Here is a 118,562-nt window from a genome sequence, read left to right as displayed (position 1 = left end):
ACCTCAGAGCACCCACCCCTCTCCTCAACATGTTTACTACCCACGAAAGGGAAAAAACACTTACTGGATGAGAGAAAGTATCGACGTACCTGCATCCGCTTCCCGCGGCGGCTGACGAGGGCCGCTTGACCTTTGGCCTCTTTTCAGCATGCCGATTGCTGCTCACCAGGTTCTCGTAAATGCTGCTGAAGCTTGGCGTCGGATTGCTGCTGCCCATCGACGAGGAGGACTGAAACGCAGCACACACAGCTCTCCCCCACTCGGCACAACAAAACAAATGTCGGAAGTGGCACTGGTGTACGGTTTCAGTGGGGCCAAGCTAACGAGAAGCGCAAGAAAAATTTCAGCCCAGCCCCACTCTCTCTTCCTCCATTTTTCAAATTCTTGATAAGACAGACGTTGATGCTGCTAAGCACTGAGCCATACCGTTGCAAAATTGGTTAGTCCGAATAACAAAAGATAGTGTTAAAAGCAAAATGTGGACTCCAAAAGCACCCTCCGGAACGAAACTCGGTGTGGATAAGAAAGACGATGAGTAGACCGAGCCTGCGCAACGCCCCGTAGTGTTCCTTGGATACAATTGAAAACGGACTGGCATTTTCGTGACATTCCCAACCAGTTTTAGTTGTGGTGCCAAACCCCAAAAAAGTGAACGACCAAATAATCAAACGTGGCCATGGCTTGAGGGTTGCGATACTGGGGTACAGGGTGGGCGGCGGCGGAAATTCCACCACTCCTCTGCTTCACTGCCATCTGCCTTCAGTAGGCCGCCCACCCCTCCCACTGACCCACCTGTCTGAAACATGGGCCTGAGGATCTAGGAAAGGGCCACTGTGCGAAAGCAGCGCCAGTGGCAGAGGGCCCCACCCCCTTCCACCCGGTTACATGAAAAGGAGTCTGAGCAAGTGGCTTTAAAGTTTCAGATTGCCAGCTGCCTGCAAATCTTTGGTCGATGCCGCGTTCTTATTTTTTCGCCGTGCTGCGGCACCACAATATTCAATATTTGACCAGAGGTGTTCAATTTTTGTGATGAAAATGTGAAATTCTTAAATCCCCCCCCCCCCCCCTATTACCACCACGTTCTCAATATGTCCACCTCTCGATACTATCAGAGGAGAACCCTGCTGGGGCAGTATCGCTTTACCAATTGTGATGCTCACCGTGAAGATGGTTCACAAGTAAAAGCCAGCTGGTGTTGAGAAACCACCGAAGCCGACTTGTGAATTTACTGAACATAGGTGCCAAACTGTGCATCCGTTGTGTAACAGCCATAACCCTCACCGAGTACACTCATGCCCCTGGATTCGAGCAGAATGAAATGTCTCGAACTAAAGCAAGATGCGTGACCTCATTTTAATCTGAGCCCTTTTAGAGAGTAACTCATGCTGCCAAGCGCGGTAATCTGGTGAACTTCGCTGTTCTAAGACACACGCTGTTCTAAGGCACTACACAGTGCAGACTGTGAAGAGATTTTTTCCCCCCTGCTGCCCTTTCTCTCAGCCGCCTCCCCCCCCACCCCCCCACAGGAAATTCCCCATCCTGCTCCGCATTGCCTTAGCAAGCTGGAACATTCATCTGCCACTAAGCCAAAAGTCAGGAACGCCGCTACCTGTGGTGACAAGGGCTCAGCCTTGGCTTGCAGCAGGGGAACCGGTTGCTGCTGCTGCTGTGCCTGCTGCTGTGGCTGCTGGGAGGAGGAGGAGGACTGGGCAGCAGCAGCAGCTGCGGCTGCGGCTGCGGCTTGCTGAGCGGCCTGCTGGGCCCTTGGCCTCCTTGGTGCTGCCCAGCGGGCGACCCCGCTTGCGCTGCCGCTCCCCAAACACGGGACTGCCCGTCTGCACCACCGTGGCCTCCGTGAAGTTGGCCGTCGTGAACTTGCCCGGAAGCTGCCACAGGGGAGGAGGGGGGCGCACACTCGGTCAGGGGCTGATGCAGAGCAGGAACTTCCTCACAGGCCGCACCCAACCAACTAGCACTATCCCACTGAGCCTCTTCAGTGACAAGCAGGACTGGGATGCTCCAGCGCTCCCGGGCTGACTATCACAATGATGCACACAAGCAGTGGGAATAAAGCGTTTGACATCAATGCATAAGCCATACCAATAACCTTTCGGTCAAAAGTGGGCTTTAACTTCCTGCACTAAAGGCCTTGCTGCAAGGCACTAGTGCTGTATTTCTTTTGAAATACCTGTGCTTAAGAACACAGAGCATTAGCACTTTCCTCACATTTCTGAGCCCAGCACTGCAATCCATTCGTGCACCCAGTTCACATCTTTCTTAATGTAGATGTAGCCCATACCTAGGGAACAACAGGGGCTCATGCTGAATTTCAGACTGGCTCACTAACTACCATGGAACAGAGGGCAGAAAATGTACCAGCTGGTCCCTAAGCTGGTGGAGGGCCCACCAACACGACAAACAATCACAAGCTGAATACTGAAGGTATTTACAACGCAGGACGGTACTGTCCCATGAGCACTGAGCAGCAAGGACACGGGAAGGACACAGACAAGTGCAGTGGGTCCCTCAGCCCATTGACTACAAAAAAAGCGAAGGCGTAGTGCTCACTTTCTTTTCTGGCTGTCATGCAATCAACTTTCCTAGACCAAACAACATTTTGACTTGCATCCGACACTGTGGGATTGAGCAAACGATGCAACGGTACGGGGGAGTTGTGAGGCCCCATTTGGGACCCCTGACAGAGACTCACGGGCAGAGGAGTGCTGGGGGTCCCTGCGCTTGGCGAGGGCGACGACCCCTCGGAGGTGGCGCCGTTGCGTGGCTCAGTGGCGTCGCTGCTGGCGCCGCCGTCCGAGGACAGCTGGCCGTTGCTGGGTGGGGGCGGCCGGCTGGGACCGCGCCGTTCCGCGCACATGTTGGTGCCCCCCTTCATGCGCGCCCGTGCGGGCTGCTTGCGCTCGGGGCTGTCCTCGCGCGAGTCGCACGTGCTGGCCGGGATCGGCTTGAAGGCCGGGATGATCTTGATGTTGCTGTCTCGCTTCTGCTGGAGCACACGCAATGCGCACACAAAACACCCCCCAAATCAGGGACTGCCTCCCCTCAGGAGACAATTTCAACTGCAACAACATCACTACCCTATCGGCTGCTTATTCCTTGGTCAAACGTGGTCACTCCGCAACCAGAAACCGTATTTGGGGACTGGGTTGCATTGCATACTAACCAGATTAAAAGAGCAGGTTGCTTACAAGAACAAATGCATCTTTACAATATTCCAGTAATTAATAGTGCAGAAAAGCAAGACAAGTCCCTACATTAGGGGAGAAGAAGGATTAGTAAAAGCAAGCAAGACCACATGATCAAGTCGTGCCTATCTAATCTCTTGTCTTTCCCCCTCCCAGGAAAACTGTGCTGCTACTCAACAGGGCTGCACTTACCAACTTCTGGTAGTGGTAAGGACAGTATCCACAGTACTTCACATTGTCCATGTAGTTGCCGGCCTCTTCACAGAGCAGACCCGCTGCCTGTGCACTGTGCAGAGAAGGAAAGTTCAGCTGCTGACTTTTCCCACAAAACAAGGCTACCAAGTGCACAAGAGTTGACAATGGACCACCTTACAACCGCTAGCTTATGACTAAAACAAGCATTCCTGGCATTGCTGCACAACACAGCAACGCGAGTGCTGGTTACAACCTACAAGGTGCATCATTTGGCACTATGAGCTCTTCTAAATCTACCTCTCCCTTTCTGTAGGTACTAAATTGGCAATGCCCTTTATGGCATGTCTAGAACTCTAACCCTGACAAACGTCATCACAAACACCCAAGACCTTCCAAGGCGAGCTCAGGAAAAAGCCTTTCATAATAGCTCAAAAGCTGCACAGGCTGCCACAGTTGGGGAGTACCTGCGCCACACAATGCTCTTTCCAGGATGCAAGAGCGAGGTGTTTGCATTACATACCACGTCACGTGGAAGTACTGCTTGCACCCAGACTTGTTGCACTGCATGCAGGCCCCAATGGATGCCTTGCTATCGTGGTGCTGCTGTTCGCAGATGAAGCAACTCTGCAAAGAGGACCCTCTGCGTGACCAACAGGTTTGCTGTGGGCCAGGCGGCATGCCACAGGACAGCCGCCTGGCAGCCTTCCCTCTACTCCCATCATGCACAACAAAATGAAGACACGACAGGGGGCTTGAGCCACACCCTGTTAGCCGGACACCTTACTTATACAAATCCCAGCAAAAGGTTTTACCCTCTGCATCTATAGTGGCAGTGTTCAAGGGCGAGCTGGGAAAGGTGCCCAATTGTGCCACGCAGCTTTACACAGGTGGCCGGGGACGCATGGGGGGGGGGGGGCGGCCCCAAGTTAGCGCAGCCAGCTGCGGTCCAAATCTACGCACCTTGCTGTAGCGGTCTTGTGGTACCAACTGCAGCACAATAGGCTCCATGGTGGTCACATTGCCAAAACGCACCTCCGGGATGTACAGTGCACACACGACATGTGCCCAGCCTGAAACAGGCACAAGCAAGCAATGCTTCGCGACTGTTTTTCTCTATCTTTCGGAATTTGCACATCACTAATTTTTTTTTCTTTTCGAAGAACTACAGAGCACACAATATTTGTTATACGGGGTGCTTAAACATCATCCGAGTCACTTCAAAGCCTTCTTTTTGGCAAACTGCACGCTCATTGGTGCCCAAGTTTTGCCCAAATGTTGCATTTTATCATTTTAACACCCATATTTTTTTTTAGCAACCACACTTACCTGGTCACCTATTCCTATAGGTCAAAAAGTTACCTAGTAACTTTTCACCTATAGGAGCTCAATGTGCACTGGTCGACAAATACAGGCGATGGAATATCAGCGCTACCTATCCTCACGACAACAAAATGTTCCTTGTCCCAATAAGTGGTATCAAGCAGTTTGTTTTGGCGAAAGTAGAAGACACCACTGTTCCACGACACATGTTCACCGGTAACTGCGGACTCCACCTATTGTTTAATCAGGTTAACGCCAGTTCAATGCTCATTCAGCAACACGCAATAGTGCGAGGCACAGCACATCCACACGCATAAATGTAGCACGCCCTGAGAGACACAAAACGGGTGTTGTTTCTGCCCATTCTCCAACCCCAGAGAACACTCCCGCACCAGGCTAGAGGCCAATCCCCCTACCCACACTTGCCCACCTGCATCTTCTTCCTGTTACCATCTGCTCGTGCAGGCAGCACAACAGGTAGCCTCTGCTTGTATTGACAGCAGCATGGAAGAAAGCCTAGGAAGCACGAAGTTGGCCCTCAGATGTTTAAAATGTGTGTTTTGTGACCCACAGGTCACTGGTTCGATGCAGCCAATGACACCACTTCTCGTTACTAGTGAATAAACGGCCGACCTTGGCTATGCACAACTAACACCCCCTTTCTTTGGAAAAAGTGTCTCTCATGTTATCCTCGCTAAAAACCTGCACTGCTGCAACATGTTACCTGTCACAACTCACCTGTAGAAGATCAGGAACAAAGTAATTGGGGTAAATGAAATGCTGCTCATCAAGCACAAAAGAAAATAAATGCAAAGCAAAACATACCCCTTCCATGCAATGATGCAGCACGTGGTACCATAAACTTTGTATAGCGAAATTGCTGTGTAACACCGACACTATACACTAGCTGTGAGAGGGGCTCAGAGCAACGTCACCTGCAAAGGCTTTTACTTTTGAAAGCAAGTGATGGTGTGAGCGTGGAGAGCAGCCCTCACCTCCGTTGTCGGTTCTCTTGAGTGCTCCATCCCGGGAGGGGCACAGCTCGCACCGCTGGACACGCGCACCAAGGGGAGGGGGGGACACACAGTGAGCACAAGGTCCTCGACAAGCACAGACAGAGAGCGAAAACGCACCCATAAAAGAAAGCTGCACAGCCACACTCCACTGTTCTACTGTAACTGTCCCTGACACAGAGAAGGCAGCTTGCTGACGGGAAGCACAAGCTCTGGTTTTTATTCCTTTAAAAGTACACTCAAGTGACCTTGTCGCACAACTTAGAACAAAACTCTTTACTCGCTACTTTTAGCAGCCGCATACAGCTTCCGTTTATACAAAAGGGCTACAAAGAAAGAGCAAGAGAACATCATGGGACAATCATAGCGACCTTGCAATCTACCAGAACCATCGTCAGTAACCGAGGTAGTTTGGGTGGCATTTGCGCACGGTGCATGGTCTTTCACAGCCAATCACAGATAAATTATAAGGCTCTAGACTTCCGCTGTGTAGTTCAATAATTATATAAGAGGATTCAGCTGCACAGTGGAGCCACAAAGAGCACCTCAACAAAATTATTAGAGTGGGACATGGAGCGGGACTTGGTACAGAAGTATAAGAGGGACATGGCAAATAAAACAATGCGTCAGATTTAAACACGAAATCTAACCAAACCTGGTGTACCTGTACATTTGTCTACGACAAAGTAAAAACAGAAACTAGTTTGCCTTTATATTGTAGAGTTTTCAAGCTATGAATGTACTCTACTAACAGGTTCATCCTGTAATTACACAACTAATTAGCTAAAAATTTCTTCAAATTTCTGCTCCACTGCTCACAAAGACTGTGCCTGTACAAAATTAAACCCAAGAAATTTTTTTAAAAAGAAACGAACAAATTTTCAGCAAACACCCATTTTTTTGATGAGTCGGAGAGTATGTTAACATTGTGCTTCTTTTTTATGTCGACTAAGGTAATAAAGAACAACAAACAGGGTTATTGCACATTATACAGGTTTATGAATAGAGAGTCACAAAGGTATGGTGAAATTTATAGCTAATTAGTTGTAGAATTATGAAATAGACTCGTTTGTGGAATGCATTTATAACTTGGAAACTATACGATAACTGCAAACCAATTTCTGTTTTGAGGTTATCATAGTCATATGTGCTTAGCAATAAAAGTATTTGTAATTGCCACCCTTTTTGTACGATAAATGAGCCCAGCTCATGTTCCCACACACAACAAACTAGATAAGCTTGCCCACCTAATTTGCTGCCCTAAACAACAGAACATGCTTGCTCCAGGCTTTGAACTAGGGATGCAACATTAGGAAAAAATGGCGGTTGTCTGAGCATGATAGAAACTATAAGCTTAAACCAAGGAACTGAAAGGTAACATGGGACACATTTCAAGTTCATGTTAGCTGGCAGTCTGTGGCCTTGTTAATAGCTGCATACAATGAACAGCACTGAAAAAAGAACATCTAAACATTTGTCGCCAAATTCCTGTATGATCTGTATCCAGACAGATAATGAACGCTCCTGTGGCACACATTACTAACACTAACTTCCCAACCTCCGTCGCAAGGTCTCACAACTGTTTTGTACATTTCAAACCACGCTGTTTCAACAAAATCAAAACTGAAACAAATCCTGGCGCTTGCAGTGTGGCACCCTATTCTATACTGTTGGGTAGCTAAGGTTTGGGTCTTTTAAAAAGCTCGTGCAGAGCAAAAGTTCCCACACACATTTATTTTAAACCTGTACGTCTCTGCCTCCCTGTTTGTTCTAGAAAAACACTTAGGCCAGGTTCACCAATCCTGTTTCATCATTCACGATTAATAATGTTATAAATCACAGTGCAGAAAAGTATATGGGGTAGTGATATCTGTTTACACTCTCCCGACATTTTCTCTGTTAAGAAACCACTGCTGCTGTGAGGTGTATATTTGAATTCACAGCCCTCTATTCTACCTAAAAGACCACCGTGCCTGTATACTTGAGTGCCCCAATAGCCTATTAAGCTACAATGAAACTACCAGTCATTACTGACTCTCTTGCCTCACATACCCATCGGCCCACCCATCACCGACTTAACGGAAGAACGACTACAGAGCCTCATACGGAATCCCTTCCCAATTAGGGCCCTCCTCCATTACATATATCCCTTAGTATATCCATATCCCTCTTGCTCGTTATGCAGAAACAAGGCCACGGTGCAACATCACATGCGGGCCTATCCATATGATACCCTCTCTCAAATCAATTTCTCGGAGCTCTGGGAGGCAGCATTGAGCTGCTCTGAGCCAGAGAGGCAGGAGACCGTCATAGCCAGGGCTACAAAGGTCGCCAAACTCTCTCTCTCTGTCCTTTTAAAGAGTACCTAACAATCTGTGCACATAAGTTCTTATGTTACACATTCATCTCAAGTAGAGCCATCACAGCATCACTTCAAAACCACCACATCTTGCGTAGCAGCAAAATGTCTCGGCCACTACTGCACCACCATGAAGGGTTAAATTGTACTCGCAGTTGACATTTGCCACTGCCGTTGACATGAACCAACTGTAGCGCATTTTTACGGTTGTTCAGAATACAACGGTGCCATTCGAAGGTTCAGTAGACTTGCTAATCCATTTTATCGCCCATGTAGTCAGCACCAACCCGACCCAAAAAGCCGTGATCACACAAGAGTCACTCTGGAGCACTCAAAGGCAAACACACAAAAACAGCTTACAAACGTGCGCAAAATTCAGAACGTGTCCACAAGCTGCTCAGTAATGACATCTATGCAGGCCTGAATCGGGATGAAGAAGTCAAGAAGCCAGAACAATACTCACCACACGCACGCATCTTTCCTGAGACTCGCACTTCCGGCAGAACCAGGGTCCAGTGGGCACTTGCACAATCCCATAGCAGGCTGCAAGAAAGCAGGCACGACTTTGAGCTATCCCAAGCAGCCATTATATTATGCTGCTCAGACTTGGAGTTGAAAAAAAATAATAATAATAATTCTCTGCAACTCAACAATGATAACCGAAGTATCACACAGACCAATGATAACCCAAGTATCACACAGACCAAAATTGCAGCATCACGGAATTTGTTTTTTAACTCCACAAGAAGGTATAGCAAGTAGTCTTTTTTTTTCACGAGTCTGAGCTTTTTTCAGGCAGCCTGGTCGTTTGACTAATCTGCTGCGCGGGCTTACCGCACCACCTTGAGCTCATCACAGTAGCATAAACACATTATTGGACTTTAATAAAAAAAACAAATAAATAAATGCAACGATACGCGCCGCATGCAGAAGTAAAGCGCTTGAGAAAGCTGGTAGCAGGAACTGACCCACGGGTCCCTACTCCATGCCTACGGCGACTGCCGTTTGCTTTGCCCAACGGGACGGAATACAATATAGAGTACCGTAACTAGTCATGTGCATGAAACAGTTGCGGTACACACAAGCAGATAAGGTTCTTAAGCACACGTTACGGCAAAAATAGCAAAGAAAAAATGCCGCGCGCATTTTGAGAGCCGTGCGCACAGCAGCGCCGTGCAACCCGAGATTTTCCCACTGGCGAAACGGTGAACGCAGGTCAGGAGCTGGGCAGGCGGCAGCACGCATTGGTTTGTGTAACAGCGGCAGAATAATGGGATGAGGTGAAATCAATTGGGACACAGATGGTTTGCACGCCGAGGCCTCCGCGCGAAGACGCGAGAGCGCCGAGTGCGTGCGCTACGGAACCGCGCACGGCCCTCGAGTGGTGCTCGGCTCATCTCGCACGCGCACAGTTGCACGCACAGGGTGGAAGTGGCGCGATGGTCCGGACTCGTTGCGCTGGCAGCAGCAGAACTTCGCGGGTGCCGTGTTTATGGCGGCAACTGGACGTACCCGACAATGGTTCGAGGCCCGCAACACCGCTGCCGCCATACTTAGGCGAGCGCGCGCTCGCTCGAAGTCCGCTCGCAGGGCGCAGCACAAGCACGGCCGGCTGCCGGGCGAAACTCTACCTTGGTGGACGGCCACGGTGCAGCCCTGGCCATCGCAGTACACGAGCGGATTCTCAGCCCAGCCGCGCTCGTCGGAGCAGACGCAGCAGCCGCCCACCATTTCCTTCATGGTGCCGCCGCGCCGGTCGGGGCCCCTGCGATCGCTTAGGGAGGCCGATCAGCGGTCCTCTTCATCGCCGCTGATCCATTCATCGGGATGCTTTACGCGGCGGGTCCTTCGGGCCCAACCGTTGGACCAAGGCATGTAGCCCCCGCCGCCACCTCGCAACCGATGATGCGCTTCTGCTTGTTTTGTTTTGCACACACGCTTTCATTACGACTGCGCAGGTGGCCAGGCGACTCTCGCGTTCGCGCTAACGATATCGCGTCTTGGTACGTGCACTCACCGCTCCCAGTCCATTCCTCAATAAACATTTTGTGGTATAATATAATATATATATATATATATATATATATATACACACACACACACACAGAGGTTGTGGCTTTGAACCCCACCTGCAGCGCAATTTTTCTTAATATTTTTTCCTACCATTCTGAATTTCATATATTTTCAAATTAAAAGAGAGAGCAACTACTGCCACTACTGCTTCTGCGCCCTCCGTGATGTGCACGCACGCACACACGCAAATACAGAGAACCCACGGAGGTCTACGGAACATACCATGTCCGAAGAACAGCCGAACATGCAATGCCAAGTCCATTGTACTTACATTGTGCATCCATGTTTAGGTACATATAGATATAGTTTAGATATATATTTGCGCATGTATTTGCGGACGCAGTTGACGGTGGACATCAAACAGCAAATGAACAAAGCACAATAAATAAGGTTCCTAAAAAGGTGCTACTGCTCTTCATCTCCTAAGGGTGTACGTAATATTGCCCCAATCACTCAATGAACCTCAAAAAAAGCCACATTAGAACTCGCTTTTCTATTATAAAAAGATTTTGAATGACATATGCTGATTTGTACGTTGTATAGATTCATCTATGTATTGCTAAAATTAGCTGGCGTTATTTACTTTTTGCAAGCAGCTCAAAATTCTAACGATCTTTTTTGGGGGTTGTGTTTTCTGGATGTGCACTGTGTAACGTGCAAGGCAATACACACCAGTCATGTTTCTATTATTCGGCTGACATATCAATTTCTTCATTGTACATAGTGTCAAGTCCACAGTATAAAGCATGCATATGTATGACGTGTGGTAAGATACTGAATGGTCAAAATACATGGAAGTATCACATTTGGGACGTATGAAAGTGTTCCAGACAATCCGTGGATTTAGTATGTGCTCAACGCTTGGCTGCGACAGTTATGTGACCTGCTCCGTACTGCATGCCATCTGCTGATGGCACCAAGTAGACCAGTATACCATGTGAGCATGCATATTACAATTGATGCAAGTGTCGTCACTTTCCTCGATTCGCCCTTCACCTTCTTGTTACAGTGCTGCTCACGGGGAAAGCCGAGTGCTGAGCCCAAGGCGAAAGAGAGTGAAAAAACAAACATAAATTGCATTAATTGCAGCCGTGCATTCTCACATGCTATAGCCTCAAACCAGGCGCTATCAGCAGATGCCACACCGTGGCTAAAGCAAAATGTATCATAGAAAACAAAGCGTTATCTTTTAGTAATGAGAGATGGCGCAGCCATTTGAAGCCACTCATAATGCCAACAAGGCAGTGGGGTTCCCAAAAATTAAAATATTTTCATTTGATTACAAAATGCCCCCAAAAGTACATGTCATCGCCGATCGTTGCGTAAAACCAAAGTTTGAGTGCGAACGAAGAAGCAACTTTTACAAAAAGAAAGTTGAAGTATAAGTTTAAGCCTTAAGGGTTAAAAGCTTAGGTTTCAGCCTTAAGATCGTCACAAAATTCTACTGCGGCAATAAGAGCAAGAGCCCCCGAAAAATTTAAAAGCATAAAAGTAGCAGACTGTAATTTCAGAGTCTGGGCTGTCAGAGTATACGGAAGCGCCATAAATTTCTTTTTGTGTTGCATAGCTTTTTGCCCATTTGCATTCAGTCCATGCATGTTAGTCATGTTTTATGGCCAACTTTGTCCATACAGACCGGTGACCAAACATTTCAGAACCGAAAGAGCTAATTTTTGCCTGGCAAGAGCTCCGGCCACATTGATTCTGATTAGTTAATGCATGTCGTCCCAAAATGCAAGAATTTCTGTTTCAGCGATGCGATGTAGCTGCAAGAATTTCTGTTTGCAATGCAGCTGGTGCCACCTTTTCACAATATGTATTCAGTGAGTAGCAGTCATTGCAAAATGCCATATGCGAAAATGTTTTTATTAGCTTTTGAATTGACCATGTAAAAGTGGTCATCAATGATAAAATGCGATGTTAATACAGAATTCAATCTGAGTGCAAACAAACGAGTGGTCTAACTTAAAAAAGAAAAGTAGTTGAAACGGGTAAGATAATCTTGCAACACTCTGCGCTTTAACCCTACAAAAAGTAAATTAGAGAGAGAGAGAAAGCTCTTTATTAGAGAAAAAAACCGAGGTTTGCCAGAATCTCAACACCAACGCGCTACTCGGCGGGGGAATGGGTAGGAGAGGATAGAAAAGGCCCTATAGATAACAAGCACAAGAAAGAGGAGAAAAGAAGTAAAAAAAAAGATATGCAGTTTGTGTGAACAGTTCGATGAACATCACAATCACAGTAGTATTTTGAATCATTTCAGTGATGACGATCTCGTCCCGGTGTTCAAATAATGCCACTAGTGCCTTACATTGAGCTGAAGGGGAGGGCCATGGACCGAAGAGTACTTTTAAGCTGATTGGCCCTGGGCGTAGGAGCCCGATCTCCTGCACCAAATGGCATCTCCTGCGAGCATATAAGCGGGGCACTGTAACAGTGCCGTGTTCCACGGTTTTCGGCGATCCACAGTTATCACAGTAAGGATTCGAGGTTGTACCAAGTCGAAGCAGGTATGTTTTTGTAAGCGCTGCATTGAGGCATAATCGGGGGTATAAAGTTTCTAGTTGGTGTGGAAGTCGCTCTGGCAGCCTAAGTCTGAGCTCGGTGGACTATGTAGAGCATGAAGGCATACTGGTGCTCTTGAAGAGACCAGAGACGGTTCTGCTCCACTAAAACAAGTGCCTTCGTCAAAGCTGAGGCATCATATGCTTGGTGAAGAAGACCTTCCCCATATTATGCATTTGAAGGCCCCTGCGAGCTGCTTCATACATGCCTTCTCATTCCCTGAAACACCACAGTTACTTGGTGCCCAGTGTCGTTGGCTAGGTACTGCAAGTATGTTATTTCACGAGAGGAGTGTTCGTGAATGCTGAAGCAGTCGCTGCGATGTAGGCTTTGGAGTGCTGCCTTGGAATCTGTGAAGATATGGTCCATTGCCCCGGCGGTTGGCGGAGACTGTACCGGATGGCTTTCTTGATGGCGTGAGGCTTGGCTGACATAGACGACGTTGCCCGCTCGAGGCGATAAGAGAACATCTGGCCAGTGGATGAAATAAAGATCCCAGAGAAACTGCGATCAAGTATGCATGAGCCATCTGTAAAAATTTTGTTTGTGCCCGAGTACAGCCGGCTAATGTGGCCATGTGTTGACTGTAACAAGCCGCTTTGAGGCATATTCTTTTTATAATCAATTCCAGGGACGTTGCATCTAATACGCAATGGCAAAAGGGTTCAAGGCGGGAAATGAGACGGAATTGAATTTGGTGCCTGGGAGGGAATGGAAAAACGCAATGTCTTCAATGCTCGACCAAAACTTGAGTTGCCATTTTCTCTCATGTGCGTTATTATATGGGTTTTGGTGTGCATCCGATGTCGCAGATGTATTTGCACCCACAAGTAGAAAACAGCTAGATGCGGCAAAAAACGATTGCCTTCATATCTACCTCGGACTTCCCAGAGGGTTGTCGTGGTTACTGTCGCTGAAGCTGGCTGTCTGCCCTTGGACGTGATTAGGCTCCAAGTAATTTAGGTTTATTCCTGATCCTACTAGCTAGCCCACACTAGAAATTTACGGGAGGATGTCATGTCACAAGCTCAATCGATCACTGGCGCGAGATGTGCTGCCTGCAGATATAAAGGATAACAGGCACATTAATAATCATCACCAATATATAGGTGTAGCACAAACACACATATTGATCCTACCTTAAATGTTGCGGGGATCGCAAATTTCAGTGAATCTCTTTTGGCTAGCTTTCCCACGTGGACGATGTAACACAACACACCCCTTCGTGATTGAATTTCCCTCATGGGAGCAAGTCCCGCACATAGCCAGCAGGTTTTCTCTGTCTCTGTGAGTCGAAACATCTCGATTCCTGCAGTGTTGTGTAATTAATGCCTTGCTCCAATGCGGCTGTTTGATCTACAATTATTCTGTGTGCAATACCCTTCATTGCATGTGCAACGCATCTATATCTTTGAAAGGTCTCCTTGGAGCTTGGCCCTCTCCATCGTCCCGGAGAAAAGTGTTGGTTGCTTTATTTGACTATTTACATGGAATCGGCGTCGCAGAGACAATTTAGAACTTTACCTGTGAGATTGTGCGGACTTTTAAGTCACCATGCAAAGCTTCGTGTTCACTTTTTTTTTTTATCTCTTCTTTTTTCCCCTTTCTTCTGCCCTACTTCTTTTAGGGCCTTTACTCCCTTCTCCCCATCCCCGCAGAGTAGCATGTCGGCAGGAACATGCCGGCAAACCTCTCTGCTTTCATCTAATAAAGAGCTCTCTCTCTCAATGAATGCTGCCCATGATGCTTAATTTTGTCGCCTCCTGCCTCCTTTGCCCGTCTTCACAAACATCAAACCCACCGCAGACACTGCTCGCATGGCATATTTGCCAAGAGCAGATGGCTTCCGGGTGGCAATACGTAGTATGAACGCTCCACAACAAGCACGTATCGGGAAAGAATGTTCACCACATTTTGTCCTCCTCAGAGGCATGTAAGGGATCTCGCTTAAAGATTGGGGCTGTGATAATGCACATGCTCTATAAACATGTTTCGGGTTCACCTGCCCCGCCTCTGCTGTACCTGTACTTTCCTTGAATGCTTTCAAACAGTTACCCCAGCTTTCCCCTCTTGACTATGTCACCCGCCTATACCACTCCATCCATGCCAGTGATATTATATTCTAGTTTTGACACATTAGCCTGAGTAAACTTGAAAAAGACTACCTAACCAGCATGCCTTATTACCCCCGATTGTGTGTGCATCATAGACCGTTCACTTTCTTCCTCCAAAATAGCCCTCACCATGATAACAAAAAAGGTGCAGTACCTAAAGTGACTTCATCAATATTTTAATTGATAATACCCCCCTTCCAAAAACATTCGTTGTGGCTCTAGTCCCTACATTGGTGGTATTATCCTAAACATTTCAAACACTTCAAATCGCGTACTCACTAATCCTGAAAATGTCATCTGCTTGCACCACCAGTTGCCACTCTGGCTAACACGTATATAGTATACTTCCATATACACATACTGTAATGTGGCGGCAGATGACAGGACATTCCCCTACAACGCCATTGACGTGCACTATCGCGGATCATCACTGCCATGCTTTTGGCATCCCGTCATCTAACAACATTAGAAGGGGCTTCTGAAGAAGAGGTTTAGCTGGCTTGGCATCCCCTCTCATTGCTTCCTCGGCTCCCCTGAGCACCAACCCCTTTACAATTTGGCAATGCTGTGGGGTAGTGCCCACTGCTACGTCTCGTGACAATATGTACGCTTTCATATCTTCACTCCATGCACACTCAAATTAACCAGCTATGAGAGGCAGCTCACTGTTCGCCTTATTGCATAGTTCTTAGCTTGCCCTACTATGCCTTCTAGAGAGCGGCATATAGAAAGATGCTACCAAAAAATTACGCCCACCTCCCCTCGCGGGAACCCTGGTGTGATGCAATGCATCTCATGGGGGGTTCCATTGGCGTTTTCCATCGTATTGATTACGCTTATAGCAGGGATTCTCATGCGAAGGGGAGGTGGGCGTAACTTTCCATTTTCACCATGCAATGCACATGCAGTACACGTATGCTCAGGTACGGTCTTTATTGCAGACGAGAATGAGTCCGTAAAGTGCACAGTGAGGGACTCGACGATTGCATAAAGCAATCGTCGAGTACTGCGAGAGAGTGCAAGCGTAACGCGGATGACCGTCGACTGAGACCGTCGGAGCGCGGCATGCTGCTTTATATTCACAGCGCCCGAAGGAGAGGAGAGCGCGGAGAGAGAGAGTACTGCACATGCACAGCGCCGCCCACCGGCGCCTAGCAACGGAGTGAGAGTGTGCTGCGCCAACCCGCAGCTGTTTGGGAGAGTGTGTTCGCTATCAGAGAGAGGAGAGGAGGAGAGGCGCAGCTGTGCGGACAACGCCGGACAGACGCAGGAAGGACAGAGGTGCGAGCACAAGATGCGTTGCATCTAAAACTGAAATACGACAGCAGGCCCGCCTTCACTGCCATCAGACGCCTTCGGTGGGGCCGCACTCTCTTTGGACAATCACCCTTCCCCCCGTTCTCACAATTCCACAACCTTACGTTCCTCCACCTTGAATTGATACAAATCCTCCTACAACTTCCACCCGTCGTTTTCTCCCCCATGAACCACTCGCCCAATGCATGTCTTGCTCATGAATGGCTGTCACTTGTTCACACAGCCGTAATACATAGCTAACGTTTCATTCTAATCTTAGTAGACTAGAACACTTTTTTACTATAGGCCTGTTGAGTTCCTACTGCGAGAAGAGGAGAGCACAGTTGGCCACAGCTCTTCATTTGCAGAGCAAGAGTGCACCGAAGAGGCAACAAGGGATGCAAAGCTCCCTGTTTACAGTTTTACTATGGTTGAATTTTGACATTCCAAATTGAAGTGCGTGAAAATGTATTGGGAGATGTATATCCATTTGCATGCTATTGGCACTGTAATAATGAGAGACTTCTGCAAGTGGTATTCACGACTAATCGACTGATGTGGGCCAACTTGCCAACTGTGTCGTCCAGATATTGAATGCCTTCATAATTGTCATATGCTCTCTGTCAGAAATGCCTTTACAATTTTTAACAGGTTATTTCATTTATTTTTGTACCGTGGAGCAGACTTAAAAGGCCATGAAGACAAAATACAGCCTCGTTCAATCTGAATGATCGAGCCTTCGGCAACTCACTCAGCTTTATTCTAGCCACAAGTTTCAACCGGCAAGAAGCACAAGCATTGAAAAACTGCAAATTTTGCACTAGACAGCAGCAGTGCCCAAAAAGCACAAAAAAGTGTGCTAAATTCACTTTTGCATTCAAGCGATATGATGAATTGTAATTAGAGGCCTACTACAATCGCCCAGTCATATTTCTTTATAGTTTTGGTAAGCACCCACGAGTTGTGCTGGTAACAATTCTCTGACAAAGACCTCGCCAGAAAGCAGCTAGGAAGTTGCCAGTGCTTCAGTTTTCCTTAACATCCACATTATAAGTTTGAAATTTCCACAAAAACCATTGGTCTTGGGCAATGCACCAATGCTCCAAACTTATTGTCTTCATGGCTCCTTAAAAACAAAAATTTAGCACACAAAAAAAAATACATTTATGGCTGTAACCAGTACACCTCTGATCCCAACAGCACAACAGTGGGCCGAGGGCAGCATCACAAACAAAACACGTGTTGCGAATACGTTTATTCATTTAGCAATATACAGGTATCATACAAGAGCAAAAAAGAAAATTAGTTGTGAGCAAAACAATGCGTACAGGAAGGAACAGTTACAGCAATCACTATCTGATGGAAGAATGCACACTGCACCTTGACACTTCGCTGTTTTTTTTTTTTTAACTCCTCGGTAACAGAACGCACGAGTAACAAGAAATGCGTGTAAAACATCTGGAGAGCTTATGTATATTATATATACGACGCATTTTGTAGATATATATATATCTCAATAAGTGTATATATATATGTATATATATATTATAGACAGGTAATACTACTATATATTTAAGAAAATAAAATTTTTCTGTTAATAAACCCATAGATATGTAAAAACTTCGGCGCACTGATAAAACAATGTGGACTGGTCACATGCATGTCAAAAATACCTCATGCTCATCTGTTCCCTTACACGTCATGCCTGCACATTCACATTTGCACATTCATAACAATGCAACGCTGCGTCCCTCAAAGATGCAAAAAATAAAAACTGTTGCAGTTAGGCTCTGAAAGAAAAAAAAAAGCTCAAGAGCAGGCGAGTAAATGCTTGTTCTCTGGAGAGTACCCTAAAGTCCTGCTTTTCTGCTCCCAGAGCTGTAGCCAATTGCTAAGCCCAAAATTGCACCAGGGATAACAGTGCGACGATTCGCTGCCCTTATCAAGCGCACTTTAAGCACACACCCATACACACACCTGGCTCCGTACTCTAAAACCATTGCGGAACCTCCACTCAGCACCTTTGTTTTGATTACCAGCATGTGTCATGTCTCCACCCGCTCGCGTTACTATGCGAAATGACCTGCTGCACAGCCAGGCTTGCTCTGGAAACTAGGAGAAACCCCAGCAGCAACCCTCCGGGCACGATTTTGCAGCGAATGCTGCTACAAAGCCATTTCCACAACACAGCAGGAGACGGATTTTTAAAACAGAACAGCGGGTTTGGTTGCAGCGTCTTTACACAACAGGCACGCACAAAGCTTGCAGTGTTCCGAAAAAAAGAGTGCCACCTGTGCTTCTGCAAGACCGAAGCCGAAAAAATAACTGCCTGCAATACAGAGCAGGACGTAAACGTATGTAGGCCCCCACAGCTAACAGCTCTCCTCAAAAAATCCCTACAGGCCTAGCCATTCCCCCCCACCCCTTTTTTTGTGATAAAACACTACCTTCTATGTGCAAAACAACGATAAGCAATATTGTAAAAGAACCCAACCACCTTTCTTCAAAGCCAGAGGAAGTTTCATCAATAATGCCAAAAATCAAACAATCCCCGCAGTGTGTGACAACTAAATGAACATGGTGTTCTACGGGACCAGCTGCTGGTGTAATCCCCACAGTGTTGCGAGAAAAGCTGAAACACTGAAAGCTTGTGCTGTAAAATGCAAGTTTCTGAGTAGAAGATGTCCCTCAAAGGGAGAATAAATGCAAATAAACGCACGTAAGTACACCCAAAAAAAGTTTTATACATTTGTAAAATAAGGCTTACAGACACTCGCGCACAGTTTCAAGACAAGCACAGGCGCATGATTTCAAGTCGTGAACCCAATGTGGCACCGGGACTGCCGCGACACTAGGCGATCCTTGGCGGGTAAAATAATGCAGCAGGTTGTATAACGAACCTCTCCACACTGGGTCGATACGACTAACTGCTCCCAAATGGTGGCTCACAGGCGGCCTCAATCCCTAGCAGAGAACTTCCTCGACGATTTGTTCCAGGAACTGTGACCCTGCAACAGGCCGACTGGGAGGAATGCAGCAAACCCAGAGGAAGAAAAAAATACAGCATGCAGTGGCGTACACTTGTGGCTGGGCCAGCGTTGTGTAAGGTGCTGGCCAGTCAACTGAAGGAGAAATGAGTGGGTGCCATGATCCACGAGGCTCGAGTATTGCAAAGGAAGCGGAGGAGGAGGAGGAGAACAAAATGAGGAAACAGTCCTTGAGAGAGATCCACCACTGGCTGAGCATATCTGGTCCATTGCAGGGAATGGAAAGACTGACCACGGAACAGTGTGTGACCAGGGAAGGAGAAAAAAGCAGCGCGGATTGCCAATGTCCTGCATCGGTCTAGAAGAATCTTCCCCCTTCCCTACTTCGTAAAAGTGGCAGAAGAAACATAGCGGATACAAAAATGTAAAAGAAGGAGGAGGGGGAAAGGTGGGCTTGTCAGCACAACTGTCAATTTTTAACAGCTGCTCCCCCCCATCGAGTCAAGAAGCTTGGCTGAACACCATTGTCCAACGGCCTCCTGAAATGTCAACTTCTGTAAAAGCACACACACACACACACACATACACAACGGAGATCACAACAAGTTCTGCCACACTCACAAGTTGTACACGCACATTGCCACATGACATGCACATACGCACACATGCAGTTAAGATCCCCGGTGCAAGACATTACACATACAAACACGCACGCGTTTAAAAAGAAAACGGGAGAGAAGCCCACACACAGTACCAAGCAGCTGACAGAGGTCATGACATTGAGGGGGCCACAAGGAAAGGGCAGACAACATTGCACTGTGCCCCACCCCCTTTTCACAGACACGGTGCCCAGGACAGAAAAAGCCGCGCTAGACCAGAAGCGGGCTTCAGAGATTGCCTCACAACAAGTGTGCAGGGAAACAAGTGCATCATCATCAGCATCATCTGCGGCCCTGACCCCTGCACCCCTCCCTCGAAAAAAGGCGTGCGAGACGCCATCACCCGGCGCTCCGGTTTGAAGAACTACGAGAGGTCTGTGCACAGAGTCCAGTCACGGTCGACGCAAAGCTCCATGCACAGTTTGGCCCACGTTTACAGATTGCTTCCGCAGCCGGTTTCAAAGGCAAGCACCCCGTCAGCACACCTCCGGAACGGGTCGGTGCAGAGGGCTGCGCCTCGAACCTGCACCATGCGCGCGCACAGAGAGGGTGGTATGCACTTGGACTGCCCCCCGACTGCCACTATTTCGGAAACAACATTTCACTGTACAGACAGTCAGCCCTGGTGTGAGGGCTTTAGGCGTGCAAGAATTCAGAGCCCAGGCTCTATGCTAGTCGCAGCATTAGCGTGTAACCTGCACAAAGGTGGGTTATGAGGCTTGCCATAAGAAGGGCCAAGGGTTAGTTAGATCGCTTGGGATTTTTATTAGTAGACACCAAAACCTTGTACACACATTCACAATAAATGTTAGCACAGAGCAGACAAAACACAGGAGAGACAAACATGACCTAGCGCTACTGCAACAGATTTTACTTTATAGCGATATTTTCGAACACATAACAAGAGATGAGCATGCACAAATATACCGAAACATTTACAATTCCACACTTGAAAAAAAAAAATACCATCTAACAATTTTATGCCTGGGATTCGCACTCAAAGTTGTGCCGCCACAAAACGACGCAAGCTTTTCAAATACAGGTAAAGAGGCTGCGTTCAGTTTGTTTTCCATGCTTGGCAGTTTTAGAGGTAGCAGAGAACCTGCTCCAGAAGATCAAGGCCAGCAGGAGGAAGGAAAGGGGAAATTTGTCACAAAAGACGATCCTTATGTATATAAAGTTTCCCATCACATGAAGTTAAAAAAAAAAAAGTCAACACATCCCTGTTGTATTTTTGGTTACAAGGAAGCTCATTTCCCTATGCCCACGCAATTTTTCTGCACAGAAGCGGGCTTGTGAAAAGAAACACCAGGCCCTCTGTAAAATTTCGCACTGGAGTGGCGCAAGAGATCCTGCTGTCTTAAGAGCATACATTGGTCAGACGGGACGCTGTATAAACAACTGAGCAGAGGAACATGAACTGGCATTACGAAATAGAGGAAGTGCACATTTGACTAACTGCAACTAGCGATTAAATCTAGCACAGTTTAATGAGATGAGGATTTTGGGTAGAAGCCCTGGCTCAAATGCACGCAAATTACTGGCGGCATATTACACAATGAAACATGGCAAAGGGGGGTATCAGTGACACGTCGGTGGCACTCTTCAAGGTAGAGTTTTTTTAATTTTTGTTCAAGGGCCATGAAGACAAAGTACAAAACTTAAGTTTGGTTCATTAGAAAGACTGCCTTGTCCTGATAACAAGGACGCCAGTTTTATCGCAAATTTCGAACAAATATAATGAAGATAATAAACAAAACCTGCGATGCACTTGCGACTCCCTAGTCACCATATAGCAACTTTTCTAAGATACACGAGAGGATTATCGTAGTGGGGTCTCTAGTTCCATTTGATCACATCACTTCAATGCTCACGTGCAGTTAAACACACTGATAGCTTGTTAATGCTTGACGTAATTCCTGCCCATAACACGTCACTGTAGCGCAAAGTTTAGAAGTTTTAATACTTCCTGCGTTTTTTCAGTTACAAAATGTCTTCCGTGGCTGGGGTAGAGCTTAGTGAGGTACTGAAAGCCTAGTTCTTTCAAAATAAATTAAGTTGTATTTTGTCTTCATGGTCCCTTCAGGAGGACTTGGTTTTTTTGTGTGTGAATTGTACATGTTACGGAACATGATGTGCATTCTTGACTTGTTATATATCCGAACATATGGGGCCAAAATAAAGACCTTTGCAGTAGCACCAATCCCATCCGTCTTCTCCTGCATTTTGTCTGTTCTGCGCTAAATTTTTTTTTGCGAACACTATGGACCAACTAGCCAAGCCGCAAGTTTCATTGTACACACAGCCTATGGTTGTCTTCTATTAGAAGCACAGCCTCCAGAGGCAGAAATCAGACCTGCGACCTCATGAGCAGCAGCACAATATTTCAGCCACCCCACCAAGTCACTGTGGTGAGTGCCATGATGCTTGCAAGTATTGTGGGAAATGCCAATTAGCCATTAGTCATTACTTTGGCACTGAAATAGGGCACAGTGCGCTAGAAGGTGGGTTGTACTGGTTCATTACGGCTAAAAGCCCCCTCAAAGACATGAATTTTACAAGGGAGGTAAATTGTATTTAGCTTAAGAAACGCAGCTAAGCACCCACTAAGTTGTCTGAACGATCAAGAGTCCCAATTTACCAGGGTAGGCTGCTTCAAAGTTAGGTCCCCCACACAGCACAAAACACATGGGAACAAGTCCCCAAGCAATGACAATGGTACAAACAGGGAAATGGCTAAAAACAGTGGCCCCCCACGTTCCCATGCTTATCAGTCATTTTGCTACCGCTCTGGCTGTTGTGCTCACACAGGCACCAATTTCGACAGGCATCAGTACCACTAGCACAGCGGGAAGAGCTAATATACAAGGACCTCAAGAGACTGGAAATCTAGCAATACACAACAGATGAAAGCTTAGAAGCACCATAGAGCATGGGCCTGGTCTGTGCCTCATTTGGCAGGGCAGGTGCCACCAACATAAGTGGGGAGAGTTTCAACTGGTGGTGACTGATGGAGGAGACCCTAGTGTACGAGGCCAACGCAGAAGAAATGCCAGGTTCGTGGGAGCCACAGAACTTTGTGCCTTCATCGAGGCCAGTGCAGGGTGCACCTGTGGTGGTCATTGCGCTGTCCAGGAGACGAGTTCCTGCAGCAGCACGGCCACAAGCACAGCGGCCAGGGTGAAGCCGCCCACGAGGAGGCCCGCCCAGTGCTGGTCGCCCAGGGTCCAGCCGGCGGCCGTGCTCCGGGCCACGGCGGGGGCCTGCTCGCTGGCCTGATCGGAGGGGGCCGAGGGGGCGCTCAGCTGGAACGAGGTGGCCGGACCATAGGGCCCGCACAGCTGCTGCTGCGGCTGGTCGGCGGGGCCCTGGGGGGCGCAGTGCCGCACGGCGGCCACCCGGGCCCAGTGGAAGGAACCCCGCGGCACCAAGTGGCTCAGCGTGCAGCTGGTGTCCCGACCGCGGTACACCTACAGGAGAGGGGAAAGGGGGCTCTCTCATGGATGCCAAGCCACCCACAGTCACAGCACTCAAACGACATGAAGGGTGCACACCCACCACCTCGAGTCTTGTCACGCTGAGACCGTAAAGTGGGCACAGGACAGCTGCATAGATGCCGGCTACTTTGCTCTCTGGCAGAGCATTTCCATCTAAGCTGTGCAGTATCAGCACTGGCTAATTTGAAAATGGCAGCAAATGAGTATGCACTACACTTTCGGGGGAGAGGAGGAAGAGAAAGATGAGAAATTTGGGAAAGCTTGGAGCCCAAGCAATTAGGGTGGAAACCCGAGATTACCTCCTTTGGCCTCACACCGCAGGCCAAACGGACAGCTTTGATTAATGGAACCTCACGGGACAGGATAATATTTGCGGTATGTCATAAGGGAAGACCAGTGCTGTGCTACACCATTCAGAAAACGAATGCAACAACAGTGTCGCATTTTTCCCATAATAGTTGTCTTAACTGAGAAGCGCCTGAACAACTGAATCAACTTTCAATAACAGTTATGATTATTGCACCAGCTGTGAAAGTCGCTCATGAACAAGTGCATGTTCTCCCCGAATATAAATAGCCAAAAATACCCCACAATTTTCATCCATCACACATGCCAAGCAAAGCAAAGATATTCTACTGTCAATAGGAGCCATCGTCTCCGTTGCAGACGCATTCATAGCATACAATGTGGGACAAGTAGGACTTTCTCTGGATGCGAGAGGCATGCGCTCATTAATCAATTCGACGTTTCGAGCCATTGTCGGCACGTTCCAAAATGCCAGCCTTGTGTTCCCAAAGCAGCAGGAGGACGGGGAGAAGAGGTGCACTTGCCACAGAGAACTCGGAGCTTCCCGCGTGCTGCAGCTGGACCACGTAGCTGACGGGGTCGTCACCCACGGGCTTCACGGGCTGCCACTCCAGCAGGCAGCTGCTCTCACCCAGCGGACTGGCACGAGGCGCTGCAACAGACACACAAGAGGCACCACCACCACTCAGTCACACAAGGCCTACAGGGTCTGTGAGAAAGGGCTCCGAGAAATGCTACGTTGTCTACAGAAAGACGCCCAGAAGCAACCTCCCACCACAGCATCAGCATTGGCTACGAGGTGGCCCAGTTGCTCTCAGAGCAACGGATCAAATGACCATTGCCGCTGTTTACACAACACACCTTGAAAGAGCGACGTAAAATAAGTTGCAAATTGCTCCACCCCTTTGCAGCATAGCTGTGTGGGCATTCTGCTTATGTTAAAAGGAAGCTGTCAAAATTACATGAAAACAAAGATGCGTTGCCACCCCATCCACGGTCTTTTTTCTTGCCCAAACCTTAGCAGCAGGGGTGGCTGTGCTAGCCGTCAAATTCTATTTCCCCATTTGGACCTGCCCTGTCCGCTGCTTGCCCCCAAGCACTGCAACTGTCAATACCTTTGACTGGCGGAGGCAGCGCGCGGCTGGTGGTGAAGGTGTATGGTTCCGAGTAGGGTCCATCTCCCGCATCACTTGAGGCGCGCACACGGAAGCGGTAGGGTTGGTTCTCCTGAAGCCGCAGGGCCTTGTATGAGCGGCTCGAGCCCTGGTACAGCGTGGCAAAGCTGTACAGACAAAGGAGAAAAAAACCCCTCAGTGTCAAGCGCATGCCGAGTTTCTTTGCTGGACTACTATCACCGCTCGTGGATTAGGATTGCAGTTGTACAACTGGGGAAGAGATTTTCACCAACATCTACAAGGTGGCACCTGGCATCGCAAGGAATTGGACAAGAGGCCAGAAATGGTTCACTTGTAACAAGTGAAGGATTTTTCTCCGCTGACCTGGAATGCCAGCCAAGCCCGCTATCTTAGACTAGGGGTGCTCTGGATGACCCCAAAGTGGACAAAATAAATTTCCTCTGTAAGCAGGAAAGCAAGACGCCAGATTTTATAGCCACAGCAGATGCAAGTATGCCAGTGCATTGCCAGAACGGGCAGTTCACATGTCAGTGACAAAGATAGCCTTATGTGAAGAAGGCTACTCTATAGTGCAGAGCCATCCAATCAAATTTTCTTTATGAGCACTTCAAAAGAGTTCAGCGTACACGAGCACCACCACACAGCACAGGGCTGGGGGGACGTGAGGGAGGAGCAGGAGGCACTCACACATTGGGCTTGACCTCCATGTCGAGCGTGTATTGGAGCACATCGCGCGCTGCCTGGTGGTCCGTCCAGCGCAGCCGCAGGCTGTTGTGTGCGGCCGAGAGGCACTCCAGGGCCGGGGCCGGAGGGGGAGGCGCCTGGGTGCTCGTGCGCAGGGCCGGGCTGCTCAGGGGACCCGCCCCCACCGCATTCACCGCCTGCACTCGCACCCTGCAAGCACCACCAGGGACACTCAGGGGAACGGACCCAACCATCTGCTACGCCAGGGCAAGGGCTACCATGCCGTACTGCCACGTAGCGGCACCCGGCCGGTGGATGGACTGAGATGCCCTAGTTGCAAACAGTGGCTTTATGTCTGTAGAGGTACAAGGCACAGCACAACTGCTGCTTCGACATGAGGCAGAGCACTCGGTTGCTAAATCATGCAAGTGATACCTCATCGCGGCGTGGGGTACCGTCAGTGACCAGCACTAGCTGAACCTCCGAGCAGAGGTCCCGCAAAAACCGCACATGCATCCGAACCACAGTGAGAGATACTTTTAGGTGTGGACACAGCGCCTCAAAAGGCTGTCAAATAAAGTTGGTGGGGCCACGCACAGACATTCGATTGAAAAGTCATCTGATAGCGGAACTCCCAACATCGCAGCATCCTAGACTTCCCGTGGCTCCACCAGATGTCTGCACCAATGACTGACCGGATGAAGGTTGTTTGCAGGCACCAGCGGCACGAGTGTAAAGCAATGTTGTGTGAATGGGCTCAAACAATGCGAGTTCAACGTATCACCTAACCCGCATTTTTGAACCAGCTGCGAGTGTACGAACGTCTCAAGTTAATCTAAGCCAGTTTCGAAGCTCCTTGAACACTGGGCACTGCTGGAGACTTGAACAACGTCGTTTTGCCTCTGCAGCCTTGTGTACGAGCTTACCCAAGTTGCACAACATCCCTACGAAAAAAATTAGCGTACTTGCAGCTAGTTTCATCTGCTCCAGTTTCAGCTACCTTCCTTGCTGTATTTCATGGTGACTGGTGCTAAGACAGTGCTGGAGTGTGGTTGTCAAAGGGAAAAATCAACAGCACTGCACCGTCTTGAATGCACATCTCAGACATTGAGCAGAACTTCCCCACCAAGCTCCGAAAAGAACAGTTTTTACACAACACCACTTTCATACAAATGAAAATTGCAAGTAGCATCATTGCCTGCCAAGGGATGGTCTTTGGGAGGAATGCTGCAGCACCTGCATTCATTCGTCTAGGGTCGCAGACGACGTTAATGTCCCTTTTTTTTTTTGGCCAGCTATGCGTACCAGCATTGCAATCCTTTATGAAGCATTTGCACCCCTGTGTCGTTGCACAAGCATGAAATGTTGCTTGCACGAGTGGTGAACAGCCACTGAGGCAGAGATTCGCCATGGTTTAGAATGTTATAACTTGTTTCAATTGTTGCCGTCCAAAAACTCCTGTCAAGAACACTGAAACAGCAACTACATAGTTGCTGTTTCACACAGTGTTCTTGACAGGAGTGCTTGTACAAGCGCTGCGGAGAGTGCAAATGTTTCGTATGGTTTTCTCCAAATTATCGTCTGCTCCAGTGGCGGACTCGGCCAAGCTGAGGCGATCAGCCGAGTAGTTATGAAAGGCACCGAGAAACCCCTACCATGAGCCAAAAACATCCGAGCACCTCGGATAGCTGGCACTTCGGTAGCTTCTTTTCTCCCACACTAAAGAGCACTGTCGCAAATGGTCTGAGCGGCATCTGTTTTAAGACTATTTGAGCAATAGAAAATATTTTGAAAGGTGCATCCTCAGCTAAAACATTACACTGTGGTCCAAACTCAGCTCTGTGGCAATGGGGGTTCCTCAGTGAGAAAGGGTGCCAATGGGAGACCAATGAGGGTCTGTCCTTCGGCGTCCTCAGTCATAAGTGGCATGGTATTGCAGGCACATCATACAGCACGCACCGCCAGTCAGCAAGCAAGCTAGCAAGCGCTGACCCTGCCAAGGTCATGCGCATCCCCGCCGCCCATGCAACCGAAGAACAGAGTTTAGCCTAGCACCACAAACTGTGCTAGGCCAAACCACACGTACAAAAAGGCACAGGGGTAAGAAAGTCCCCACACGTACTATGGTTCCATTTGTGTGCTTGCATATTTTCAATGCATTCAAGCAGCCCAGCAATCTACATGCTGAAATCTACAACTACAGTTAGCCCGCAGAGAAATTTACACAGTTCCCATGGTTTTTGAACAAGCCAGGCGAAGGCTATTTGCATGTTCCTATTCCAGCAGCGCCAACCAAGTAGCCAGAAATGCTGACCTGTAGTTAGTCTCTGGCTGCAGATCCGTCAGCAGGATCTGGGTCGAGTCCGTGGTGTGTGTCGAGGGAGCCGTGGGCGCTGGAGCCTGCTGCTGGGCGTGCACGGGCGTGCCCTCGCACACCTCTACGAGGTAGTGGGTGATGTCGGCCCCGTGGGACGCTGGCGCCGCCCACGACAGCTCCAGGGTGGTGGGGCCCCGGACACAGGTCAGCGAACCAACAGGCCCAGGGGTGCCTGCAGGTGTGCAGCACTCCACCGGTTCCGAGAAGGCGCTCGAACCCACACTGCTGCAGGCCTGCAAGTGGGAGGGGTGAAGGAGTGCACACGTCATGACCTGGGCCTGCATTTCGTTCAAAACTCAAATTGTAATCTGGCTCTGTGCAGACATGCCACATTACATGCATGTGCAATACAGTAGGTATAGAACGACTGAAGTGTTTTCTCAACAAAATTAAACCGTGTCATTGGCCCAATCTTTTCCTGGCACCTCATGATTTTGTTCTGTAGCTCCTTGCTTTTCAGCACTGTCTTGTGCTCGGATGTGACATAGGATGGGAGCTTGGGCTTGCCAACATCCACCATGCAATACATCACAGTAACTCATGTCTTGTTGCCACTAAACCAAACACAAACTTGCTTGGAACCCTTTTTGTGCACACTGAGAGATGAAGGCATGTCCAAACACACTGGCATTCAATCTGCATCTTTGAATGATTCAAGCAGTTTTCAAGAAACAGATTGGCGAGCATAATGAAATCCTGCAGGGCTTTTGAAGCAAGAGACCCAGCACTTGCTCTCACGAAGTTCCTGCACAAAATCCTTTTTTATCTTGCAAGCTACATGGCTTTTGTCTGCAAAAGGTCTATGCTCAAAGCTTAGCATATGGCTAGCTGTAGCCCAATTTTCGGCTAAATTTTTTGTTTGGATCCAAATACAGTACAAGGCAGAAACTTGAGAAGCCAATTTTTGAAAAAATTCTCGTAAATTTAACAGTTAACTTACATGGGTGAACACTGTCTCATGCTGTGATGCTGTGATTAGAGCAATGTCTTTGACCCTGGGTTGCCCTTCGGCAGTTCTGGGGAGTGTCCCCCCCTTCTTCAGCTGTGGACGCCATGCCAGTGCTCACCATGACACGGAAGCAGTAGGTCGAGGCCGGTTCTAGGCAGCGGGCCTCGTAGTGGGTGTTGCGGCCAGCGTAGAGCTGCCCGTAGGCGGCCTCGTCTCCCTTGGCCCCGTGGCGGCACTCCAGCTGGTACTCGGACACGGGGACTCCGTGGCAGACTGCGTCGTCCCACGAGACGCCCGCACAGGTGGGGCCCCGCACCTGCACTGCCAGGTTGGCCGGCACGTCGGGGGCACCCGCCCCACTCTGGGCCTGCAGCGGCTCTGACCAGGGGCCCGCCTGAGGAAAGGAAAATGAGGAAGAGCAAAGCGGGGCATTTATAAGGACAGCCTTCTGGAGAGGGCTAGATACTGTCGAACCCAGGTACCGTGTTTACTCGCATAGTCCTTGCACTTTTTTTCCACAGAAACCTTTGAAGTTATGGGGTGCGAAAATTATGCAGGGAAAAAAGAATTGAGAGGTAAAAACAGGCTTAAATAAGAATTGAACAGGTATTACAGTAAAACCTTGTTACAAGACACTCAAGGGACCCAAGAAACGTGTCTCTTGTAACCAAGGTCTCTTGCATGCAATGTTGCTAACATGGCGAACATAGGAAAACCAACCAAACCGCTTTCATTCAAGTGTCTCTTGTAACAGTGTCTTGTAACGAGTTTTTACTGTATACATAACCAAGGTATTTCCAAGCAGGGCTTACCTCCATAGTAAAAGTACGATGTCAACATAGGTAAAAAGCACAAATCATGATTCGTACAATGTCAACATAGGCCCAAAGCACAAAGCATTATTTGTCCCGGCGCCGCCCAACTTCACCATCCCGCATTTGGTAGTGGGGGACCAAAGTGGGAACAGTCCTAGTCTGAGTCATTGCTGCTAACACCAATGGTAGTTGCCTCATCGTCACCTCCGGATTCCACGTCTTCCCTTGCATCCAGGGCATTCGATATGCCCATCTTTTTAAAGCTCTCAACAACGATGGCTGCGGCGATCATTTCGACACTTCCGATATCCAGCTGCACAGCAGCTCCGCCGACGGTCTCGTTATCTTCCAGCCGGCGTCACAGCATGCTGGCCTTCTTTGGCCATCCACTCCGCGTACTGCCGTGGAACGTTATCATTGAATGGCTTGTCCAACATCCAAAGGCTGCAGCATGGACGTTAGGACACCTGGAATGTCAGCCAGCTCAGTGCACAGCTTCCTTAAAGGAGTACCGACACGAAATTTCTCGCTTTCAGTTTTTATGCTGCAAAGAATACCTATTGGCCTAGTAATTACGAAAATCGAACCGAAAGCCGTCAGCCGCCAACACAGAATTAATTATAGCACGTTTATTGCAACCAATTTCAAATTTGGTCGCCGCGCGGGAAAATGGCCGTTCGAAGGCCAGCCTGCAAGCGGGAAGCCTTACGTCACGGTCTCACCCGTGACGTCAGGGACGTTTTTCTTTCCTCCATGCGTTCGCCGCATCGTCTGCTACGGTTGCACATGGTCCGCAACTCGCCCGCGCAGTCGACATGTCGTCTGAATCTCCAGACTCGGATGAGTCACTGCCACCCGACAGGCAGAACAACTTTATTTGGCCAGGCGATTAGGCCGGCGATGTCTTTGCCGTCGTCCGTTTTTTAATATCACTGCGGCTCGAACCGGCGCAGACCGTGATAGCAACAGCTTGTCGCCACTCTTCTAATCAATCTGATCACAAAAAAAGAAGCTCTACATGCGAGAAACTAGATGTTAGTGTGTTGAAAATTGTGCTAGGAGTTGTTATCAGCGCTGAATTTCGAAGTGGCGTTCAGATATTTGCCGCAATGGCAAGCCTAAGCTGACCGGCAGCGGGGGTTCGGCGCTCCGACCCAGCACTGTCGGCACCACGGTACGGCGAATGGCCAAAAGATGGCGCCACCTGCGCGCTAGAATCAAAACAGGCCGCGGCAGATGTCTTGGTCACCGATCACAGAAACGGAAATTATTGCCAAAATAAAGCTTCGTATGCGAAAAAGGGGATGATAGTGTGGTGAAAAGTTGTGTAAGGGATGATCATTCGCAGTTGTACAGATACCAGCGATCAAATAGTCGCCACGATACTAAGTTCCCAACACCCAAGGTGACCCGTGCAACCCCGAGCCCGCTGGCTTGGGCGACAGTTCTTGCGGCCGCCGGCGTGCACGAACTCCACGTTTAGCGCTGCATGTCGTCGCGTGGAAAATAATGCATCTTGGCGACGTCGTCGATTTGCTCAGGCAGGCTTCCACGAGCAGTACTTCTCACACCGCGAGCTTGCCATAGCACAACTTGGGCGAGCTCGGCGACGCGCACCGCCGCGTCGCTGCGGTGCCCGTCGACATCGCGCACCACGCCGTTTTCGGCACCAGTGCCGAACACCATGCGCCGGCAACGAACTGAAGAGCAAAGACGCCGAACACGCAACGTTTACAAGCATTGCTCACACAGCTACGCCCACGTCTCCTGCCCAAACGAATACCACCGACAACAGCAGCGCGGGATATCGTTTCTGAAAACGACTATATGACGTCACCCTGAACCGGCCAGACACGTAGGCCAATGTTTCGTCACGCCGAAAGCGATTGCGCTAGTGCTGCCGATTTGTGGAAGCTCGCGGCCTGGACAATCGAAATCGATTTTGGATGTGATTCCGGCCTCGGATCGCTGCAAAAATTTCTGTGAGGCATCTGTACAAACTACTGTAGCCAATTATATCATTTTTTAGGTATCAAAATTTGGTGTCAGTACTCCTTTAACTTTACGTGTCTTGTTGGTTGCCTTCAGTTCCTTCATTCACTTCAAAGGAAAAGGGGAAAGAGAAACTGAACAGAGGTGCGAGTCTTGTGACCTGGCGACGGCTTCGCTGGTGCAGGGAGATCAGTGTGGCCTATCGGCACACTGTGGCACCATATCTTAAAGGGGTCCTGAAATGCCTTCCGCCGATGCATGGATGTACATGTAACCAAATAAAGCAATGTATTAGCAATCTCCTCCTGCAAGAATTTTGTTAAAGCGATGAGTATTAGCTGAGAAATCGTAAATCAAAAACCGCGAATTATCGTCGCGCCGTATTTCCTCCTCCTTTCAACTGTTTCTTCGCTGTTGGCCTCCCCTCCCATGATGCTCCGCTCCTCAGCGGTGACGTACTTCCGCTATTGCGCTCCCACAGACTGCCGTCTGCTACGGGCCAGCTCTTTCGGCTTTTTCATCTCTGTAGACACCATGGACACAGGCTGGAAAAGCGAACGAATGACCTGGCCGCATGTGTGCGGCCTGGCCTTGCCCTTTCGCGGTGTACATAGGTGCAGTTGGTATCGGCGGCGAACTCGCAGCCGCGTGGGGAGAATCGTGCGCTCGTTCCCTTTGGTGCACCGCGCACTGTTTATCCAAAAAGCGCGGTCTCAGATGTGGCCCCGCTGGTGCCGGGTGTTATTTTGCGGTGGTTGTAATTCCTACTACCGGCGGCATGTGAAAAAAGACATTTTCAACCGACACAGAACCCGGGCACAAAACGCGCCGGATCGGATCGCTTTATCAGCGGCGATGAACGTGAAGGCGAAGAGCAAACCAACGCTGCACTCGATCAGCGAGAACCCGTGTTCTGACAAGCTGCACCCGTGTGTTGCATTCAACACTCACGGGAAAGCGTTTGTTTGCACTTGTTTGGATAGTCATAAAATGTCCAAACACTCCGGCACTCCGCTAGCAGATCAGCCGGCGAGACATTTCGGAAAACATTTGACAGATGGCGCCGTATGCATTAGTGTGTCGCTACGCAAAACTGATGAGACGCTCTACTAAAACTCCCATCGCGGTGTCACGTAGCGGGACGAAAAAATTTAGCGTTTAGCGTATGCAAAGGCCACAAACGCTGTACTAAAACTCTATTAGCAGCAAAATAGCGTGCGTATGTGAAACCGCTTGCGTTTACAAAGCTGCACGCCGAGCGCGTACGTTTCAAACCTAGTGACATCGTTTAAATACACTGGCAAGCACAGTGTAACGTAGTTAGATATCAACCGTATGCTCAGGCGACAAGCAAGAGCTTGTTTTATGTGGGGCGGAGATTGCGCATAAAGGCCCCTTCGCACTTGCGACGAAAGCGAGTGAGAGCGGCAGGAATTCCGTCGCTTTGTCGCGCGACGATCGTTTTTGTCGAATGGTCGGGACAAATTTTGGTTGCGCGACAGAATTCCCGTCGCTTTCGCTCGCTTTCGTCGCAAGCGGGAATGGAAAGTTCTGCCGCTGCCGTCTGCTACACAGCTCGGAGGTAACCGCGCGATCTGCTCGGGCCGGATGAACGCGCACACTCCCGCACGGCAGCGCCCCAAGCGGCAGACGGCCGCGTACATCGCTCCCGGCGCCCGCCTGGAGCCCGCCCTCGGCACACTAGCCAGTATATTTCAGGCACTATAATGGAGGAAAGATTTTTTGCTTCCGATGAACCTAGTTCTTTGCCCCTGTGTTTTTAAATACGTGAAGTGGTTAGCACGTCGTCCTCACGCAGCTCTGTATCGTCGTAGCATCGCTGATTGTCCGAACGAAGCTTGCAGCTAAGCCAATGCAGCGACCGAAGCTGTGTGTGTGTGTGTGCATCGCCTCCTGTGTGTTGTGGACGCGTTCGTTTCGCGATGAAATGCGACATTGTACTTCTGCGGGTGGATAGTGCTTCCCATGGTCTGGATTATCTTTCTCGAACGACGTACCACTCAATCTCGCATGGGGTATGTGCAGTGTGCCTGGCTAAAAGCCTTCTCGCTTGCGCGCCAGAGTTGTGACTTGCTGCTCGTCCCAGCAAACCGGGTGTGAGGTGAGTGCCGAATTTACGACGGGCAGGAGGAGGCAACTCATCGTCTGTCAATCGCGGTTCAGACTTGCAACGCATGTTGTGACGTTGCGTTCGTTCGAAACGCATCTCTGGATTGTTTTGAAGTTGAATAAAATGTACGCGTCAAACCCGGGCATTCGGCTCAGGGCGTTCTCTGCGATTGCACCAAAGAAGTGCCACGGGACTTTCTTTATGGTACGTACTCACGTAAGATAAAATCCACGTCGTGTTATGGCCGTGTTGCATTCAATACAAACGGTTAAGCATTTGTTTACACTTGTTTCGTTTGTCGTAAAATGTCAAAGCACTCCGGCACTCCGCTGGCAGATCAGCCGGCGAGCCGACGCTGAGCAGACGACTCATCTCTTTGCCGGAAGTGCGTGAAAAAGCCGCCCAATAGCAGGATGTCTAGCTCATGACGAACATCTGGGAATCGATGATGTAGACATGTGAAGATGGCGGCGTCCAAAAACACGAAGTGAAGGGTCAGAAAAAAACGACAAACTTTGCAACAAAAGTGTGAGCTTTCCGCTGCGCGTAAAAGAGTAATACTTGGCACAGATGACCTTGACGACCCAATCTAACGATTGCGCTACTTCATTTAGTGTGCTCAAAATGCCTTTCAGGGCCCCTTGAAGAAGTGTCGAGAAAACGAAGGAAAGGGTGAGAAAAAAGTGACAAACTTTGCAACAAAAGTGTGAGCTTTCCGCTGCGCGTAAAAGAGTAATACAGTAGAATCTCGATGATACGATTGTGGGTGATACGAATTTTGGGATGATACGAATTTCTGAAAAGTCCCGGCAAAATTGCATTGTTTGCAATGGGAAAAAATTCGGCTGTTACGAACGGACCTGCGCGGCCCGGCGGATGATACGAACGAGCCGGCGAGGCGCCCGACTGCCGAACAAGCAAGTGACGGCTCTCTCCCCCCATTTGTCACTCTTCTTTCTCCAGAAACGGCCGTGCTGTTGTTTTCTGCTCGCGAAAACGCGCCCCGCACGCCCCATGCGCGCCGCGAAACCTCTCGCACGCTGCGCGCGCCGCGGCCGGCGGCGGCAACATGGCGGTGGCTTCGGCCGCGAAGTGGCACGGCCGCTTGAGCGACTGCTTCTAGCCGCTCTTTAAAATGCCGCTCAAGGCAGACACGAAGTTTCTTGTGCAGTAAAGGAGCTGATAACGTTTGCGAAAACGGTACTATAAAACACCATCCGCGCCGCTAGTGAAAGCGCCCATAAAATATCTGCCGGAGTGCTAAGCCTAAACATCTCGGGCGGAGCCAGCGGGCTGTCTCGAGCGTTTCGCAAGTTATCTCTTTCAGATTTTCTGGCCGAGGTAGGAGATGCCGCGGGCGCGAAATCGTCAATGCGACCTTGAAAATACAGCGCGCGCAAAGCCGAGGCGTGCGAATCGCGTGCAAAAATGCACCATGCGGTTCCCGCTTGACTTTGCGGCGTGTAGCGAGCTTGGACACCGGGAGTGAGGAGACGAGCGCGAAGTTACGCGCTCCAGAAAGCACTGCTTTGTGACGTGGGGGTTTAAAAAAAGCAGAAAAAATCATGGATTTGTTCACGCGAAAGTAAGAAAAGAAATAAACGAAAACTTTTTTCAGCGCTCAATTTTTTGGTGTGTGTTGGTTCATACGAATTTCGGATGATACGAATATTTTTCGAGGTCCCGCGAGATTCGTATCATCGAGATTCTACTGTACTTGGCACAGGTGACGTTGGCGACCCAATCTAGCGATTGCGCTAGTTCATTTAGTGTGCTCAAAATGCCTTTCAGGGCCCCTTTAAGAGCCATAGTCGTGAAGAATCCAGAAGAATTTGGACTGAAAAGAGGCCACTTGCAGAGGCATTCGAAATTCCTCGCAGCACATTTGAGCCCGATACTGTGCAGCCAAGCTGATGAATGTGTGTGTGTTCCTATCGCTGGTTCTGCAAAGCGGCTTCGTTGTGGCTCCACATGAGAGGTGTCCGGACACAAAAAACGACAGGGTTGGGTGCCTCGGGAGTGAATTTAGAGAGCTGTCAGCATTCCCATGCGCCATCCTGGATTGTGCAACAGCATGCGAGCGCGGAAATGCCGATTATGATGTGCACGCTATGGCAGATTGTAGCGATGCCGGGATCCTGGTGGAGATCGCTGATGCCGAAGAAACGGACCGTACTAGCACTTGATGTTCCCAACTGCCTACTGCAGCTGAGCTTGCATCAGCATTCAGCATAATTCGTCACTGTGGCAGCGCAGTGGAAAGCACCAGATTTTCTCATTTGGATGGTGTTAGTAAGCTAGTAAGTAAGTAAGCAGTGGTCGTCGCACTGTGTTCCGTACTTTCGCTACTTTGAGGAACAAATTGGTACGCTACCACCCGGAAAGCTCTCAGTGATGTGCGGGGTTATCAGGTAAGCCTCTAATAGGCATATTCTATGTTTCAAATTATCGATATATCGAACTACTTCGCAATTCCCCTTAAGTTTGATATATCTGGGTTCGACTGTATATGCACACTAAAAAACTTGCTGAGCTCATCGCAGCCCCATCAAGTTTGTTGCGAGGGCTCAAAATATGAATGGGGACACTGTAGAAACAGGCTGCACCGAAACAGGTAGCTCACCCCAACCGAGTTGAGTGCCCGCACGCGGAACAGGTAGGTGCGGCCAGGCAGGAGGCCAGCCACGGTGCAGTCCAGGTCTGGGCCTCGGTAGGCAGTCCGGGCGTGGCTGTCGTCCTCATCGGACACCTGGAGCTCGTACGCAGTCACGGCTGCCCCACCCGTGGAAGACGCCGTCCCTACACGCCCGGGAATGCTCTTAGTCCCAGAAACAGGCTGCAACTCGTGCCCCTTTCCACTGCCAACGCAGAGCCTTTTACAATACCCCCTTGAATTACATGAAAGAAAACATAAAGACCTAGTCGATAAACCCGCTTAACGATTGACAAATAGTCAAGTTGATTCCCCAAGCTTGCAATCTTCACTTTATTGCGACCAGTCCAGCCAGGCTACTTGTTTGTGCAGACCACTTCTGTATCCCAGTCAGAGATTGGCTAACGAGGTTCTTTATTCAGAGCTCCAAACTAGCAATATGATGAGCCATTAGCACATGGCACTGTATTAAACATAGCTTCCTACCACGATTTGACATACTTTGGAGGTATGCTTGCATCTACAATTTGATTAGCCACTGAAGCTACCAAAAAACCCCATGCATGTGAATAAACACATATGCACAAATCTGTACAGATGTATGTATGTTTGGTAACACCACGCAGTTGGGCCTATGACGTTGCTCAAAGATGCACGGCACCATAAAGATGAGCCAGAGGCCAAGCACCTAGGGCAGAGACACTTACCCCATCGGACATGGGCAGAGATGGCCTTGGGTTTGCCGTGGAGTCGTGGGGGTTCACACATGCCAGGGCAGAGGGCAGCAGTCGTCACAGTGGACACCTCTGAAAACTGGAACAGCAAGAGAGAGTTAGTGGGCAAGGCAACTCGCAGCCAAATCGAATGTTATGCTATTCCTTTTGTATTCGGCAGTTTAGGATATTTGCACACTTATAATTTTCTTATGGTATTCACAACGCACAACACGCTAAAAGTTTGTTCAGCCTAATTACAATTTCCTAGATTTTCCCAAACTTTCCACCGCCAACAAGGAGAATTTTCGGCCTGGTATTTTATAAACTACTGCCACCTCAAAAATTTTCGTTTCCCAAATTCGGTCTATGCACACATGCAAAGTCTAGAATATCAGCAAATAGAGAGCTCTTGTACAGACAGGTGCACATCTGTGTACATAACTGGGTTTAAGACAGTCAATCGGGCTAGTTGGTGCACACTACCGGACTTCAAAACAGCGCAAATGAACAGGACAAGGAACGACAACACGCAGTATTCCTTGACTTGCTTGGTTTTGAAGTGTGGTTGTGTACATGAGGTGATCAAAAAGGGCCATCCCACTTTACACAGCATCCTTTTGCCAGCAGTGCTCAAGAATGTCATCCCTTGGCACTCTCCCCCACTCACGTCACTGGTGCCTCCACAGTTGGAGCAGTTCACTCGCAGCCTGTACGAAGTGCCCGGCTCCAGCCCTGAGCAGGTGGCCTCCCGATCCAAACCAGTGTACACTGGGTTGAACCCTGCACAGGGAAAGCAGGTCACCAGGCCCCATGTAGCCCCACTACCAAAGCACTTTTCCTCCTGAAATTTGGCGTCCAGAATAATACAAGCACAGACAGGTACCTGCTCTGCCATCAACACAAGAATAGGTTTAGGAAACTAAACACAAGGGACAGTGTTCGGACGTACGTGCTGGTGGTTTCTTGCAAAGCTTTTTTATTTATATAAACCTGTTTCCCTTCATAAAGAACAGTAAGTGTTGTTTGCATTACACTACAGCGAACTTTTCTAGAGTTAAAACATGTTTCTGCTTTGCTGCACTAGAAAAATGTAATTCTTGCATTGACTGTCCCTGCTGTCTACAGAGTAGCAGACTTGATTTTTTTAATACAGTCTAACCTTGTGGTAACGTGATGGGATATAAAAAATGGCTATAACGAGCAAATCGTAATTACCCTTGAAAGTCCTCATAGAAACCAATGTATTTAAAACCTCGTTTTAACAAGGTAAAACTTGCCCGTTGCAAAATATAATCAACAAATTTCGTTTGAAAAATAAAATTTTGAGACTATCATGGCAGTACACAACGTGGATTTAAGACAGTGCACAAGGTGACGGCTGTAATTCGAAACTCCCGCCAAGCACACTCCCACAACGCGTTTTGTGCCACGCGTCCGCTGCGCTTGCGAAGCCATTCCCACCTTCCTCTCGCTGCATGTGGCACACAGCCAATGCACGCAGCATGCCTGGCTGTGGCACGCTCGCCTGCAACTGTTGTCACTAGTGTGTTTCTTTTTTTGTTTTGTTTGCTGTTTCAGCCTTATCTTTGTCATGCTGCGCACGATTTGAGCAGCATGAGCGCGCCGGGCGGGAAGCGAAAGTGAAAGACACTAGACGTGAAAGCGGCTATGATAAAATCCGTCACATCAGGCACAAAGCTGAGTGAGCCGTCATTCGTATCAAAAAGATGCATCAACGTCCAATTACGAACTTCTTTGCAGCTAAGCCTGTTTGACATACGAGTTGTGTTTTCAACTGCAACAAAATAGGTGCGCGAATGTTCCTTTTTCTCTCTGGAATGCAGTTAATGCGTTGTGTGCCGCCATGCAGTGCGATGCAACTTCATCCACTATTTGTTTTGGACAAGCACCGTGCCAAATATTTGCATAAATGCCCACTACGCCTGTAACAAAATATTAGTTATAACGAGCAAATCGTGGCACCCCTTCTGTTTCGTTGCAACGAGGTTTAACTGTATTTATGTCATTATACTTGCAAAAAAAAGTATTCGTTCTGTAATTTCCAATTTTATTTTATTAAAAGAGCATGCTGACACCATGCTTTAGCCAAGGGCCCACCTTTGCCGGAGTCCATTTGCAGGCAGTACTGAGTCACAGGGGCACCACCATCATCCTTGGGTCCATCTGTAATGTACCGCAATTGACAAACCAATAACATACCAGAGAAACACTCGATATGAGAAACTGTATTGCAGAGGGCTATAGAAAAATTTACCAAAGCGTTAGCCAGCCAAACCTCGTTACGTTAGCCAAAAACCTCGCATGTTTCATATTGGTCAGAAACACAGTCTCCATGACGAGCCAAAGACCAAAACTTGGTGCAATGTCTTAGCCTCAAGTTTGATATAGAAATACAAAAACCTGTTTGTGCTTACGACTATAGCTGTACTAGAACTACACCAGAACTTCAAATTCCCCAGATCCCCCATAAGGCATGCCAGGAACAAGCACAAAGCAGATTTTATTCCTATCTCAGTTTCAATTAGTATGGGGGCTGCCAAATGCGGCAACATACTTTTGACCAACCCGACTTTAACCTGTAATGAACAGAACAAAATTCATCTGGTGAATTTTAGGAATTCTTAACATACCAATATGTATCTGTTAAAGTTGCAATAGTGTCACGGAGATACAACTGTACATAGCTTCCCTTGCAAGAACCTGGAGCTCAATCTGAACAAACATGAAGACGAAAACAACAATTGTGGGAAGCACCAAGGAATGGCCTGAAAAATTGCAGCTAATTATGAAGGACGGGCAGATAGGCTGTACATTACTGCAAAACCAGGGACTTAAACCAGTACATCCTCGGGACTTTACAGTACATAAACTTTACTCAGTTGCAAAAAAATTATCTTCGAATGAATTCCTCCTGCCGTGTGTATTTACAACGTGAACCACGATGGCGCTGCAGCAAGGGATGTGGCAATTTTCCGTGCCCAGAGGGCAATAGAAAGGGCTGCAGCGTGCTCTCCTCACCCCAGGCAGCCACGAAATGGTTGCTGTGGACGCGCCCCTTGATATTGGGGCGGGACGGGCGGCCAGGCCGGTCAGCCAGGGTCTGCAGGGAGCCCACGCGGCTGGGCCCACTCGAGCCCTCCTCGTTGTGCGCCACCAACTGCACGCACACCCCAGAAGGGGCGGTGGTGACACACGATATCGGGAACAAGGTGGCTGCGCGTGCCCTAGTGGGCAGCCACCTCTCCCGATCTACGAAAATGTATCAGAGCTGATCAGCAATGCAAGGTGTGCAGGCATGCTCACTGCACACTTCACAGTGCCATCTAAGGCAAGCACTGAGACAGCGAAGGATGAAGGTCCTCAAGCAGCAAGGATGGTGCCAGGGGGAATTCCAGGCCAGGTTCATGCTGAACCCTAAAGCAAGGCAGCATATACGTGCATGGTTTTCGATGGCTTGTGTAAAGGGCTTGACATCGTGTCTGATTACGTCTGATTCGCATGTTCAGAATCCGTTTTCAGTGACACATTGGCAGGCAAGACTTTTCTCTGCTAACACCAAGAAAGGTGTCACCATTTGTGCAGTGTGAGCTGGCTATTTTTGAATCAGCCAACAAAGCATTGCAATCTTTTTCAGTAAATTTTTTTTGCAGTAAACTACAAAAATTTGATAGCTCAGTTGTTGATGTAAAAAAAAAAAAAAAAAAAGCATGCACAAGTGCAAAACTAAGAGTCAAAGCAAAAAAATCCCCCTACCTCCCCGAAGGGGATCGTGCGGAAATGCGAATGCATTGGGTGCACCGATGAGTGCGGTGCGAGTAATTATTATTAATGGCGTACTTAATGAAGAGAGACGAGAGTGCGAGTCCTCCAACCGATGATGACGTTGAAGCAACTACAGTGACGTCACCGCCAGCGGGAGGTGTAATGCTCAGGTTGCATTGTGTTACACTTCGTGCTTGCGGTATCGTTGCCGTGAGGGATTCGACTTCACTGACTTCCATCGCTATCAAGGCGCCAGGCGCGCGCTCCACTGCATTTTATAGATTCCGAGCGCAGCGAGCGGAGAGAGGGTACGCAGAGAGGAGAGAGAGCCCGCCGAGCTCTGCGATGCGAGCGCCCTCACACGCCCGAGCGCGCTCCTCCTCTCCACTCACTCTCCGCTACTCCGCCTGAGCTCCGCGATGCGAGCGCCGCGGGTCCGCCGCGCCGAGACGACGACGACGACGAAGGCAGAACTACGAGGCGCGCGCTCACGTGCGCTCGCACTGGAGGAATGCAGGCGCACGCCGACGGAGCACGACAACCCCCGACTAAGAAATGCATTCGCATTAAAAAAAAACTACATAGTCATGCTTAAAGGCATATTAAGCGTAACTAAGCTCCCAACATGTAGTAGTGCAGAAACTTACCCGGAACCTGTACTCCATCTTGTGAAGGAGACGCGAACAGGTGAACTTGGTTTCAGGCCCATTGTAGACAGGCAAGAAGCCGTGTTGCTGAAATGCACAGGAGCCTTCATCAGATAGCAGAAGAGCCTGTTCTCACCCAGTTTCACAACACACTACAACAGTGGTGACAAGGGATTGCAGCTAGATTGCAAACATCTAAGCTAAGAGCAGGCATCACCAATATAAGTATTCACTGGTCAAGCTACCTCACTGAAAAATCTTCAACCCAACGCTGCTATGTCTTTCACATCCGCACTCTGGCACCAATTTATGCCTCTGGATTATTTATTGTGCTCTAGCCAGCTGCTGGTTTCCACTCTTGCCAAGGCCTGACAATCAATGTTGCAATGATGGTGCCTATTCAAGAAGGATACCACACCTTGAACTATTTTTACTAGGGGTGTGCGAATAGTGAAATTTGATCTCGAATCGAATTCGAATTGAATAGTGTGGAACAGTGGACAAAAATATCGAATAGCGAATACCAAAGCTTTTATTTGGAAGAACAAGTACGTTGTACACTAACAAACACATGCTCATGTCCTTGAACTCTAAACAGTAAATAGGTACACTAAAAGGACTAAAAAAATTACAAACTGTCATGTTAAAGGTATTACAAATTGTCTTGAAGAAACACAATCTGCTCCACATGAGCTGGCTTCAGGCTCTTTCGTCGTGATGTCACAGTGTTCCCTGCAGTAGAAAACACGTTCACTAGGCACCTCTGTAGCAGGGATAGGAAGGTACCGCAAGGCAATTTTGGCAATACCAGGGTAGAGTGCAGCACAATGCTCTCCCTAGTATAGCAAAGGTCGTTCTTCCAGGGGATCAGGGGCTCATTCAGGTACTTCTGGACCTCCTGACTGTGGGGTCTCTGGTTATTTCTCGGGCTTTTTTGCGACGCCAGCAGTTCAACAGTTTCCCAGACTGTGCAGGCTTTTTTTAGGACTGGTTGGTGCATTGGACAGTTCCTGCCTTTCAAACTGCTCTGAAGGAGAGTCCACGCGAGCACATCGGACACTAACTTCTGCTGCAAGCAGCTCGACAGCCCGTGTCCCGTCAACAGACTTGGCGCAGAAAATAGACTTAAACCTTGGGTCCCACAGCGTTGCGAGCATCAGTTCCTTTTGCTCCATAAAAAGAGAGAACTGGGACTGGGTTTTTTTGCTAAACAGACCTGCTTCATTTTCAATGTCACAGCGCCCCTTTAGAATTTGCTCTGTTCCATAGAGAAAGGAACAACGATTGAAATTGTACCATACTTCTGGCCACTCAAATCTGCAGTCGCATCTACAATGGGCTGCAGGACCTGCCCCAGGCTTGCTGCAACATTCCACTCGCTTGGCGAAAGGCAGCTCACACTGGTTTCTGATGTTGCCATTTCAAGGGACACTGCATCTTTCAGATCTACCACACGGCTCAACATGGCACGTTCGCTGTTCCAGCGTGTGTCTACATCTTGAACGAGACTTGCATCTGGCAGCTCCATGCGCTTCTGGCAATCTTTCAGCCTCCGAGTTGCCTGGGCACTATGCTCGTAGTGTCCCACTATAACTCGTGCCTTCTTGCACAGCAGAGACACGGCAGGCGTCTCTTCTTTGGCATCCCTCACTGCCAGCTGAAAAGTATGTCCCAAGCACTGCAGAGGGGTCCAATCCATTTGGCGTACCGCTGCGCGAATATTGCGGTCATTGTCTGTAACAACATACACAGGCACGTTGCTGAGGTCGAGAGACCAGTTCTCGGCGATTTTGGTCAAGCAGGTTTTTATGTTGGCTGCAGTGTGGCTTTCTGGCAAGTGAGTGCACGCAAGAGTAAATGCCTTGACGGTGAAATTCTGCGACATGTTGTGGCATGTCAAAGCGATGCAACTCTGAATGGCCCTGGTGGTTCACATGTCAGTGGTGAATGCGATCGACTCCACTGAGTTCGCCATGTCTGAAGCGATTTCAACCTTGAGTGAGTCAACTGTGCTTTGGTACAGCTCTGGGATTACTGTTCTTGAAAACGTAGTCCTGCGCGGGACCTTGTACTGGGGCTGCAGGTGATGCATCAAGTCTTGAAATCCTTTGTTCTCGACGAACTCTTACGGCTGCAGGTCCTTCGCGATCATGGTAATCTGTTTTTTAGCACTCTCTGACAAGTGGTCTTTTCCCTTAGTCATGCCTAGCAAGGTTTGTTGGTCTGCGCCTTTAGGCCGCTGGTTTGCCTTGGCTGAATCTTGAATCTCCAAGTAGTGAGCGTGGTGTTTGCTCTTCACACGATTCAAGAGCGGGCTTGTTGCGCTTGCCGGCATCTTGAGCGTGGAGCCACATTTCTTGCAGATGGCAGGGAACAGACTTGCCTTCTCGAAAAACTTCCAAATTACGCTCCTTTTTGCACCGTGGCTATTCATGCTGAATAGCACGGCACGCGGACGTTACACAGGAGAAGAATCACGTGCATGCGACGGCCATGGCGACGACCGTCAGATTGGCTATGGATAGGCATCGAGAAAGGGTCTAGGATGGGTGATAGCGTGTTACAGCAAGGCCACAATCACAGAAATTTAACAAGACCATAATTCTACGCTATTTTGCGGCTGCACAGTCGTGTGATAAAATTAATTTCAATTGTAACAAGAAAAACGATATTTTACAGCCGACCATCAGGGGGGAAGATTCAGTGTCATCGCCATCACAAAATGGTGTTGTAGTACCAGCGATTTGCACCTGCAAATTTGTTTTTGTCCCGAGTAGGACGCATCATATTTGTTTCGAATGATGTGAAAACAGCAATGCACCTCATTATTACAAAAACTTGTATGTGAGGAACGTTTTCTGCCCGCTAAAGACTGTTGTGTCACTCCTTTCCGTTTGAGTGATGTGACGCAAAAAAAAAAAAGCGAGGAACTATTCAATTACATGTCGGCAATGAAATCTCTGTGGGCGAAAAGGAGGAATATGTCCAAACCTCAAAGACAACTTTCCTGGCTGAAAATGGGTGGCTGGCAATTGTTTGACCAAAAGGGTCAGTAAGGGCCACACTAATCTAGCCGCAATTTTGGCAGCGTTCAGAATATTCGTCGCATTGAATTATTCGAAAGTACGAATGCTGGGTATTCGAAAGTCGAATCGAATTGTTCGGGCAAGAAATATTCTATTTGAATTCGAAAATCGAATATTCGCACACCCCTAATTTTTACCCGAACCTGCATAAACGAGACAGGAAGGTGTTTGCCGATTACAGCTATAAAATGCGACAAAGACAGTTGACAATGACTGCCCTTTGCCTTAGTGCAGGCTTTCAACCTTTTTTCGTAGTGTCGCCAGTCTGACCAGCCCAATGGCCGAGCTAGTACCCACCGAGCCGTCCTGCTCCATGGAGAGGGTAAAGGAGTCGTCACAGGGCCGGGAATTCCACTCCAGGGTTGCAGAGGAGCAGGTCACGTGCGTCACATGCGGGGGCTCTGGCGCCGGTGGGGCCGCACCACTCGTCGTGAAGTGGCTCACTGCGCTCCAGGGGCTGCGCAGAGGCACCCCCGCCCCCTTGTTATCCTCCGGGCCCCCACCAAGATGATGAACATGCACCCCACTAGTCCGATAACTGCGTCAGGTAACTACAGAACAACGCTAGCTTGTACTGCACTTTTTGCCTTACCAGAGCGCGCTGGAAACTCAACTTACCAGTCAACCTATTGCCTTTTTTTCCACACTGTCACATCAGGATGAACAGGGTTCATCTGCTCAAATTATTACGATTTATTACGACGTCTCTCACAATGATATTAAGCAGAAGAAAAGCACTTTCCCTCAGTGCAATCAATGAATAGAGGTGCCCATGCTCTGAACTACCATGCGCTCACCTGGTGCCCACACCGTTGGTTGCTGCCAGCCGGAAGCTGTAGACAGTCGAGGCAGCCAGCTTGGTGACCTTGAACTGTTTCTGGAGCCCAGTGAACACAGGCTCAAACTGGCCTTCGCTGCCCTGCAAGCACACCAGAGTGACCGGGCTCAAACTTGGCACTGCAGCTCCGCACCAAGGCGACAACATCCTTTCCGCATCTTTTAGAGCATGAACCAACTTGTCAAATGCCATGCTAGTGTATTTGTTCATTTATATCGCATCTTACATGAGGGCAGCCCTGGCATACCAAATAGTGGACAATTTATGGAGCAACAGGTGAGCAATTTCAGTTTACAATATTGAAGTGAAGGTGTGCAGCGAGTTTACATTTAAATGCAGAGTAGAAGATAAAGAACACTGTTAGTCATTGTTAGTCTGTGATGCAATTCAACAAAACATGCGATACAAAACTTGGTGCGCAAAAAATTGCCACTCCGGCAGGCAGCTGCTACCTACCTACGGTCACAAGTACTAGTTGCTTATGCAAATAAAAGATGCTACTCTGCAGCAACAATTAGCTCTGCATAAACAATTAGCTCAATCTAAAGATAATACAATACAAACTATTTTCTACAAATTATTACAACCGAGGGCACCCGAAATATATCAGCAACAACAAGAATATTGTTTCATTGCTAAAGCAAGGACAAAAAAGGGCTCCTTTTCCAACCACTCCCTCCCATACCACCCCCTTCTAAGTGATGCAGAGTGATCCTGTAGCCCTGAACAGGCCAGTCAGTAGGCAGGAATGATCCCGAAACAGTTCTGAACCAGTGGTAGCGTACCTGGTCACATTCCAGGATGTAGCAGGTGATCTTGGAACCATTGTCACATGGGGCCTGTGAGAATACACTTTATATCAGGTGCGGAGGCACAAAATTGTTTTTTAATAAACCAGTTGAACAGCAAAAGGGCTTCCACATTTACAGCAAAGAACAGGCACGAAATGTGCACTAAACAATAGCCAGACTGGCTTTACACGAGCCTCAGTAAAAAGGGCGAGGTATATTCAGGGCCACGAACTGGCTATAAATAGGGAAAAATAATAAACTTTTGCAACTTCTGCTTTCTACACATCAGCAGTCACTGCAAATGTTTTAAATTCAGGATTTTTTTTTTTATTGCATACCCAGGAAGCAACATGCAGCGAAGAAAAGTAGTGCTACTTACTGTTCACCCAAAGTGCTAAGCTTTCGAATAAGAGAAAAGGTGATGCTCACATTCCACTTCAACACCAGTGCATTCTTGGTCCGAGACACCAACTTTGGTGGCTGGGGCGTATCTGGCTCACAGCTGCTTGTCCTGAACTCAACACCTAGGTGAAGAACAAGACGCAGTATCGGCATCGTATGCACTGCTCAACAGTCCAGCCAGAGCAGCAGCAATGCATGCACCTTTTATGCGTTGCTTAAGACCAGGTGAAAGTCATCCCCAGCTCCACGCCACAACCAGTTAAAATTACAATAGTTTTCTCACAATTGGGTCTGAACAGTATATTTCCATTATTAAGGTATTGATCGTTTTATTGTTCAATTGCAGTTGCACATTGGCAATGGTACACCCGAGATGTAAGGTGCCCCAGAAGGATTAAAAGACGGACCTGCTTGACTGGGCATTTTTGCTTTCATATCCGAGGTCAATATGCTTAGTTGCAGTAATGACAAATTACAATAGAAATAGCTATGAACATTCAATGATTTTTCTGTTCTGCACTCACTTGCTCAGGTTTTGTACACAAAAAGCTCGCAGCTGCTACTGTGATCCAGAATTACAATGCATCAATCTGAATCCTGACCTCAGACCTGTCCTCCAAAAAGGCTGTAACGTGCCACCAGTGCTGATGCTACATATGCACAGTCACCCAATTTTTGAAATTGAAACTAAAAATAGAAATAAAACAGGCCAAAATGTGGAAGCATGGAAATTAAGCAGGTGGCAGAACGTCCCAAAGAGTACACTACACCTTCAGGGTACAATGCCAGTCTCGAAATGCACTACTGCAGTAGCGTACAGCCACCATTTAACACACGGGCATCAGCAGCATACTGCAAACTTGAACACTTTGTGCCAACAAATATGAACTGTTAGAGCCCTGTAACACCTGTTACCAGCACTTTTGATGCTGAGCATCTCAAACAGCACTTCTTGGTATTGACTTCCAGTTTTCTTTTTCCCAGAGTTACTTTCCAGCCATAGCCCATTCTTTCTTGCGTCTGCATCTTGAAGCATTGCTTGCATCTGCCGAAACCAGGACATGGCCTGGCAAGGAGATCAGCTTCCAAGCATGAGCACAGCGGCAGCCGACTCGACATTAATGAAGGTTAGTCCCTTGCTAAGTCCAATGGCTGCTGCACATTAGGCTTTAATCTGCTGCCATCCAGCCACAGGAACCTTAACTTGATTACGCTCAGCTGCAAGTTCCTTGTGCCTGTGGGCGCAGAAAACTTCAGCCGTCTCACTTGCAAACAATGTCATGTTTTCTACCTGACAGCCCATTTCTCCAAGCGCGTATCGAAAGGAAGAAATCGAGGGAGGAATGTGGTGGTACTTACTCTGAGAGGGGCTTCCTCTAATGTCGTCCAAATGCGCCTGGATACTGAGATGAAAGAAAAAGCAGGGCCCTTTTATTTTCAGAAAATTTGCTTATCACTCAAACGTTCAAACACTTAAGGAAGGTCATCTGAACGAAGCTGAGAGGAAACCTCAAATCAAATCTCGTCAAGACTAATTGTGTTTTCATCTCCAATCAATCCAACACACAGCACAGCGTTAAACAGTGGAATCCAAAACCACGTCTTCTAACCAGCTGTACTTGTGCCAAATTTGCCAAGTGCATGATGCAGCTGTGCTTGCCACACCAGTGAGATGAGTCAATTTTTGATATACTATAACCATGCCCAATGACTGCGGAAGACAGCAATAACTGGAGCGCTATTGCATTAGAACTGGGTGAGCTAATGGAAAATAAGCAGGCTAACCAGCCAGCAGTAAGGCAGAGGGATACTCACCAAAGCAAGTACTCTGTTGCAGGCTTCAGATCTTCCAGCTTTTGCTCCAGCGCTTTCCCACTGCACAGGACAACACGGAGGGTCGAGTCGGCTTTCATCACCACCAAACAAGCAACCTCACCCAACACTGACAAGCAAATACGCTTGCAAACCACGGCAGGAAACAATCCTTCCTCTTAACCCGAAACGGTGCACTGAGTATAGGTTTCCGAACTCGCCCTCGCAAGACGAGAGACGCACACGAATCCAGCAATGCCTTCCCAGCTGCTCCCCCCCACCCCCCCCCCCCCCAACAGCAGCCCCAAACAGGGAGGAGGACGAGACTGACCACTTGAAGAGCTTGGCCGGCCTGTCCGAGCCCTTCTCGGAGAGCAGGAGCTCGTAGGACACCCCTTCCAGGCTGGCACCCCCGGACACCACCTCGGGACCGCTCCAGGTGGCCACCGCCTGCCGGGCAGACACCTGGGACACCACGGGCACCCCCACCGAGGACAGCTGCACCAGAGCCTCTGCACAGGGCCCCAGCGGAACGGCAGAGCCCTCTTTCAATGCGAGGGAAGAGGGGGAAAAGGCACGGTTAAGCAACTGGCGAATGATTAAAAACACAACATCTGGCAATGAAAAACAAAACATTTGCACATTCACAGTGACAGTACTCGTTACAAGTAGTCAAGCTATCCACGATTGCACAAGTGCAATAGAAATTTGCTTAAAGGGATCGCCAATTGATTTTTGTCCAGTATTACATTACTCCAGGCAGCACTGAAAACACCTTCAATGGAAGGGTCTTGGCTGATAACGTTTTTAAAGCGGTATGTTTACATCTTCTAGCCTCCCCAAAAAGAATGCTGGCAACCACAACACCAAACCGCAATGCAACTGGCGTTTATTTGCATACAAGAATAACAAACGCTGTTTAAAACATGATTAAAACAAAAACAGTGACAAGTAACCTACACGTAACATTTTTGTAGGCAGAGTTTTAATCGTGCGCCCACCCGTGTAATGTGTTTCTATTTTACTTCGTCAGAGCGCTTTACTGTTTGTGCAGAAAACCAGACGTAATACTGCAAGCACAGCGACACTGAAATGTTTTTGATGCAGACACATTGCAAGTGACGAAGTTAACCATAACAATCTGCATTAATATTTGTTTTTATATGATTTCGGTACACTGCATGTGATACACATACGGTGTAATCACAAGTTAAGGCACCGATGACCACCCCCTTTATGTTTTATTACTTCTGGCACCACAATAATCATCCCCTCTAGCTTCACTGAAATGTGTTTAAGTGTTCTTGACTACTTAAAATACCGGCCTTCGCATGTACAAGCAAATGTACACCCTGGTTGGTCTACAGAGCTGGTTGGTGGTCCCCAGACCACATAACAAGGTGCCCGAGGAAAGTGGCCACTGCCCCCATTGCCACACATTTTAGCAAATATGGTTTTGCTTGTCAACAAACTGCCAAATGAAACCAGTGAGCTGCTCAGCCATGGTGATCAGCCTGGGCTGAAGATCGACTAACCTTGTTGTTCTACTCCATGGCTGGGTCTAGCACAGCCGGACGGACCAGGTGAGCTGTGGCCTGGATTTAAAAAAGCAGACAAAAGCACGCTAGGAATTGCCACGGGGCTTTTGAGAAGAACACTGCACCCTCATTGATCACTTGGCATTAGCACCTGGCATCAATTATCCCCTTTATAAAACCGAGTCAGCCCTGTTTCAGAGCCCACACCCAGTAGGAGTTCATGCTTGGATGTGCTACATTGGCTGGTTTGAATTTCTTTTGCAGTGGTTCACTGCTGAGAGAGTGCACATGCTCCTTCCAAGTGCACGAGGCTTTCATGCAACAAAGCAGGCTCAACTGCCAATGTTTACTCCTTGGTCACTGGTTGGCAACAAAATCTAAAACTCCATGCAGGTTCCACCCCTCTCGCACTGCCCCCACAGAGATCCTTCAAATGTGCACATTCACTTCACAGCCAAGTCACAAGATTTTTAAACACTCTGCAGGAAGTTAAGGCAAAAGCAAACCGCTGGATGTACCCTCTGGCAATATGACAGCAGCTCTTGAACTTATTTACAGACGGCCTGGCTGGACAGTAGTTGAGATGGCATATACTAGTTTTCCCGACCAGGGGATGCGGCTAAAGAAATGTTGCCACTTTGCGATGGCCACAGCTAAGCAGTGGGGCAGGGGATGCGCATGCCACTCGGCCACCAAGCAGACCTGCGAACATAGGGCGGGGTCCTGCTCCAAGCTCTCACTTGATTTGGGCGAATCTGAGCGTGTGTTGGAAGCAGAGAGGGGGCGAGATTCTAGCTTCTTCCGGAGCTTGAAAAACTGCTTCTGGGACCGTTCATCCTTGTGGGGCTGGCTTGCACCGGGACTAGCATGACCTGCAGGGGGAGCGGGGAGGCTCAACACAGTGCGGCCTCCTCGCAGGGGGGGTTCCACTGCGACTGTGCTGCAGTCGCCCGCACCCACGTGGCTCAAGTGGCAAAGAATCAGCATTCAGACGAGTTGGCAGTATGTTGTTGCACATTGCACATGACTGGCACGGAAAGACACCAACACAAGAAGAGAATTTCGACCCCAAATTCAAGCCTCGTCTAACCTTCCTTCTAGTGTTAACATCTGCACAAAGTGGTCATCCACACGGTTAGCAATCTCAAGGGAATACGGAGACAACATACAGCTTACAATAGTTGCTTTATTGGAACTACATGTGCGCCCATTTTAACAAGGCTAATAAAATAAGCTGGGAAATGAAGAAAACGAGAGAAAAGGTAGAGGCTCAGCAGCTGAAGCGACAGCGTTTCAAACAAGAGAGGATGCTATTTTGAGGCGATAAGGCAACCAACCGACAGCTACAGCACAATAACAAAGAAATTTGCATGAATCAGAGGTGACCGCTGGGCCATCTTGAGTGGCCGTTGCAACAACAAGTCAGCTTTTGAAGCTTTTGAAATTATGGACAAACTGTGTCCCCTATAAGGCACTCAAGGTCCAGGTGAGCTCAAAACATCCAGTTCCAGTCACTTTGATCATCTGAAGCAGAAACGGTCTATGGCGATACCGTTATGCCGCACAGCATTATTACCCACTGAAAGGCCTGGGTTTTTTCAGGTGCGACCAGTGAATCCAAACTTCTGTTTTCTTTACGATAGCGTCAAGTCCATGAACAGACTACTTACTCCCTGACGGCTTCTCTTAAGTACATCGCAGGGCCCTTGTCACGTGACCTTGTGGCACAGCAAGCTGGTAATCTGAAACCTATGCTTCAGTGTTTTTATGCTTCTCATCAAACGAGATTGTAATGAGGTACGAGCTGCTCCATACTTCCCATAAAACAAAGATTTACTTTGTCTCCACAGTCCTCTTAACCCCCTCAAAACTGTTTAACACACTTAAATCCTTAAAATAAAGGAACAAATAAGGAAAAACGAAAAACAGGGAGGAAGAATAAGAACCGCAGGTGCCACTTACTTCCACCTCCTCCCCCTCCCTCCTGCCCGCCCCACACCCACCCAAAGGAGCAGACGGCCAGAAGTAGTGGACTCACCCTGGGGAGAGTGAGGACCGAGTGGGGACTGCATGGCCGGAGGGTGGAACTGGCTCACAAACGGGGGCGTGGCTGATGCAGAGGCCTGCGGTGCCGGGCCTGCAGGGGCAGCCGGGTAGGGGAAGAAGGCGGGCTGGGCCGCTGCGGGCGCTGCCCCAGTCTGCAACAGCAGCAGCCCAAGGAAGGCACGCACGTCACTGGTTGGGCCTAGGGCCAATGCTCCGCGATCTGGCTGTTGTTGGCCCCCCACTTAAAATTGACGCCTCTATGGACAGTTAACACATGGACACCTGAACTGCACAGAGTGCACAACACAAAACTACCACTTACATCTGGTAGCATCAGTGAATAAAAGTTTACGAGTGAAGGGAAACTAGGAGACAGGGGTTCTCTGGGAATGCCCCAAAAGCTAAGATGCCTTTGACTGCCCATGTTGCTTTACACTGAAGCACGTTACGTGTCTGGCGGTTACTTTTCAATGCATGGTTTAAGTATGCAAGGCATGATCTGATGTTCACCAGTTAGCTGGCAATATTAGCAATACACACACCTCTCTACAATGTTGCAACAGGCAGCTGCACACCAATTAATGCAAAAAGATTTTTTGCTTAGAACTGAAGCCACATGCAAGAATAACCTGCACTATTCCGGGATGAAAGGCTTGAAGTTAAGCTTAAAAGCGGGAGGAGGGGTTCAGGGGGCAGGTTTGATTGCACACATTACACCGTGGACCACCACATCCTAAAATTCCATGAACAAGTTAATATGGCGGCTACCAAAAAGGCGTGACAAGACAAACAGGACCGAGCACACCAATGCTCCAGGTACCACCTAACCCACAACAAGTTCCTTTGCCATGAGGTACATAGGCACTTACAGCACAGAAAATTAATATTACATAAAACAACAGCTTTACTCCACATAATGGCAGCACATCAAAAAGCTTGACGCATGAACGCTAAAAGCGGTTTTAAAGGGTTACAATAGCGGAGTCTTGCTAAACAGAATCAACAAAATTTTGACAGAAGCAAGAGCATCACACCTAAGTAGGAAAAAAGGCCCACTCTGCAAATAAAAATCTTTGTAGACAAAGCTGATGCTAGTTCTGTTTAGCAAGATTCCCCAGTCAGAGCATGAACTAAAAATTTCAGACATTTGTTATATACAAGAAGAAAGAAAAGATTCACAGATGAAGAGGAGCCAGAAAAGTTTCAGATGAATATAGTGGAAGGTGCAAAAGAAACTTCGTTGCCTGGACCAGTAAGAAAAAATTCACCATATGCCAATCATAAAAACTCGATTGCAGCATGCAGTACAAAAAGATTATGCAGGCAATAAATTTCCGCGTTCCTTTCACAGTTTTCACGAAAAAATAAATAAAAACTGGCAGAAAAAGAAAGGAGGGGGGAATGCGAAAGGGGGGGGGGGGGGGGGCAGCTAATTAGTTCACGAATTCCGGTGCGCAAAAGTATAAACATAATATTGCACAAGGAGTTAGTTACTCCCTCGGCGACGATGCACGGAGGGGATGCGCTATACAAACGGTGGCCGATCAGCAGTCGTTACCTCGGAGCGTCACAACACAGACCGAGAGACGAACACCACAGAGTTATCGCGGAAGAAGCGAGAGGAAAAATGCGTAACCGTCTGAGCGATGGTGTAGGACGGGATGAAGGTGCAGTTCCCGGCTTCGCTTTCAGTAGGCGTCGTCAGTAGAAGCTGCAAACAAACAAAACGCTGCAGCCGATCGCCGCCGCAGAAAGTTTTCGAAAGTGGCGCCGGAAAAACGCGCACGCGCACCGCCCGAGCGCGGCAGGACGCGGCCACAACACACGCGAGCAAGCACCCTGCGGAAACTACGATCGAGCGGGATTAATCCACGCCATCGAAGCAAGCCGCCGGAGGCTCACCGACGTGCGAGAAGTGCCCCCGGTGCTACGTGGATTCACGAGGGCGCTAGCTGTCGCCGCGCGTCAAACACCGTCGGCGGCACGGGGGCTCGGCCGCCTCTCCACGTCAGCGACACGTTGCGATCGCACGCGCGGAGGACAGCTGTGCGCTCGATCATCATTTCCCCGGTGCTCAAATGCGGGAACTGGCGGCAGTTTTTTTTTTTTTGTTCGCGTACAATGCGTTGACGTTATCTCGATTGTCCTCAAGCACGGTGATTTCCAGGCGCAAGCCGCGGAAACAGAACAACCGCGAGATCGAGTCTCCCAACGCGCGTTTGACGGCGCAAAGCTAGCCGAGGTTCGCTTGACGAAAGGTCCGGGGAGGTAGCCCCTGCGCTTATTTTCAACTACATTCGCGAAAACGCCGGTTACATTCGTTCGTTACTTCGACGAACTGCCTGCCGCAAGCAGTCTGAGCTAAGCGACGCTATCAAATACGTATTTAGTATACGCCTCCATAAATAACGATGCACGCGCACTGCGGTTATCAGGAAGCCCGCTATCTACTTTAAAACTAAAGAAAAAAAATGTGCAGACACGCGACGGAGATATCCATATCTTCCCATCAGAGCTTTGGATAGCGTGTCTGGGTAAACTGCCACATTGTCACCTCTTCGAATATTGCCCTAGCTGACGGAAACTGTGATAGCGTATCTTGGGATTATGCTACCGGCACAGTCATTGTAAATATTCCTAGCACACTTTCCCTTCACTTCAGCCATTTCTAACTAGTCAAATGCTGTGACATGATTTACAGAGCCTGGGTAGGGACGATGTCTGTTCTGTCTAAAGGTTTACGGTATACAGGAAACTATAGGTTTGCTTCTTTAGCTCTGATGTTGCTCTGTCTAACTGGAGCTTATGCTTGCCAGACATTCAGCGTTAATAGTGCGAGCTACCCTGGTAGAATATTCCTTCTTTTTCTTTTACCAGATGCACAGCGTGCTTTCGCCTCCCAAGTATGTTTTATCTCGCCCAGTGAAGTTTTTTCCTGTTTCAGACTACTGGAATGTTGCTTACGTTTCTCTTGTAGACTAGTTTTAGACTGCCATCACCGGAGGAATGACATTAAAATCTGCATTTCGTAATAAGGCCTTCTGTGTTTTGGTACAGTTCTCCATCCTGCGCACTTCAGGTACTAAAAAGGTTGCAGTCAAATTGTGACCACCTCTGTGCTCCTTGTCAGCCAAAGGGCCCACAAAAAAAAAAATTCTGCTTGTAGGAATCGCCCTAAACTCCTGTGCCCTTCTTTTCAGATATTGGTGTTTGGCTTTTTTTTTCTTGGCTATAATGTTTTTCCCCTGGCAATTAGGACTAAATCCATTCTGAACTGTTCCCTCAATGGAACAGGCACTCAAAATAGGCAGTATTGAATTCGACCGACACATCTCTAGTGTTCCCACTGCCAACTATCGTATAAAGTTTCTCATCACCGATTCATGCATTTCTGCTTTAGAATTAAAGTCGCCCATTTCTGACATGTTCCAGCAAAACATTTATACAGCTGCCACCTCATTCATACATGCTAATACATGGGGCAGGTGCGCTCTTCAGCTTTCACTTTACAGCCCAAGTGTTGACACATGGATCGCAGTTGCAGCTCACAGATCTGGCAGCCACTAAAGCCACAAACCCTTTCAGCCAGGTCACGCGCAAAACGACAAGGGGCAGTGCGTGTCGCTTTGCACCCTCGCTACAGTGCTCCTCTGCAGGGCCATTCTCGTTCCCAACACCTCAACGCAGTGCACCAGCCCAAGAACACTCATTCACATGGTGCTACAGCAACGTTTCAGAAAGACAACCTCTTGTTTTAGCGAATCGATCCCACAGGAAGCCTTGCATTGGCTCCCTAATGCAGACAGATTTCATTGTTTCAGGAGTTGTTTCGATAGTTTGTATGCTCATCAATACGATTCTAATTTTACAAAAATGTTGCTCGAAAATTTATCCCAAATTGAATCACGGCCCACAAAGTGAACAGTTATATTACAAATGGCCATTAGGGATGACCTCAGACAGGGCCTCCACACTAAGTAAAACTAACAATGCTTGAACCTACATTTTTCATTTTTATATTCCGTCTTTTTCTCCAACAGTTTTTTTTTTTACCACTTCACGCTTCAGTGGCATGTGCAGGGTTCTTGGCTGCTTCCTGCAAACATTACACTCCATAGACCCGACTGTTCGGCCTTGCTTACGAGATGCTGCTCTTGCCATTTGCAAGCCTAATTTGGTTTACTAGGAAGATCCACCTGCATCCCAACATGTTCCTCTTGCAGATCATGTTAGCAGGGGGAAGAAACAGACTTGTACACCAAAAAATACTGGAAATCAGGCACCCTGGTGGATGTGGTTCTAACACAAAATGAGCACGAGCATCGCAGCAGCTGCCAGCGAGCCAACTGCACAGAGAATTCCTGCAAACCTTTAAGACTTATTAGCACTGCACTGTGGCCCTACGATCCTTGATTTACTTCGCCTAACCATGGAGCATGCAACGGTAGCCGTGAGAAGCCAGTTGCCCCCTTGGAGAGGGGGGGGGGGACACTCACGTAAGGGGCGGGCTGCGGCATGGCCACGTGTGGGGGCTGCGGCGAGAGGATGATGTGGCGCAGGGTGCCGTTCTCGTCCACTATCTGCTGCATCACGTGCCCGGGAGGCACCTGGACAGGCACCGCCATCGGGGGCGTGCTGCTGTTGGACACCAGCTGCACCGTCGCAGGCCCTGCACAGACACGCTCTCCCCTCTCCTCACTCCATCCGCAATGCCACACACAAAGACAGCTTCCTCCGATGTGCACTAGTACCGAGACACGCTCGTATTTACCCTTTAAAGAATTGGCAAGCATTATCAAAGTGACACCAAAGCACTGTGCTCAGAGTGTGCATCACGTAGCATCTGCACTGGACCATGCCAAGTCTACAAAATACTCGTAGAATCCATTGCACTTGACAGGCCCCTGGAATGAGTGCCCAAAGGCTCAGCTCACCGCAAAAGCCTATGTTCAATGCACTATACAGGCTACAACACAGCAGAAAGCACAGAGTTAACCCTCAGCTTTCTCGAGTGTCAGGCACACTTGTGCGTCTGCAAGAAATGACTGCCCACACCGAGAACCAAGCTCTTAATGGCCACCGGGGAAAGCCCTCCGCCACTGCAGCAGCCACGCACCTTGGACGAACTGCATCTGGTCGCCCATCTGGAAGAAGATGGTCTCCCCCGGGTTGATGTGCAGCAGCACCACGTGGGGGGGAGTGACGTACGACGGGGCTGCGCCCACCGCGCCCATGGGTGCCGCCGCCGTGTAGCCCTTCTGCACGGGGCCCTTGCAGCGCATGCCGCCCTTGTCGCCATTCACCACCTGGGGAGCATCGCCCATGCCGGCAGGCACCTGGGTCAGGCGCCGCCGCTCGCGTCTCAGCTCATCAGGCAGAAACAACAACAACACAATAGTCGCAGAAACAGCCATCACCCTCTAATAACTGGGAAGCTGTTTCACAGGTGATCAAAGCAAACAGAGGCACACAGGTGTAGCTAACCCTAAACTGGGAAGAAATTTTTTCCCTTGTTTCTGCTGTACTGTGTAGACAAAAAGCACAAATGAGGTCGTTGAAAGTGGCTTCACCCACATTTGGTGACAAAGGGCTCACTTCTATAGCTTGCTCTGTATTTAGCGGTAAAAGGTCAGAAAGCATCATCGTTTCAAATTTTCGAGGTTGTATGGGCCAATGCTCCACTTCAGCTACGAGGCACACCGTTCAGACCACCTGGGGAGCTTTGACATGCAGTGGAATCTCGACACAGTGGTGCTTACATTTTTCGCTTCCATCATAAAAGAGACCACTGTGGCTGGGATCAAAACCACACACCCGGATTTCATTCCCTCTGATATAATGCAATAGGTTTCAATTCCTTGGGCCAAATAGGTTTCGGCACTGACTACATTTTAACACCCTTTCTGAAAGAATCCATAACATGGGTAGACAGGGGTCATTTTAGCAATTCTAAATCTTCACTAGGAAATTCCCCAGTAACAAAATAAGATTATCACTAGTCATCAGCAAACACTGAAATTAGTACCACATTAAAGAACGCGAGTCCTTTATGGGGCAAACGCAAAAGTTAACGTTATGTTCCTCCATCAGTCCAATAAAACTCATAGTGGCCTCTGAAATGGCAATGATAATATTGGTGAAGGCCAGTGGCACGATTGACAAATACAGCAAAATACCAGAACTTGCGTAGGAACATAACACTTTCTAAAGCATAAAAAATTGTTTCAATATTAGCTCACAAAATTGAATAATCAGTTTGTTTTCTGGGCTTGAGTGATGTTTGACACTGGCACCCGTAACCCCAGAGGGTGGGCTGAGCAGACACTTCTGAGCGCCAAATCCTTTGAGCACTTCACCCGCAGACACCGCCCCTATTCCAACTGCGTCCCAGCGAGTGCTCGAAGAAGAGGCAGGCATGCAGTACCTCCCAGTGGGCGGGCGGGGGGCGGGGGGGCTCCCCGAGGCCGTCCCCGGAGTTGAGTGGCTGTGCCTGTAGCGTGGGCGGCTGCCTTGGGGGTCGGAAGGGCGCCTGCTGCCCATTCAGGAGGGCCTCAGAGTTGCCGGGCGGAGCAGCCATCAGGGGCTCGGATGTGCCTCCACCACGGGACCCTGCACGGCACAGGCCCACTTCACCACACTGGCCAGCTCGGCACTGCAGCCGCCTAGGAGGCACTACCGTCCTCAGCACTATCATCCAAAGGTGCAACGCATGCTAACTGCATCAGTGCAGCTACCCCTGCTGTCTACTGCGAGCTATGGTTTCAAAAACCGGGTACTAATACGTGTATGAACTACTCCAAGGGGGGGGACACGAGTGTCAACTGGTTCTGTTTTTTCTTCCTTTTTTACTGGGCCCAATGTTTACACATCATGTTGCATCAACTAACAAGTTGCAAGTCAGTGCTCGTACTGCTCGCTTCCTTTGTCCCTTTCCTTTTTTGCTCAGTCATCACACGAACGCTGCCAGCTTACCCCCCTCTTGTTACAGATAACCACTCGACGTTCAAACCTGGAGTTTTACCTGTACTGTTTCATCGGGTACTGCAGGTGCTATAAAGCCTAGTTTGTACTTTGGCACTACACATACGTAGGCCCATTTTTGTGAGTGCATGATCAGGGCACTACCATTTTCTTGCATGGCGCACAGGATAATTGGACGTGTGCCAGTCTCGTTTCTTTCTTACTCAAAAATGAAAGCAGATTTCATAGCATACTGTGCCAATTTGATATTAGTAAGTCATGAGCATGGTGGTCAGTGCACTATTATTACAGGTCTTTAAGGACCTGAGGTGAAGCAGGACGACAGTATTTTTTTTTTTTTAAGGTTAAATTTTTACATCTGATATCGAACCACCTGGCAACGAAAAGGGCTCAATGAATGCTCTTCTATTTAAAAGTTGCTTAGATGCCCTACTTAGCTGTGTACTGCAAGTGAGCTGCACAGATTTCAAAACGTACCAACTGCCTGCCCTTGGATGTCGGAATGGCTGCCTCAGCAGGAATGCCATACGAGATTGCCTCTGCTGGGGTGTTTAGTGGCGTTGGTAAAGGAGACGTTGGCACATGATGAAGCGCATTTGCTATCACGATGCAACTTTAGGCGTTGCTGACGTGCCGAACAAAGTTCCCAGTTCTAATCTTGCAACGTTGGAAGGCGCAATGGACTCAGCCGGCAGTGTAAAGGAACACGATTTTTGTGCAACCGTGATCGTTTTCAAGTTAAGCAGGCAATGAGACAAATGAACCAAGGAGCAAGGCATAAGTCTTGTTTCCAGAAAAACTTACCTGGAGCACGGACACAGCCTAATTATTGACATAGAACAATGTTCTTAGCCAACGTGAAAATACTAAAAGAGCAAACAAGTTTATGAGATCCGTCTTTAATTACTTCTTTGGATGCATGTAACCTTTGGTCTCAAATTCTCACTGAAGTTTGGAGTTGCTAATTGGCGACGTATTACTTGGCCCCATGTGCAACTTTTCTAGCTTCCCTTCTAACTTTTGTGAAATTTTGCAAGAAACAAAAGCTATGACAACGGTCTGTAAAGCTTTTGTACTGTTTAATAAAGTTAACTTATGTGCAAAAATGCTCTCATCCTTTCCAAACACTTGCAAAATTGAAACGTAGGATTGGTTCTCTACTGATTCGTTCAATTGTTGCTCCTGTATTTGACATTTATACTTGGTGCCTTGGCTCGTTTGTCTCATTGATCACTTGACAACTTATGCTGCACACGTGTGTTTTAGCCTTGGTGGCTGAGCCAATTGTGCCTGCTTACGCTGGGGACACAACTGGAGGGGGACGCAACTTGGAATGATTCACCACAGTAGGGCCCACACCTCATTTTCCAGTGGTTCTTTCAGCAACGCTGCTAAACACCCCAGCTTTCAGACCAATGCGACCGGTTACTTCGAAATAAACCCGGTTAGTACGTTTCACCACTTTCGCGGGCATTTTCTCATGCCTGTAAGCCGTGGCTGGTATGAATGTCAATTTACTGGAGGAGACATGTTCACAAGGTTTTCCAGAACTTGAGGTTCAAACTATCTTTTTACATGTTAATGTCTATTTGGATGCTTTATAGTGGAGAGCTCTAATTTAAAGTGCACCAACATCTCATGTACACAGCAACAAAATATAAAGATAACCAACTCGTGAAATTACGAGCAGCAGCTCACAATTCCACTGTTGTCATGGAGAACACAGATTAATCTGGGTATTCACTTACCAGTGCTTGCTATGGCAGGCATCGAGTCACTCTCTGTGTCACAGCCCAGCCAACCTGGAAGAAATTGCAACGCTCACTAAGTAACATTCCCAACTAAACCCGAGAGGAAAAAACCACATGTGACCCCCAAGTTTACCTTGGCCAAGCACAATCCGGCATTTGATTTTGACCACCATAATTCTTGCCAGTAGGAAAAAAAAAAAAAAGAAAAAAAAAAGAAAGAAAGACTCCGATATGCATGCCTTAACTCCACAAAACTGATTCTGACCATTTCTGCCAGTTTGGGTGCAGCACCTTATTTCATCACAAGTCTTTTACAGGCGGCAACAAAAATAAACGGAGACTGATACAGCAGCATAAAGAATTAGTAACTGCATTCACAAGACAACGCTTCCTTTTCCACACTGGCTTGAACTACACGCCATCCCTGCTGCCTATCTTGCACAAGCTTTACAACCTGATAGTAATGAATGAAGCTCGGATTGTGTGCTGGCACACGTCCTATCTGTATAATCAAATCGACGCATAAAAATATAGAATGTGTAAAGCATTTCACAAGCCTATGCAGCCAAACATCGCTAATCAACAACAGAGTGGGAAATCTTAAGGTTTGCAAAACAACCTACGCAGATGCTTATAACCAACATCTGTACGTACAAGCCATTCAGTTTTGGCCCCTGAATGGCAGCTACTGCAGTACAATTGCAACTAAAATATGCTGGGAAAGCAGTTGTCATCAAAGCTGCAAAAAGAAAAAGAAGTCTTTCACTAGCACCCTCTAGCGTAAAATATATCTTTAAAACAGTACCCACACAGCTGCGAGTATTTTTCTTTTGCTGAAAACTAATTACAAACAGTAGCTCAAAACATGACAGCACTCTGGTTCTGCGCACAAAAAACACATGGAATCCAAATCAAGCAAATATGCGCACTTGGCTGCCCCATTTACGCAGCAGGGAAGGACCATGTAAAAGGTGCATTGCGTCTTGACTGAGTAACCCAAACACGACGAATAAGAGGACCAAGTGCCACCAACCACGTACCTGCTGCCCAAAAAGAAAAGGGAATAAACACAGCGCAAGAGGCGGCCCAGAGAGCCGGCCACGGTCATTTGGAGTAAAGAACGGCCCGTCAACGCGTGGAGATCACGTGACCCTGTAACCAGAGCCCCTCCGCTTTCTCTTCAGGAAGAGATTAGACAAACTGCAACCCAAACGCCAAGCTCAATTTCAGCCAGCCCAGTCAAGCAAACGAAACCATGTTTCCTTCCAGACGAGAACACCGAGCAAAAAGCTCCAGTGAGTCAGGGTTGCAGATTGGGGCCATTCGCTCCAGCGCAACAGCCCACACGATGGGGCATGCACAACCAGCCACCGCATCAACTTAATTCTCCGACCACGAATACGGTTAGCTTGGGTACACAGATATTGCGTTTGTTTTCCTCCATGTTCAACAACCTGTAGCCTGTATGAGCCTGCCAGCAAGCTTTTCCAGTGCCGTACTTTCTTTTCAGTGGATGCTGTGATGCAACAGGCAGCAAAACACTAGCTACATGTGGAATGCTCTGAACCAAGTAATGCCAGCGCAGCCCGTTTTGTACTCAGCAAAAAAATGACAGACATTAGCCCAATGCTTATATCCTCAAGCAACCAGAGCCCGAACCAAATCATTACAAGGAAATTTAAAGTTTGTGCTTCTATTCCAGTCTTTCCCTTGTGGCAGAGTTGCCAACAGAATTCTTTTAATTCAGACAAAAAAATTGGCCGCATACCTGCTGCTCTCGTTGCAAATGTCGACACAAGATAGTCATTCGTCGACATTTGCCAATTAAATGGCTCCCTTCGCTTTCCCGCTCACCTCTCATGTTTCTCTTCCGTCGAGCTCCTCCCAAGGTAAACATGCTAGAGGTTTGCACAAGTCATTTTAAATTTACCGCATTACACCGCACCAGGCCGAGTGCCTCGATTCCAGCCCTGCCGTACGGTGGAAACGCATGTGAATAGAGGCGCCCTACTTCAACGTTTATAGAACCACATTGCCCTTCTCTACATGCATTCCAAGCGGAACGTGGAACCTATCTAGTGGAACCTTTTGTAACAGCAGGCAACGCTGTGAATTTTTTTTTTTTTTGCAGTGCATGTAGAATTTACTATTGCGAAAATTCAGTATCTATAATTTTTTTTTTATAAAAGAACACTGCAAATATCACTTGTGTATTGATTTTTTGCCTCATATTTGCATAATGTATTGTTCTTGTTCAAACGATGCTGACAAGTTTGAACATTGCCACCGGACTTAGATGTTTAGATTTTGGCAGAGGGTATATAAGCCTATTGTGCAGTTTCCCTTTCACTTTGGCCGGGTGGCTGAATTGAGTAGGACAGACCACAGACAGACCAGAATTTCTGCGTTTAAGTAGCCCACGAAAGACAGTGTTGAAGAATAATGCAACCCAAAACACACCAGCAGAACTCCGAGTGCAGGGTGCAAAAGCAGGGCCTTCTGTCCTTTCTTGTGCAGTGTTGCACACTGTCAGTGCATGTGGCTCAGTATTCATCAGCCACTGTGGGCTGGTTTACTAAAGCGAAGCGTTCTACACCTCACTGATGGCGTCGGGTGCACAGAAAAATGCCCCACAGAAAAGCCAACTTTACACATGCGCCTTAAGAAATACGTGCTTCCTGTGATGGGAATCAAACCAGAATCCCTCGCGTTATGAAGCCAACGTCTATCCAATTGCGCCATTTCAGCACAGTCGACACCAAGTAGAATTTTAAAGCATTTAAAGAGAACCTTTCTTGGTCTCAGTCTTGCTCGTTAGACGAAGGGTCTCACAGATGGCAGAAATGAGCAAGTGGGCCCGTGTAAATGATGAAAACTTCGATTAATAACGTGTCTTCATTCAACTTAATGATTAAGTACTACTCGCAACAATCAACCCACTACATTCATTCATTTGAAAAAGCTTCGCATTTCAACCATTATTGTTGTTAGAGGGGAGTTTGAATTTTTTGAGCCGCCACACATTTTGTATGCTGGCTTGTGTGCCACAGAGCCTAGATTTTCTACCTACCTAGTTAAACCAATACTTTTGCACTAATAAGGGTGGCAAGTTGCACACCCTGATCTTTCCGCAACATACATGGGGGGTACGTACATATTTAGTGAAAAGGTTGTCAAAAGTTTACGTGCGATACAGGGGTGTCACCAGAGGGAAGGGTTTGGGGGGTTCAAACACCCTCCGAAAATTTTTCCAGGCAGTACATAAGCGAAACTTACTGTTCCTTTCAGCAAAACTAAGTCCTTCTTATAACACAAAACTCCTATAAAAAAAAAACAGCTGGCTACGGCCCTGGTGCGACAGATAGCTTTTCTCATTTGCCCCCAGACAGGCAAGCTGAACAAAACAGCTGAAGCTTATTGTTGCTTCTTAGTCACTGGCATCTGCCCAGCCAAACCATGCGCATAGTTTGGACGATATAAAATGGAGCCCAGCAGACCCAAATAAAATCATTCCAAAAACTCAGTTGCCCAGCAAAGCATGCCTACAAGAAGTTGAATATGGTTTAAAGCACATCAGTAAATACACGCAGCACAGTAATGTCCCCAAAAACTGCCCGAATACAGCAGGAGCATCACTAAAAATTTTAACTGAAATTAATTTTCCAACCAATGAAATTGTTTCAAGCCCTCTAGAACGATTTGGCCATTCTAACAGATCAACCCTTTATCTTCCGAGTTTTATTTAAAAGAGGACGACTCAAGAATAAACTACATTTATAGACAAATGACATGTCTGTAAACAAAGAGGGGTACAAAAGACATTTACTACTAGCACTGTAGCGCATTGGCATATAAAATGGGTTCATGCACGCATGAACGAGAAGATTTTTTCACATGACAGCAGGTAGACATGAAGACAAATCGGAAGCGCTCTGAACAATTGTATTCGGTGTTTTGAATGATTTTCATGCTAGTGGCGTGTGAAGGTATTGGGGCATCTGCCCTGTATGCACCATTATATGGTGCGACACGTCACACCATTTCTTTACTGCTACTGCTCCAAAATGGCAAAGCGGTGCACCCAGGCCGTTAAACCACAGGGCCATTTTTAGTTTCACTCACTTTTGGAACAACTGGGTCCAAACTTACTTGGAACACAGCAAATTTGTGTACATTTGGGCTCGACATACTCTGGAGCTTTCGAGGCCATGCCAAACATTTGACGAGTTTCCAAATGTGCTTTTCACCGTACAAGCTCTGTCCTTTCGCCTACACCCCAGCCATTGCTGCCAATCCCCGCGCTGCTGCTGCATCTCCAGTTGCCTATGCGAACATAACCTGTTCAGGAAAACCTAAAAGGGGTAGTTAAATGTGACAATGAAAGCAATGAACGTCAGTGAGCAACCACTCACATCCATGGCATTGTTTTTGTAGGCGAGTCACAAGTCTTCAAAAAAAACATTTTCCCGTTAATGTTCAAGATCCCAGTTCTCAGCGTTATACCTGGTGTGGCCTCAAGACGAAGGAAAGAAGTTGTCCACGTACTTAGTTCCAGCGATGACATCTTGCGCCACAGTGAAATATCCAGTCCGAAGAATCAGTACTGAAGCCAAGTAATTCTGTCGCATAGGTGAAACTTCCAATGCGGTTTCCTCTTTCTCCAAGGCTCAATAAAACGCTTATGTTCTCATTTCCCAAGACAAGCGGTGGAACGACCCATGCAAAAAGCTGCCAAGAAAGAAGACAATGTACCACCTTTAAATCCCATCTGGCAACTAAATTTGTGTTGTCCAAAAATTTTTCATCTGATTTGTGGGGAGAAAAACGAGATAAAAGTGCAAAATAAGCTTCATTATTCCCGGTTCAGTGATCACTAATCATTTGGTGTCCAATCCTCACCATTTGACTGCACGTCAAAGGGATGCTGAAGAAGAAATGTCGAAGGTGTGATTGAGTTTACTTTCATGTTCTTATGTAGTTTAAGTCTGCACAGCCAAGGTTTATTTTTTGTGATTTGGATGTGAAGGGAAGCAGGTTCCCTTCAGATCTAAATCAAAATGACAGCCAAGCCACTGCAAAGGCTTGGGATGCGATTTTATGTTATTTCGGTCGTTGAATTTTGATGCTGACCTGCTTCATTATTTCGATTCAGGAATGGCAGGCAGGGCCATAATGCATTATTGCATGGGGTAAAACATTCATTGAAAAAAGTCCCCATAATTTCAGCACACCACTTCAAAGCTCTCCATTTACATTGTCCGTGGAAAAAGAGACTACTTGAACGCACTTGTCTTGGAGTGGTATGCCATAATCTTAAAAGTTAATCCTTCCATGATAACAGCAATGCGGTGCAAATACATGCATGAGTGAACTCATGTTTGGTTGTGGTATGGTATAGAGGAGCTTCAGACAGAATTGTGTGGTGTTCTGACAAAGCCCTAACCAAGTTTTTTTCATGAAGAAATGGCCTCATCACCTTGATACGCATGAACGCGAATGAAATGAACTTTGCTTTGTTCGGGCATATTCTCCATGTCTCCCAGCAGACTGACGAGGATGTAATTTACAGCCAATGTCAGACTTTTAAGGGCACAGTGGTAAAAGGCATATGGAACTTTTGAGTCAAACATTCTCGTATAAAAAAAAGCATCCCTTGAATTTGCTGAAACAAGCTATAAGCATGGGTTATTTTAAAGTGTAACATTAAGTTAGTTATCAATGTCGTAACTAGTTTTATTTAGAGCTAGCAGACAATCTTGAAAAACGCCATGGTAGATCCACATGCACAATAAAAAATACTGGTGCCTAGCTCTTTAAATGCAAGAATCAATAACTAGTCAGACCTGGCAATGGCACTGATGACAAAATAAACAAAAAAATGAAATGAATATTTTTGCAGTCGATGAAAATGTAATTTAACAAAACAAACCAGACAACATATCTAAGTAAAATCCCCTTAGTACTTTGCCTCTGTATGTGCCTGGCATTCATGTAGGCACTACATTTGATGGTCTTGCAGCTCTCTGGATATTTTTTAACAAGCAAAGTCAGGCAATGCAGAATTATCCCTCTAATGATTGCAGCCATCACTTTTCTGTATTCTAGCAGCAGCAAAATTATCCATTAAACCTCTTTATCCCCAGCAGCATGGAAGATGTTGGGCAAAATTGAAAATTTGTTCATTCACCAGACTGCACTGCCTACGCCAGGTTTAGAGACTTTGCATGTCTATCGTAAATGTTGCTGCACAGATTTTCAGGTCAGTCTCACACTGGCCTCTTATTACAATTCAATGTTGAAGCTTACAGTGCAAAGCAGTGTGCCGTATACCTTCAATCTGTTATAGGCTGTACGATGCGGGTAGTTCTGAGAGATACTATGTCCGCAAAGAACATGACTTGACACTATGTAGTTTGGAACATTGTCTTTTGACAACCCAAAGTTCCCGTCCGTATTGTGATGCGGGGCAACAACAACCTTTAAAGGTTAACTGCAGCGAAAAATCACCTTTCTCAAAAGTTACCCCCAAAACAACTAGGTCAATATGTCGTTCTATGAAATGCCTAGTAAATCCATAGCAGGTGTTCAAGACATATCTGCAACAAACAATAGCACAGCAGCTGGCATAGTAAGCAAACAGCCATGTCATGCAAGTGGCACCTCAGCCAGCACAGTCTGCTGGCCAGACTTGCCTCGATCCTTCAGCTGGCTGCTATGCCGCTTCCACCTAGCCGAAATGCCTGCCATTTCCTCAAATTTGTTTCGAATTAGAAAAGACTTACTGCTTCAATTTTCAAGTACAGGGTGAACCCTGACAAAATGAATGAAAACTAAAAATTGTCCATCAAACCTAGAAAGCAACAGCAGCCGATGACATTCATATTGAGGGGACTGCGGAGGCCTGCAACATTTCCCCATCCTCAAGGGATGCCGCAAGGGAGGTTCCTCTCACACTGATTATTCCCTGCCATGTGACTAGTCTGACAGGAGACAAAGATTAGCACCTTTGTTTCTTAATTTCCCACTACTGCTGTCCCCATTTGCTGTACACATTTCCCAACCTGGCCAGTCAGATTCGGCCAGTGAACCCTCGACATAACCTGCTAGCTTTGTCGGGGGTCCAATGAAACTTGGTGCTGGCTTTTTCCTGCGTCCTGTGTTTTTGCCTCTACTTCCCATAGTGCAAGGGGGCTGAGAGTACTTTTCCCCTCCATCAAAAAAGCAGCTGCCGCAGCCAGGAATGGAATGAGCAACATTCATTCCAGTGTGGCTAAAACAACTGCCAGTCTGGTCTAGTCAAGACTCCACTACAGGTTTTTCGTTGAGAGAACGACATCAGGGAATTATATGGCAGAAAAATGTAATGCTATCACAAAAATTGCTAGCACCTGCTAACTTCAGCTTCCGTAACACAACGCAATGAAAGCAGACCAGCTTTTTACTATAAATTGGGTAGGTACAGAACAAGAAATCACGCATGTCACATCAATGAGGATTTTCCTTACACAATACAAAAGAAAGGTAAATGGCAAATTATTGGACACAAACAAGTTTTATTACATTGAAACACTTCAACTAGTGAAATAATTTTATTGTGCATTATAAACTTATACCAATGTGATTATTGTGGCTCCAGTTTTCCTGAATGTTCGTATGTTAGAAACACTTGCTTTATATTTTACTGCTAAACATGCTGTTATGGTATGCAATACAATTCGTTGTGTGGGAAATAATGAAGAAATAATGTCAACCAAAAATCTGTCACACGTTTTTTTTCTTGACACATCATGCTAGACTGGCTGATGGCACAGAAAATAAAACAGCCTATGATGTTTGCCAGAAACTTAGCCTTTTTCCCCTTATATCTGAACAGAAAACCTTTGTGCTCATCGAAAGAGCCGTTCTCATTTAAAAGGGCCATGAAGACAAAATGCATGTTTGTTTCATTTGAAAAATTGCCTCGTTAGAATAACAATGACACCACTTTTAGTGCGAACTTCACTCAAACAATCTATAATTAGGAAAAAAGAGAATGACCATGCGATCCATTCATTTCCCACACTGGAACCTATGACATTATGGGCAGCTGTGGGATTGGCAGAGGCCAGCAAAAGCCAACTCAAGTTAGGCAGGCCTTATAAGTTGCAGAACGAGATATATGCACTTAAATTTAATGCATATTCTTTTTAAACCAGTAAGAATAGTAGGGTAGACAATGAAAGTTTTGTATAAACACATAAGCATCAAAACAGTTATTGCGGCACTTTGCCAGCTCACACTGCCTAACACAGCCGTCAGATGAATTGGGCTTGTCTGACACAATGCCGACCAACTGCCTTAAGTGGCATGGCCACTTACATGACCATGTTTGTCGAGTGATAGCTTATGTTCTAAGAAACGATTACTACCACATATATTAAAAATACGGCAGGTATAGAAGACCAGTCAGAAGCAAAGTACAAACACTGGTACTTCAGCGGTATTGCAGCGCCATCTATGAAAGGGATCGATGAACAAGACAACCAAACGGCCGGCTGCGAGATGGTAGCATCCATGGTCACCATGCTATCTTTGTATTTAAGGCCGTGCCCTACGGCATTGTCGGTGTCACGAAACATGATTTTGCAGGAGAATTGAAATTGTCTTAAAATGTTTAATTTCTCAGTAAAAAAATTCCCCGCATTTCCCCGAGGGGAAGAATGTGAAAGTGCGAATGCACGAGTTGAATTTGCGCGGTTCGGTAATGTTCGCGAAAGAGATCACACACACACACACACACAACTACAAAGAAAGAAAGATGCATTTATTCACAGACACCTATTTGTGTTGTCGTTGTACTTGATTGCTAGAGCGGATCTCAGCTTTGAAATTTCGTGTCAGTACTCCTTTGAGCAGGTGCATTAGCCCTTCTCACGCCCGATTCTTGGCCAATCCCCCCCGTGGGTATGTGCCATGTCAGCGGCCAGGCAGCGCGCGCCCATCTCCCCCCGTTGCCAAGGAAGACGAGGAGATTCCTGGCCAATCCCCCACGTGGGTATGTGCCATGTCAGCGGCCAGGCTGCGCGCGCCCATCTTCACGTGCGCGGACATCGCCGTTGGACGCAGGTTCAGGGTCGCTTAAGAAGTGCATTCGCACTTAATAAAGCATCGTTTGCTGTAGGACAAGTGCTGAGGGCACTATAGAACACCAACACCATCGAATAAAACTTGTATTTTGTCTTCATGGCCCTTTTGATAGGGGCCCCTGTCTAAAAGCACAAACCCAAAATAAGAACAAAAGGAGCAATTCCTGAAACTTCAAGCAGCTTGCTAATGCATATGAAGGTTATGCTACAAATGTCGATTAACATTCTTTTTGTACGTGTTATTTACGCACAAGTTCACAGAACTGTCCTATTTGAAATTTCCAACTTCGTTCTGTCACTTGAGGCATTCTGAAATAAATCGTCGAACCTTCACAGTCAGCTTTTCACACAGAAGCACATGCAAATGTGCTGGAAAAGGTTAAGTCTCTTCAGTGTGCTACGGAATTAAAGTATGAAAACAAGGTTGTGGGCAAGGCACAAACTACAAAAAATGTGCGACAAGCTATAAACACACACACAAGAAACATTCTTATTTTCTCCTCTCGTACTGTTTTTTTTTTTTTTTTTTTCTGTCGGTAGCGTCACTTGTTTTCCACTATGTTAATTAGTGCTAAATATATTTCTGGGGGGCCTGCCAAAACACAGGCGGTGAGGAAGGTTAAAGGTGAAGACAAAATACAAGCTTGTTTTATTCAAAAGGTTTTATAGTGCCAAGTGCTTTTCCAGCAGCAAACGACGCTTTATTCGCTACGGAATTAAGCATTATAAGCCAAAATTTTAACTCTCACTCCGAATTGTGTGTTTTGTGACATCAGTGGTGATGCCTTCAAGGAAATGTACCAAACCCGAAATTTAATATGTTGACTACGGCTCGTGAAAACAATGTGACAGTCTTGTGTTGCCTTGTTTACCATTCACCTTCATAGATGGCGCGACGATACCACTGTCCACAGTTGCTCTGTTTTTTACCCCATTTAAACCTCGCTTACTTTTGCTGTCGTTGATAGTAATCGTTCATGAGAGATTTGATATGTTCAACAAACGGGGTCGCATAAGTGGTGATGTCGCTTATGCCAGTTGGACAGCGTCGTCGCAGACAAGTGCAACGCGTCTGACGTCTGCAGCTTCAGCCGGCATAGTACGCGCCGTACGCATTGGTGCTGTGTTAACGTGTTCGTAAGTTCCTTTGTTTACCCCAGCATTGTCAGTTCTACAAAAAGAGTGCACTAAATGCGAGTGCAAATATCTCGTTCTGCAAGCTCATTACACTTACAATTTGCATTGGATCTTGTCAGCTCCAGCCAATCACAATGAGCTGTCCATAATACACAAGTTCGGTGCAGAAAAGTAGCTAGGGTGTCGCACGCCTATTCTGTTTTCATCATGCAGCTTATTTTCATGAAGTTCGGGTTAAAACAGGTGTCAGTGTTATCCTAACAAGGCAATCTTTCAACCGAAAGAAACTTGCATGTTGTATTCATGGCCCGTTTAACATCTGGCCATGGCTCTGCATAGATTATTTTAGAGCAGCCTTGGGAAATCTCTGAAATGAACAAAAAGCAAAGGCAGACCTGGCAGTATTTAAACTTGAAAGAAATTTTAGCAAAATCTCAGCTGTACTGCAGGAGTAACTAGGACCTACTTTGGAGTGCCGGAAAAATGTGTTAACTAAATAAAATGCCTAAATACAAAACGAAGAAAACCGTCCCAAAAATTAGATTATGAAAATGTCCGAAACACATTGCTAGATTGTTGCATGCCACCACTTTTAAAGGAATGAAACAGCACCAGAGTGATGAAGAGAGGCGGGATTTTTAGGCATTTAACAAGCCCATTTTAGGTGCATACAAAGTAACGTTTTATGCTTCCAACATAGTCAATATATGCATCATTAATTTCTACACCAATGCAAATACTTTGAAACAAAGATGTGCCCAACCTGTATCTACAGCAGGAAAACCAAAAATGTTATTTTTTATGCTGGCACAAAGGCGCCAACAGTTGAACATAGCCATTAACTGTCCCATAAATCTGCTGGATTCATGACAATCCATTAATTTATTCAACAAGCGCATCGCTTACATTCACATTCAATGGCCACTGCTGCTTGCTCAAGCGTCGCATATAGTGGAACAGGCATGAAAAAGAACACTTGAGAGCTGGGAATACCAATTAAAACGGGCACTACTTGATGCCTGCCTGACACACTATAATTATAACACATCAAAAACAGACATCAATAATAAACGCAAGAGAGATGACGATTTATCCAGAAATTAACATGATCTTACATGAGGACTGTTAGGAACAACTCCAGCAATTTTCTCATACAATGATATCTCTGTTCAGACAAGATGTCCCATCACTGCCAAATACACTTAGACACATTCGAAGAGCATTTTTTAAAAGGTGTTTAGCGGCCTAGCTGACTTTATGAAAATGTATGTTTTAGAGCCCGTCGGCAGTGTGAATTGGCAGACTTAAGGAAATCCGGCAGCTCAGTGATGATTCACCATTGGTTCTTCAATACAGGAATGATCTAACGAAGGAGTGTTTAATTTCAATGCAACGGTTGAGCATTGAAGTTGGATTTGAGTGTGCTTCTAGAAACGAGGATGTGACTGCAGAGGTTTGAAGAAGTCTGCTTGGACAGCACGCGGTAAAATCTAACAATCATTCTGAAAAATTGTGGAGACAAAAAACTCACACCATTTCCAGATTTTTCGATTCAAAATTGTTGCTCTTGCACTGAGAATGATCTTCCCATTCCACTGCTGCTGGCAGTTGTTTCCCGGGAGCTGGTTAAGCTAGGGGACTAGCTTGTTCCCCCCCCCCCCCCCCCCCCCATAGAGTTCTAGACAGCTCATGTAGCCCAGTAACATGAACTATCTCAAACTGCTCTAGAAAGTGAAACTTAGGGCTAAATATATTGTTCCTATGGCGTCGATTTTGAAAATAGGCCTTTATAGGCACCATAAAAACAGCATAAAAGCCATTCTTAACCTCTAATTCATGCTCATATATCCAAATTTTGTGGTAGAGGAACAAGGAACAAAATAGGCATTTGCCTAAAATCCCGTCTACTGATAAAATACTAAGCCATTGCTATATTTTTTTTTATTTTTCCCCACACAGATTACCTTTTATCTATCTCTATTATAACTGGACATGCGGCGAACACATCCGGAATTTACCCAATTCTACCGTAACTGACCTCTGCAGTGTACCAATAGCCCAGCACTGTTTTTCACCGAGTGCTGGTTTCAAACAATGGCATAAAATAGTGTAAATAGTAATGCGTGAGCTAAGTTCATTACGTTACATATTATTCTTTTAGAATCGAAACTGGAATAATGGTAACGTACGAATCATACTGGAATCAGTATAAAAGTTTGAATTCATGAGCCAACAAGAACAAAAGTACATAAACAAATCTACAAACAAGTGGACAAAAGAAGGAAGTAACGGCTATGGAAAACAATGCAAACAATAGCCCAACGCCAGAGCCAACACACAAGATCAGCTTAAAAAAATGTGCTACATAACTGAGTCTACGCTGTCCTGTAGTGGGAAGTGGATGCGTAAATGGCCTTAATATTCTTCAACAACAAGCAGGCAAAAAAAAAATCACAAAGGCCACCCTGCAATTGTTTGCAGGACTATCAAACATGCACTTGACAGAATACATTGTAGCCACCATCTGGGGATGATGTATTACATGCATTCTTACAACCCATTTCCGCTAAGGGGAGGATACTGGAGGTTGCGCACATCTTTTGTTACTGCAATTGGGCAAGGTCTCGTTTTTCCCACGCGGAAGCTGCCCATATTAATTGGGCCACGAAGCTTGTTAACAGTGACATAGCTGTTTTTTTGCAAAATTATCGTTCACGTAATCAACGAGATGTGAACATTTAATAAACAAACTTTCAAATTTCGAAGGGAAAGTTAAGCTATCGTAACTATTGCCAAAAATTACATTCCCTAGGGGTTTAACTCTGAAATATGCTAGGTTCAACCACCTAGCGTAACGGCATTCATTAAAGTAATGGTTCAGTTAACTGTCCCAATCGTAAAATATGTCAGCGACCGAAATCCCCGACGGGGCGAGACGTTCGCCTTAATTTCTTCGGATACAAACAAAAGACGATCAAAAATGAGACCGCTGCCCCCGCACAATTAAGTTTGCTATTCTAGTCCTCGAAACATTTTTACGGGCGCTGTTGTTCTGCCAAGCTTTGATTAGTGTCACCACATCGAAACGGCACGAGCTGGTTGTTTACAACCGAAACTATAGGGGACTGCGAGACGCAGGATTACGGCACGAGCGCAAGGCCCTGCGAGGGCGACGTGTTTCCACGGGAGTCGAGAAAGCGCGAGCAATCAGAGGCGGCCGAGGAACCCGAGCCCGAAAGGAAGCGCTGGAAAAAGCCGAAGCGCGTAGCTGGGCCGAACGGCAAATAGTCGCGGGACCACATAGCGTGGCGCGCCGAAGATTATTGCAAGGCTGCGCTTGTTTTCCACGGCGTTCGTCGTCACGTTCAGGCAGCGTTCCAAGAAGAGCGAACGTGAACGGGGGGCAATACGTGGTTGCGCGCAGACATGCCACGCTTGTACAGACAACGCTGACGACGGCGGCAGCCCGCAAGATGCGATCACACACAAGTCAAAAAGTGGGAGTGACGCCCGTTCACACGCCCTCGGCTAGGCCCCCGACAGCGGGGAAGGGGTCGGACAGCGGCTGGGACCCGACACACCAGCGGACAGGGCCCGAATTCGAATGTCAAGCGATTCGCGGCCACAAACGTCAAACACGTCAGCGAAACGGCGCACAGCCAATGCCCATCGGCCGCAAGTGTCAAGGGGTCCCGTCGTGGCCTGAAAACAGCTGACGCCGTCCGCTGCGATCGAGTTTGACACAGCGCGCTGTCACACACACCGATTTGGCCAGGCTGCTAACACCAATTTGAGAGAAACAATCAGCTCGCGATATCTAATCAGAAGGAGCGGATAAAAAAAGGGGAAACGTTACCTCATACTTGTAGGCAACATTCATCGCCGAGAGGCATATTGACACTCCGTCTGGAACTTTGTCGGCATCGGGCACAGACGAAAGCACGCCAATCAAAACTGGGATGCGATTCTTCGCCGGGACAATTGACTCGGAAATGAATTCCGAAGCTCTCGACAGAAATGTGGGCCGAAATATCTCGACGCGACCGCAGTAGCACTTTGACGTGTACGCTGCCTGGATACGAAACTAACTCATGACGTCAACGTTCTGCTCTTTTTCTTTCTCTACATTTCGGCTTTTCTCTCGGGGTATTTTTTGTTCGTTCTTAATATTTATTCTCTTGCCAGATATACACTTTCCTAAAGCCAAACAAATTGCGGTTTGTATTTATGAAGAAATTGTAAGGAAGCGCGCTACTCGGCGAGTAAAAAAGTAACACAAGAGACAGAAAGAAAAGAAGAGCCAAACACGGCCAGTGAAGGCAAACCGAGGCATCCCTGACATCACTGCGGGGTCAGAGAACTGAAAACCGGAACCGACGTGGCGCGCATGAGGGCGGTCCGTGGATGGAAGCCGAGATGTCACAAAACATTCCCGGGAACCTGCTTTGTAGGGCACTCGGATTTCAAGTCTCCGACGCCGCTCCATTCGAGAACGCGACACGTCGTACGCGCGGATCGCTCACAACGTTCGCTAGTCGTACGTCAAACATCCAATCAGAGAAATTTCGAAACAGGCGAACTACGCCCGCGCTATGTTTGAGGACAACAAGGGTGTGACAAATGTCGCAGTCGAGACTTGAATGGCTAAGATTTCCTCTTGTTTTCTTTTCCAAACCCAGCATTAACCTCGGTCGCGTGTAGGGCCCGGTTGGTAAACTTGTTTCGCTGTACGTGCACAGGCCATCGCGTTTGCCGAGCTCAAAATTATCGAAACAGTCATTGCCGAACTGATGTAGTTAAGAGTATACGTGCCACTAAATAAGGTCTAGTGACACTAGTTAAGAGGTACTACCAAATATTGCTCCTATCACACTATGCAAGTGGGCGCGAATTTCGAATCTTTCATCGGGGCGTACGACGCGAATGTGAATTACTACACACCTGGCGCGTCCAACATCCACTGTCGTGCGTGTTTTACAAAGAGCTAGCGGAACCAGATGCGGTCTCCTGCTCGCATGAAAAAAATTAGACCCAAGCCTCCTCTCCAGCATGACCAGCGCCGTTGTGCGCAGCCGAATTTTCTTGTGTGGCCTCAGTGAGTAATTCTACCGGTGTGAAACCCTATTCCGGGGGTAATGTTCAGCGTTAGTCTTCTCTGTTGCTAGTTTTATTCATGCATGAACATGCATCGCTCTGTATAGGGTTTGTAAACGCGTTTGTAAGACATACATATACATACATACATACATAGTACACATACACATACACATTCGATTGGAAGAGGGGGGGGGTCGAAATCCACCTTGGGAGGGAAAAGGGGGGGGGGGCGGACAAGTCCCTGGGCACGGTGCTCGTGGTTGTGGAATCTTTTTTGGGAAAGGGGGGGGAGGGGGTATAAATCCCTACCTATTCGCGAGACCAGCGCGCGGACTCGAGAGCTCGCTTCAACACTGAGGTGGTCAGGCCTCGCTACAACCGTTCATGTCCTGCCAATAAACCCCATCATAGGTGTGTAATATACATGCATGGCCATCGGCAGTATTTAGTCTTGGTGGGGGCAAACTAGTTGCACCGCCGTACGAGGTGGGGGGTAAAAATATTGGAAGTAAAATTTCACATCATCCCAGGGATATAATGAAGAAAGCTCGTTTCTGTTTTAAAGCTAAGCTTTCTACCTCCACCAGCCAACGATTCCTTCGTGGCGTGCGGGACAAGAAACTCCGAACGCGGTTGGGGAGGGCGGTTTTGACTCCCGGAGCACAGTGCAGATGCACACGGCTTGATTAACTTGTTCGACAGCACCTCCTGGGTAACCCACACCCGACGGAATTAAGTGGTCGTACGGCAAAGATACGTTGACGATTGCTTTGCAAGGCGGGAAAACAAAATGTAGAGACCACAGAGACATCTGGCCGCTAGAGAAGCGCTACGTTTTGCGCACTGCTTGCCGCGAATGGTACTCCGTTTTCTAAATTGGTGAATACCAATTCGGTTGTGTTTTAAGAGGTATTACAAAAGGCGAAAGGAGCAACTGGATCTGATAAATAGCGGTTATAAAGGTTTTTTCGGTGTCTACGCTTGCGTCGCGCGGTGGTGTGTCCCTAGCTAGGATAGCTACGGATCAGGATAGCTAGGTTCCGCTGTCTCACCCTTCGAAAGACACTCCTCTCCCTCCCGACGCACGGCCAGGCTACGGCGGCGGCGTCCACCGCTCTAGCCCGGCCGTGGCCAACGCTGCTGCGTTCGGGACGCCGCCCCAAGGAGGCGTACAACCTTGCGTCGCCCCCGCGAATCCCAGGTAACGGCTGGCAGAATCTCTGGCTTCGCTCGTTGTAGAGCCACGTGTGTGAATTCAAGTGGCGTCGCACGGGCAATTGTAGGTGTCGATTAAAGCTTTGCTTTCCAACCACCTTCACAGCGTGGATTGGAGCCAATTTTTTTTTAATTCAGAATTTTAAGAATGAAGTCCCGAATTGTTATTAAAGCTACAATTTGATCACAACAAGGAACCACTGCATTACCTAACGGCGACACCTTATTAAACAGAACAATCGAATGCACTCATTTTGAAACAATTGTGTCGCACCGATCAGATCACCAGGTAGAATAAATGTGAGGCAAGATTGCGAGAAATTTTTATTTGCTTTGTGAAAACCCGTTGTTAAAGTCACTAATCCATAATATAAGCACAATGCGTCTGCGCGCATCACAAAGTGTTTAAATGCTCTTTGTCCCTCCGTATTATTTTCACGATGCAGCTGAAGCGTGCCGAGTCCGGCCAGACAGTTGTCCGACACCGTCAAAGGGAGTTACCCATGCTTTCACATGCCGAATCACGTCGATCGGGACGACGTGTCGTCGCAGGGAATATGATGACGAGATTGGTGATATGAATATGATGATGATATGAATATGATGAACATGATATGAATGCGCAGGGCATATGATGACAGGAAGCTCGATTCTTGTACCTAAGTGTTACTCCTATCATTAGTTACATGGTCCGTTGAGCTGGCTTAAGTTTGCTTTCGAGTTTAGTAAGGCGCCAAATCTCCGCTCCGTATGTCATCCCCGGCAGTATGCACTGGTTGTATTTTTCTTTTGAGTGATAGAGGAACTGCAGCTTGGGGAACTGCAACGACCGTGGGGCTAAAAATAAATATGAATAAAACCAATGAGGAATGTATATCATGCGAAAAACGTCCTCTTCAGTTTCAGAAATGAAACGCTATAGAAGTAACAGGCTATAACCTCGGACAGATGGTTAGTGCTGAGCCCAACCACAAAAGAGAAATCCATCGTAGAATAGGTATTGTTTGGGGAGCACTTGGCAAGAACTACTAAATGATGAAAAGTAAGGTATACCTCTATCAGTGATCACCACCAGGGGGCCGTGACGAGGTTATAAAAGGAGACGCCATCTTGAATCAAACCTGTTTTCCCCATTCAACGAGTGTAGAGTGAACTAGAATCACTATAACGAGTAAGTCTCTCTGTTATGCCCTTTTGGGGCCGTCGCGATATTTAGAGGTATACCCCGTCTGGAAAGTAAATACTGGACAGTGTGACCCTAAGGAGCTGCTCGCTGTCTGAGCCGTTTGCTGCTGGCCACAAGGATGAGACTTCGACCATCGTATCAGGCTGCTGTTTTACTGCGAAGCAGTAATGTCTCAGCCCCTCTCCCCCGTTTTCATTCCGGTGACGCCGATTTACACGGCACCGCTGTGGAGCTCCTCCTCGCCATCGCCGACACCGTTTTCACAACTTATTCCCCTCGCCACACCACCGATGCCTCTTTCACAAGCTGCGCAATCGGCTGATAACGGCGGTAGCGCCCTTATCAGGCGTTACCAGAGCAATTTGCCAGCTTTGAGCGCTGACGTGAGCCCATAATTTTTTTTTTCAGCATGAAAGGCCTTCCGCGCGACATTTTAGCCCGTGTATTTCACGCCTAAGCACGCGCCCATCTCCGGTTGCCGGTTTATGCGTGCGCAGTTTGGGGGTGGTATCCGGGACGCGTGCATGAACAGCTCTTCATGCCGCTACCGATGTCATGCGCGTTGTGCTGGTGGGAAATTTAAACCTGGAAGTCTCCCGGCCCAATGCGACCTGTCAGCTGTCCTCAACGGTCGAGCGGTTTGGGTTTAGGTTGGTGTGTTACAGACAGTCAGATGCCAGCGACGCGGGACGGAAATGAACAGCCACATGTTTGTCCACTAGAATAATGGACGAGTCTTTCCAGGTTACAACTCCGTATGGACAGACGCGTATCGTTTGCTCGGAGGAAGAACAGAAGGAGCGTCTGCCGGAACAGAAGCACGAATGGGTGCGAAAACAGAAAGCCGCCGTCGCCGTTTCCACAAGTACAGGCTCGTGAAATAGCTGGGAATCTCTCCCGGATGAACAGCAAGTCGACGTGAGGCAATATTTCTTGTTCAATTTAAAGGGCTTTCAGAGCGACAATTTCGGCGGTGCCATTGACTTCCAAGCACGCGCACATCTCTGGTTGCCGGTTTGTCAGGCAAGAATTGGGAGCTGGACGGAGGGAGGGGAAACGGGGAAACGGGGGGAGGGGGGGGGGGCGTGCACGCGCAGATATAAGTTTCATGCCCTCACTGACGACATGTCCGTTATGCTGGCGGGAGGTTTAAACCTGTACATCCATCACCCCCAATGCGAACTTTCCGGTGTCCTCAGCGGTCGAGCGGACTCAATTGGTGTGTCACGCGGACAATGAGATGCCTAGGACGCGGGAGGAAAACAGGCAGCTCCATGTTTGCCCAGTAGACTAAATCTCGAGTCCTTCAAAGTCTCATAGGTCTAAGTTCTAATCGCGCGATTGAAAATTAGAAACAAACATGTTTTGTTTCGTGCATTTCATGTACTGCGTCCAGCTTCGCAGTCATCCTTCTTCACAGAGTGGAAGGGCACTAACTTTTTCTAATGTAGACGAACCACAAAAACTTCCACGATTCGAAATTTCGACGCACGTTAAATATTCCCAGGAGGTACATTGCTCTGCCTGCTTGCACTGTACGGTGTTCCTCATAGCACAGGAGTAGCTTCAGGCATGACACAATATTTCTTGGGAAGTGCGTTTCTACGAGGAAAAAAGCAAGCTTGTCCCACCACGTGTTTTTAAATTATTCCGCGCCGTGTTCAATCACGGATAGTTCCTGCTTTTTGCTGCTTTCAGCCATTGAATAAGCAAAGGTAGATTTCGCTCTAAACACCCCTTCCTTTGTCCGACCTTACCAAACGTCTGATCCCTGAAGGCAGCGAGCGCTCGGCTGCTTCACATAACCTTCAGTGTTTCAGATAGGGTAGGGCGGACAGAGAAAACCTCCAGCGTGTGGTACGTGCCTTATCTTTTCTTTAGAAGAAAGTGTATCCCCCAACCTTGCAGACTAGTACCAGAGTCCTTCGATGCTTCCCTGGTCATGAAACTCACGGCCAAGTTTCGTACGTGGACAAAGGCTACCACGAGGGGCGCCACCGCAGATCGGAGGGCATCGGGCGGCCGCCGTTACTCTGTAGCCAGACCGGCAGGCAGGAACGCAGTAGCAGCGTGCCCGTTCGCACCAATTTTTTTCGCAAACTCACAAAACGATAAGTCTATTTTAGCAGCCCACGACACGTAAAGCGAAAGCGCACTGCTGATAAGGCAACGAGCATCTGTTTTATCTTACTCCGTGGTCCGTTCCCTGCCTAACGCTCTGACCACACCCCCGGCCACGGTGTAACACCGTGCCCCCGGCTGCCCTCCGATCAACACAGCGCCGCGGCGCGGCCTACCTGGGCAGCGTACGAAGCTCTCCCATAGGGTGACGGCGACGTTTCATGACCAGAAAGGCATTGAAGGACTCTGCTAGTACTTACATTGCTTAGGAAAGAAACAGCACAAAGTAGCACGCGGAAAGGCAGGCCAATCCCGTACTATCCCATTCGGCCAGTGGTGATCCTTTCTGCTTATGGTGGTTCGTATCTTCCAGCGATGCTTTGTTTATGATTATACACTTCCGCTGACTAGTCTGATGACTTGCTACTCTGCTCCTCCTTCCAGAGGGGGAGTACAGTTGTCGACAAATTAAAGAGCGTCTTCCCAAAACAGCTCCATGCGCTTCACGTCTCAAATCACCCTTTCATTGCATACTCTCATAACCTCTTATAAGATCTTATAGCAAGAGCGGTGGTCAGGTGGAGCGGAGACATTAATGGTGACACAAACATCAGTAAGCTATCTCAAAATGCATCCCATGGTGATCAGAGTGATAACGAGTGACTGAACTAAACTAAAGCTCGCGCTTAACAAAATTTTGCCTCACACCCTCCAGAAGGTCACTTAACAAACTTACCCATGCTGGCTAAACTGTCGAATTCATAGGCAGCATTTACGTGGATGCTATCGATTTTTTTTTTTTCTTCAAATACTACAACTAATAAAAAGTACACCGCTGGAGTTTAAACACGTCCCTGGACTCGCCGGTACGCGCGCCGAACTCTAGGGGTTTCAAGCCCAGTGCGATGACCGATTCCGGAGAGAAGATTGCGATTTCAACACAAATAGGAAGCGAGAGAAAGTATTCCCCACAAATAGCATGAACCTTGGTGGTTGCTTTGAGCAGCCTAATAAATAGGCCAACATAACGGCTTGTCGGGAAAGTAGCTGGTAAATCGTCACTAAATCTGTTTTTCTTATCTGGCCTAATTTCTCACAGACAACCTTTACGGGGAAACGACAGTGTTTTGAACGCACCAGGTTTCCGCTAATTCCGCTAATATTGAACTCTCCAAACCGGTACGCGAACCGGTTCGTGTTGGGTCGAACCGGTACGAAATGTGTGTGTGTAGCGCCCCGAAAACTGAGAACCAGTTAGGCTTGCACATATACATACCTATATATACAGGGAGCAGTAGAACTTTGAAGATGGTAGAGAACACAAGAAAAGAAAACTTTGAACAAGGTAAAAGCACGATTGTTGACAACGTTTCGGCGAAGAGACTTGCTTTTCACCACTTTCTGACTAAAAAAATTCATCTGTTTCTATGACCCACCACAACCTCCCCTTTGCTTTCCTTTTCTTGACTGCCAACCCTTACTTTCTGTCATATTTAACCGTGCCCCTCATTTCCCATTTCTGATTCGCTACATGCATAGCGAGGGCCTCTGTTCTGGCAGTCTTGGTGCCATAGGGAGCTTAAGAGGGTTCAACGCTGGTCGACCACTCTCGACATGTCGTAGACACTCGAGTCACGGCCCGGGAGTTAAAAAGAAGGACCCCTTCACCCCGAGTAGTCCGAGTGGCGCTGGCTACCACCGCTAAGTACAGGAAACAAAAAATGCCTAACATAAATACCGAAGAAAGTGGTGGGGGAACAGCCCCGCCGGTAGCGCAGTGGTTATCGCACCAGACCGGTATTCTGGAGGTCGTGGGTTCGGATCTCACCCGGTGGACATTTTAAATGCAGCGCATTTCTTTAACTCACGATGTCACCCGGCGTTGTCGGCATTGGCGTGCCTCGGCGTCGGCAACAGCCGTTCCAGGTGCGCCCTCTCCCCCACTCCTCTCCCGCATCACGCTACCCTCCTCACTCTCAACAACAGGTCCGCACCCCTCCCCCTACACTATATAAAAAAATAATACTTACCGGCGCCTGGTTTCGATCCCACGATTCTGCGGGCGGAACGCAAGGTACATGGTGCTCTACCCACTGCGCCACAAAACCGACACAGAATGGAAGGCTACGAACGCGCCTTATATCCTTGACTCATTCAAACTACGTCAAGAAGCTGCCGATACAACGCATTCACTACCACCAACTCCCCAAACACTAAACGTTAACGCAATACACCCACCCCCTATGCGACGCATTTACTCGAGTCCCCCTCGCGGGGAGATGGGCCCTTTTTCACCACTTTCTGACTAAAAAATTCCCCCGCATTTCCCCGAGGGGGAGAATGTGAAAGTGCGAATGCACGGTTGTCGGCCCGCTTGCGGCGCTTGTGCTCGGCCCCCGCAGCCCACCGCCTCGCCGCCTTCTCTTCCATCTCTTCCATCGGGTTTGTAGTATCACGTGTACACCACGCAGTTATCAAGCCGCTATAACGCCGCTGAGTCGCCAACGCACGCCGCTGACGACGTAGTTTGAATGCGTTAAAGATATAAGGCGCGTTACTCACACTGATATCAGCGTGGTGTCCGTGGCTTAGCCTTTTACTCTTTGACTCTGCTGAATGCTGAGACAAAGAGGCTCGAGGTACAATGCAAACAGCAATGGTGACAGGGGGCAACCTTGTCTGACAGACGACTTGATCGCAATCGGCTCAGACAGAATACCATTGACGATAAGCTGTGTACTGCACCGATCATAGCACAGCTTGATGCCCTTATATAACACATCACCTAAGTTGACTGCTGCCAGAAGTGCGAATAAGAAATCATGAGAAACCCGATCAAAAGCTTTTGCAAGGTCAATTTGTATTACGGCCATCTGATCTACCGAATCGGACACGCACTCCAAGACAGAACGAGCGATATGCTTACAATCGTGCGAAGTTAAGGTGCTTGCTTATGCAGATGATATAGCGTATTTTTGTGCTGACAAAAGGAGTGTCCAGGAAGCCCTTACAGTGACTAAGCAGTTCTGCGATGTGTCTGGAGCGGATGTTAATATGGAAAAAACTAAGGGATTTTGGATCGGACAATGGGGAACAAAACCATCTACATTCGCTGGTATTATTTGGGATAGCGCCCCACTTCAGTACCTCGGCGTGCCGTTACATCAAATACGCAACACAGGGCCTCATTGGTCATCAGCGCTCACGCAAGTTAAGCGCGCATCGCAGGCATGGAATGGGCGAGACCTCTCTGTGTTTGCACGTGCAAGAGTGTGTAACGTCTTCCTTGCCACAAAGCTCCTTTATGTGCTTCAAGTGCTTCACTGTGCGCGAGCAAAGGTTCAGGCCCTGCATAGAGTTTTTGCAACATTTGTGTGGGGCTCTCAATGGGAACCTATGCGCAGGGACAACTTGTTTCTTCCTTTAAAGGCAGGGGGTGTTGGGCTCATGCATTTGTTTGTGCACCAACTTGTGTCTCGTTTTTTCTTCTACAAATTGGTTGATCACCCACTTTTACTGACTGTACTTCAGCAGCGCATAAGTTTCCATTTGCCTTTTTTGCTTGTATGTACGGGCGAGGTCAATACGAAGCCTCCATGGGGATTTCTCAAAGAGGTCGTGGAGTCATTTAACTTTCTTACCGCGCGGTTTTCCTTGGAATATCTGTTCAGCATGTCAAGGAAAACTATGACGAACACTCTTATTGAAAGTCTATTCCCGGTGCCTGTTTATCGCCAGCCTTACTTAGGCCACCAGAAAAGCAATGTTTTAAAACGCGTAATGAGCATGTGTATCCCGCCAAATGCAAAGACATTTTTCTTCAAGCTTCATTCTTCCACACTCCCAGTTAAGACATGGCTGCGCGAAAAAGGAATGTCTATTCCTTGGTCGGACAATTGTCGCCTCTATAATCAACCAGAGACAATTGATCATTGTTTTGTGTTGTGCCGGGACGCTGTGTTCTTCTGGGACGTTTTGCAGCGGACACTAAAAAAGGACATCGACATCACCCCGTACACCATTCGCTTCCTGCCATTTGAAGATGTTAATCGGGTGCCATATGACGTTTTCGTTCTCCTAGGATTGTTTAGCTTGTGGAAGTGCCGTATGACTGATCGGCATGCGGAACCCCCTAGGCCGACCAAGTGCATTTTTCGGGAACAGGCGGCGTTGGTGCGGAGCGTTTATGCTGCGCAGAGTGATCCACCAGAGTGGCTGCCTCTTTTGGATGCGTGCGTTTGCTTGCCTGAGTTTTGATCTTTGTTCGACTGTCTGTTAGTGCTTAAATTGTGTGTTAAGTGTCTCGTCTTTTGAAGTTTTCTAACATTTCCATGCATTAAAGAAAAAAAAAAAGTGGTGTCCGTGGCTTAGTCGGTAGCGCGTCGCGCTGCGGCCGCAAAGTCCTCGGATCGAAACCTGGCGCCGGATGCTGTTTTTTTTTTAAATATAGAGGAGCACTGCGGACGCCGCCGGCGGTGGATGGTTTGGGGTCGCTTATAAAGTGCATTCGCACTTAAAAAAATTCTTTATCTGTTTCTATGACCCACCACAACCTCCCCCTTTGCCTTCCCAGGTTTTCTTGACTGTCAACCCTTACTTTCTGTCATATTTCTGATTCGCTATACATACATGATGTGTGTGTGTGTGTGTGTATATATATATATATATATATATATATAATGTTTTACTCGTGAACAATGAACCAGCAACATGACCGCACAAAAACATATTAATGAGCTGGCAATGTTTCACGAGACGAACCGCCGAAACGCCACTGCACACCCGGCAAATCAAGCGATTGGCCTAAATGTTCGTACTACACGGTCGTTTCAATGGCTTCCCGAAGGACTTCGAACCAATTCACTGTCAAGTGGCGCATTGACTATCAGGCGTACTTTTAAGTAGGCGTTCAACTGTTACGTGAAAGTTGCCGTGTAGTATATAAGGCATAAGACATTGATACCATTGCTACAGGTCGGCGCTTTGCGCAAAACAATTTTTTAAGGCAAATAAGTTCTACCCGGAGAAATTTTTTCTCCGGGTAATACCAGAATACTAGTTTTAGAAACCCGGAAATGCCAGAATGTACTACATTTGGAGACCCTGTCTCTGCAATCGGAGCTAGCGAATCTACAACATTGGAATCCCACCAAAATGCACTTTTCCGCTGATCTTACACGACTAAATCTCACACGACTTACACGACTTGTCGTTGATCTTAGACGACTAAAAGTGTAGATAAAACATCACATGGAAAGAAGTAGCCTTTGTATTAGCACAGTACTCCCTCGTCCCAAAATGATATTCTGCACACGCCGCTGCGTCTACCAATCTGTAAATGCTTAATTTCATGCACGCGTCTCTGGTCGAATTGTGGGGCGAAGGCTGAAAAATGCTGGGCATCCGAAAAATCGCAACGAACAAGCTTAATTGCCTTCATAGAACATTAGAAGCGCGACGTGTCGAAACGCGTACTTCCCGTTTTCCCCACGAAGACGACGATGACGGTGCGAACCAGTCAACGGAGCATCTCTCTTCGTCCGCATGCAAAAATCACATCCTCACAGCTACTCCTGAGAGAGAAGGAACATGCCTTATCACAAATCATGCTCCCAGGTGGTGTCACCGGCCCAATACTTCATTGATTGTCAGCTAACGCCCGCCGCACCAGGCGGTCCTTTTCCTCCAAGTGTTAGCTGGACAGGGCGCTCTCCCAGAGTTCGCGAGAGTTGCAACGGATGAGGGAACAAATTGGGAAGTGCCTGTAGTTCTGCAGAAGCTTCATTGCGGGGAGTAACCGATGGGCTAAATTTGGTGGTTTGTAAGGGGTCATGGCTTGGCATCTTTCCACACTGGGTACAGTCGCGTGCGATTTGAAGGTAATCGCGCGAGCTTCGACCGATATAGAGTTCCTGTATATCGCGTAGCGCAAGAGTTGCGCGTCTGATTGCCACACGCCGCCGGTTCCAGTTCGCCAGGAAAGCCCGCTTTCAGTGCTGCTCACTAGACCCCGTATTCCGTCAGTTCTGCTCAACTGAGCATCGGCGGTTGCGGCAGCGGCGGCAGCGGTGCAGCTGATAAGCAGCTGACTATCGTGCGCCAGTTTTCGTCCGCGGCGCTTCTCGGCACTCCTCATCGCTGCCGCTGGCGCGACGGGCCGGCATGCGAGACGGGTACATGCGAGACGGGTGGCTTTCCCGCATGACCTGGAACTCGAAGGCGGATGGACACGCAACTCTGCGCAAGGAACTCTAGACCGATAAAGACGATAACGCCCTCACGCGGCATTTTTCCGCGCGCCTGGGACCAAGTTTATGCATTCTCTCCCTCGGTCGCTATTCCTGCAAGCAGTCATCACTCCCGCATCTACTAAACCACCCTTTCCGCTTTGTGGTGATTCTGTGTGGTTGTAATCCCGTGTGCTTATCGTGTGGTTATCAATCACGTGTGGTTATCGTGAGCAGCGCTAGTACCCATTGTTATAAGTGCGCAGTATTTCCGACAATGTGTTTGTGCGCACCTTTTCGGGAGGTGCTGTACGATACAAGTGAAACGTGTTCGCTCCGTGCGCGATAAAAAAAAAAGAGGAAGGCGTTACTGGTTGTGTCGCCGGAGTGATGGCTGCTTGAATAAACAGCTACTGAGGGAAAGACGAATGCTTATACTAGGAACCAGGCGCTGTAAAACAAGCCGCGGGGGGGTTATCGTCGTGGTGGGTCGACGCTCGCGCGATTACCTTCAAATCGCTCGCGACTGTACAGTCGCCAGCAAAAGTTTTCGGGATGTGCAGCGCGTGGCGGAGCGGCGCAAAACTGCATTGCCGCGCCATCTGCAACCAGCAAGCGCCGGGTCGAGGCACAAGGAACTGGCGTGTTATGCGCGCTTTGCGCATGCCTGTCCTTTATTTGTTACCGGGCATCTCTGATCACTCACTCACCCATGACATGATTTTGATATTCGCGGCAGCCGCGGTGGCGCCGCGTGACCATCGCTGTCGTTCTGCTATCACTGGTGCTACAAATTACGCAGCCCGCGGCCGCCGTTTGCGCGGGGCGCAACGTTGAATAAATCTTAGGCTATGTTCAGACTATCGAGGCAAAACCCATATCGTGATCCATGGACGTAAAAAGACGGCGTGTCACGCTGTTCGGTGGATTTAGACGTGAAATGACGACATTCTTTAAAGTTAGTTAGGACAGTTGCGGACAGTCTGAACTCGGCCTTATCTTTCAGGAAGCACTGCCGGTTGAATAGGAAATACTTTTATTTTATTTTTAATCTAAGCACCGATAAACTGTCAGCTGACCCACAATTGCCGTTGTAGTCGTCTCAGGGGCTAATTATCACAAAATTTATTTTGGGGTAGTCCCAACAAAACAAGAGTTACAGCCGTTTGGTGTAATTGTACCTCCTCCTTAGTCTGTCATGTATTAAATGCCGCATCGTTTACGGCTTCCCTGAAAACAAATTATGGCAAGTAAATGTGATTCGGCGTAATGATAACGGTCGTCCTCGCGGCCAATTCCAGTATGATATTTACATGAGACCTACATTACATTGAGAGCTGGATCTTTCCCCAGAAAGTTTGCTTTGCCGCAATAATAAATTTGGCGACGCGACTTTTTTCTAAGCACCACATCGAGGTACGCAGTTTCCAACAGGTAGCCTTTATTAGCTCCTGTAAAATAAATTTAGTCGTGGACCATTGCATCACTTGGAAGATAAGATTTATTGAATGCTGCGCGCCGCGCAAACGGCGGGCGCGGGCTGCGTATTTTGTAGCACCAGTGATAGAACGACAGCGATGGTAACGCGGCGCCACCACGGCTGCCGCGAATATCGAAAGCACGTCACGGGCAAGCGAGTGATCAGAGATGCCCGGTAACAAATAAAGAACAGGCATGCGCAAAACGCGCATATCCCGCCAGTTCCTTGAGCCTCTACCCGGCGCTCGCTGGCTGCAGATGGCGCAGCAATGCAGTTTTGCGCGGCTCGGCCACGCGCCGCACATCCCGCAAACTTTTGCTGGTGACTGTACGTGTACAGTGCGCGTCAGGCTTGTCTAGGGCAAGCGAGCGTGCGGCTTCTGAGCATGCTGGCGACATCTGCTGATAGTGGCTGGGTTGGAGATACCTTGCCATTGCGCGTGCGTGGATCTCGGACAGGCTCGGGTCGGTCGTCTTATAGCATGGGCCTCTCAATCTTAGAGACGCCACGCCCCACAAGGGGCGCTTTTATTCTGAAGTGCCAATCGTAGGCGGTGACACGGGGTAAGCGCGTAATTTGACGCCATGCATTATAAGTGCAGCCGTTATTTAATCGCACAAAAGTTTTGTCAGGAAGCGCTGCAGTGCCTTCTTGTTGCGTGCTCGCTAAACACGAGATTCAGAAGATTAGCGGAGGTCGTTTTCTAGCATCGCGTAACCGTCTGATGGTTTATTTCACCGCGTCTATCTGGCCTGTAAACGCTCCCGGCTGCCACTGTGAAAGACAATCGCCCCTGGAGGGTGGTGGCGTCTGCAAATTCGAGCGCACATGCGAAACGAAGACCGGCCTGACCCCTGTCCGAGATCGGCGCACGCGCAATGGTAAGCTATCTCTAACCCAGCCGCTATCAGCAGATGTCACCCGCGCACTCCCAAGCCGCGCGCTCGCTTGCCCTAGACAACCCTGACGCGCACTGTACAGGATACGCCACTCAAAGCAGCGGTGCTGGGTGATTTCGGAATAGACGACAAGATGAGTGAACAGTGCTATCTCCCTGGCTGCTCGGTAGGACCACATTGCCGGATCCCAATGTTCCTCGCAATGCCAACGGCAGTCCCTTGTTTCCCTCAAACCCCGTTGAGCAGACCCGAAGCTCCGAAAAAAAAACAACTTTTTCTGCTGTCACACAAAATCGTTAAGTCGCCATGCATTTCCCGCCATGCTGAAAGAGCGGTCAGCTAAGGTAGTCGATGTTAACTCCCCGTAAGCAGTGCCATCCATAGCTGTTGCCAAGCTTAACTAGTTTAGCACTACAGATATCTGAAAACTAGATTAAAATAGTCATTCGCACCAAGTACGAGGTAATTCACCGACAGACGCTGCAACAACGCTGTCACCAAGAAAGGGACGACGAGCCGCGCTTGTACGTAAAGACGCCGTTCTGAGGGCGTCTCTCCCTTCGCCACGACACTCGCGCAGAACTTAACAGCAATCGCTCTCTGCCGGCAAGCGATGCCGACGCATGAACCTACCTGCTTCGTCGTAGCTAACAGACGAGGACGACGTGAAGCACGAATCCTCGGAAGCACGTCGCGCAACGGGCGAGTGAGGATGTTCCGCGGCCGGGCCCTGCGGCGGTGCGGCCGAAAGGGACTGCAGATGATTTTGCGAGACGGCACGGGCGCCAGCCATCGCATGGTCCTGCTTGAGCTGGTCCGCTGGCATCCTGGTGCCCTTTCGGGTCCGGGGGAACCGCGCCTCGTGCTTGGGGTAGCGCTGCGCTGGCTCAGCCGCTGCCAGGACGGACCCCCGTTGGCCGAAGCGGCGCTCGGCTCTCTGGTGCTGCGCCATCGGGCTAGTCTGCGCGACTGCTGCTTCGAGCTGCTCATGAGCGCCTTGCACCTGCTCGGCTCGCCCACCGACTCGGTGCGACACAAGGCGCTCGGCCTGGCCCTGGTGAGCATGCTCAGCGCCGCCAGCGCGCAGTGCTGCGTCACCTCCACCGTCACGCAGGCGCCACGCAGCATTTTCGCTACACGTTCGATATACTGTATCTGTACGAAACAAACCCGCTTAGAGAGCGGCTGTAATTTTATCTTCCTGTTATTCCAATCTGTGCGTGCGTTCCGTTATTGCTGTGTTTCGAGATCAGATATCTCACAATGGCGGGCGTGGCCATTTTGTCGCGCGTTCTTCACGTGTGCGCAATGCCTGCGGAAGCTCTTAAACCGCCTACGGAATAGCCCGTTCAACGACGCACTTGTATATTTGAAGCGCAACAAGTGTTACCGTTTACCTATCTCGAGAAACAAGAGCACGTTCTCTAAGCATGAAAAATAATTGATTGATTGTAGGGTTTAAGGCGCCGACGCAACGCAGGCGATGAGGCGCGCTGTAGTGGAGGGCTCCGGATTAATTTTGACCACCTGGGGATCTTTAACGTGCGCCGAAATTTCGTACACACGGGCGTTTTTGCTTTTCGCCTCCATCAGAAAAGCGGACGCCGCGGCCGGGAATCGAACCCGCGACCTCGTGCTCAGCAGCGCAACGCCTTAGAAGCATGAAAAATAAACTTGACTGTTAGCAACGCACAACTGCTCGCACAAAATGTGCGCAAACACTTCCTTCTATAGTGCTCCCATGCTGTCGTCTGCTTTGTGTTGTAGTAGTAGTAGTAAAGTCCTTTATTGGGAAGGGACGGCCGGTTGGCCAGAGGGGGGAAATGGGAATAGCAGGGAGGGAGGATTAACACTTCTTGGATCTTCAAGGGCCGTACATGATCTAATTGTCCAGTTTGAGGGACCGAGTGGGTTGTAGGCCCCGGCTCACACTACACGAGCCAGACCGCTCTCAAGGGAAAAAGTGCCTAGCGCGGCAAGGAATTGGGGGTCATAGCTTAGCTGGTGAAGAACCATTTGGGAGTGCATTTTCAATAATACAGTCTAGTCCACTTATAACGATATCCAAGTGCCAAGAAAATCCCATCGTTATAACCGATAATCGTTATAAGCGGGTCGAGAAAAAAAAAGCCACAAGAGATCTCAAAACATTTTACTAGCATGCAAGTGAGGTAGTGCACCTGCTGGTTAGCAGAAAAGCCATAGTCAGTCAGCTTTGACTGCTTCACGCGAAGCTGACGCACATCTTTTTCGAGAGCATCTAATTGCTCCAGGCAATTAGATGATCGCCGCAGCGCCGCAGGCGAATCGGCCATGGCATCCGAACTTTCAGTCCGACTCCGCAGTGAAACTGGTGAAACGTTGAATGGACGCAGATGCGGAGAAAAAAAAAGCACTCAGTTCGGCACGCAGAAAAGGCGAGGGAAACTTCCGAGCTGCGAGCAGTGCGAGCCGAACTGGCCGAACCAGCCGAACGTTGGTTCGGCCGGACGCGCGGACGAGGCCAAAGCAGCGGCTCCGGGAGGGGAGTCGGGAAGAAAAGCTGCTCTCGCTTGGCGCAGTCGACTCCTTTTCTGAGGGGTGGACGGGATGCACGGCGCGTCGCGTGCTGTCGGCGCCGAGTGCCGGCGCCAGCGCCGGCGGCAGCTCGCATTTTCGGCGCGCGCGGTAAGCGGATTCAATCGCTATATCCGATATCGCGGCTCGGGAGCATCGTAATAAGCGGGTTATTTTACCATAGAAAGCATACAAAATTAGATGGTGCAATCGTTGTCCATCGTTATATCCGATATATTGTTATAAGCGGTATCGTTATAAGTGGATTCGACTGTATATCGATGGTCTTGGAATGCAGTGCAGTGCTAGATTAAATGGTTTAGGTCCGCGATAGAAGTCGCTGAACAGTGCGGACAACATGGGGGTAGTGACTTCCCAGGGTGAATCCATTTGTATATTATGTGAGGAGTGACAGCAGCGTTCGCAAGAGTCTTATTAATGAAAATTTCGGCTGGGCGTGGTAGGGAAGGGATGCCGTGTAGGTAGCCAAGCGGAGTGCTTGATGCTAGGCGGTATCGGCGCGCGTGGCGAGCGTGGTCCAGTTGCAGGCGAAAGGAGGTGAGCAAGACAGCAGCAGGGGATTGGTCATCCAGCCGAGGGGTTGAGGAGGCTCTCCCTAGCCGTGGAGTGCGCGGTCTGGTTGCCATGTCCCTGCATCACGTGTCCCGGTATCCATGCCAGACGAGTTTTAGTGCCATTCTGTGCGAGTATGTTTATCATAACTTGAATCTGGTGGACAGTAGGATGGTCAGAGAAAGCCTTTTTAAACTCGGCAATAGCATTTTTGGAGTCAGTGAGGATACGAATGCGGGCAGAAGCAGAGACGTTGTAGGCAAGATGGTCCAGTGAATGGAGAATGCCACGCAGTTCGGCTTCAGTGGGAGACGGATAATATGTTTTGTAATGGAACCGTCAAATTCGGGTCGTGCTGGACAATGCCACGCGAGGCCCATTCGGTGGTGGTCCAGGCTGGCATCGGTAAAGATGTCAATTTCATCTGGGAGCTTCGTCCCCAGGATGCGACGAAGGGTTTTTTGGCGTGGACACATTGTTGCTTTGGGAATGCCAGCTCGCTGATGTGGCGATGTCAGAAGTGGCCTTTCCCCGGGGGCAGGCGGTGCCGGACTCAATGGTGGTGGCAACACGGTTCGAGCATCCCACGCAGCTAGCGCCGCTCACTGACACGTAAGAGATCGGCGTTGTTCGTGTTGGAGGGAAGCTTCAGAAAGCAGGGCTTCCACAGGAGGCAGAGGAGCCGCCTTTTTGAGAGCATCTATACGGGTGTGTCGTGGCAGTCCAGTTATTGTTCGGAGCGTGGCCCTGTGCAGTACTGATAATTGCTTCTTATGACTGTTTGAGAGGGTCACATACAGGGGCGCCGTAGAGAAGGCGGCCTCGAGCCACTGCTCGTGCTAGGGTAATGCAAGCCGCTTGTTGGGCCCCTCCGTACTTATTTCACATTCTAAAGATTATATGAAGCATTGGCTTCCAGGTACCTCGAAGTTGCTTTATCCAGCACTGCGCGCTGTTGTGAAAGGTAAGCCTGCTGCGCCTAGCATCAATTTGGATTTGACTAGTGTGGCTGATGGGCTAGTTGCTATCACAGCGAAACTGTTTAGGGCTAGAGTTCCTCAGGTTTTTTATGTGCGTAAGTGGAAACTCAGGTACAGTCGCGTCTGGCGCCTCACTCGAGGCAAAGTGGCCCATTCACGAGCTGCGTCCGCGAGGAACGTCTCCACGTGTTTGCTGTTAGCACGCAGTCACCATCAAAGTCCCACCCCGTTCAAAACATGATTTGAGCCTCAAGCTCAAACGTCTCATCACTTGAATATGCGTTTTGATAGGCACCATTTTCAAAGTCAGTAGACTCTGGGGTAGATAATAAAGGCTCTTCAAAATTAGCCGCTGTGACACCTGGCTGCGTCAACAACGTAATCGTTTACACTAGTTCCAAGCGCTTGCGTGTCCAGTGTCTTCCGACTCCTCGGTGCGGCGGCTCCGTGTCAAGAAAAGTCATCATTCTCCATACTCCGGCGGCAAAAAGGCCGGGGCCCCGCCAGATGAACAAGCGTCAGGGGCCTCTGGCAAGGGTAAAGGCCTATGCTATACTTTCTCAGGAATGCCTCTACTTATTAAAGAAACCGGTGGGTGCCCGGCGGTACGCGGATTCGAACCTCCCGCATACGAGGCGCGTAAAAGGAGAGGCGAGGTGCAGCCTGCTCTACCTCTCGCTGCGGCAATTTCACTTCTCTTCTGTGCTCGTAACGTAGAGGCCGTGGTACCCATGCGTCCACCCTCACACAGTAGAACAGCTCATAAATTTTTTTAATGTATTCTTGAAACACAGTGCACTAAACGCAGGACACAGAAGATACAGGAACACAGCTAGCGCCGGATCCTTTTGGGCAGATAAAATGGACGATATCACTCGTGCTGTCCACTTCGGAACGTAATGAGCATTTAGAAGGCAGCGCTTGTACAGCAACCGGCAGCCGTGAGATTTCACTTGCAAAGCAAGTCATGGCTCGCGCCGTGCATGTATCTGCGTGGCGAGTCTGCTTTTCCCCGCGACTCTGCGCTTGCCCAGGCGATACTTTTCTGTGCATTTTATCTTTGCGCAGACTTCGCGGTTATGTCTGACGTCATCCGATTCCTTTTGCGGAATTATGCATCACAATCGCATTGCTGGCTTTCTGTCCGAATCCGTACCGCTAGAAAGTAACGGAGAGCCAAGTGAGCGCCCGCATTATATGCAGACTTGATGGATGACGTGAATTGTCTAGTGTCCAATCACACGGCCGGGGAGAAGTACACAGGTGGCGTGGCGAGGATACTAGCGGAGGACGAACGGTGGCGCGGCAAGGGACGCAGCTGCCGCCGATAAGTCACGTGTGACGTGACCCAAGTGATGACGCCGGACACGGAGGTTTACAGTGAGCCGAACCGAAATACCGCTTGTGAGATTCGTCCGTTCAGAACAAATCAGCGATCCGCCTATTGTAAGATGCGCAAGACCGAGCATTCAGCCAGCAGCTCCATTGGTTGAATGTAAAAATTCCCGATATCTGTGGCCGTCTTCGCTCCAGTTCAGGCTAAGCAGTAATAGAATTACAGTAATTAAATTACAGTAATTAAATTACTGTTGTGCTGTAATGAGTAATGTAACGAATGACTTTGTAGTGTTGGTAATTTAGTAATGTAATAAATTACTTCAGGCCAGTAATTTCATGGAAATTACTCATTACTTTCCCAATTACTTTTCTCTTACAGCATAAAAAGTTGGCCAATAAAAGGTGACCAAGTAGAGTTCCGATGTCCAGAGAGTCTCTGGGCATTGGTACTGCACAAATTCATATGTACATGTGTGTAAATAAAGTGTATATGAGTTGGTAGTGTATATATATGAATTTTTGTTAAAGTAATTTTAAAGTAATTTCATTACTTTTGAAAAGTAATACTAATGTGATGTCATTACTTTCATCCACCTGTAATTCCTAATTTAATGTAATTACATTTTAGCAACTTCTAGGAAAGTAATGAGTAATGTAATTTAATTACTTTTTAGAAGTAATTTTGCCATCTCTGCTCCAGTTTGAGGTTTTTCGCATTCTTATGCAAGGTCATGCGAGGCACGAGTAATTTTGTCATAATGTATATACGAACTTGTAATAAAGTTAGCCAAATTCGCAGAAATCTTTCCAGCAATTTTTTTTCAACATTGCAAGCCTAGATCTATAAAAATTACAAACGTTGGCCATTTCTATTATTGGAATTTTTTTTCAGTCTTCTATCTATAGCGTTAGCTGTAAGCGCCAGACACAGAGACGAACGTTCTCCGTTTGCCTCGGCGAATTGCCAAATTGTCAAAAAATTGCTCAGAATAGCCAACTATTTCTTCACCAATTGCACATCTTACACGTGTTATGCTTTCTACGGCGCCATTTATCGGGTATACGCACAGAAATTGCTATTTCACCGCCTTGCGCCGTTGTTTTCGTTGGTGGGGCGTTGAAAGCGTAAACGCCTTGTGGGGAATGCTCACGCGACATATCTAAGTGGCATTTTACGGCTATGGCACCACGATACGCTAGATCATTATCAGCCAACTGACGCCTCGGGTGAATGCGTCACGAAGACTCCTCCATTCGAAAATTTAAAGGACAAGAAGTCGTTACCGCGGTCGTAACACTGTGCGGGTGTTTTGATACTTCGTGTAATTTTGACACGTCTGAAATTTCTTAACGCGAAAGCGTTTTGTACCCAGGTACACCAAGATTTCAGTGACGTCATATCTGTCACGGAAGTGACGTCGCCAGAAAAAGTGCCATTGACGCCGCAGCTCCTGTATTCGAGCCCACGAACTCTCTCGCCTCTCGCCACAACGGGAAGTACGTAGCGTTCTGCCCACTGTGCTATTAACAGAGACGCGAGCACCTCGACCAACGCGCCTGATGTCCTTCCCTATGAGCCAGGTGGTGCTTACATCGAAGGGATGCTACGGGGCGGTTTGCTTCGAGCTCATCCAAGCGCAACACGCGCAACTAGAAACGCTGCACCGCGATGTGCCTGCGAGCTATCACGGGTCTGCCCAGGCACACCAGAACCGAGGAGCTCTACCGGTTTGCGAGGCTTCCTCCGCTACGCCACATCATAGAGGAGCGGTACAAAGGGCACACAACGAGACGAGCTACCACAAATGCCGGGACATACGTCCAGTCTCATCAACGACACGGCGAGCGACGAGTCGCCGATTTTGCCACCACCGAATCCAATCCCCCCATGGGAGGACGAGCTTATCCGCACCCCCAAACCCACGTCGAGGGTCTGCAGGAAGGACCACCACAGAGATGAGCGCGCCGCCGCCGTGGCGCGAGCCGACCTGCAATAAGGTGCCATATTCGTGGACGCCGCCGTCGATGCGACCACCAACCACGTTACCGTTGCCTGTGCAGATGAACAAGCGCGGGCGAGGCGGACGTTTCAGTTTGACACCACGCCCAGCACAGTGCGATGCGAGCTGGAGGCGGTACTGCTGGCGGCGAACCACATCGGAGGAGGACCGGGCGGAGGAGCACCGGGGCCGGGCGTTTACCATATATACCGACAGTGGAGAGGCGGTGGCAAGATTCGGTGGCACCCCAGTCATCGGATCCACAAGCCACCTCATCAAGACGATTGCGAAGAGGCTTCGCACAAAGAAATCCGTTACCGTGCGGGTGGACTGGGTGCCGGGACACGCGGGTGGCGTCGGGAACGAGGCCGCTCACGCGTGGGCGAGCGGCGAAGCAAGTATCCGCTCCGACCCATTACCCTGTTCCCCCTGCACGGCACGATACAGACCCTGCGGACGACAGAGCTGCTGCCAAGCAAGATAACCGGGCGAAACTCGGTGCCGCTACACCCCATGACCCGGCCGCGAACACTGCCAGGAGGACTTCCCAGGGGGGGCCCAAGTCCTGGTACACAAAATAAGAGCAGGGGCTGCTCTTACGAAGGACGTGCCCGCAAAACCTGAGAGAACCCCCCCGAGAACTCCAGGGAGACGACCACCGTGACCTGCTCCTCGTGTCACGCGCCAACAAGGCCCACAATCTAGCACATGTTGTGGGAGTGCTCGGGGCTCGCTTCGGAGAGAAGAGCCCATCTTCTGCCGTACATCAAGACCCTCCAGGAGTGGGCATCGCCTCCTCTGGGCCGGGCTCACCCAAAAGAGACTGGTATGTCCTTGGGGACTTTCGCTTGTACCACGGGGATACACAAGAGAATGTAGACGCTCTCACCTTCTTTACCGCCTTCCCCATCCCTGACTAGACCTTGAGTCCCCCCTTCCGAATAAAGAATTATAATAATAATGACTCATGCAGACGGTGCTGCCGTTAAGGAGAGGCTAAGCGAAGTAGCTCATCATGACGCTAATTAGCGCCGACAGTTGGCGCCTCGGTGCCAGTGCCTTCGTGTACGGGGGACGCGCGTGAGTTGAGGCAACTGAGCTACCCTCCGCTGTTGCGTTGTTGTTCCCATGACCGTTATGTGTTTCAAGCTGCTGTTTCTGTGCACGTATTTTTTGGTTTTGTTGCTCCGGAATAAACCGGTTATTTTATTGTTTCTTGTGTGTCAGCGTCACTTCATCTGGCGGGGCCAGGCTCGCGAACCCTTCGCGCAAAAGGAGGTTCCTTTAACATTCAACTGCTCCTGTGAAGGCACCTTTCACTTTCGTGTTTCACCGGTTCCTTTGAAAGGGGGATCAACCACAATTTTTTTGCACTACCCCTTTCGCGTCATTCACAAATAAAAAGAAAAAAGGCAGCTTTTTGTCCAGACGCGGTCCCTTAGAAGTCGCATATCTCATAGGGCGTCTCATGCGTTATCGCTACTGTTAGTTATGCAAATCACATTAGCATGTGTAGTGGGTTCGCGCTGTTTTAATCCGCGAAGCACAGTAACCAGCCCAATCTCGCGACTTCCTCAACCCTTGGTGAAGGCAGGGCACTCTCGCGAGGCTCTTCTGGGACCCAGCCGTGGTTGTTCTATGGCTAAGGCGTTGTGCTGCTGAACCCGATGATTCAGGTTCGATCCCTGCCGGGGAGGTTGCTTTTCAGATCGAGGCCAACAGCGAAAACGCCGGTGTCGAGATTTCGGCGCACGTTAAAGACCTCCAGTTGGTCAAAGCGGACCGGAGCCCGCGCACTACGGCGCGCCTCATAGCCCTGGTGTATCTTCGGAGCGTTAAACCACATCAAAAGACCCAGGTTTCGTCAGCTTGGCATGGTGTCCCGTGCGCAGATTCTGCTCGAAGTGGACCCGATGTGCGCGCCCGACAGCTGCTCTACCTGACGGCCACCGGGGACCGACTGCAGCGGCTGGCCACCATGGTGGCCTTCCGCCGGCTGCTCTGCCGCGGCCATGGGAACCAAGGGGCGGAGGCGCTGCCCCTGCAGGCCCTGTACGAGGTGTACAAGGAGCACGCCGAGCACCCCGTCGATGACGTCCTCCGCACCGAAGGAAGCCTCGGCCTTGAGATGCTGGCGCACGCCTGCGAGGAATTGGCACGGCTCGGCACCGGAAGTCGCCATGCTGTGCCAAGTCACACATTCCGAGATGTGAGACGTGGCTCATAGCGCGTAATCGAGGGACTCACAGGCACGCCCCGTCACTTAATGCACGCACGAGCACGTCGGCTAGTCATTGTGTTGGGGTGAACTGTCATCAATGAAGTGTCGTCACAGCTAAAGAAAGGGCGCCACTCCCGCTTCAGGTCATGGTGCCTGTCTACTGCCACCATGACTTCACCTGAACGAGGCGTCCTAGGGCGGGGCTGCCTGAAGAACACGTTGTCAGTGCTTTGGCAGCAGCTTACTGATCGAATCCGCGCTTGTCCTTATCTTTAATCCATGGAACTTATCACCCGCTGCTGTTACGGCCGTACGAAAGGCTTGCGTGCCGGCCATCGGTTATCGCTGTTCTCCCCTTTAGCGTGTACGTTGACTTCTTTACACCGTCTATTTGGTGTTGTACATGATTAGAGCTAGGTTAGGCAACGAAGGCCGCGATAGTCCTGCTTTCTTGCGCGTGTATCAGTTCTGCCTTTTCAAAACACAGCACATAAGCCTTGTTTCGTGAATACTGCAACGCGCTGGCTTGTGGGTCTGGATACTTGAACTGCTGTGTAACGAGACCAACATGTAATGATTTGCAGCGCAAGGATTGGTGCACTCGTGTGTTGATTGTAGTGTTGTCTAGTATACGTGCCAAAGGTACCGATGAGTGATTAGGTTAGAATTTAATTAATCGGTTTATTACGCATCTTACAATTGATTGATTGTAGGGTTTAACGCGCCGACGCAACGCAGGCGATGAGGCGCGCCGTAGTGGAGGGCTCCGGATTAATTTGGACCACTGGGGATCTTTATCGTGCGCCGAAATCTCGTACACACGGGCGTTTTTGCTTTTCGCCTCCATCAGAAAAGCGGCCGCGCGGCCGGGAATCGAACCCGCGACCTTGTGCTCAGCAGCGCAACGCCTTAGCCACTGAGCCACCGCGGCGGGTACGCATCTTACAATTGCCTTGGTACACTAGGAAAGCGGGATATTGTCTGACGGACTGAAAAAACTGCCGACAGTATATGCGTACAGAAAGCGGTTAAAGTTCTTTTAATTGAATCAAACAACACGTGAACAATTGCTTCGCATTTTATGAATGCTTCCAGCACTTTGCCCGACGCACACTGTATTACGACAATGGTGGCTGTTGGAAAAGAAGGCCTGTCTCTTACACGTCCCATGGAATGACCGCGGGTATGTGCGAATAAGCACAACCCCAATACTTCGTGGCCCTTGGTGTCCCATGTGTCGCATTTTGGTGCCTTGTGAAAGCTGGCTGTTGAAACCATAAGCGAAGTGCGCTGAGTGAGCAGTGAGTAAACTTTAACGTGCCCAAAACGGGGAGGATCGAGAGGGGCGGAATGGGCTGCTCCGCAGGTCCTTTCCCGTCAGATGGCGGCCAAGAGCCCGTGGGATCCAGCGGTATCCCCAGCCACTCAGACGACTCGTAGCTGGGACTCCGCGTCGGAGATGAGAAGCATTGCCTTCCACTGTCCGAAATTATTTATAAATAATGATACTACTTTTTTCCAAAGCACTGAGTCGGCCTGCCAAAGCCGCATTGGGCCTGAGCGGCAACGCCTGGCAGTCAAAGACGACCGCAGATATGGAAAAGCATTGTAACATGTACAAAAAACTCATTGCGTAACACTTAAGTATACACAAAAGAGAAAACAAGTCGAACTATGACACGTAAATTACAAGCAACGTTAGTAAAACAAACCAGATGGAAACTATTGGCGCGTTCACAATAGACCCGTCACAGCTTATGAAAGAGTGATTATACAAAAGCTGGAATGCGATACAATTCAGACACTGTTTAACACACACAACTTGGAACGTTATGACAGTACGTCTAGTGCATACAGCTTAAAACAAAAACGAAAAGAAAGGCCGGGTCGTAGAATGTGATATTAACTGTACCGTCAGAAAAGTACAAGACAGGGCGTGCAAGGCTAAATGTGCTCGAAACGATTAACACAATTTAAATGAACCACAATCTAGAAAGCAATTGACATGCTAACATGACGCAATACTTTTTTAATGTGCGATTTGTTTTTACTGAAAAACTGCTGGGAGGCAGTTAAGGGACGTAATAATTACGCACTCTCCTAGTCGATCATCGGATCCCTTACACTAAAGGTCTTTCGTCCTTAATAAGCAACGAAGGGGTATATAAGGCTGCTTGAATACGCTGGTCCAAAAATGGTTTCTTGCGATAATTTTCATTATTAATTGATCGAAATTCGTAGGAACATTACTTAAAAATGTCAGCCCTATTTTCACAGCATATAACGTACCCAACATTCTTTAAAATAGATCGCAGAATTCCGTCAATCCTGTTCTTCCAACGGAGTGAACACTGTCCGTACACTGTTGTTCCGTAGCGCAGGACGCTGTGCGCTAAGGCATGCGTGGCAACTTTCCGTGATGATGTCGGCATGTAGTATTTAATATTATAAAGCAGGGCGGACACAGCTCGCAGTTTTTTGCACAAATACGAAAGGTGCGAATTGCAAGACAGGCCACTGTCGATATATATTCCGAGATACTTTACTGGCAGCAAATATTACTGCGAAGAAATATATGTCTAACCCCCCAGTTATCATTCCGGTGAAGCCGAATTACTCGGCGCCGCTCCGGGGCTCCTCCTCACTGCTAGTTGCTCAAATTACATACGTGTTTTCTTTCGTGCACTACGTGGACTGCGTCCAGCCTCACAGGTCATCCTTCTTCACAGAGTGGAAGGGCAGTAATTTTTGTTACACACATCCAGTTGTTCGCCTTGCACGTGTAAACATATAACAAAATTAATGCCCTTCCGTTCAGTGAAGAAGACGACCTGCGAAGCAAGACGCTGTCTACAGAGAGCACTAAATTTAGCAGCGATTGAGCATTCTTACTAGCCAATTACCTGACTTATACTTCCAAGGACTCTAGCTTTATTCTAGTGGACAAACATGGAGCTGTCTGTTTCACTGCCGCGTCGTACGCATCTTACTATCTGTGTAATACACCAACCCAATCCGCTCGACCACTGAGGACACCAAGAAGGTCGCATTTGGCCGTTTTACGTCCGCATTTAAACCTCCTGCCAGCACAACGGACATGTCATCAGTAAGGGCACGACACCTATATAGCTGCACGTGCAAGCCACCCTCCCTCCCCCCCCCCCCCCCCCCCGCCCCCCGCCCCCCGGGCACGCGGGAGTTTTCCTTCTTAGCTGCTTCTTAACTTGCTCCTTAGCTGCAGTTTTCATCTGTTCGAGAAAGGAAGGAATGGCACCCTGTCTCGGTGGTAAACGATGTATCATTGCTATATCGGTTTGATGGAAGTCGGTAAAGTCATAGGCGGAAAGATTTCATTTTCCCCTATATATATAGTCACGTTGCCAAAGACGACGCAGTTGTCTTCCAGAAAAACAACTTTATTGGAGCGAACTTGTGCTCCCTAACAACTCAAAGAATACAAGGAGGCGATACAGCAATCAACAAAGTGACGTGCGTAAGCTGGTGTCGGCGATTTGAATGCCATGGCGTCTGCTCTGCAGGCTTTTATCTCTTGGCGCGAGTGTTTCTGGAACCGTCGTTTTACATCCAGAACATTGTAGATCAAAGAAGATCATTCTGGGCTAGGGACGTTAGGGCGAGACAGTCTGCTTATCTGAATGTGATAGACCGTGCGGCATAAAAATAAAGAATGCAAGACGCGCTTCGCTTGGGACGCAGATAACACAGCCGGGCATGGCCGGGCAGCAAAAACAAACAATAAACTTATACATGGTTCACGGCAATATATATATATATATATATATATATATATATATATATATATATATATATATATATATATATATATATATATATATATATATATATATATATATATATATATATAGCAAGTTCTCTTGCTGTTCTCTTTGCAAGTTCTCTTTGCTGAAACGTAGGCCACAATCGTGCTTTTACCTTGTTCGAAGTTTTTCTTCTCTTGTATATATATATATATATATATATATATATATATATATATATATATATATATATATATATATATATATATATATATATATATATATATATATATATATATTGCAAGCGCTAGTGAATAACTCTAAGCGCCGAGTCTAAGCGCATTTATTTGCCATTAGGGTATCTTCGTCTTCTCACCATCAGCCCATCATCGTTTGGAAGCGCGACGCTTCGAGATCATCATGGTGGTTCAAGGTCCCTCCTCGGGTTCGAGCTGCTGCTTGCCGAATAAATTATTCTCTGCACTAAGTATAATGCGCCACTGAAAATGAAAGTACCTTAAACAGCAACTTCCTTTGGTGGCAGGCTCCCTGCTCGGTCGACGTTTCTCATGGGCCATTCGGAAAATAATCACATCTATCGCTATTGGTGAGGTCTCTGGCCTCCATCGTTTTTGAACCCAAAGTCGGACACTTCCGGGTCGTCGAGGGGTCTCGTTCCCCGGTTTCTCGCACCAAAGGTTTACGTAGAGGCTGAACACAAAGGGCCAGGATGTACAAGGGCAGCCGCGATTCTACTTATACTACGAGGATAATGCTTCGGCGCGCTTGAAGCGGACAACACCATTTTTTACAGCAAAGCTGTTATAGACTAACTCCCCTGTTATTTTTTTTTGTTGTTTTTTTGCGGTCTTAAACTGAGAAAAGCCGCTTCCCGCATCTTCACTTCGGCACACCTCTCCATTCGGCCATTTGTTCGAATCCGGCGCTTCATATTTTTATACAAGATGGCGTATGTCGCCCCTGTAAAAATGTTTTTCTATTAATGCATTTGTGATCAGAAGTGAAGCTTGGTTTTTCTAAGCTGGCTTTCCTGCATTGTGTGTTTCACAGTGAAGCCTACTCATAAAGAAAAAAATATAGGCCGCAATGGGCACGAACGTGGAGGAAGGAGACCGCCGACGATGATAGGGCCGGGGACGCCAAGCGTAAGCGCGATGGCCGTGATCCCGAACGCGGGATCAAGAACAACGCGAGGCGGAAAACGCAGGACGTCGGCGTGGATACAATCCCGCTGAACGCTTCTCCGGTGCGACGGTGCGGCTTGAGCGGGAGTTTGTGGCCGGCCAATCACCCACAAACAGCTCCGCTAGTCATCCACCTTCACAGAGTTGAATGACACCAACTTGTTTTAGGGGAACTGTCGGCCTCTAGTTGGTCATGAATTTTCGTGCCGTCCATTCATGAGCAAACACATTAAGTAGGGGCCAAGCCCCTTAGGGGCTCGGGCTGTCGGCGTCTCCTGTCGTCGTCGCCGTTTCATGTAGTCACGGTACTAAAACACCGGGACACTCATTTTGTAATTCCTCGCGCTAAAACGTTTCATCTCCGTGGGCAAAAACGCGTACTAAAAGAACTCGCCGGGGCACTTGTTTTCCAACGCTTCGCGCTAGAACGCTTCGTGCTTCGAAGACACGAGACTTTATAACTCTTCCTCCCGACGGTTGCATCACCGTGGGCAAAAACTCCAAGGCGCCAAGAATACACTTAAGCACTGCATGCTTCGCCCCTCCTCAGGTTTCACGTGAGTGGAGATTTCCCGGGATTTTTTGCCCCCCAGACAGCACTCACAGACCATTCGGCATAGTCTCGACACTCTTTGGCCATAGACGCCCTCGCGCCATACTTGGCATATCGTAAGGCTATCTAGCGCTGAGCCCAGCAAAAGGCCAACCACATAGCCACAGAGGTGTATATCCCATCGTTCATCACCGGGAATTCTTGTTTCGTGCGAGTCCCAAAACTCGCACAATGTGGCCAACGTAGCAGTCAGAGCGTAATACTCGCTGACATAGGAGCCAGTGACCGATGCCAACGACTGTGCGAATGCACCTGTGGTGGAAACACCGGCGACGGAGTGATAATTTACACTGTCTACATAACCGCTAAAAAATCGAAAGCAGACATCAACACCTTCATGCATAAGCACTTTGCATGGCCGCTACAAGAACGAGGCAGCGATGGCTATCGCCGCGAACTTTATTGTGGACGTTGCGAAACCGCGAAACTATAAACACGTACTAATTCTTGGTCTCTGCTTTGGCCAACTTTAACTCGAATGCTATACAAAGACGCCGATGAACAAACGACCTCATATAAGGTCATGTTGGGGTCTGATCTTGACAAAACAGCGATTGCCTCTAACATTACTCAATATCAATACATAAATCACTGCATATCCAACACACGCACGAGCACACGTGCACAGACGGACGCACACGCGCACATGCACTTGTGGACGTACTAGGGGACCCGCTTAAAGTACGGAAGCAGCTGAAGCACCGCCCCTTGGCAACCTAGCCATCTTAGAAGGGAAACCCGCTGCTAGAACATGGAGGACCGTTACCAGCCCCATAGCACGCTGGCACATGCCGGTTGCATGAGACATTCTTGGCGCATGATTTTAGCTTCCCGAGACGACTTAGACTGTGCGAGGTATTGGTCTGCAGTAAACAAAGGAAAGACATCTTGTGCGCAGTCCAGTAGACGCAAGGGTGCTCTGGCAGTTCATCACTTCACGGGTCTACAGCTGCGTCAACATGACGGCACATGTTCTTGTTGTGTAACCGGAAGGCAGTGAGCGCGCGCACCCATGTGGACGCACCCCGGTCAAGCTGCTTTAGCTCCACGAGAGCAGGTATATGAGGCTGCCCACAAGCCGGAACAGGCTGGCTAACTGGCCTGCGCACATGAACGCGAGCAGAGGTGTGCCTGCCATTCAGAGGACGCGCGAGTCTGTTTAACTTGCGAAAGATGGCAGACAAACTCAACACTGCTCTGCGTCAACTCAGACAGAAATTAAAAGGAGAAATCATGTTTTCCAGAAGTCATACTCCCTGGCACATTGGGACGCACTGGGAACCCTTTGTATCGGGCGGGGCACCTTGGTGAGGCAGGTGCGGCCGGGGCCTGATGCATTGACGAGTACGACTAGAGGGCTACTCCTTCAGTGGACTGCGGTTCTGTGGTGGACGTGCGCAGTCATGCCGAAGTTGCAGCGGTCAGGATGCACCGACGCGGTCCTCTCAAAGCCAAGTCATCCTGGGCAGTTTGCAAGGCTTAGAGCAGAGCAACCTCGACCAGCCTCCGGCAGTCCGGAGCATCTTCACTTAAAACTTCAGTCCCAGGAGACGATCTGTAAGATGAAAGGCCTGCCACATTTTTAGCCATATAGACATTTGGAGCCTGGACCTGGTTGGTTATCAAAGCCTGGTCACATGCTATAAGAAATGCTTCCATTACAGGCTGTATACGTTGAAGTGTATCAAGACCACGAATCTGGCTTCTACATGGTTCTATCTATTACGGGTAAGGAAGTACGGTGTAGCGGAAGTTTATCAAAGTTATTTACCTTTATATTCATTTTCTCTCGAGTTTAGTCTAGCAGAAAAGCCGTGGGTTTTGGACCTGTCATTCATCTCCCTCCGCCCTTTTCCTTTCTCCCGTTTACTTTAGCCTTAGCTTCCTCAACAACAACACTGGATTTGAAACTGCAACAATTTCCACGGGGTTGAGTTTCATAGTCACCGCGATGTAAAATGTGTTTTCGTTTTACATGCGGCGTCTAGATCTTATCGGCCGCCGCCATGATCTCGCCTGCACACTGGGGTCACATGCAGTCGCAACACACTGCCGCATCTGAAAATGGCGGAACGGCTGTCTGAGCCCCCTTCCCTGGGCCGAGTAAACCAGAACGATTGGTCCAAAAATAACATGATTACGAGGACGTTAACCGCGGTGGGAACATGAGCTGGTGCAAGGGTGTCTAAAAGAGCGTTAGCGGCCACGCGTTGCGCCCCAAACCGACGACAGGCTGTTGCCCCCCCGGGGCAACCTTGACATTGGGACAGGACGCGTGGCCTTGACAGATAGCCCTGCCCCGGTGCTTGGACCGGATCGACCACCCGGCATTTTTATCCCCGGCCGCATCTCGCCCCGCGGGACGGATGGAGAGTTCGTCCGCCGCCCGAAGATCGTCTCTGCTGCCACCGGTTGTCGCACCCTCGTCAAGACCGGTCGCCGCAGCAGCAGCGCGCCAAGCGCACACCACCACCACCATCGGCCAGGAGCGGTGGCTGCCGCACGGAGGAGGAGTACCTGTCACACACGGTAAGTCTCCGCACTGGCGAGCATGTCCGCGCGAGGCTTGCAAGCCCCCCGTGGAAGCGCCCACCGGACGCAGAAACGCTTGCTCAACTCGGGGCCCCGAGGCCCCTGCTCGAGTTCGAACCATCCTGCTAACCTTTGATAGGCTCAGTATCTGTTTTGCGTCCCATTTATCGAACCAATGAGCAATTGTCACACGGGTCTTCATGATTTTTGACAAACGCAAATAAATTTTAATTCACCCAACGACGGCTTCATTTCGGGGTGGGTGCACTCCTATTTGTGCCCCGAAGGAGCTGGGCAGTGCATTGGCACGGACAAATATACAAGCACAATCGGTGTCATGGTTGAAATCCCTGGCGCAGTGGCCCAGCTGTATGACTATCTAATTGTTAAATGAGTTCGTCAAAATTTAGTTTTGGGGTGATTGAAAATAGATGCAAGTGAGCACTATGTTTACCAGGTGTAATAGGAGAGTTCTCACTTCGGAGTTCTCCTCTTTCATTTTCTTTTCGATGGCCTCGGTTTTAACGCGGACATTATATGCGCAATCATTACACGATTAACAATGCTAACTGCGCTCTTGGGTAAGTAGTCATTTTTCCAGAGCTCCGTCTTACTAAAAATTGGCGTTCACGAAACTTTGATGCCGCTGATTAGAATACGCACTATCGACCGCAATAACAGTAGTACATTACTTGAAAATAGCGCAAGACAGTTCTGCTCGTCTCATATTTCCAGACTACACCTGTACTGCCAGTACAACTGCCATGAAAATCAATGGATTTCTTCCTTACTGTCATCTGGTAGAGAGAGAGAGAGAGAGAAAGAGGGAAATATCTTTATTCATCGAACAGAAAGTGATGTATGGGCCTCGCTTCGTGGAACTGTTACGTGTAGGTGCTTTCTGCAAACTACACAATCCTTCTATCTTGCGTGACGGACTTACGTCACACTCCGATTGATCACCATCATAAAGTTACCGTCATCTTCTGCGACACTAAAACATCCGCCCAGGCGTTTTTGCCTCACTGGTCCTCTGATTGAGACCACCTTCCCGCCGAAATTGTTGGTGTAATAACCGCCTTATTGAACATACTTGAGCCAGCATTTTATATTCCAGTGTAATCTATGGTTTATTTACCCATCTACGCGCATCTATCTATACATTATAGGCTCAAACGTTGCTTGTTTTGTTTTGTTTTTCTTTGTTTTGTTTTTTCTGTTTGTCTCTTGGTTGAGGTTGTGTTCAATGAGAACCACTCTATTGCACTGGGTTCTCGCGGCCCAATTTATGCAATGAAACTGCACTGAATTCATTACCACCAAAACACTACCATTGCCATAGCGGCGCGCACAACAAGGACGTTCCGACACCGAGTTGATGTATACCCGAAGGAGGCGCGCTGCGGCTTCTTGTGACATTGAGTCGTGTCAATGCTTCCGGTAAAAGCTGCGGTGGATTAGCTTACAAAAACAAAACGCGCCTTCTATGTGTGGTTTGCTGAAGGGTTGTTCACAAGCGCGTCACGCAAGAGTTGCGACAAGCATGCGCGCACGCCTGCGGAATAACGCCTTCAGAAGCTCGCGGATCGTTTTGACTTGCGCCGAAGGCCGGAGCGGCCACCACGTCCACCGCGCAACAGTGCCTCTAGTTGGCCGATGATAAGCGGGGCTACAGACGTGACTGCGCATGCGCCCGCTTTCTCCGCGCTGCAAGGTCGGGAGGATATCCGTACCACAGCTCACCTCGTCTTGACGCAGCCGCATGTCACGCATCCGAAAATACACGTGCCCGGCGTATCATTGGAGAGTGTAAGAACGTAGTGTTAAGCGGGCTGACATTAACGGGAAAACGACAGGCACCAAGCCTGCACGTCTCTCGATTCTGATTCATTCGACATCGCCTCGCTTCGCACCATCTGCGAAAAATGCATGAGGACAGATATCGCATACGCTGCTTGCGAAATCCGATGGGAAACTTGATTTCAAGGTCTTCTTAATTGAAGGGCACTGTTGCCGTTCGGCGATACTTGTTTACGTACTTTTGCAGACGTTTTACAGTATAGAGTTGTTACCGGCTCCAGCAGCTGCACCATTACTTCTTACGCTACAATACTAGCACCTTGGACTTCGTCGATTGATGGTAAGTAAGCTGTTAGTAGTGCTTTTATCACACTATATTTAATAGTTAAGCATGTAGTGTAATAGAAACAACCGGCAGATGATGTGCGTTGTAGCAATCAAAGAGGCAACTCCGCCACATGGTCGTTTTTGTACTTTATCCTCGTCGTCAGACTCATCAACTATACGGAAACGTGAGCAGCATATAATACCAGTTGAACCGTTCTGTGGATATTATGGTGAGGCTCAGAGTCAACTTCACCAATCAATGCCAAAATCTATATCAGTGAAAAACATCACGTTGACAGCAAAATTTTTCAAACTCTTCTCTAGTGTGTTGGTGTCGATCACATACAAGCAACAGTGTAACTGAGCTATTGAGAATTCGTGGCCCAGAACGAAGACACAAAAAGGAGCCTTTAAACAGGTTGGCAAAATAGTAACCCGCCGCGGTGGCTCAATGGCTAATGCGTTGTGCTGCTGAGCCCAAGGGCGCGGGTTCGACCCCGGCTGCGGTAGCTGCTTTTTATATGTAGGCGAAAAGCGAAAACACTCATGTGTCGACTTTTCAGCGCACGTTAAAGATCCCAACGGGATAAAAATTAATCCGGAACCCTCCACATCAGCGTGCCTCATATCCCAAGCGAGCTTCGGCGCGTTAAAGTATATAAAAAAGAAAACAGGATGGTAAGACAAGACGCCATCTTTTGTGTTCCCATTCTTTAGCGTTTTTTTTACCATGTCGAAGTCCCATCCCAACAAGCCCGAACTTCTGTCTTGAATAGCAATTACACAATAGCGGCAGGCAGCAGCGAGATCGGGTTTTAATGGAGATATTTATCGGACGTGTATACGGACATAATCATGGTGGGATAGACGTATTTTCTACCTATTTAGTTCCTAACAGCGCGGTCCTTAATGCAGCTGGTGGCCTCTCTTCCTATCTTTGTGTCGGGATGCGAGACAGCCGCATGCAGTAGACGAGTGGCGACGCCGATGCGTGTTTCCGTATACACGCTGCGTTGATGCATGGCCGGCGGCGTGGAATTTCTCGCCGGAGAACCGCGCCCCTTTGGGGCCAACTCGCGGCGCCACTGTTTCATCCTCCCCACCCGGTAGGCGAAAAGAAATAAATAAAATGCCCTCGGATGGTTAACATTGTATACCACCCAAAAGCGTCTTACCTGGAAGTGAACTGTTGATGCTCAAAACAACTTCACTGTATGACAGGGATGTTATAAGGCGAACGAGTACGTTGCGAAAATAATCGAAACAGTAGAACATTAAAATTTTAGTCAGTATTTCTTATTATGGAATATACAAGGACAAAGAATGTGAGCAGAGTGATTGCTTGTGTACACGCACACATCCAAGCAGATTGCATACATACATACATACATACATACATACATGCATACACGAATACCTACATACATACATGCATACACGAATACATACATACATACAAACACATACATTACATGCATACACGCATACATAAAACACATACATACATTACATGCATACACGCATACATACATACATGCGTACACGCATACATACATACATACATACATACATACATACATACATACATACATACATACATACATACATACATACATACATACATACATACATACATAAACTGTACGCTTTTAAAATATGAACGCTATTTTGAGAGAATCAAAAGTCCAGTGAGCCCAGAGAGCCCGCAGCATGGCCGAGACCGTAAGGAAGCAGACGACAATGGCGCGTGTTCCTAAGGTGCCGTCACACTGCAGCGCCGCCGGTGTTCGCACTCACCGATAACATGGGTGTAAGCAAGAATACGTTCTTTTTTTAGTTCTGTCGAGACATCATGACTTCTACTCAGACACCTTCTTTCGCTTTGGGTGCTTCCCTCTATACACTTCTGTTTCATTTTTACGACCCCTCGCCCAACGCGTCGACACGGGCACTGACGTTTGAAACTACACGCGCGCCACGCGACGTCATCCTTTTGCACCCCGCACGCCCGCGCTCAGAGCCCGCGAGCCTGCGCTCCGCCGCTGACATCTCGCTTCCCCACTGCGCCGGTGCAGTGCCCCGCCTTGTTCCGAGGGGTCGTCCCATCACGACCAACAGATCTGCAGGCTTGAGCCTTCTACGCTTACGCATAGTAACTACCGTCACGTCTTGTGCTACTGGGTTCACTGACGCCTGTCATAAACGAGCCCCGTAAAAAAATAAATGTTACATTGAAAAAAATATTCCTGAAACGAGGCCAACCAACATGCCAATGGCAACAGCAACTGCATCTTCGGAATCAGAAAAGCCGATGGAAGGGTGACGACACCTCGGCGCCTTACCTGCACATTCTACAAGGATATCACAGACTCAAACATGTGATTGGCTGACGCTGGAAATGCAAATTGAATGGTATTTTCACTTTAAATATGAACTAATTGCGGGATAACTGCAAATCAGCCCTTCCCTAGCGATACGGCAATAAACAAAGGGCCGCGCTACATTCATAAGAAAACAATAATTAAAGAAAACAATAATGCGTTTGTTTGGTCGGCCAAAGTTAGTCATTTCGGTCAGTCAAGCCCTGGTTGTACATTTCTAGCTCAGCGATGTCTCGAGCGAGAGCTTGATAGTACGAAGCAAACAACGACGTGACACAAGCGACGCGCCCGGCCAGGCTTTAGTATGTTTAATCTGCGACGGCACTATAGTTGCGGTTCCTGCGTCATTGAGCGTTGAGTGAGCCCACTCGCTGCCCGTTTTATCGTGTGCGTTAAGGGCCCCGTTTTCCAGAAAAGCAGGCGTCATCGGCGGCGTTGGCCGTGAACGAAAAATCCCGTAGTGCCACCTTGCAAGCTCACTGAAACCGGTCGGCACTGCAGATGTATGTATTTATTGACCTATAGAAGGAAACGAAGCTCCACCAACAGGCGTAAATTGTCTCGCCTAGGGGCGGACACCGGAACACCTGCTGGAGTAGGGGAGGTGGGATAGGGAGGAAAGAGTACATAGGATTAGTGGGATAGGGTAGAGGGCTTACACGATTCGATTAAGAAAGAACATATATACAACGAATAGGTGAAAGAAAAAAAAAAACGGGGAAAAACGAGGAGTTAATCAAGAGCAAAGGACAAATACATATAAACACTAGACATATAAATATATATCAAGGTATATGACACAATAGTGGCAGAAAAGACACCTGCACTCATACACACGCACACACGCACACACACAGGAAAGCTACGCCTGCAGCAGCACTCCACTACAACCTGTTGTTACATGTTGTTGTAGCGGAGTGCGCTGTGGAGCCCCGAGGCATCCAGGTATGCACCCAGGGCCTCGAGAACTGTGTCCCGCTCCCTGGCACTGCCGGGGGGCCAAAGCAGTTCCTCGAGCGGCCGCACTCCTCGTAGTACGGCCAGCAGCTCTTCCCCCCTTCCGCGTGCGGCAGGGACTGCACGGGCGCTCGGCAGTGAGTGCAGGCGGGGCTGGCCACCCGCCCCAGTCGGTGCTTCCGCTCTGCCGACCACGCGTCCCCCACGCGGAGGCGCAGGACGGCCGAACGCAGTCGACGAGGCAGGCGTGATGCCCGCACAGGCGGCAGGCCCCCTCCGACTAGCAGCCGCGGGTCTGGATGCCTGGTCCGGAGGTGTTGTTGGATGAGCAGGCGGGCGTCGTCCGCTGCCGCCTCGGCCACCATGTCCGAGGGAGGCAGCGCGTGTGCCCCGGCGGCCCGCTCGTCCGCCCGCTCATTGCCATCCAGCCCGGTGTGGGCGGGGACCTACTGCAGGCACAGCCGAGTGCCCCGGTCCGCCAGCTGCGCTGCTTTCTTCCGAATGCCCCGCACCAACAGGGAATGCGAGTCACCATCCCGGAGACGTGCCAGGGCCACCGGGGAGTCGCACAGCAGGGCACAGCGCTCGGGCAAGGAGAGAGAGAAGTGCAGAGACGACAAATAAGCAAAAACATGTTTGGGTTTACGTGGTATTTGAATCCGAGTGACCAGAGTAGGAGCCCAGTGCGCAACCTTTGCGTTAACTCGACACATACGTACACTGCCGGAGGGGGATCAAGAGTCAGCCCGGTGAGCGTAGCGTGACAGGTGAACGGGACGGTACTTGAGTAGACCAGGACTAGCACGCCAGTCACGGGGAGCTCTGATCCGAAGGAGCTGTCGCATGTAGTATGGCTTGTCTGCGTCTGTCAAAGTAATTTGCCCCCCTCTAAAAAAAAAAAAAAAAAAAACGAAAGCGAAGAAAAAGGCACAAACACGATGTAGAAGTAAAGAATTAAGTATTTGAAAAATTCCAAGTGTTCACGTTCCAACCACGTGTGCAGACATCAGCGCCCGAGGACTTTTCCATCGGTTCTTTTCCCCTTCCAATAGCACACATGGGTCTACGTCAAGGTTATTACGACGGACGTCTTCGAAAGCGAACACCGGGTGAATTTGGACCTCCGGCATCGTAAGGCGCTGATCGCCTGCGAGCAGAATCGGAAAGTTTTCACCGCTTGGAAAGTTTCACGCGATGCCAACAGGACACCGATAACGCTATCCGATAACACCGATAAAGCGCAGCTCAGGAATTCTCAAAGTTTTTTTTTGCTGCCGCCCCATTTTATTACGTTATGGACGTGATGAGAGGATACGACAATTTTAATTCCATGCCTGTACATTAGTGATGACGGAATTCTTTCCCGCCAAAGAATACTGCATCGAGGTATTAAGGACCCATGGAGGGAACAGCACAAGGAGCAGGGCATGAGTAAAACAGACAAGGGCGGGTGCTGTCTGTGTCATGTCCCTTGCGCTATTTTCTTTCACTAAGGACCTCATATTTTAGATGTAGCATGTTGAACGCTGTCATCGCGGTTTTACACCCAGAAAACTAACTTCAATTAGTTTTGACGGTACAGTATCATTTTATCGACGCCTTAAATCGAGTTCGGTTGTACAGTATTGTTGTTCACACCCGAATATACAGCGTATGAAGTCTGCACAACTCATACGATTCCAACTTCGACGATTACTCTTTAAGAGTCAAATACATCTCCTAGAAAGGATTATATAACTCGTTGTGGTAAAATGACGATGCAACCCTCTGTGCTAGCGCTCGAAAACCAGGTCGGGAGGGTGGACGCAAACTGCAAGCTAGCTTTCTCACATAGCTGATAAGCTTGCCGTGAAGCCTCAAAGCAGGAACCACGAGCTTTGCGCTCAGCAAGGTACAATGTACTTCAGTTCAATTTCTTGACATGGTGAAGCCGCGATTTAGTAAAAAACAAGTGGTTACGGCAGCTATGTCTCGCTGTTGAGGGTAGCAAGCTAGCGATGCATCGTCCTCTTGTACAGCGCCCTCGCTGAGTGCACCTCAACGGAAAGCGCGGGAGGCCATCGTCGAGATATTCTTTACGCGTGTGCAAATATGCTGTCACATTGAAGATTGCCGTATAGCGGTTGTGTGAAGCTCGCCAATAAAGCCAAGAAAAAAACTTTTCTGGCCAGTGCCGTTCTGTTCTAGTGCAAAGCCTCTCTCAATCATGGTCATAGGGAAAGAATGGCACGCGAGCAAGAAAAAGCGTTGCTAAAGGGGGATTTACATGACGTACGAGGAGGCCCGCGGAGACGGACGGATATGTGACGTCAATAGGGCATCACCGGATTGTCCGGCTTGGCGGCGCATACACACGTGTGGAGCAACTAGCAGACGACAGCGCGGAGGAAGCGAGACGGCTCTCGAGTGCCCACAGCACCCCAAACACCAAGGCGCGCTTCTTTCTTCTCCCGACAACAGCAGCGCCAGCATTCAAAGCGGCGCCCGCACCTGTCCCTTCCACAAGTGTCGACCACGCCGCGTCGAAAAGCTACCCTCACACCTGGTACAACTTAAAACCGCGTCACCGCAATGCCAAAAGCAGGTTCCATTCCCCACGGAGGTCTGCCGCCATCGAGAGAAAACGTGCGGAGGCATTTTCTTTCCGGAGCATCCGCGGGCATTCCCAGTCAAAGGGCGGAGCCTAAAACTGGTCACATGAGCAGGCTCCGCGGGCCAGAAATACGGGATTTCGCCGTTGTGTGAATCCCGCTCAAGCAACAGGAGAGTCGGTGAGCGGAGCTGCAGGAGGAAAGAATTCCCAGGAGGGGTATATGATGTCACTTTTCGTGAACCCGCTCCGCCACCTTGGGATGCCCAGAGAACCCGCTGCTTTTGCCTATGCTCCATCCTCCGTCACTGCTTCCGCTCAGACAGCAGCTTATCGGGTCATATATTGGACACGCCAATGCCGAAGCAACCGGCGGCCGCCACGAAATCTGTCGGAAATAAGACGTAGCAATGAAGCAACATCAAATGACATTCTTGGAAGAAGAGCACGGTTAAAAATGATATTACTCCCGCCCCACTGTCCGCGCAGACCATGCATCGGGGATTCTAGGGGAGGCCTTTCCTCCATGACGTGGAGGTAAGAGTAAAGCGTGAGCTTGAGCTAGTTGGTTACATGGCATGCCGGTGGAACAGCACAGGGACGATGGAGAAAAATTAGCCCAGCTTCACTGACTTTACGTCGATAACGCTGATGTTAACGGCGAAGCTGCCTGGCGTTCCCTAATCACAGGGCTAAGCTTCATAGAACTCCTCAAAGCCAGCAGATCGATTGCCGTTCGCGTCAATTCAATTTTGCCGTGTTCTACTGCTCGCGCCATCTACTGGAACCTTTTCTTATTTTTTAATTTGGAACACTGCCACGAGGGGACGCTGCGAGCGCTTTTTGTATCTTGTGGTCACAATTTTTTTTTCAAGGCGTATTTTTTTATTTGCTATCGCGAAAATCAAGCAGACGTGTATATTTAATTAAAATAACAATTCAAATATCACTGAATAATTGATGTCTTGCCTCAAATATGCCTAATGTTGTCTTTTTGCTCAGCAATGTTGACAAGTGTAAACATTACCACCAGATTTAGTACTGGTTTAGAAATTCTTTGTCTATATAGACGTCTCATCCAAGAATTTTATTAACTTACTGCACGTGTGCCTGGCGCTTGCTCTTCCCTTAGCTAGGCTATGCCCTCTCCACATCGCTACCACCGCGTTATCACACCTCGTCCCATGAAAGCCTCGACCAAGAACAGCTTCGCTGTTAAAAAACAAGGGACTTTTCTGCCATCTCCGAAACTTGCGCTGTTCCACGGGCATAAAATTTGAAGCTGAAGTTTCATGCTACGTCAAATATGTCACGGCGCACTTACCCTTGAAGGACCTCCCAAGCCTTCATAAAAGCTCAGCCGTTTCAAAGAAAGCATGTAGCTCTCAGAACGGCCACTCGCTTGTCGAGAAAAAAAAATCACAGCTCTTCTATCCTGTAAAGAGAGAGGCCCAGCGAAGCTGGCACTGTGGTTGGATTTGCTATGTTGGGGTTTAGCTATATTGGGTATTTGCTTTATTGAATTATAAGGACAGTAACCCGATCTCTACATCACACACAGACTAAAGACGCACACAATTGGTGGGTTCGGACAATGACGTTTTATTGTAGCGCGGCTGCACATTTCACAGCGCCTCTCTTCCATACGCCCTCCGCAGACGGCCATGCTTCACTGTGCAACAGAAACTGCGGGAAAGCCAGCTTACAAAGAACAAGCTTACACTAATCCGAGTCCGAGACCCCGGGAGTCCGAAGCCATATACGACTTCGCTGTAATATTTGCCTGAGAGCGTAAGGATCCCCACACGATGTCCCCCTTTTTGGTTATATGCAGCATCGGCGGAAGCAGCAGCAGCAGCAGCAGCAGCAGCCGATGGGTGCCCAAATGCGGGCAGCCTGGTTGACCGTCGCCCTGGCGGTGGCCCTGCCCGCCCACGCAACGCACCATAGAAGTGAGTGAGTGAGTGAGTGAGTGAGTGAGTGAGTGAGTGAGTGAGTGAGTGAGTCGGGCACTTCTGTTTATAAATGTAGTTTTCGCTGTTTCCGGGATTATACATCGAGAAATATACCTCCGTCACTCAAAACAAAAATCTGCAACGAGTGCATACTGCCCGTTTTGACATGCAGAGCTGAAACTTGGCGCCTGACTAAACAACTAGGAAGCCAACTTAGGTCGGCTGTATGGGCCATGGAACGAATAATGTTGGGAATAACGCTCAGGGACAAGAAACGAGTTACCTGGATCAGAGAACAAACTAGAGTAGTTGATATCGTAGTTGAAATAAAGCAAAGGAAATGGACTTGGGCTGGCCATGTAGTGAGACGAACAGACGACCGGTGGAAAATTAGGGTAACAGAGAGGATACCAAGAGATGGGTCTAGAAGAAGGGGAAGGCCAGTAAGTAATCCGTTGGAGGGATGAAGTAAGGAAATTCAGGGGCAAACTGTGGGCTCGAGCAGCGCAGGACACGAGCAGTCGGAGGTCAGTGTGAGAGGCCTTCGTCCTGCCGTGAACCTGAGCAGGCTGATGATGATGATGACCCCGAGGAACATGGTACAGCCATTCTTCTCGCTCACGGCAGCGTCATGTGCGTCGTAGGCAAGAAATCGACGTACTCGCCTCGTACAGGTTTCGATCTTTCCCATCATTCACGATCACAGTCATCTGCTGCCCACGTAATCTTGCCAACTTGAAAATGCGAGTCATATGTACCGCTCTTGAGCGCCGTGCCTGTACGCGTGAGAAGAACGTGGACCGACCTGCAGGTGGCGACAACGAAATACCAGACACGGCCAACCGGACCCTGCCGGCAGATGTGGAGCCGCTGCAGAGCAAGCTGGGTTTCTCCTGCTTCTACCCCAGGTGAGGAAGCGACGTCCCCTTCCGTCATGGAACGTATGATGCGCGCCTGACTTCAAGCAAAAATTTGCCCGTACGTACATTGTATACATGGGCCCATACCGACGCGTCGTTCCCGCCATGACTCGCCCCTGGGATAAGAGAGTTTTAGCACTCCGTCTGTTCTTTCCGTTCCGTTCGTACCGTATTGACCGGAACCAGACTGGGCACTTGCGCATTCGTTCGGGTAGGGAGGATTAGTTCCGCGCGCTGGCCCTCGCCATGCGCGCGCATTCGTTACGGTGGGGGGTGTCCTTCTTGCCGTACCCGCGAGCGCAGGCGCAGTCGGTCCCGGTACTGACTGTAAGTACGGAACGGACGGAACAGACGGACTGCTAAAACACCATAATCCCCCAATGCTACTCATGAGAAAAAATGGCGGATGAGCAAAACGGGATAGTGTAGACTGAGACGCCATTGAGTTCTCCAGGAGTGGAATCAGAACAAAACAGCACAACGTGCCTCGAGAGAGAGAGAGAGAGAGAGAGAGAGAGAGAGAGAGAGAGAGAGAGAGAGAGAGAGAGAGAGAGAGAGAGAGAGAGAGAGAGAGAGAGAGAGAGAGAGAGAGAGAGAGAGAGAGAGAGAGAGAGAGAGAGAGAGAGAGAGACT

General features: G+C 48.5%; 2 protein-coding genes and 1 pseudogene across 3 annotated transcripts in view; 1 reads left to right on the top strand and 2 right to left on the bottom strand.

Annotated features, from left to right (window-relative positions):
• Positions 1-10,039, bottom strand: part of LOC144170609 (uncharacterized) — a 40,613-nt pseudogene extending 30,574 nt beyond the window's left edge. The window contains exons 1-9 of the transcript XR_013322643.1: positions 9,722-10,039; positions 8,554-8,633; positions 5,714-5,768; positions 4,359-4,468; positions 3,919-4,022; positions 3,396-3,489; positions 2,711-3,004; positions 1,610-1,886; positions 90-229 (exon numbers count right to left, since the gene is read on the bottom strand). The product of XR_013322643.1 is annotated as an uncharacterized LOC144170609 (transcript). The remainder of the gene's footprint in view (positions 1-89; positions 230-1,609; positions 1,887-2,710; positions 3,005-3,395; positions 3,490-3,918; positions 4,023-4,358; positions 4,469-5,713; positions 5,769-8,553; positions 8,634-9,721) is intronic.
• A 7,338-nt stretch (positions 10,040-17,377) lies between these two features.
• Positions 17,378-90,245, bottom strand: LOC144170608 (fibronectin type-III domain-containing protein 3A-like). Its single transcript, XM_077700510.1, has 29 exons — positions 89,836-90,245; positions 60,713-60,766; positions 58,408-58,592; positions 57,100-57,319; positions 56,480-56,652; positions 53,620-53,694; positions 51,976-52,135; positions 50,678-50,809; positions 49,935-49,994; positions 48,731-48,911; positions 48,403-48,462; positions 47,947-47,990; positions 46,615-46,709; positions 46,180-46,233; positions 45,354-45,475; positions 44,854-45,013; positions 41,471-41,557; positions 40,080-40,218; positions 39,159-39,224; positions 37,708-37,820; positions 37,032-37,137; positions 36,295-36,470; positions 28,852-29,127; positions 27,722-28,017; positions 25,411-25,617; positions 24,703-24,869; positions 24,112-24,239; positions 22,895-23,254; positions 17,378-20,307 (listed from the first exon to the last, which is right to left on the bottom strand). The coding sequence occupies exons 1-28, from the start codon at positions 90,152-90,154 to the stop codon at positions 22,904-22,906; spliced, it is 4,206 nt and encodes a 1,401-aa protein (XP_077556636.1). The 5' UTR covers positions 90,155-90,245; the 3' UTR covers positions 17,378-20,307; positions 22,895-22,903.
• A 26,646-nt stretch (positions 90,246-116,891) lies between these two features.
• Positions 116,892-118,562, top strand: part of LOC144167768 (P-selectin-like) — a 17,775-nt gene continuing 16,104 nt past the window's right edge. The window contains exons 1-2 of the mRNA XM_077696949.1: positions 116,892-117,006; positions 117,821-117,917. Coding sequence (XP_077553075.1) covers positions 116,928-117,006; positions 117,821-117,917 — 176 coding nt within the window. The 5' untranslated portion in view covers positions 116,892-116,927. The remainder of the gene's footprint in view (positions 117,007-117,820; positions 117,918-118,562) is intronic.

Source organism: Haemaphysalis longicornis, unplaced genomic scaffold, assembly GCF_048455015.1.
Source record: "Haemaphysalis longicornis isolate Haplotype H1 unplaced genomic scaffold, Haemaphysalis longicornis Haplotype H1 scaffold_2, whole genome shotgun sequence".
NCBI classification, from domain to species: Eukaryota; Metazoa; Arthropoda; class Arachnida; order Ixodida; family Ixodidae; genus Haemaphysalis; species Haemaphysalis longicornis.
Note: the sequence above shows the minus strand (reverse complement) of the source record. Positions and strands in the feature narration are given on the sequence as shown.

Excerpts from the sequence above, each read along its gene's own strand:
- LOC144170608 (XM_077700510.1), bottom strand. The coding sequence starts at position 90,154 with ATGGCGCAGCACCAGAGAGCCGAGCGCCGCTTCGGCCAACGGGGGTCC. Across the intron at positions 60,767-89,835 it reads TGTTAGCTACGACGAAGCAG|GTTGGCTGGGCTGTGACACA; the intron begins GTAGGTTCATGC and ends AATTTCTTCCAG. Across the intron at positions 24,870-25,410 it reads ATGGAGGTCAAGCCCAATGT|CTTTGCCACGCTGTACCAGG; the intron begins GTGAGTGCCTCC and ends TTGTCTGTACAG.